Genomic DNA, 144,179 nt, shown 5'->3' with positions numbered 1-144,179 from the left:
CCAGACTCTTCAGGTCACTCAGTTCTAATGGGAGGGGCCAGTGGCAACTAAGACATCTATATTCCATTGACCCATAATTTTGCTAGATACTAAATTTAGGTAAACAAGTAGAGGAACTTGAGTGTTATAAAAAGAAAAAAGCAAAGGTAATAACCTATATTATGATTAATTTTGGCCACCCTGTTTGATAATTAGAAGATTTTCAGATGAACAGCCTGTGATTTCAGTGTCATTATATGAAATCTTAGATGGTAACGTAGAGTTAAGTTCCTACAGTCTAGTGTTTTTGCATCTCCTCCTTCCATTAACTATCAAACTATGATAACTGACCTGAACTATTTACCCTCTTTTCAGAAACTAAATGAAATCCTTTGAACAAATTTAGAAAAAAAGATTTAACACTTAATAATTCTCATCCATATAATTACCAAAGCTGAATCCACATCATTGATTAATTTACTGTGTGCCTAGATTAAGAGAATCCAAGTATATATCTGGATTGAGACAAGTAAAAAAAATAAATGTATGTTCACCTTCCCATCCTGATCTACCTTGTCCAGTGAAGGCTTCCATAAAACCATCTCTTTTTCCAAAGAGAGCAAGACTATTGAGGTGAAAGCGAATCATAAAAGAGCATCCAGAGAATTGTAAAAAAGAGCAGTAGAGAATAAAATGGGAGGAGTTATTTATGGCAGCTTATACATTATTAAAATTGTAAAAGCAAAAATTCATTTTACTTGGAATCCTGATCTGAAGTAATGATAGCATGTAGTTTTTCTAAAAACTCGTATGTGCACCTTGAAGATTTTCAAAAAAGATAACGAAAATGAGAAATACTCTTTAGCAATTCAAATATCAGCAGGCATCAATTTCTGTCTCTAGTCTATTTGCATCTCTTTCTTACACAGGAAGGAAGCCGTGCTGTGACTCATCACTACTACTTTCTACCTTTCACTGCAGGTCCCAAAGCAGGTGGCCCTGCTCTTTCCCTGCCCCGGTGAAATTCAGTCAATCATAAGGGGAATGAGGCAAGGAAGTTAAACACAAAAACAAAACTTACCTGCAGTTTCCTTTCCATACCTCCTGATCCCCTCCTCCCATGCTCACCCTACCCCTGTGGCTTCACCTCCCTCCCTGCTGGAACTTTCGCCACAAATGTCACCAACAGAAGAAGTTAAGGCAGGCTGAAGGACAGGATATATTCCTAGAATCTAAAGGTGAAACTATGGATGCATTTTATTCATTGAAACATTTGTTTTGTTTTGTTTCGTTTTGTTTTTTTGAGATGGAGCCTCACTCTGTCACCCAGGCTTGAGTGCAGCGGCGCGATCTCGGCTCACTGCAAGCTCCACGTCCCGGGTTCAAGACATTCTCCTGCCTCAACCTCCCAAATAGCTGGGACTACAGGTGCCCGCCACCACGCCCAGCTAAATTTTTTTCATTTTTATTTTTTTATTTTTAGTAGAGACGGGGTTTCACCGTGTTAGCCAGGATTTTCTCGATCTTCTGACCTCGTGATCCGCCCACCTAGGCCTCCCAAAGTGCTGGGATTACAGGCGTGAGCCACCGCGCCTGGCCCATTGAAACATTGTTATCCACTTCCGTTGGTTCTATTATGCTTACTATGCCTCAGGTGGATGAAGAGTTAACGGGATTTTGATGGGCTGGCCTGATGTTTGGACATTAAAAAGTGTGCTATGAGGAACACTAGTTATACAAGACCATTAAGCAAAGCAAAACCAAATAGTGATGTGTGATCAAATAGAGTTTGGAAAACACTTCATTCTGCCTGTCTTCTCTTTAGTATTTACAATGCATATTAGCATATTAAAGGTTCTGGAAAATCATAAGTTTTTTTTCATTTTTGTTTTTGTTTAAAAAAAAAGGAAAATTGGCAGGGCTCTCAAAGACTCTATGTAAACAAAGAACTTTTATCCCCGGTGAAATGCCTGAACAGGTCAGGAAACATAATCTGTAGCAGAGGTCCACACACATTTTCTGTAAAGGGCTGGAGAGTAAATATTTTAGGCTTTGTGGTAGGCTTGCCAGATAAAATATAGGACACCTAGTTAAATTTGAATTTCAGATAAATAGTGAATAATTTTTAGTAAAAATATGTCCTAAATATGTCCTCAAACGTATTTGTTGCATTGTCCTGTGTTTTTATTTGCTAAATCTGGCAACTCAGCTTTCTAGGCTAGACAGTCACTTTGGCAACTACTCAAACCAACTGTTGTAGTGTCAAAGCAGCCATAAGCAAGGCATAAGTTGAGCAGGAGTGGCTCTGTTCCCTGTTATTTATGAGCACGGGAACTTGAATTTCATAGGATTTTTATGTGTCAGGAATTACTATTATTCTTTTGATTTTTTTTTTTTTTTAAACCATTAAATCCAAGCAGTTTAGGAGGCTGAGGAGGGCGGATTGCCCGAGCTCAGAAGTTCGAGACCAGCCTGGGCAACACAGTGAAACCCCATCTCTACTAAAATACAAAAAATTAGCCAGGCATGGCAGCGTGCATTGTAGTCCCAGATACTCAGGAGGCTGAGTCAGGAGAAACGTTTGAACCCAGGTGGTGGAAGTTGCAATGAGCCGAGATCGCACCACTGCACTCCGGCCTGGGTGACAGAGTGAGACTCCATCTCCAAAAAAAAAGTAAAAACTATTTTTAACTTGTGAACTATACAAAAATAGACAACAGGCTGAATTTGGACCGTGGGCTAGAGTTTGGTGTCGTATAAATGCTTTCTGAATTAACAGGGTTTAATCAAGTGACTTCTTGTAATACAACTGATTGAGAATTCTTAGTATGCAAGTATCTATATCTGTCTCAGGACTCACGGACTCATCTTCTGACTACTAAAGAACTGAGCTTTCAAGTCTATGACCCTGACGTTTTTCAGACTCACCTATTTAAGCATAAATCAGAACTCAAGTGGATCTGATTGTAGCAGGCTGGGGCGGGGGCAGCGACTTAGCGGACCACATGTTCCCTTCACTTACCATAAAGAACTACATACCAATGTAATTGACAGTGTAGGACTGAAAGTTGACCTACACCAACATTTTAACTATTTAACCGTTTTTAAAAACTTTAATTGAAGAAAGTCAAGCAAAAAAAACAATCAATTTTAAGAAGCAAAGAGTTAAAACTTACGTAAAACAGGGGCAACTCTTCCTCTTATAACTTTGGAATTATATCTGTGCCCACAGGCTTGAGCAGGAAGGTGATTGAGAGTAACTTCTCCCACTGTTGGTTTCACGTCAAACCATTCTATAAAATATGAACACAGAAGTTATTTCTTAAAAAGTCATAATGGCCATTGTCAAAGTAAGACGCCATAATTTAAAAATTCAGTAAATCATTTAAATTTCTGTTTATCATATTCCTGAGTAGTTGAATACATAGATTAATAATCCCTCCCCGCATTGCTCACAATATATTTAATACACAAAATAATTACTTTAAAGGTAATGTGTTTATGTTCCTGTTAGTCTTTGGTAAGTTTCTATTCAATTATAAAGTATGTACAAAAAGGCAAAGAAACAATAAGTGTAGTTCACTCCTATGAATTTGTGGAGTGAATACACTGAGGGTACCATCATCCAGATCAAGAAATGATGTATTACCAGTACCCCAAAGCCCCCTCATGTCTTTCCAAGACAGTATTCTAAAAGGAAAGTGCTATCCTAACTTCTATCATCGTAGGTTAGTTTTATCTAGTTTTATATTTGATAAAATCATACAGTACCTTTCATTTTGCAAACATTTTATATGATAAAAATTGTGAATTAAAATTATTTCCATGTTTCCCATATTTCTTTTTAACTAATCCTGTAAGCTGAAATACTTGGGCAATTTCCTTGTGCTTCTAAAGATCACTTCCTCCTCTGCATCTGCAGCTCATCCTTCACTGAGGCTTGAAGAAATTGCTAAGTTAATTGCTACTCACCAGTCATACTCTATCAACACTAAACACAACTCTGGTCAGTAACATTGCCAGAACTATAATTATCATAATTAATTACTTTGGCCACAAATGAGAAACGTTTAAAATCAGCAGTCTCAGGAATCAAGACTGGAGAAAGAGTACTGTTCAAGATTTGGAACGGTTGAGATGACCTGTAGCTAAAGAACAAATGTGTTCAAAAGACAACAGAGATGCAGGTTAGTTTTTTACAAAGATAGACTTTTAAACAAAAGTCAATGATGTCTGATTTGTGGTGTTAAAATATAACTGGACAGAACTAAAATGCCAGACAACGAAAGCACTGAAAGGAGGTAAAGGGGTGGCAGGGAGGGATCCGTGTCATAGTGTTCTAAGGTCCTTGCAGTTTCAGGAAGAGAGTGAAGATATTAATTTTAGACTAAGATAAGTATGCATGCTAAAATGTATAGATTGGCACTAAAAAGAGTAGAGATTTAAAATGTTCAAAATTAGTGGGAAAAAAATCTTTGGAAAAAAATTTGGTCCAAAAAAGAAAAGATAGGTAAGATGAAAACAAGAGGGGGGCGGAGCAAGATGGCCGAATAGGAACAGCTCCAGTCTCCAACTCCCAGCGCGAGCGACACAGAAGACCAGTGATTTCTGCATTTTCAACTGAGGTACTGGGTTCATCTCACTAGGGAGTGCCGGACAATCGGTGCTGGTCAGCTGCTGCAGCCCGACAAGCGAGAGCTGAAGCAGGGCGAGGCATTGCCTCACCTGAAGTGCAAGGGGGAACGGAATCCTTTTTCCTAGCCAGGGGAACTGAGACACACAACACCTGGAAAATTGGGTAATTCCCACCCCAATACTGCGCTTTAAGGAAACGGGCACACCAGGAGATTATATCCCACACCTGGCCGGGAGGGTCCCACGCCCACGGAGCCTCCCTCATTGCTAGCACAGCAGTCTGTGATCTACCGGCAAGGCAGCAGCGAGGCTGGGGGAGGGGCGCCCGCCATTGCTGAGGCTTAAGTAGGTAAACAAAGCTGCTGGGAAGCTAGAACTGGGTGGAGCTCACAGCAGCTCAAGGAAACCTGCCTGTCTCTGTAGACTCCACCTCTGGGGACAGGGCACAGTAAACAATAACAAACGCAGCAGAAACCCCTGCAGACACAAACGACTCTGTCTGACAGCTTTGAAGAGAGCAGTTGATCTCCCAACACGGAGGTTGAGATCTGAGAAGGGACAGACTGCCTGCTCAAGTGGGTCCCTGACCCCTGAGTAGCCTAACTGGGAGACATCCCCCACTAGGGGCAGTCTTACACCCCACACCTCACAGGGTGGAGTACACCCCTGAGAGGAAGCTTCCAAAGCAAGAATCAGACAGGTACACTCACTGTTCAGCAATATTCTATCTTCTGCAGCCTCTGCTGCTGATACCCAGGCAAACAGGGTCTGGAGTGGACCTCAAGCAATCTCCAACAGACCTACAGCTGAGGGTCCTGACTGTTAGAAGGAAAACTATCAAACAGGAAGGACACCTACACCAAAACCCCATCAGTATGTCACCATCATCAAAGACCAGAGGCAGATAAAACCACAAATATGGGGAAAAAGCAGGGCAGAAAAGCTGGAAATTCAAAAAATAAGAGCGCATCTCCCCCAGCAAAGGAGCGCAGCTCATCACCAGCAACGGATCAAAGCTGGACGGAGAATGACTTTGACGAGACGAGAGAAGAAGGCTTCAGTCCATCAAACTTCTCAGAGCTAAAGGAGGAATTACGTACCCAGTGCAAAGAAACTAAAACTCTTGAAAAAAAAGTGGAAGAATTGATGGCTAGAGTAATTAATGCAGAGAAGGTCATAAACGAAATGAAAGAGATGAAAACCATGACACGAGAAATACGTGACAAATGCACAAGCTTCAGTAACCGACTCGATCAACTGGAAGAAAGAGTATCAGCGATTGAGGAACAAATGAATGAAATGAAGTGAGAAGAGAAACCAAAAGAAAAAAGAAGAAAAAGAAATGAACAAAGCCTGCAAGAAGTATGGGATTATGTAAAAAGACCAAATCTACGTCTGATTGGGGTGCCTGAAAGTGAGGGGGAAAATGGAACCAAGTTGGAAAACACTCTTCAGGATATCATCCAGGAGAACTTCCCCAACCTAGTAGGGCAGGCCAACATTCAAATCCAGGAAATACAGAGAACGCCACAAAGATACTCCTCGAGAAGAGCAACTCCAAGACACATAATTGCCAGATTCACCAAAGTTGAAATGAAGGAAAAAATCTTAAGGGCAGCCAGAGAGAAAGGTCGGGTTACCCACGAAGGGAAGCCCATCAGACTAACAGCAGATCTCTCGGCAGAAACTCTCCAAGCCAGAAGAGAGTGGGGGCCAATATTCAACAGTCTTAAAGAAAAGAATTTTAAACCCAGAATTTCATATCCAGCCAAACTAAGTTTCATAAGTGAAGGAGAAATAAAATCCTTTACAGATAAGCAAATGCTTAGAGATTTTGTCACCACTAGGCCTGCCTTACAAGAGATCCTGAAGGAAGCACTAAACATGGAAAGGAACAACCGGTACCAGCCATTGCAAAAACATGCCAAAATGTAAAGACCGTCTAGGCTAGGAAGAAACTGCATCAACTAATGAGCAAAATAACCAGTTAATATCATAATAGCAGGATCAAGTTCACACATAACAATATTAACCTTAAATGTAAATGGACTAAATGCTCCAATTAAAAGACACAGATTGGCAAACTGGATAAAGAGTCAAGACCCATCAGTCTGCTGTATTCAGGAGACCCATCTCACACGCAGAGACATACATAGGCTCAAAATAAAGGGATGGAGGAAGATTTACCAAGCAAATGGAGAACAAAAAAAAGCAGGGGTTGCAATACTAGTCTCTGATAAAACAGACTTTAAACCATCAAAGATCAAAAGAGACAAAGAAGGCCATTACATAATGGTAAAGGGATCAATTCAACAGGAAGAGCTAACTATCCTAAATATATATGCACCCAATACAGGAGCACCCAGATTCATAAAGCAAGTCCTTAGAGACTTACAAAGAGACTTAGACTCCCATACAATAATAATGGGAGACTTCAACACTCCACTGTCAACATTAGACAGATCAACGAGACAGAAAGTTAACAAGGATATCCAGGAATTGAACTCATCTCTGCAGCAAGCAGACCTAATAGACATCTATAGAACTCTCCACCCCAAATCAACAGAATATACATTCTTCTCAGCACCACATCACAATTACTCCAAAATTGACCACATAATTGGAAGTAAAGCACTCCTCAGCAAATGTACAAGAACAGAAACTATAACAAACTGTCTCTCAGACCACAGTGCAATCAAGCTAGAACTCAGGACTAAAACTCAATCAAAACCGCTCAACTACATGGAAACTGAACAACCTGCTCCTGAATGACTACTGCGTACATAACGAAATGAAGGCAGAAATAAAGATGTTCTTTGAAACCAGTGAAAACAAAGATACAACATACCAGAATCTCTGGGACACATTTAAAGCAGTGTGTAGAGGAAATTTATAGCACTAAATGCACACAAGAGAAAGCAGGAAAGATCTAAAATTGACACTCTAACATCACAATTAAAAGAACTAGAGAAGCAAGAGCAAACACATCTGAAAGCTAGCAGAAGGCAAGAAATAACTAAGATCAGAGCAGAACTGAAGGAGATAGAAACACAAAAAACCCTCCAAAAAATCAATGAATCCAGGAGTTGGTTTTTTGAAAAGATCAACAAAATTGACAGACCGCTAGCAAGACTAATAAAGAAGAAAAGAGAGAAGAATCAAATAGATGCAATAAAAAATGATAAAGGGGATATCACCACCGACCCCACAGAAATACAAACTACCATCAGAGAATACTATAAACACCTCTATGCAAATAAACTGGAAAATCTAGAAGAAATGGATAATTTCCTGGACACTTACACTCTTCCAAGACTAAACCAGGAAGAAGTTGAATCCCTGAATAGATCAATAGCAGGCTCCGAAATTGAGGCAATAATTAATAGCCTACCAACCAAAAAAAGTCCAGGACCAGATGGATTCACAGCCGAATTCTACCAGAGGTACAAGGAGGAGCTGGTACCATTCCTTCTGAAACTATTCCAATCAATAGAAAAAGAGGGAATCCTCCCTAACTCATTTTATGAGGCCAACATCATCCTGATACCAAAGCCTGGCAGAGACACAACAAAAAAAGAGAATTTTAGACCAATATCCCTGATGAACATCGATGCAAAAATCCTCAATAAAATACCGGCAAACCGGATTCAGCAACACATCAAAAAGCTTATCCACCATGATCAAGTGGGCTTCATCCTGGGATGCAAGGCTGGTTCAACATTCGCAAATCAATAAACATAATCCAGCATATAAACAGAACCAAAGACAAGAACCACATGATTATCTCAATAGATGCAGAAAAGGCTTTTGACAAAATTCAACAGCCCTTCATGCTAAAAACGCTCAATAAATTCGGTATTGATGGAACGTACCTCAAAATAATAAGAGCTATTTATGACAAACCCACAGCCAATATCATACTGAATGGGCAAAAACTGGAAAAATTCCCTTTGAAAACTGGCACAAGACAGGGATGCCCTCTCTCACCACTCCTATTCAACATAGTGTTGGAAGTTCTGGCTAGGGCAATCAGGCAAGAGAAAGAAATCAAGGGTATTCAGTCAGGAAAAGAAGAAGTCAAATTGTCCCTCCTTGCAGATGACATGATTGTATATTTAGAAAACCCCATTGTCTCAGCCCAAAATCTCCTTAAGCTGATAAGCAACTTCAGCAAAGTCTCAGGATACAAAATTAATGTGCAAAAATCACAAGCATTCTTATACACCAGTAACAGACAAACAGAGAGCCAAATCATGAATGAACTTCCATTCACAATTGCTTCAAAGAGAATAAAATACCTAGGAATCCAACTGACAAGGGATGTAAAGGACCTCTTCAAGGAGAACTACAAACCACTGCTCAGTGAAATAAAAGAGGACACAAACAAATGGAAGAACATACCATGCTCATGGATAGGAAGAATCAATATCGTGAAAATGGCCATACTGCCCAAGGTTATTTATAGATTCAATGCCATCCCCATCAAGCTACCAATGAGTTTCTTCACAGAATTGGAAAAAACTGCTTTAAAGTTCATATGGAACCAAAAAAGAGCCCACATCTCCAAGACAATCCTAAGTCAAAAGAACAAAGCTGGAGGCAGCACGCTACCTGACTTCAAACTATACTACAAGGCTACAGTAACCAAAACAGTATGGTACTGCTACCAAAACAGAGATATAGACCAATGGAACAGAACAGAGTCCTCAGAAATAATACCACACATCTACAGCCATCTGATCTTTGACAAACCTGAGAGAAACAAGAAATGGGGAAAGGATTCCCTATTTAATAAATGGTGCTGGGAAAATTGGCTAGCCATAAGTAGAAAGCTGAAACTGGATCCTTTCCTTACTCCTTATATGAAAATTAATTCAAGATGGATTAGAGACTTAAATGTTAGACCTAATACCATAAAAATCCTAGAGGAAAACCTAGGTAGTACCATTCAGGACATAGGCATGGGCAAAGACTTCATGTCTAAAACACCAAAAGCAACGGCAACAAAAGCCAAAATTGACAAATGGGATCTAATTAAACTAAAGAGCTTCTGCACAGCAAAAGAAACTACCATCAGAGTGAACAGGCAACCTACAGAATGGGAGAAAATTTTTGCAATCTACTCATCTGACAAAGGGCTAATATCCAGAACCTACAAAGAACTCAAATTTACAAGAAAAAAACAACCCCATCAAAAAGTGGGCAAAGGATGTGAACAGACATTTCTCAAAAGAAGACATTAATACAGCCAACAGACACATGAAAAAATGCTCATCATCACTGGCCATTAGAGAAATGCAAATCAAAACCACAATGAGATACCATCTCACACCAGTTAGAATGGCGATCATTAAAAAGTCAGGAAACAACAGGTGCTGGAGAGGATGTGGAGAAATAGGAACACTTTTACACTGTTGGTGGGATTGTAAACTAGTTCAACCATTATGGAAAACAGTATGGCGATTCCTCAAGGATCTAGAACTAGATGTACCATATGACCCAGCCATCCCATTACTGGGTATATACCCAAAGGATTATAAATCATGCTGCTATAAAGACACATGCACACGTATGTTCATTGCGGCACTATTCACAATAGCAAAGACTTGGAATCAACCCAAATGTCCATCAGTGACAGACTGGATTAAGAAAATGTGGCACATATACACCATGGAATACTATGCAGCCATAAAAAAGGATGAGTTTGTGTCCTTTGTAGGAACATGGATGCAGCTGGAAACCATCATTCTTAGCAAACTATCACAAGAACAGAAAACCAAACACCGCATGTTCTCACTCATAGGTGGGAACTGAACAATGAGATCACTTGGACTCGGGAAGGGGAACATCACACCCCGGGGCCTCTCATGGGGAGGGGGGAGGGGGAAGGGATTGCATTGGGAGTTATACCTGATGTAAATGACGAGTTGATGGGTGCTGATGAGTTGATGGCTGCAGCACACCAACATGGCACAAGTATACATATGTAACAAACCTGCACATTATGCACATGTACCCTAGAACTCAAAGTATAATAATTAAAAAAAAAAAAAAGTGAAAAAAAAAAAACAAGAAACAGAAAAAGTGGAAAAAAAAACCTCAAAATAGTATGTTAGATATGAATACATATAACAGTGGGCAGTATTAATAAATTCATAACAATAAAATTTACTGTGGATGAAATAGAAACAACACTTCATAGAAGAACAAATTTTAAGACTTTACAAAGTATCAACACTAATTCTAAAGCAATAATAATTAAGACACATGCTAAAGTGACACACATGTAGACAAAGTTGAATAGAGGGCTCAGAAACAGACCCATACATACACACCAACTGAAACTCCAGAGGGCATTACGAATAAGTGAGGAAAGGATAGACTACTCAAAACGTGGGGCTGAGACAATCGCTTCTTCATGTGGATTGCAGATGAAGTAACAGTTTACAAGTTTTCACTTTAATCAACTTAAACTTTAAAAGGTTTAAACCTTAAAAGGTTTCACTTTAATCAATTTAAACATATGAGGATATATTTATAATCTCATTATGGGAACAGTGTTAACTACGGAGTTTGCATTCGATTTTCATTCCTGCCATAACAAATTACCACAAATATCATAACTTAAAACAGCCCTTTTTATCTCACGGTACAGAAGTCTGGGTCCTCTGTTAAGAGTCTCAGAGGCTGAAAGCAAGGTATTGGCAGGGCTGCATTCCTTTCTGGAAGTTCTGGGGAAGAATCTTCTCGCAGGCTCACTCAGCTTGTTGGCAGAATGCAGTTTCTTATGTTTGCAGGACCGAGGCCCCTGTTTTTTGCCTGGCTCTCAGCCCAAGGTAATTCTTTCCTCCTGGAAGCTGCACCACATACCTTCTCATGCTTTCCATGTTGTCTCTTGCAGCAATAGCAGATTGAGACCCTATCACACTCCAGATCTCCTACGATTCCAGTTGAAGAAAGATCTCTGCTTCTAAGGGTTTCTGTGATTAGATCAGGTCTGGCCTGAATAAGCCAGCATACACACCCTATCTTGGGGTCCATAACTTTAATTACATCTGCAAAGTCTCTTTTGCCATGTAAAGTATCATATTCACAGGTTTCAGGGATTAGGACGTGGATAACAGGGGGGCTTATTCTGCCTACTACAGAGTATCATAAAATCAACTAAAGTTAAAAATATGTATGAATGAAATAAAAAATAACATATAAATATTATATATAGGTAAATGAAATAAAGAATAATATATAAATAGTAAGTATAGTTTGGTGTTTTCTTTGTTTTTTGTTTTTGTTTTTGAGATGGAGTCCCGCTCTGTCGCCCAGGCTGGAGTACAGTGGCACATTCTCGGCTCACTGCAACCTCTGCCTTCTGGGTTCAAGCCATTCTCCTGCCTCAGCCTCCCCAGTAACTGGGATTATAGGCGCCCGCCACCACACCCAGCTAATTTTTGTATTTTTATTAGAGACCAGATTTCACCATGTTGGTCTTGCTGGTCGCAAATTTTTGACCTCATGAACCGCCTGCCTTAGCCTCCTGAAGTGCTGGGATTACAAGCGTGAGCCACTGCGCCTGGCCTAGATTTTTAAATCAAGGAAATTACAAACAAAGGCAGCAGGATGGTAGTTACCCTTGGAAGGGAATGTGGAGAATGCAGTCCGAGGACACAAAGGGGAAGGTAAAGGCATTAGTAACGTTCTATTTTTTTAACCTGCGTAGGGATATACAAATGTGTTTTCATTGTTAGTCATCTTCTTTAAATTGTACATATACATTATGTACTTGCATGTGTGATAAATATCACAGCGAAGTGTTAATGTTTAAAAACATGCAAAGTGTTTCAAGATAAAATTCTCCTCATTTATGACCTGAATTATTTCTTTTCTCACGAATTCATGAGTAAAGCCAGAGATGACAAAAATCAAGGAAGAGAAAACAAAATATAAGACATGGAAGAATGGACAGAGTAAGGAAGGACCAAACCTAAAATATCCATCTCACAATTTTAGGACATGTTAAAATTGGTGCTTTCCTCTCTTGCTAGAAACCAGAGAGAAAATGGTTTTCTTCAGAAAAAGTTCACAGGTGAGAGAAATCCTAATGACCTACATCTGCCTCTTTTCCTGAATGTTTGGGTGCCACAGAAATGATGTGGTCTCTATAGATGTCTGGAATCAAGTGAAATAAGATTTCAATACATGAGTAGTATCCTGAGTAACTGCTAGAAAAACAAACAAATATAGAGCGAAAGTTCAATTACTCTGCCACCTGCCAGTGATTCTGGCAATGCAGATGGCAAATGCTGTGTTTGGGTACTTAGAGAATGATTTCAGTGGTATCTCTGGAAAGTTGCCATGATAGTTCCAATCTGCTCTACCATCTACATCCGAACAAGCCTACTATGGAAAGGATAACATTGTCCACACTGTAGACAGCATCCACAGTGAATCATGGGAATCCAGGCTTTTCCCAAGGGATGAGTGTCCTGCTTAACTTTTAAACTCCTTAGTTACTTGATATGTGAACTTATTTCTTGTGAAAGTTTACATGAATCTTTCATAAACATATACATTTTTCTAAAAGAAGTGTCTGTATACTATGTTAACCTATGCCTTCGTCAAAAAAATTGATTTATAAACCACTCCAATGCTAATAAATCATTTCACTGCTAGCATTAAAGAAGTCATTTCCCTTTAAACCAGTTACAGAAGATAGCAAAATGGGCCAGTGCAGACATTTCTTTCATCTGTGCTCAAGAATAGCCTGACAGAGTTGGAAGAACTCAGCCGTTTCCAAGGAAAACTTACCTGGATTCAATTTTCTGCCTAATTTTCTTTGCAACATATGTAAAAGGATGAGGAACTCTGCTTTCAGTTCATTGCTGAGCATGTTGGGATTGCTTAGTAATTCTGATAACCTAATGTTATCTTTAATAGACTTTGAAGCTGTAGACCTGGAAACCAGGGGTAAATGCCTCTGGTAACTATAGTCCGTGAAATTCACAGAGTCATCCTGGATACTTTTAATTCTGGAAATAAAAAATAAAATACTGTTGACAAGCAACATTGTAGTAATGAGATTTATATTATCAAAAGTTTCACATTAAATTGTATCACTAGGAAATTACAAAGAACTTACTCTCGATGTGTTAATAAAGTGTAAACCTCTTCTATCAATATTTCAGGCACTCCAGCTTTACAATGAATTGTTCCATGGATTAGTTCTTTAGGTAATTTAAATTTTTTTCTTGCCAGGAACTTTAATAGTAGAAAGAAAATGTTTTTATCATAAGAAATTCTATAAAAATCTCCAAGTACCATGAATTCACTTTAATCATCCTTTTATTTACCTATCAAGTCATTTTTTGTGTTTAACGCGTTAGTTATTAAAAGACAATATTCAGCAGGGAAACCAATCAGTATTTATCATGCTAATGGAAATCATTATGCTCAATTTCATAGGTGATTCATGACATAAACAGTTGGAATTTAATAAACTTTGTGATACACAGGAACAAGCTGCCAACTCAGTATCACACAGTCACACACACACCTGTAGAGATCCAGGAAATTAGGATGGCACACTTTTTTTTTTTTTTTTTGAGATGGAGTCTCGCTCTGTCGCCCAGGCTGGAGTGCAGTGGCCGGATCTCAGCTCATTGCAAGCTCCGAGGATGGCACACTTTAAAACAAACATCTTAACAGTGAAAAGTGTAAATGATTGCTAACATACCTTCTCCAACTGTGCCCAGTTATCCAACTTGACTTTTAAAGAGGTCCCATTTTCAAAGGATGATAATTCAAGTTCCCAGGGGTAATATATACTGAATATTTCTGCAATTAGGAAGCCATTTGAAAAATCTCTGATCCATGGCAATTAGGAAATGAAATAAAGTGTAGTTAATTATGCAGTTTGTATTATAATTAACACTAGCCTAATATTCCATACTAAAAGTATCTTGTTAAATGAGTGCTGTTGGATCGTTGCTCTAAGGAGAACCTACTGTGGAATTTCGCTAAGATTATGTACATTTCAAAGGCTTTGGTGTTCTTTTGATGAACCCAACCTGTTAATTTGTATTGAATCCGCAGTTCAACAAGATTCCCAGGTGATTCATATGCACTTTAAAGTTTCAGAGGCATCTTTGTAAGAAATACTGAAGACAAATTAGTAAACTAGTCCCCCGCTTATCTGCAGTTTTGCTTTCTGCAGTTTCAGTTACCTTGGGTCAACCACAGTCGGAAAATATTAAACGGAAAATTCAAGAAATAATTTGTAACTTTTAAATTGTACTCTGTTCTGGGAGTGGGATGAAATCTCCCAGCCTGCTCTGTGTTGCCTAGGATGTGACTCCTCCCTTTGTCCAGAGTCTCCATGTTGTAGACATCAGTCAACTTTTAGTTATCAGATCAACTGTACAGCGTGATGTGCTTGTGTGCAAGTCACTCTAATTTTGTTTCATAATGACCCCAAAGTGCAAGAGTAGTGATGCTGGTGATTCAGATATGCCACAGAGAAACCATAAAATTCTTCCTTTGGGTGAAAAGATGAAAGTTCTTAACTTAATAGAAAGTTGTAAGAATGCTTAGAATGGTAGGAATGAATCTTATATCCCTGAAATATGAAGAAAAAAGAAATTCTTGATAGTTTCACCATCACACCTCAAACTGAAAAACTTTCAGCCACAGTGTGTGATAAGTGCTTAGTTAAGATTTTTAAAAAGGCATTAAATGTGTGGATGGAAGACATACACAGAAATGTGTTCTGACAGAGGGTTCTGTAGTACCACAGTTCCAGGCATCCACTGTCGATCTTGGAACCTATGCCTCTCTGATAAGGAGAGACTAAACCAGAGTTCTACAAAAGATTCATTGCCTTAATTTTTATAGAATTTAGTTTGGATTCCCAGAGCAAATATTAACTGCCAGTTACGTACAAAGTGCCTACAATTAAGCAGCAACTTTAAAAACTTGTTGATAACTCTCAAACTAGATGCCATCTCTGACAGAGGGTAAACTGATCCTTACCAGTGTGTGTGTGTATATATATATGTGTGTGTGTGTATTTTTATATATATATACATATATATATATATATATATTTTTTTTTTTTTTTTTTTTTTTTTTGAGACAGAGTCTTACCCTGCCACCGAGGCTGGAGTGCAGCGGCGTAATCTCAGCTCACTGCAACCTCTGCCTCCCGGGTTCAAGAACTCTCCTGCTGCAGCCTCCCCAGTAGCTGGGATTACAGGCACCCCCCACCACGCTGGGCTAATTTTTGTATTGTGAGTAGAGATCGGGTTTCAGCATGTTGGCCAGGCTGTTACTGAACTCCTGACCTCAGGTGATCCGCCTCCCTCGGCTCCCAAAGTGCTGGGATTACAGTCATGAGGAACTGTGCCTGGCCATCCTTACCAGTATTAATGCCCAATGTCACTAAAGAAAAAGCTTTGACTATTTTAGTATTTTTTGTAGTCACCAAAGCATTCTACATTGTCTACAATTTAATGATTGCTTGATTGAGTAAACAAAATGTTTCTTGATATTTTGTTAAAGCCTTGCTCCCTAATAGTATTTTCGTGTGTATGCGTGGGTGAGGGGTCTTGATTTGAAACATAAGCCAGGCCAGGGTAGGCAATCTGAGGCCTGGCAGGCGGTGGAAAGCAGGCGGGGCGCCCACCGAGGGGGCCTAGGCCTGGCTTACTCAAGCACCTGTTGATGTTCCTGGGGAAGAAGCTGAGATCCAGACTCTGAAGCCAACGCAGAACGGAACGAGACAGGTGGGAGTTCTTCGGGGCATGCGGATAGACCAGACACTTCTTAGGCCTCCCTCGGATGGGAGCTGCTAGCTGTGGCGAAAGTGACGGTGACTTGGCTAGGGCTGCCGCCGTCAGTGTCAAAGACCCTTTTCCCCGGCCGGCGGCAGCCATGGCGCTTTCTGGGTTGCTACGGCAACAGCAGAAGGCGGGGCGGGGCCTTAGAGCTGGCGGGGCGGCCTCGTGGGGCGCGGCGGAGTCTTACGGGTCGAGACATCAGCGCCTGCGCAAGCGCTGCCGCAGCCGCCGGCGCCGCCGCGTTACTCCGACTTTGGAGCGCGGAGCCGGGTACTGAGATATGCAAAACCGTGGGCCCAGTGGTGTGGCCGCGGTCTGGGAGTGTAAACCGTGGGCAGAACTTTCGGTCTCAGATTTAGTTGGCCTCACTGTTAACCTATTTAGAGTTTTGTGTTTTTTTTTTCCTTCTGTCATTGTTCATAAGTTTTATATTTTAAATATTGTTGGTTTCTGCCCAGCCAAAGGCCTATTTTCAGTCCTCTAGTTAGAGGAGTGGTGTGAGAAGACTCCAGAGGCCAAGATAGTTTTTGTTTGGGAATTGGAAGAGATGGGGGGAAAAAAATCTTTAAAATGGAAATGAATGTCCACAAAATTTAGCATAACTATTTCCTTAATTATTGCATTAAGTATTTGTCAACAGTAATATTTGAAAACGATGTGTAGGTTAGATTTTCACACTTAATTAAAATGTCCTAGTAGGCATAATTCCTTCATTAGTTCAACGGATGTGTATTGAGTCCATATTACGTGCCAGGCACTCATCTAGTCACTCGGGATCTATCTGAACACAAAACAACTGCAAAGTTGGCACAGGCAATTATAAATATGTAAGCATAATTATTAAAATCCATTAAAAATTTTTATAGCCAAATTTTTTTTATTTTTTTATTTTTATTTTTTTTGCTTGGCAGGGCACAGTGGCTCATGCCTGTAATCCCAGCACTTTGGGTGGCGGAGGCGGGAGGATCGTTTGAGCTCAGGAGTTCAAGACCAGCCTGGGCACTACAAGATGGAGAGACTTTTACTAAAAAAAAAAAAAAAAATAGCTGAGTGTGGTGGTGCACACCTGTAGTCTCAAGTACTCCAGATGCTGAGGTGGGAGGATCACTTGAGCTGAGGAACCTGAGGCTGCAGAAAGCCAGGTGACAAAATGAGGCCCTGTGGATACATACACGTGGTAAAATATGAGATAGATCTTGATAATGATATTATGTAATATTTTTAATGTTTATTCATATGCATGCCTATTAATAAAGTAAACCAATGTGTTCTCTATATGATTAAAAAAGAAAACCCAAACTGAAGCTATATAAGTGTTTTCTGTTAGACTAAAAATGTTTTAATGAATGATTCATTCATTCTATAAACTTTTTTTGAGGAACTATCCTAGGGTATGTGCTAGATCTTTGCTATGCAATGTGGTAGCCACTGGCCACATGGGGCTATTTAAACTTAAATTGAAATAAATTCAGTTCCACTGGCTACATTTCACCTGCTTGATAGCCATATGTGGCGAGTGGCTGCCATGTTGGATAGCACAGACATGGCACTTTCCATTACTACAGGAATTTTGATTGGACAGTTCTGTGCAGCAGATCATTTATAAGAGATACAGACATAGAAATATCAGTCAAAAGATTGCATACCCTGAAAAGCTCTGCCATGGTAAACATATGTTAGCACCAGAAAGGAAGCAAATCCTTTGGCCTGGGAGAGTGTAAGAAGTCTTCTCAAAAGAGATGACCATTAATTTGATCTTAGAAGGTGGTATTTTAAGCTGATTAAGATGAAAGCTTTGAATAGCCATTTCTATTGTGAAAGGAAGTTAAATCTTGGGATCCCCCCCAACTCCAAATCACTAAAGGGAAAAGTCAAAGTGGGAACCACTTAGGGCAAACCTGCCTCCTCTTCAGTCACCCCTCTGCTCACTGAGCTAAATGCATACCTGATTGCCTCTTCTGGAAAGGCCAATCAGAAACTCAACAGAATGCAATCCTTTGTCTCTTGTCTACCTATGACCTGGGAGTCCCCTCCCTGCTTGAGTTGTCCTGCCTTTGCTTTTAGTTGTCCCACCTTTTCCAGACCAAATCAGTGTTCATCTTACACATGTCGATTGATGTCTCCTGTATCCCTAAAATATATAAAACCAAACCTCTCTGGCCACCTTGGGCACATGGCAGGACCTCCTGGGGCTGTGTCATGGGTGCTCATCCTCAACCTTGGCAAAATAAACTTTCTAAATTAACTGTGACCTGTCTCAGAGTTGGGTTCACACTACCTTTTATTAGCTATATGTCTTTGGACAAGTTATTTAACATTTTTATTTGTAAAATAGGGAAATAAATAGGATACACCACAAAGTTGTAGAGATTAAATAAGTGAAATCTATAAAAAGCCTGAAACAATGGGCAGCACATAGTGCTCAGTAAGCATAGATGACTGCTTCAAAGGTGATCTTGGAAATTTATTTGGATGATGAAGGGGGAATCTCACACAGAATGACTGATGGGAGCAATTGCACAGAAATATGAGGGGTTTTTGAAATGAGTTTTAGTAAATAACGGAACGCATTAGGGTTAGAGAGAGTGTTCTGGTGTTATCAACCAAAGAAACATTATCAACCAAAGAAACATTATCAACCAAAGAAACATTATCAACCAAAGGTTTAGATGATAATGGCTAGAGAAGTAGGTTAGGTCTATAGGTTGGGGTTTATTTGTTTTTGTTTTTGAGACAGAGTCGTGCTGTTGCCCAGGCTGGAGTGCAGTGGCGTGCTCAGCGCTCACTACAGCCTTGACCTCCTGGACTTAAGTGAACCTCCCGCCTCAGCCTCTCATCTCAGTTTCCCAAGTAGCTGGGACTACAAGTGCGAACCACAATGATTGGTTGGTTTTTAAATTTTTTGTAGAGATGGGTCTTGAACTTGTTGGCTCTAGGAATCAATCCTCCAGCCTTGGCCTTCCAAAGTGCAGCAATTACAGGCATGAACCACCACGCACAGCTGGATTGGGGCTTCATTGTAAACAGTTTTGCTAAAGAGTTAGAAATCTTCCTGTAATCAATATGCCGATTGTTAAGCAAATACATCTTCGTTCCAAGTGTGACCTTTCCCTCTAGCTTGTTAGGCCCCAGGATAGGGTAAAGGAATTACCTAAGTCACTTCCATCTGATTTAACCAAAGAGGACAACTTCCCTCCGGATGGATGTTACGTACTAGTGTATGAGCTGGTGCGTGCACAACAGAGTAAGACTAGCTGCGTAATTTGTAGGGCGAAGTACAAAATAAAAATGTGGGCTTATTGATCAAAAATTAAGAATTTCAAGACGATAGCGGATCCGTAAAAGCAAGCATGGGGCTCCTCTAAGTGTGGGGCCTTGCAGCTGAGTCCAGCTCAGTGTTAATAAAGAGGCATGGAAAAAAAGCATGTTGATCACGTAATTTGTCCTATACAACTCAAGAAGAAAGTTTGTGAGATTTTAAAAAATAATCCTTTTTTGTTTTCCCCAGAGAGAATGTGACTGAAAGGGTAAAATTACTGTCTTTCATTTCCTTAGAAAGGGACCATTTGGCTGACAATTAAATTGAGTTCTTCCTTACAAGGAGTAATGTTTTACCTTAGCCAATGTGTCATTATGTACATAATGAATATGGTTCTACAGAATAATTTGAAACATAATGATGAGAAGTGCTGACTTCACTTAGAGAGAGATGCCTAAAAAATTATAAGGTAGTTAGGAAAATACTTCTTACTGTCACACTGGCAGGGAGGTCACAAGCCCCACCAGCTTCTGAATGTCTAAGTCCAACCCAGGCTTGCGCGCCTAGTCTCTGAGGTGTGCAAGCTGTGCAGCCTGGGAAGCTCCATGCCTAGAAGGGGTCCATGCTTGGAGCCAATTACAGCGTTGGTCCTATTCTGCAGTGATACTGTAAATCCACACTTCCTTTAATACCCCTCTGTATACAGCAAATATGTCTTCAGGTATTTGCATATCAAAGGAATTACATCTGTTGAAGTCACTGAAGGATTACTCTACATTGCTGGCTCTCAGTGGGGCAAATGTGCCCCCAGGGGACATTTGACAATGTCTAGGGACACCTTGATTTTCACAACTGGAGGGAGAAGGGACAGGGCGGGGTGCTGACAACTTGGGGGAGGGAGCAGATTGCTGATATCTGGTGGGTGAAGGCCAGGGCCGCTGCTGGACATCCGACAGTGCACTGGGCAGTCTCACACAATGAGAAGTATCTGGTTCCAAATGTCCACAATGTGGAGGTTGAGATATTCTGTTTTAGATTAACTCAAACTTGCAAAAGTGTGCTGCTGAGTGGGAGATGGGGACTCCGAGGTGAGGATGGTGCTGTGAGCAGACGGTGTGGGTTCCTGTGAAGTCTCCAAGGAGAACACAATGAAGGGAAGAGGGTGGCCCTCACATACCTGAGGACGAAAGGTGGGGGATGGACGGGTAATATTAGAACTGAGCTCCACAGACACTTATCCCGCCTCGGGAGGTGGAGAAAGGAGAACAAACAGCATGTGCATTTATGAATAGTGTGAACTGTGATAAGAAGCAAAGGTTGAAATTATGCAACGTCGTTGCAGACCTTATGAATATTTTACTTCCTGCTGTTACTAACCATTACTACAGCTAGATGACAGAGTTCATGCAAAGCTGGCCCTGCTTATCATGAACAGGTCTTAGGAGTAAGCTACTCTGCTGAATTATAAAGAGTCTCAAAAACATGCTCCCTTCCCTCCCGCGTTCTGAAACGATTCTCAGATAAGACAAAAGATCAAAGCAGTTGGAAAAAAAGCCCTCAAATCTGTCACTGATGGAGTTGTTATTTGAGAAGGTGGCTTAGGCCATGGGCAAGCGTCTTCCTAATATTCAACTCCAGGTCTAGAATGACGCCTCTCCTAGTCACAGACTCCTGGGACCTGGATTCAGGTAGAATCAGCTGCTGTCAAATGCATGGTTATAGAGCAGCAGAACAGAGCATTTGCTCCCTGTGGCAGCTCAGACCAGGTAGGGAGAGGAAGGGGTTAGACACACTCAGTTCTCCTACTAGTTAACCAATCCCATTCAGTCGCTCCCTCTCTTGTAAAAATGGGCACTACTGCAGGTGGCAGTTATGGAGGATGGGGCTGGGGGAGTGAGGACAGAGCCCTGGAGCGCTGTAGTGGTGGGGCTCCCTACACATGGGAGAGTACAATAGGAATGGGAGAAAGATGCCGTCCTGCCCACCTTGCAGAGAGGATCAGTGTGCAGTCAGCTACTGCCTTTGGAGCGAGGGGACCCAGCTTGATGAAACCCCTCCTTATTGTCACGAGAACAGAGGGGCATGGGGTTGAGGGAGGAGCAACTAGAAGAAGAAATTCTTGCCATATATGGAACTGCTAAGGTGCACAGGCTTCGTTTTCAAAACTCCTCTTGAATAAGCAGCTGAAGTTGGGGGCCCAAAAGGTGACGCATCACGTCCAGAATGCTGTCTTCATCCTTTTAGGGGAAGGAAGTGGCTAAGAATCCAGCCTAAGCACAAGTATGGGAGAGGGAGAGATGGAGTCCCTGCTTCCTTCCACAATATCCCCCAGCACCTCCATAATACCCAATTCTTTCTTTTTAAAAGCCTGTCGTGGAGGGTTAATTGCATCTTGTGTATTGGTAAAGGGAGATTGGTAAACACTATTTTCTACAGGTCTTACTTCCTTTGTTCTATCAGGTATGCTCAAGCCATGATAAAGCAAGTCCGAAGGTCTGTCCTGCGGTGTGATATACCCTGGGCTACTCCTGCAGCGAAGCAGCCTTAGTCCTCATTCCTCTAACTTCACATATTCTCTCCCTACACTGCTCCTGTTGAATATTTTTACAGGGTCCTCCCTGTAGAAACCTGTCCTGATATCAAATATCCTGACTGACTGCCTCTTCTACCCTGGATCAATAAGGGATCCCTTTTCTGATTCTCTCGATCCTCTCCTGTTTGATGTCAAGTCTTATGCCCACCAAAACCCCCATCCTTTTCTTCCTTGCATCTTTGGGAATCTTCCTCGTTTAGTTCTCTAGCATGTTGTTAGTGTTCTGGCACAAAAACACTAATACCTCCGGTTTTTAGGAACTGGACTGAATCAGCTTTACTTGCTCCCCATGGGTAGCTCAGATCAGGTAGGCAGAAGATGGGGCTATGCATGTTCCCTTCTCCTTCCAGTTAACCAGTTCCATTTGGCCATCCCCTCTGTTGTGAGGTGAGGGGTGCTGCAGGTGGCAATGATGGAGGACAAGGACTGGGGGAGTGAGGACAGAGCTTGAGGGTGGTGTGCTTGTGGAACTCCCCTGACATGGGAGAAGAAAAATGGAAGAAAGATGCCATCCCGCCCACCTTGCGAATGGAATGAATGTGCAGCCAGTCACAGCTCTTCATCATGCAGCCTGCAGGAATCCACTTAGAACAGGAATTCCACTGGATGTTTTCTTATGTATGTGTAGGGCATTTATATTCTCTAAAGCTCTCTCGAGCAATTCCTTTGAGAGGATATCAGAAGGAAAGATCCTGATATATTGGCTTTAAAAAGTTACGTTACTGGAGGCCGGGCGTGGTGGCTCAAGCCTGTAATCCCAGCACTTTGGGAGGCCGAGACGGGCGGATCACAAGGTCAGGAGATCGAGACCATCCTGGCTAACATGGTGAAACCCCGTCTCTACTAAAAATACAAAAAAACTAGCCGGGCGAGGTGGCGGGCGCCTGTAGTCCCAGCTACTCGGGAGGCTGAGGCAGGAGAATGGCGTAAACCCAGGAGGCGGAGCTTGCAGTGAGCTGAGATCCGGCCACTGCACTCCAGCCTGGGCGACAGAGCGAGACTCCGTCTCAAAAAAAAAAAAAAAAAAAAAAAAGTTACATTACTGGTCTGGGCATGGTGGCTCACACCTGTAATCTCAGCACTTTGGAAGGCCAAGGTGGGTGGATCACCTAAGGTCAAGAGATCGAGACCAGCCTGGCCAACATGGCAAAACACCATCTCTTCTAAAAAATACAAAAATTAGCTGTACACAGTGGCAGGCACCTGTAATCCCAGCTACTCAGGAGGCTGAGTCAGGAGAAACACTTGAACCCGGGAAGTGAAGGTTGCAGTGAGCAGAGACTGTACCATTACACTCCAGCCTGGGAGACAAAGCAAGACCTGGTCTCAGAAAAAAAAAAAAAAAAAAAAGTAACATCACTGGCCTGCAAGAGACAGAGATTTTAGAGCTCTGCCCTCACCAGATTCAAGCTTTTAATTGTCTTCTCTCTGGAGCTATAAAGATAATGATTGTTGGCAGTAAGAGTTACTGGGTCACGATTATTTGCATCGACTGCCGAGGCATAGCTGCCAGCTCCCTTCCTAGAGCACACAGTTCACCTCAGTGCTTACGTTCCCCATCGAGACGCACTTTGGCTGCTTGGACCTATGAAACCCCTTTTAAATACTTTAATTGCTTACTGTAAGTTGTTCTATATAACCCATAAAAGGAACCTCCATGCCAGAGCTCGTGAAGCAGCTAATGAATCCCAGAATAGTGTTTGCACAATAGGAGGATGTCTTCCCTCTGGGCTATTCCTTACATATTCATGAATTTGCCTTTAAAGGAAGGACCACATGGGATTAGCACAGGAGAAAAGCATTAATTGCCTTCCCAAGACAAGTATTTCTGTAATAGGTTGTATCACATTTTTATTCCTGCTTTCTCCCACCTTTAGTGTGTATATTTTGGACCTGCTAAAAATGACCATCTACCCGGGCGTGGTGGCTCACTCTGTTCTTAGACCTCGTTGTCTAGGGTCCAGTCTGACAAGGACAATGATGACAGAAAGATTGAGCCTTTCGATCTCTGTTCATAACGTTTTGCTAGCTTAAGACCAGTTAAGCAGGTGTATCTTAGTAGGTGTATCTCAGTCTTCCACAAGGACGAAATTAGAAGTTTCAAGGTCTCTTGAGGCCTGGGCTCGAAATTAACCCAACGTCACTGCTACTCCATGTCTTAGTCACAGAAAGAGACAGGACCCATCCAAATGCAAGACATGGGGAACGTGCCTGCTTCTCTTGTTGGGAGGAGAAGGCAAGTGACATTGCAAAAGACTGCACGGGAGGAATTATTGTCAATATTTTGCAACCAATCTACTCCTGTTCCTCTGTTTCCTTCAAGTCTTAATGGAATATGATTTGGTTTGATGTGGTAATTTTCCCACAAAAATTCAAGAGAGTAGAGGGAGAAGTTACACTGCAAGTAGAAAAGTTAGGCTTTTCTTTTGTCAGGGGATGTGTAAGTTTGTATCTCTCTTGTCTTTTTATTTTGATTACTTGTATATTTTAGTTATCTCTTTTTGTTTCATGCACTAGAGACTCACTGATATTCTTCAGCATAATTGGAGGGAATTGGGTGTTATCTGAAGTGCCAAAGAGTTCATGTTTAGTGCTCATCTCTTCTGGTGTCCTGCCAGCTCTGAAAGTTCCATGACTCTCCACGATTCTGAAAGTTCTGCGATCCTCCTACTTTTGCTGCTGTGGCAATTGGCCTCAGGTTGGGCTGCTTCAGACAGGTGGAAGGGCAGGCAGGTGAACAAGGAAAGTCTTTGAAAAGTCTGTCCTTAGAGACAGCAGTTCCACTTTCTATGCCATTGGCATACGTTTGCGGCTCTCTGGGTCTCATTTGTTAGTCTCATATCTCTCTGTTAAGTGCTTTATGGGATATTCAATTTTTCAGCACCTCACATCAGAGCACCTCCTTGTCCCAGCTTATCTTTCAAACCCCTGCCACACACCACAAGTCACCTGCCGGCCTGTCGTCTGCTCTTGGGGGAAATGCCCAAGCATCTCTGAAGGGGTGGTACATGATTCACATTGCACGTGCTGGACTTGGCAGTGGCTGTAAGTGTAGCAGATTTTTAAGACATACTTTGTTCAGTAAAGATGAATAACTTTTGGGTGAATTTATTTTTATTAGTGTGCTTGAGAAAGCCAGTCTAGTCTGATTGTAGAATTTGGGTTGCGTTCTAACCCTAAGTCCCAGATTCCACCCATTGTGGGAGGGATTGTCATCTAACATTGCCCAGTGGAGGGGGAGTGAGGGACAGCTCTGTGGTAACTGTCCCAAAGGACCTGGATCCGGGTTCCTAACTCCGCAGATGTCTCCACTTCAAATAATAGAGCCACTCTCTTTACCCACGAAGTCTTAACTTCAAGCTTTGCAGTAGGGAGACTGATTAAGGAAGCCGAAGCCGCTGAATTCTTTTAACATCTCCTTTCTCTTGTTCCCACTCTAGGAGAAAGGGTGCTATCTTTCCGCACACAATCACACACATCCCTAGTGGGCAGAGAAGAAAAGAACTTTTGTGTTTCAAGCTAATTGAAGAAGTATGTGATGGCCTTTAAGGGGAAGGAAATGTAGATGAATCTTTGACTGATGAGGAGGGAGTTGTGAACATGACACAGTTCCATCTACAATAAACTCAGTCCCTACACAGGAAGCAGACAAGCAAATCAAAGTTTGTCCTATAGTACTGGGGATGTGATTAGAAGAGGCCTGCACAGGGTCCCAAAGAGAATAGATAGGTGTGCAACCCAGACTGGGGGGTAGTGAGGAAAGTTTGGCTGGGAGGAGGGTGAGGAAGGTTTCTTGAAAGAGTGATTTTTTAGCTAATTGTTGGTGGTAATGCAGCAGTTATTAAGATGGAGGATGGAGAAGGGTGTGTTCCAGGCAGAGGGAAGAGCATTTGCAATGACAAGGAAGCAAAATGAGCTCTGGGAGGATCTAGTCTGTGTTTTGACTTTCACATTAGGAACTTTCTTTTCTTTCTTTTTCTTTCTTTTCTTTCTTTCTTTTCTTTCTTTTTCTTTCTTTCTTTCTTTCTTTCTTTCTTTCTTTCTTTCTTTCTTTCTTTCTTTCTTTCTTTCTTCTTTCTCTTTCTTTTTTCCTTCCTTCCTTCTTCTTTCTTCCTTTCTTTCTCTTCTTTCTCTCCCTTTTCTCTCACTTCTTTCCTTTTTCTTTCTTTTCTTCCTCCTTTTCTCTTTCTCTTTCTTTACTTTTCTTTCTTCCTTATTTATTTATTCTTTCCTTCCTTCCTTCCTTCCTTCCTTCCTTCCTTCCTTCCTTCCTTCCTTCCTTCCTTCCTTCTTTCTTTCTTTCTTTCTTTCTTTCTTTCTTTCTTTCTTTCTTTCTTTCTTTCTTTCTTTCTTTCTTTCTTTCTTTCTTTCCTCTTTCTTTCTTTTTGAGACAGGATCTCACGTTGGAGTGCAGTGGTGTGGTCATAGCTCACTGCAGCCTCAACTCCTGGGCTCAAGTGATCCTCCTGCCTCATTCCTTCTGTGTAGCGGGGTCTACAGGTGCACACCACCGCCCAGCAAGAGCTTTCTTAAATCAGTGCAAATGTCCTTTGTGATCTGTCACCTAATCACTGCCCCATATCATCTGCCTAACTCTCCTGACACACTTGAGTCTCCCAGAGGACGGGAGCATACGCATGCTCCCACCACAAAGTGGATTTCACAGATGTCTCCTGGAACTTAGATGCCATTCCAGGAAGAAATGGCGCGGGCCGGGGATGGGGTGGGTGCTAGGGGTGGTGGGTGGAGGGGTAGAGGTTTGAATTGACTGAAAAGTTTACCTGAAGAAACTAAGAAAGCACTGAATTGACTGAGTTTATCCGGGAATTTCCTGATTTCACTTGGTGGAAAGGAAGCTTGGAGTAAAAATTAAATTCTGTTCAGAATAATAAAACAAACTTTTTTGCAAACCTGAACATGTGATTTATAAAATGTCTACACACAATATGTTTTTCATAAACCAAAAAATAATTTTTAAAATGTATTTGAATTCCCGCATCCTTATTAAAAGACTCAATGAATTTGAACACAGAACTGAAAATGGGAAGGAAACCTATCATTTAAAAAATGTGAAAACTGGCTGGGTGAGGTGGCTGGCGCCTGCAATCCCAGCATTTTGGGAGGCCAAGGCGAGTGGATTACTTGAGGTCAGGAGTCCAAGACCAGCCTGGTCAACACAGTGAAACCCTGTCTCTACAAAACATACAATTAGCCGGGTGTGGTGACGCACACCTGTAATCCCAGTACTCGGGAGGCTGAGGCCGGAGAATCACTTGAACCCAGGAGGCAGAGGTTGCAGTGAGCTGAGATGTGAGACTCTGTCTCAAAAGAAAAAAAAGAAAGCAAAACTGAGACCTACACAGCTGAAATGAAATGATTTGCTTAAGGTCATGGGTCAGATGAGTTAGTAACGCACTGAATTTTCTTAATAAATTTTCTTACATCGATCTTGAAAGTGTAAGAAAGTTCAGTTAGGTTTTTAAGAGAAAGGACTAACCTTAAAATAAGCTAAATTCTAAATGATAATGATAGAGAAATTGAAGTAAAAATGTGGGAATAATCCAAGGGAAAGGATAATTTTTAAGTTACTTTGTAGCTAGATCACTACTCAGTTGAGCTCAGTGCTATGATGGAACAATGAAAGCCTTCTGCTCTGAAGAGGCCTTTCTTTTTTTTTTTTTTTTTTTTTTTTGAGACGGAGTCTCGCTCTGTCACCCAGGCTGGAGTGCGGTGGCCGGATCTCAGCTCACTGCAAGCTCCGCCTCCGAGTAGCTGGGACTACAGGCGCCCGCCACCTCGCCCGGCTAGTTTTTTGTATTTCTTAATAGAGACGGGGTTTCACCGTGTTAGCCAGGATGGTCTCGATCTCCTGACCTCGTGATCCGCCCGTCTCGGCCTCCCAAAGTGCTGGGATTACAGGCTTGAGCCACCGCGCCCGGCCTGAAGAGGCCTTTCTTTTCCGCTACCTATTTACTTTCTCAGAAACACCAAATATATGCTGCGGTTATAAAAGCAATGGAATTTAATTACTTTTTTCATCCAAAAAAATTGTGTCAACAGTGTCTATCTATAGTTATTGTTTTACTAAATTTCTTAAATCTTTTGTCACATAGTAACTCTTTTCTTTTACTTTGTGAAATTTTGTCCTTGAACTTTAATGTATGTGTATACATATATGTATAAAATATGTATATATGTATAATATATGTATTAAATATCACATATACGTATTATATGTCCCATATATATAAAATATGTTTTGGATTAGATTCGGTGATTTGGAAATCGGTGGTGAAAAATATTAGTGCAACTGAGTCACTCCATGACCTTCATTATAAAATAAAATAATGAGACAAACACAAAGTGTTTTATTCCAGTGAATAATAATCACACTTTAATATAATAACAAACATAAAATACATTAAAGTTAGAGCACTACTTTGATAAGACAATCATACTCAAGCTGAGATACAAGGTACAGATATACTGAAATTGTAAAGTGTCCATTTTAATGTTTGATATTTACTTCTTTTATTGGCACAAGACTAATAAGATAGATGTGTTGCATTACTCTTACAATCTAAGACTTCTCCTCTAGCTCAGGGAAAATACTGGTGGAAACCTGTTTTACCCAAAAGCAGCTTTAGTACCTGTTTAACCAGGTTATTCTGTAATAAGAACTCCATTTAATGCACATTATCCATTACAAATATGTGAGATATTCTATACAACACACATTTAAAGGTCCTTATCCACATAGAAGACATTGTTTAGTGAATATGCTACAGCTTTATTTCTATGTTTGAAAATCTCAACAAACGTTTTAAATCACAACTGCTTTTTTTTTTTTTTCTTTTTTCTGCCAAAATGCAAGCTTAGTGATCTGGGGGTCATGTACAGTCATAATTTATTTTCTCATAGTCTGGAAGTTAGACAAGAAGTCAGAAGAAAATAAACCCTGGGTTGTTGAAAATAGTGGTCAAAATATTTACTTTATCAAAATTTAATAAATCTATAAAACTCACCCAAAGTTGCTTTTGTTTTACAAGGAGTAGTATGTTGATTATCTTATTTCTAAAATCATTATAGACCCTGAATTACAAAAAAGGCATAAAATTTTATTATGTTTTCTATTGCACTCAAGTATAGTTAAAGCTGAAGAGAATAAACATAGTATTTACCCTTGCAGAGGACTAGCTTAGGAAAATCTTCTTTTATACAATACTCTCTCTTGCTATTACCTGCAAATAGTGTATTCTAAATCCTTGTTTGTGTAAAAAAAATTAGAAACAGTGCGATTAAGTTCTCTATATACATTTTTTTAAGGTCTCCAAATGTGTTAAGTGGCACCCACTCTTTAAAAACTCCACAATTTGAGTTTTTAACTTCCAGTTTTTTCATATCCTTGGACTGATGTGATGATCCCTGGAATGTGATCCAGGGCCTCTTCATCAATTCGATATGTAGTTCATTTTCTTAAGCCCAAGTATCACTAGCTGTTGACAATTTCTGACATGGAAGAAGGCTGGAGTAATATGCATATAACAGCCTTGATAAGAGATCATCAGGGGCTACTCCTGAGAAGGAGGCAGTCTTCAAATAGCCTTAGAAGGTGTGTAATGTTCTAAATATCTCAGGGTGAAAGGGCAGTACTGACCTTTCATCCTATCACGTTTCTGTAACAGGTCCATGTACTATGGAGAAAAGAAGTGACTTGTGAGTCCTTTGCTGGGGGCAAGGCAGTGGGCAATTTATCTTTATGAAGTGGTCATTCTAATGACCAGTGGACATTCAATGCTGAACGAGCATCATCTTGGTTTCAGAAAGCATATTAGTTGCTCTTTGCTAAGCCATACTCATATTTTATGTCAATATCAATAACAAGTTAGCCAATTACAATAGCCAAAATTAAAAGTTAACCCATTAGTTGAAGAATATAGACCTTTATAAATATAATATGAATAACTTTACTAAGAGTTTTATTTCTTTCCAATCTGAAAGTAACATATGATAGAGACTTTATTATTTTTTTCCTAAATCAACAGGAAGGTATGTTGAAATAACAAAAAATAGATATTATAAATATGCTATAATCCAAAGACAGCATCAATGATAAAACAATAGTACTAACTAGTACACTTAAAAATAAAATTGATATTTTACTGCTTCCCTGGGTGATCTCATACTCACTTTTACCCTATCTTTAGCATATTTTAATATGTACTATTCCTTAAGCAAAAGAAATAGAAATTTTGATTTTTCAAGGTATTTAGAATTATTTTACTGTTTTATCGATACTGCAAGAAATTCTTCAGTAATGTTGGCAGCTGGAGCTGTGGGATAAGGTGCAATCTTGGTTTTCCTATGTAACTTCGGATACAGAGTCGGCAAAGTTGGTAAAGAGATCTTGGGGTAGCTACAAGAAGACATGAAACTATTTGTTAATTAAAATATAAATGAATTTTTTATGTTGTAAGGGATATAACATAAAGCCATAAAAATTGTAATGCTTTGTAGTAAACCTAGGATAGTATGACCACTATACTAGGGAAATTTATGTAAGCAGTTATATTGCTTTTATTTGTAAGATATTATAATTCAGATATATTCCACATATGTTCTTTAAAACATTATAATCCTCAGGCTTAGGAAATAATTGTTGAATTTAAAGCCTCAGAAACAAAGTCAGCTGTTTGAAGGAGATATAAATAAAAAGTCCTGAGAAGTGTTATGCACTAAAAGGAGAAATTTTAAAATTAAGTTTAATATGTATGCTAAAAGAAATATTACACTCCTTGGACCAGGCTTAAGAAATCCTATTTTAGAACAAAAGTCTTAAATGTAAAAATATTTACTAATTTTATTTCTATAATATGTCATAGAGGTTCGTGTCCTTATAAAATGGGGCATGTTCCAAATAGAAATCAGCAGATATGATACCAGAACTACATATAATGCATCACCAAAACTAATTGAATAGATTTAACCAAAGAAATACGATAGTTTAGGTAAGAAGAGAAAATTAAAATTATCATGATATCTTTTTTTTTTTTCCCGAGATGGAGTCTCACTCTGTTGCCAGGCTGGAGTGCAATGGCGTAATGCCGGCTCACTGCAACCTCCACCTCCCAGGTGCAAGCGATTCTCCTGCCTCAGCCTCCTGAGAAGCTGAGATTACAGGCACGCACCACCACGCCCAGCTGATTTTTGTATTTTTAGTAGAGACAGGGTTTCACCATGTTGGCCAGGGTGGTCTCGATCTCTTGACCTTGTGATCTGCCCGCCTTGGCCTCCCAAAGTGCTGGGATTACAGGTGTGAGCCACCACGCCCGGTTGATATCTTCTTTATAAATAAAACCTAAGTTAAAAATTATTTACTTTCACAAATAATATTCCTCATTTTATGCCATTGTTACTTTCCATGCCAACAAAAACTCTCTCACTTTCATCTATGTTAGGCAAATATAGTTTTGTTTTTGTAAGTTTCCACATGTATTTTTCTTACCTTCATGTTGAAGCAGTATTCTTTCCACCATGCTGCTGGACGTAGCTACATCTATAGGTCGCAGAAGCTCTGTATTTTTGGCATTGGTATCTGCTCCAAATTCTAGCAGTAAGTTTACAATTTCTGTACTGGATTGTTGGGCAGCAGCATGTAATGGAGTATCCCAATATTTGCCTTTCTGTACATCAGCACCTACGTGTAATAGGGAGTGAAGATAAATATACATAAAAATTATTAAATAAGCCAATTGCCTCAGTGAGGGTAGAAAAGGAAAGGCAATAGAGGAAGGTTACTAAGGGGACTTCAACTCATTTGTTATGAGTTATTTCTTTATATATATATATATATATGTATATATACAGTATCTACATACACATGTATGCCTCATATGTACATAAACATCTATATAAACTGGGCACATCTGAATAGGAGAGGGTACATACATTTGTTATGTTACTCTCTGACACTTTTCTTATGCTTGAGCTATCATAATACAATTCTTTTTAACTTTTCAATGATCCCCAAAGTAATCATATTAACTAATATTATAAAGAGTGCACAATTAAAGTTCATTCATTTTTATTTTCGTCATGGTTGATTGCTTTTAGAATTATTCAGGTGCCTATTTCTATTATTCTTTTCATTTATTTAAGGCAATGAAGCTCTTTGGTTTTCTTGGGAAACTCATGAATATGTGAGCTATTTAAGTAAAATGTATATAGATTTTCCTGCCATTTCTCACTTATGTAGTTTACGTCAATAAGTGTATAAAGATATTGAGCCTTGTAAATCAAAAGGCACACTGATGATAGCTGCATGAAAGGAAAGTTTTTAAAAATGCTTATGTTAAAATGCAGCCTACATGTTAAATTACCTCCTGCATACTTACTTTATCCTAGTGCAAATCCTGGCACGTGGTGGTTATTCAATGCATTTGTAATAAATAAATGCTGTTTAGTACTGTTAAAAATAACCATCCCATTTTCTGGTACATAAACGGTTACAACACCAGAAATGTGTACCAATAAAAAAGCATAAGTTCTTTTCAACTCTGTTTTCCGATACGATCTTTAAAACTAACGATGTGTTTACGAGGCAGTACACTTTAAGTGTCCCTTTATGGCCCTTCTGCTCCTTTCAAATTTCAATAAATGTAATCATTTTCAATATTTTTAAAACAAATATAAGATGTTTAGTGAAAAAATTATATTCCATAACAAAATTTCCATAGAGAAAGCATAAACTTTGTTGGTTATGTCAATTTTATGGAAGAAAAGGGCCTGAAAATAACAATCAATCAACAAATACTAACAGTACTTTTTCCATATATATGTGTGTGTATATATACATATATATATATATATAGAGAGAGAGAGAGAGACGGAGTCTCATTCTGTCACTCAGGCTGGAGTGCAGTGGCGCGATCTCGGCTCACTGTTACCTCTGCCTCCTGGGTTCAAGTGATTCTCCTGCCTCAGCCTCCCGAGTAGCTGGGACTACAGGCACGTGCCACCATGCCTAGCTAATTTTTGTACTTTTAGTAGCGACAGGGTTTCACCATGTTGGCCAGGTGGGTCTCAAACTCCTGACTTCAGGTGATCCACTTGCCTAGGCCTTCCAAAGTGCTGGGATTACAGGCCCATATTTTTTAAAACCCAGTATAAAATGTTTGGTGGAAAGAATAATATTCCTAGCAAACAAACAAAAGGCTTTAAAGCAGGGATGTCCAATCATTTGGCTTCCCTTGGCCACATTGGAAGAAGAATTGTCTTGGGCCATAAATATAATACACTAACACTAATGATAGCTGATGAGCTAAAAATAAAATAAAATAAAATCTTATAATGTTTTAAGAAAGTTTATGAATTTTTATTGGGCTGCATTCAAAGCCATCCTGAGCCACATGGGGCTCATGGGCTGCAGGTTGGACAAGCTTGCTAGAAAGCATAAACTCTATCGATCATACAAACTTCACGGGAGAATATAGCCAAAAAATAACAATCTGTCAATGACTATTAACAGAACTCATGTCTAAGACTGAGTAGGTATAATGAGAATGAAAGTGTAGATGTAGACCCTGCTTGCAAGAAGTTTCTCAGTTAGCTAAGATAATGTGAGTAGTGCATAAAAGGGCTACTAAAAAAAAAGGTCAGTATATATCAGGGATCAAATGACTCTCATAAACAATAAATAGCATAGAACTCCATTTACTCATTTTATCTATCTTCTAAACATCTATCACATGAGAAGATGAGAGAGAGGAACCTTGCTAGAGAAAACAGGAATGGAAAAAAGGTGTGATCCAAATCCTAACGAGACTCTGAGTCCTATGGTGAGTGGGACCACTATGGTCTCAATGGGTTAGAAATGTTTTTCAGGGACTAAAGCTGAACTTGAAACAAACCTTGAGGAATTGATTTCTTTCAAGTAAGTGGAAAAGGGCAGTAAGTCTTTTCAAGTAAGCAGGACAAAAAGTACAAAGTCTACAAAAGTGCGTGAGTTTTTAAGGTTAGCAGAAGATGAGCTTGTCCAAGCAGTTACTATCCTGAAAATTTCTTTTGATGGATTTGTTCCAAGATATATACATACTTGGCAACATCATATTCAATCTTGAGGATCCTAATTTTATGACCTAAAAGTAGAGCTTTCAGACTCCATTACATACCCACATGTCTGCTAATGCAGGGCATGCAAAATGCAGAGATGATGTATCTATCTGTGAGCTGGGAAGCCGACTTATCAAGAATGAAGTTCTTTTTATTGGTTCTCTATTCATGTGTGAAAATGCTTACAATAAGAACATATTTAGCAATGAGATCTAATTTTTAAAGATGCTCATTTAGAGAAATAAATAACTGCTTGTGTGTATGGACAGAACGGAAGATGTTTTAAAGGAAAATACCAGCATAAAGAAGTTTCCAGATGCAATGGAATTGCTGTGACATACAAGCTACATAGAGAGGAGTTCCCAAATGAGGAATGTCTTGGTCAACGTCTATGCCCCAGGATATCAGGATGTCAAGACATTCATGGTGACCTGCCAACACAAAGTAGAGGATTTTACTTAATGCCCATCCACCCCACACACCTCACCCCAGGCTTGCCCTGTGGTATCATTCACTGAAAGATCAACAGAGCACTGCAGGTTGCTAAAGAAACTTTCTCCCCTTGTCACTTAATCCCAGAACTAAGTTACCTTTACTGGCGGCCTCATGCGTGGGGGATGGAAGACAGGACTCCAGCTGGGCTTTGGCGCCATACTCCAGAAGCAGCTCTGCACAGCTTGGACTGCCTTGGGAGCATGCGTTGAATAACGGAGTCACGCCATCTATCGTGATTGCATTTACCTAAACCAAACCAAAATATCCAAAAATAAGATTCATAAGTCATACATGATTAACTAACTTAGTGATGCATTTTCAAAAGGTATGTGATTGGCTAACAGAAATACTTGGGAAAATGTACACAGTAAATATGACAAAGTATATTTTGCTTTTACGCATCAACAAGAAAAGCTGTAAAACAGACAGAAATATGATGTGGCAGAGAATTCATTGGAATGGGCATAAAACTAGTGGAAATAATGAAAAAAAATGCATGCTCAAATAGCAAATAAGATCTAATTCAATGATTAGATACTTTTCAGTAAGAATAAACATGAAGAAAAAAGTGTAATGATGATGAAGTTGTAATGAAGCCACATTGCTAGTTTAAAGTGGTAAAATTGGTAATTCTATTTCTGAGACTTTATTTAAGGAAAATCACCCAAAAGATGGGCAAACATTATAGACCTAAATATGTTCATCGACTGCTATTTAGAGTCATGAAAGCAGGAAATAACCTAGAGAATAGTCTATATTACGATGCAGCGTGCTACCCATTTATGCAATGATTGGAAATCCTTTTCAGAGTGCAATAAGAAGGCTAAGGAATTCGAGAGCTTTATTTTTATTCTGTTATTTTTGAAAATTACCGAGAATGAAGGGAGAAGTAAAATGAGAACTCTGTTGGATTCTCTCTGTCGGTAGATGTTGAATTATTAATGTTTTGAAAGGTACTTACATTAGCCCCTGCTTCCAGCAGAGTTCTGGCGCATGCCACGTGATCTCCGAGGCAGGCTTCGTGCAATGGGGTGACGTGGTCTAAGGTTACTGCATTTACATTATAACCCTAAATGTGACATAATTGTGAAAGGTGAGCAAAGAGTTATATACTTAAAAAATCACTAGAGAGTGATATATTTTAGAGATTAAAGAATCTCAGGCAAACCAGTTTCCAGTTTAGCAGGATAGGCCAGTTCAAATGCCATGAGGTCAATCCGTTGTCTGGACTCCTAGCCCTATCATTGTGGCACCATCATGCCTGGACCCAATAATGCCTTAAGTATTCGGTTCAATAGATTCCGGCACATTTTCTTTAAATGTTGCTTTCTTAATAGTTTTTGTCCTTATTTTGTGCTTTGTTTTGTAGAATTAAACACTCCTTTTTGTTTTGTAGAACTAAAGACTTTTTTTTTTTTTGAGATGGAGCCTCGCTCTGTCGCCCAGGCTGGAGTGCAGTGGCGCGATCTCGGCTCACTGCAACCTCAGCCTCCCAAGTTCACGCCATTCTCCTGCCACAGTCTCCCGAGTAGCTGGGACTACAGGTGTCCGCCACCGCGCCCGGCTAATTTTTTTGTATTTTCAGTAGAGATGGGGTTTCACCATGTCAGCCAGGATGGTCTCTATCTCCTGATCTCGTGATCCACCCGCCTCAGCCTCCCAAAGTACTGGGATTACAGGCGTGAGCCACCACACCCGGCTGACTTGTTTTGATTGAGGCTATAAAATTACCGGTCAGTCAAGAGTGGGAGAAAAATACTCTATACTATAGTAAACAGTTTTGTGAATTTTTGTCCCTAAATAGGTATGATGAAGTTGTGTGCTGGTGGTTAAGAACTCTGACTACAAAATCAATTAGACTTGGGTTTGAAGCGCGGCTCCATCATGAATAGCTTTAATTTGGACAAATACCCTAACCTCTAAATTTGAAGATTATCATGAAAATTAAATGAGATGATGCATGTAAAGCAATTATTATTATAATGCCCAGCGTATGAAAACATTATTTTATTGCAATTATTCAATCAAAACTAAGGAAACACTTTTTCACTGTATTCCAATCAAACTCAGAATATCACACTGAAATAATTAAATACTATTAGGATGTGAGATTGTTTACCTTCTTGATATCTTTGGTATTTCATTGTCTGTTGACAAGCATACTAAGTACTGTAACAGGAAGAACCTCAAAGCCAAATCCTCATAACATACTACAGATCACCAAGATCTGTAACACCAATATAGACATGAAGAATTTTTTTTTTTTTTTTTTTTTTTTCTGAGACGGAGTCTTGCTGTGTCTCCCAGGCTGGAGTGCAGTGGCGTGATCTCGGCTCACTGCAAACTCCGCCTCCCGGGTTCACGCCATTCTCCCGCCTCAGCCTCCCAAGTAGCTGAGACTACAGGCGCCCGCCACCACGCCCGGCTAGTTTTTTGTATTTTTAGTAGAGACGGGGTTTCACCATGTTAGCCAGGATGGTCTCGATCTCCTGACCTCGTGATCCACCCGCCTCGGCCTCCCAAAGTGCTGGGATTACAGGCTTGAGCCACCGCGCCCGGCCTGACATGAAGAATTTTTAAATGAAGGCAAGAAAACATAATCCTTTCAAAGATTTCGAGTTGGCTAGCCAGCAGTTAGACTTGGGAAGCTAATCCCACACGGCCACACACTAGAGGCACCGGATGGCAGAAGCACCTGAGAAGGCTGAGACTCCCTTTCGCATCAGGCTCTGGGGACAGCGTCTCGTGATTCTTGGCTGAACTGTCTGTGGATTAGAGACACACACTGAAAAATATCCTAAGACAGCTCTTCTTCAAAGAACTGCATGGCCCTTTCTGAGGAATTACCCTTCAGAAATTGTTGACCCCTTTTCAGTGTTTATTTTCCTCCCATCAAGTGATGAACAAAACAAAATAGTCATATGGTTATGACAGAACTGGAAGACCCTAAGGAAGTGTCTCACTCTACAGATGAGAAAAGGAGTCTCAGGCAGGTTGTGGTTCACTTCAAGTGCCAGCCTAGGATCCAGGTCTTGAGACCCAGGCAGTGCTGTTTAAATTGGGCAACACGACCTTTCCCCTTTTCCTTCTTCGTAGTCATCTGAGAATGTTCTTTCTCCTTGAGACTGGGAAACACGAGCACATGACTTCCAGATCTGGGTGTGCATTTGATTTTTTTTTTTTTTTTTGAGATGGAGTCTCACTTGCTCTGTCGCCCAAGCTAGAGTACTCTGGCATGAACTTGGCTCACTGCAACCTCTGCCTCCTGGGTCCAATTGATTCTCCTGTCTCAGCCTCCCAAGTAGCTGGGATTACAGGCCCTAGCCACCATGCCCGGCTCATTTTTGCAGTTTTAGTAGAGATGGGGTTTCACCATGTTGGTCAGGCTGGTCTCGAACTCCTGACCTCAGGTGATCCACCTGCCTCCGCCTCCCAAAGTTCTGGAATTACAGGCATGAGCCACCGTGCCCAGCCTGGTTGTGCATTTGAAATACATCAGAAGCTTTCAACAACAACAAAAAAATACCCAAGCCAGAGTGGTTTTCTCAATAAGGATTTGTGTTTTTCATTTTTCCTCTGGTGAGTCTGCTGAGCAGGCAAGTATAGAAATGGTTGTCCTGTAGTTTTGTTAGGCAATTCCCCAGAGCATATCACAGATTACCATAAAGTAAACAAGATTGCTTTGGCATCTGATCTGATGACTTCTTTTTGGATATTTTATTACTGAACTAAGTCTGTAATTAGCTGTACAATTGTGCAGAGTTAAGCATATTTAGAAAGCTTAATCAATAACACATAAATCCAATCATTACTTCCTTAAATGTCTATCGATGAACAAATATGCTGTCTGGGAAATTTAAAATACTAAGACATACAATTATATCAAAATATTTATAAAAGAAGTTTCAAAGATAAGTGAGAAACTATTGACTTCTCCGACATGAGTTAAAATAAAAGAGCAGAAGTAAAAATCAAGTAGTTTTATTATATTTGGATTGATTTATTTTGACCATGTTCTATGCACATGGAAAGGGGGTATATTTTAAACTATTTGTAATATATTACCTGTGATAATAATGTTCTCAGAGCAAGAAGGCGACCTTGACTTGCGGCTTCATGTAGTGGTGATCGATCTGCCCAGGAACCTGTCAAAAAAAAAAAAAAAAAAAAATAGAAAACAAAAATCTGTGAGTCAAAGTGATTACTAGTAGATACAATCAATTCCAAGGTCACATAAATTATTCACACGCAGTTCTCAACAGGGTGACCCAGATACTTATACTGTATATTAGGAAATTTGACTTTTATTGCAGGAACCAGATAGGCAGTTCCCAACATGAGCCACGATGCATGCTCTGAAATTGACCCACCCTAGACTTACTGTGCCTTTTTTTATTTTTTTTTTATTTTTGTTTATAGATGGAATCTCACTCTGTTGCCCAGGCTAGAGTGCAGTGGCATGATCTCAGCTCAGTACAACCTCTGTCTCCCAGGTCAAGAGATTATCCCGCCTCAGTCTCTTGCATAGCCGGGACTACAGGCGCACACCACCACGCCTGGATCAGTTTTGTATTTTTAGTAGAGACAGGGTTTCACCATGTTGGCCAGGCTAGTCTTGAACTCCTGACCTCAAGGGATCCACCTGCCTCGGTCTCCCAAAGTGCTGGGATTATAGGCGTGAGCCACCGCGCCCGGCTTACTATGCCTTTTGAATTATCTGCACTCACTATTACCCCTAGTGAACCACTAGTAACATTTTTCTTCCTGACTTTATGCTTGGCTGGCCTAGAGGTCTTAGTTCCAGAGGGAGGAATGCTGCCGCCCAGAGATACAACAATGATTCCATTGCCATGGAAGCTCAGAATGAGCTCCTCCCGCCTCTGAGTCAAGGCAAAGAAGGGAGTTATGGTGTTGACTGGGGTGACAGATCCAGACTTCCATGGGGAAACTGGACTAGTACCCCACAATGGAGCTAAGGAAGAGTATGTCCAGAGTATAGGAGATCCTTTAGGGCATCTCTTAGTATTATCATGCCCTGTGAATAAGATCAAAGGAAAATCACAACACCCAATCCAGGCAGGACTATGAATGGCGCAGCAGGAATGAAGGTTTGGGTCATCTTGCCAGATAAAGAAGTATGACCAGCAAGGATGCTTGCTGAAGGCAAAGGGGTTACATAATGGGTAGTAGAAGAAGGTAGTTGTAAACACCAGCTATGATCACGTGACAAGTGACAGACATGAGAACTATAATTGTCATAAGTACTTTCTCCCTATTTTGTTAAGAATATGTTAACATATATTAAGCAAATTTATCTTTATTTTCATTCCCTTTTTATTCCTTTATAGGTAGCATAAGATGTACTGATTTTTTAAATCGTGAGATATCAGGAAAGGAGTAAACATCATCCCAGAACTTTACCTCTTCTTCTGGAGAAGGGATTAGTGCGTTTTCTGTTATTGTCAGGATAGTAATATTATATCTGGTGGAACCATTACCTTGTTGTTGCATTTGTTTTGGAGATTATGTGGCTTAAGAAGATGCATGTAGGAGCCACGTTGACAAGGGGTGGATTAGTGATGGTAAATTTCAGATGTCAACTTGACTGAATTAAAGAACACCTAGAGAATGGGCAAAGTACTCCTTATGAGTGTGTCTGTGAGGGTGTTTCCAGAGGAGATTGTCTTGTGAGTAGGTGGCTGAGTGGAGAAGAGCTTCTTGCAGTATGGATGGGCACTATCATATGGTTGGTGGCCTGGAAAGAACGAAAAAACTCTCCTGGTGTTGGGACACTCTCTTCCTCCGGCCCTTGGACATCAGAACTCCAGGCTTTCTCTGACCTTGAGATTCCCAGGACTTCAGTGGTCCCCTGGGTTCTCAAGCCTGTGGCCTCTAACAGAGAATTACATTGGCTTTCCTGGTTCTGAGGCTTTGGTACTTGGACTGAGCCATGCTACCACATTCCAGGGTCTCCAGCTTACAGACAGCCTGTCGCCAGACTTATCAGCCTCCAGTCATGTGAGCCCATTCCCCTAATAAATCTCCTCTCATTTATCTACATCTTTCTCTGTCTGTCTGTCTGTCTGTCTGTCTATCTATCTATCTATCTATCTATCTATCTATCTATCTATCTATCTATCTATCTATCTATCTATCTATCTATCTCTATCACCTATTTGTTCCATCTCTCTGGATAACCCTGACTAATACACCTAACAGAGAAGAGGAGAATTAGGGTCACCAGATCAGCCACAAAAAAGTTCTTTTCATGGTTTTTCACAATGAACCCCTCCTCTCAATTTTGTTTTGTCCTTTTAGCAGGAATAGCAGCTTGAATGCCCACCTCACCACACTCCCAGCTCCTTCTACTATATCCTGTGGTCCCCCCACCTCAGCTTGCCCAGACTCTGCGGTGTAGGGGCTGCAACATGTTGCCATGGAGGGCAAGTAGCTGAGCCCCATGTCTGAAGTGAAGCATGAGCACTGCTTCTGCACCCAAGCTCTCCTGAGTGATTCTCAACAGTGTCCTAGTGGTTAAGCATTCTATTGCCTGTTGCTACAAAATGGGTATCATCATTGTGATAAGGAAAGACCTCCAAGGCAGCTCATTATCTCCCCTGCAGTAAAATCACTCTGCATAAACCAAAAGGCAAAACAAAGAAGACAATGCATGGTCATGCCAGTCAGGCCTAGGAGCATCAGCTCTGGAGTTAGACCATACGACTCTCTAAATCATTACATTTCATCTAGATTTCATTTCCTCAAGTTGAAGATGGAAATAATAATTGTATATACCTCAAGGAGATATGAGAAACTAAATCAGATAATATACATTGCACTTAGACTAGCATATGCACATAGTAAACACCATTCAACATTACCTGCTATTACCATTACTTGTAAGTCAACATAGAGAAGAGAAACTATGCCTCCTCTCCCGTAGGATTTGTATTTCTGAGAAAATTCTGTAATATTACCAGACACAAAGGGATTGATAACTGGTAAATGACTTCTGCCCTCTGCACCAGGCTGGAGTAACAATCTTAACATTGAGAAAAACCAACTTATTTAATGATAACCTGATTGCCTAAATAAAAGCAGAGAATGCTTGCACAGTCCTCACCATACACCAGGTCCTGCCCTGGTTGCTGGGCATAAATTTACTTGTTTTATCCTCACCCTGATCCTTTGAGGTGGGCGCTATTATCATCTCTGTTTTCCAGGTGAAGAAACTGTGACACGCAGAAGTTAAATAACTTGCCTAAGGTCACACAGCTAGAAAGGGGTGGATGTAAAATTGAAACTGCAGCCTCCTACCTGCAGTGACAATACTTTTCACTTGTTGAGAGATAGTGATCCTATCTCTCAATACACACACACTCTTATGCACAGAGTATGTGAAACATTTTAGCCAATGGTAACAGCATACATCTCTCTGAGACATTTTGTTCCTGTCATTGATTTCATTACTATATTTTTCCTTCTAACACCCCCTCCAAAATAAAACCCTTCAATCTAAATAGAAGTTTTATTTCATTGTATTCTTAGCAAACGTAGGCTGTTGCTTGACAAGATAAAGTTTACTGAAACAAGATACCATAGCAATAGTACAGGAATGTTGTAATCCATGCTAAATTGTAAGTAAACAAATTAGGGAGGCAAAGGCTCACTTTGATTCTAAGTTTTAGCAAGATCTTTTTAATTTAGTGGGTTGAAAATTAAAAGTACTTTTCTCATTCTTGGGTTCTGTTTCTTAGATAGTCAGGGAATTTCTATTGTCTACACAGTCTTTAGTAATCATCTCTTATTATTTTAAAATATAATCTGTTTCATTCTGATTCCTTTTCAGCAAATTTATTCTACTCCCTGATTTCAATAGAAAAAAAGACAATGACAATTAAGTCTTATCACGTATTTATAAGAAGAAAAGCAATTCCTGGAGTATGTCCCTGAAATGATAGAACTCCCAGCCAGTTTCTTGCATTGGTGTTTATCCTGAATTACAGAATAACAATAATTGAGGTTTACAATTAAAGATGTTACAACTCCCAAAAGAAGACTAATGTATACTTTCTCTCTCAATAACAGATATAAGTTTCCATCTAGTGTTATTTCTCACTTATCTAGAAAAGTTAGTAAGCCAGACACATAATTCTTTTGAGTTTTCATTTGCAACAAGTTACTGTGATTAGCCATACTGTGTATTACTTCTTTCTACTGTGTGACAGCTGTATTCTATATTCAAGGCAGAACTGCAATAATGCACACCAATAAATATTTTTTGGTAGGCCAAAAATTGGTGGCAAAGTAATAACTTATACGAAATTGGAACATTATATTATCATTAGGTAAAATGCAAACGTCATCATCACAAATAATGTTCTTTTGGGGAAAGCATTTTGCCAGTTCCAGCTTCTAAGATGAAATCTGATGCTTTAAAAATCGTAGGCCTCTGTTTGTATCATCATTAAACAACATGATTGCAGAACGAAATTCTGCAGAGCTTCAGAACATATATCAATTTTTTGTGAATACTTAAATATTTAAGAAAATATGAAAATTATAATACTAACTTTGCAAATAGATTGCATATGTGAAGCCACTTTGTTCAGTTTAATCAGCAAAGCAATAATAAATCCATAAAAATTTTAGTAATCAATGCCTAAATGTGTTTAGATTTAAATAATCACTCATAATATTTATAATGATCAGTTTCTCTCTTGTATAATAGTATATTTAATTATCCTTAATTTATCTCTTAAACACAGGTGGTGAATTATATGGTGTCGACCCATTATCCCTGCCTATTTTTCCACTGTCACTAGCTAACAGGACAATTAACCAGATGTTGTTGGGAATGGTAAAGGCCTAGAGACGTGGCCTTTGGGATTCATTCTGGAATCATTCCTTTCTAGTATATTACGATGGCCTTTAAGGGGAAGTAAAGCTAACAATATTTGTAGCTGAAGGGTACTTGATGTTTCTTCCAGCCAGCTCTTCTCCCTTGCATACTAATGTGTTTGTTCATCAAAATGATTGTATTAGTCTTCTGAACAATTTCAGCATTACTTGCTGGGATTGAGAGAGAGAGAGAGAGAGAGAGAGAGAGAGAGAAGGAAAGGATTATTTAGAAAGCAGGCCACATCAGGGACAAAATAAAGAAATGTCAGTCTCCAAATCCCATCCCCCAGTTTCCCCCCAGGCTGTCACTTAGCTTTCTGGCCCCACTGCCATTTTCTTTATCATCCAAACTTAAGTCCATCAAGATGAGGAGAGGAAAAGAAAAAAAAAAAAAACTGAAGCGAGATATTATGTATGTGCACTTGCTATTATTTCTATTAATAGGACCTCCTTTGGCATGAAAAAGTTGAATGTCATCGTCATCCTCAGAAACGAGTTTTGAATGTTGGATGAGGGAGCCCTTGGCCCATCTTGCAAGAACGAAGCACATGCTATCATTTCATGAACTGAGCTCTGCCCACCTGCAAAGGACCTTGCAATCTCTCACTGTTCCTTGAAGAAGGGGGATGGGAGTGGAGAGCAGAAGGAGAAGAAGAAAATAGAGAGTAGGAGGAAGTGAGAAATGGGATCAAGTGTAGGAAAAAGGCTGCGGGGCTGGGCAGGCCTGGATTGGCACCCCAGCTTAGGACAGTAGCCTTTATAAAGTCATCTAACCTCCCTGAGGTTTTGTTTCCTCATCAAATGAGAAAAGCACAATCCATGAAGCAGGATTGAGGGAGGATTAGAAACGAGCATGTTAAGTGCCTGCTCTCTAAATGCACAATAAATAATAACTAGCATTATTGGCTAAACATAAGCTGGTAAATGGGGGAGATTTTAATATGAGTTTTAGGGAACAATATTTCCTCCCAAGATAGGGAAACTTAAGTAATAAATAACATCATTTATTGACTAAAATATTTTTCTGCACTGTCACCTTAATTAAATGACATAAAACAATTGAGTGATTTATAAATATATATAAGCCAACAACCAACAGCTGCTGTTACATTTTTTTCTTTCTGAAATGAGAAACAAAAAATGAAGCTGTATCAATCTATTACAGAAGTAATTTCTGGAACATGTATACCACTCAATGAAAACGAATCTTACTTGTTTTGAACTGTGTATTTATTTCCCTGTAATTTATTTTCTTATAATTCCTTAGAAGAATTTATGTAATTAATCTAATAACATATGAGAATCAAAGGTACTACAATGTATATCACCTTCCAATTTCTGTATGAACTAAGTTTTCACACCTTGTTTTTCCCCTTCAAAATCTGAAATTTAGTAACTACAGATTTCTATTCAAATATATTTAATATTAAATATCTTATCTTTCAATATCAATATGCTTTATATCAGAGAGATTTATGAGCCATCTCAAGACCAAACAAGATATAAATATCTTTATGTACAGCTACTTACTACTTTTATTATTGTGTTAGACTTTCATTGAGTGTCTAAGATAAAAGCAATGCAACCCTTACTTTAAAAAATGTGTAATTAAACTCTTTAGGATAAATTATTCAGTGTGAAATTGTTTTATAAAGTGTCTGTAACTTTCATCATGCTAATCAAATTCCTAGTTATTCTCTCTCTGTAGCTACACAGGAGGTGGCTCTGACTATATTTAGAAGCAACTCTTGTTCCCAGACATCTGGTATATAATTTACAGGGAGAGAGCCTGCCCTGTTTTGTAAACACCACATTGCTAGAGAAAAACACTCACGTTTTTATATCTATGCGATTTTGTAAGGTTTGATACCATACCTAAATCACCATCTCCCCATGGTACTTCACACCAGCCACTGTCGAGGTAAATCCGACTCATGCTTTTTTTTTTTTTTTTAATCAGCAAGAAAAGAAAAAATCACTTGTCATTTGCTAGTTCTGTTCGGCCATTTTAAGGAGCTCCGAGCTCCTTGTAATATGACCGTCAGCCTCCAAAAAGAAAAAAGCTGTTGAAAAGGTGATTTATTTTCAAAATTGCTTTTTCTTATTGATCACTCCTCTTTACTTGAGAAATTTCTGGTCCTAACTTACTTTTTCTCCTTACAACATGTGCCCTGAATTGAAATAAAAGCACTACAATTAGACCTCTGTCCATGGCCATGGAAAAACCGTATTATTATTAAAAATGTCTTTGTGGCCGGGGCCGATGGCTTATGCCTGTAATCCCAGCTGCTCTGGAGTCTGAGGCTGAAGGATCACTTGAGCCCAGGAGTTTGAGATCAGCCTGGGCAACATCGTGAGAGAACTTGTGTCTGCAAAAAAAAAAAAAGAAAAGTAAATTTAAAAAATTATCTGGGCACGGTGGTGTGTCCCTGTAAGTCCCAGCTACTAGGGAAGTCCTAAGATGAGAGGATTGCTAGAGCCTGAGTTTGAGGCTGCAGTGAGCTGTGTTCCTAATACTGCACTCCAGCTTGGGCAACAGAGTGAGACCTTGTCTCAAAATAAAACAAAACAAATAAACAAAAAAGCCTTTACCTGCTCCCAATCTTAGAACATCCCATCAGCAGAAGCAGGATGTGGACTCAATAGAGAGCAGGCTTAGCGATGGTGCAGAGTTTAGCCACACCCGCTCTTCCTCAGTGTTCTCAAAATAGGAAAATAAGGGAATTAATTATAAGGAGAGGGAATAAGCAATGACATTTTCATATAACATTTTCATTTCAGTAAAAAATGGCAATACCTTTTTTAGATCTCTTACTATACATTATATATATATATATATATATATATATATTTTTTTTTTTAGATGGAGTTTCGCTCCTGTCGCCCAGGCTGGAGTGCAATGGCGCAATCTTGGCTCACTGCAACCTTCAACTCCCGGGTTCCAGTGATTCCCCTGCCTCAGCCACACAAGTAGCTAGGATTACAGACATGCGCCACCACACCGGTCTAATTTTTGTATTTTTAGTAGAATGGGGGTTTCACCATGTTAGTCAGCCTGGTCTCAAACTCCTGACCTCAGATGATCTACCCACCTCGGCCTCCCAAAGTGCTGGAATTACAGGTGTGAGCCACCGAGCCCAGCCCCTGTAAAATATTAAACCAACAAGCGTCTTCACAATGGAGGTGGATTTACCATGAAGCCAGTGAAACCCCTAACCTGCACAGACTCCCCTTCTAAGACTCTGTCCCTAATTTCAAGTTACTTTTTTTAAAGGAGCCCCTAAAGTGTATACAGTATAAGCTTCAGACTGGACAACATCTAGCCCATCTCTGCTCACAAGTTTATAAGCAAATAAAAAATCACCAGGCATTTACTAGCCTTTATTGTATACTTTCAGACAACCACAGAGCCACAGAAATCCTTGAAACATGGTTTCAAGGGAAATAATGTCTGGCATTTCAATGCATTTCTAAAAGCCAACGTCTTTATCTTAAGACTAGCTATTCCTTTTTCACTTCTCTGTTGGTTTAACCAGTATTATCATTTCCCTCCATCACCTGGTAATAATCATACGGTCTCAAATTGAAGCACAATAATTTTCAAGCTACCAGTTTTCTCAGTTAACTATTACTGATCACTGGTGCCATGGATAGAGAGTGCTGGATTTAAGTATAAGATAGACCTGAGTTCAAATTCCAGCATAGATATTCACTAGTTATGTGACCTTTGGCAGTTAACATCTTGAAACTCAGTTTTCTCAACTGTAAAAACAAGGGTGATTCTGCCTACCTAATTGAATTGTAATGAATGTAAAGTACTTAGCACAGTACTAAATGCATTTGAAACATCACAAATACAGTCCAAATTTCATCTTAAACAATTACTTTCATATATCTTCCCTATCAGCTTTTAACTACATCTTCCAAACAGAAGGAAGGATAACTTATTTAAGATAATGATGCTTTATCTCATTTTATTCCTCTTGCCTATATATCCGTAGGAGATAAAAAGAGAGAATTGTCAAAATTTAGTAACAATTATTACATGCATATGGATTACTCTAATCTACATAGCTCCCACGCTGATCTTTCCCACAAATTTCAGTGCCACATGTTAAAATTTACTTCTGGGGATTCACCTAGACACTTTCCTGGCATCTCAATACATTTCTAAAAGCCAACACCTTTCTCTTACGATTAGCTATTCCTTTTTCATTTTTCTATTGGTTTAAACAGTGTTACCATTTCCCTCCATCACCTGGTAGTAATAATATGGTCTCAAATTTAAGCACAATAATTGTCAAGGAAACTCTATATCGAATGTTTCATATGCTTCTTCGAAAGGAGTCAGTTATATTTGACCCAGTGTTTTTTTCTGTTGTTGTTGTGGTTTCTTTCTCCACCTTGAGTCCTCACCATCCAAGCTCAGTCTTTGGATCTATCTACACTTACTCTTGAGGAGCTCCCTATTAGTGCCATGAACATAAATATTATCCACATGTTGATTACCCCAATTTTAGGTTTGGCTATTCAGCTTCTCCACTTGAATATATAAATAGGTAATTCAACTTAACATGTCCCAAACTGAACCCTTGATTCACTACTCCTAACGTCTCCTGATCCGCAAATGGTAACTCCACTCATCCAGGTGCTTCAAGGCCAAAACCCTTTGCATAATCCTTAGTTTCTATTTCTCTCGACCGCCAGGCCCACACCAGGAAGTCATTTTGCCTCTATCATTTAAATGTATCCAAACTTTGTATCTCAACCTCCACCACTATACCCTAGTCCAAGCCACCATTATTCTCATCTGATGTATTGCAAAAGTCTCCTAACTAGTCAGTGTGTTTCTGCCCATGCCCTTCCAGTAATCTTTACTAAACATGGGAGCCAAAGCAATCCTTTGGAAGCTAGAAAGAATCCAATGGCTTCCCTTCTCACCTGGAATAAAATCCAAAGCCTTTGTCATGACCTATGAACTCTCCAGGCTCTGATCTCGGGTTCTACGCACTTTTTCCTAGGCCCGTCATCCTCATCCAGCCATACTGGCCTCCTTGCTTTTCCTTACACAACCTTCTGTTTGCTCTTTCTGAAGTACTCCTTTCTGAGACACACATCACTTGTTCTCTGACTTTAGTGCTCCCTGAAATATCACCTTATCAGACAGGCCTTCTTGACAACCTTCTATTAAAAAGTCCTCCCTGTTCCTTCCCTAACATTCATTCTTTGTCTCCTTTCCCTGCTCTACTTTTCTTCTCAGCACTTATCACTAGAATGTTAGACCTTAGAAAGCGAGATTCAATTGATTTCATTCATTACCATACCCTCGATACCTAGCACATGAGTGAATGTTGCATGAATGATTGCTCAGAGTCACACGATCACACCCAAATTCATTAGAACCTTGTCTGAGCGGCCATATGGAGCTTTGTAATGAGGTTAAAATCAAGGGCTGTGAAAGGAGGCATATCTGAATTGGACTCCTGACTCTATCACATATTGGCTAACTCCGTTTCTTGACATTGCTAAGTTTCAGTTTCCTCATCTATAAAATGGGGGCAATCGTATTACATATTCTAGTGTTCTGAGGGTTACATGGACATGAGAAGTGTCTAACACAGTGTGTTCTTAAGAAAGTCAATGTTATTATTTCCATTGCATTAGGACACAGGGCAATTAAATGACTTGCCCCAAGTTATAAACAATAACTGACAAAGCCAGGAAGCAAACTTGATTCTTTTGAACGTCCAGTTGAAATTTTAGGGTACAATATTCTTTTCAACCCTAGAACTCATAGGGCACTTGGTGGACTGTTAATCCACAAAGAGTCCATCATAAATATAACTAACTGACTACACAAGTGGAGAGTTATTTCAATAAAAGGAAGAACTGTGGAATTGTGTTTTCTATATTTTCATATAATAATATGTATATTTGAAATAATAGCAAAACACAGCAATACAGTACTATTAGCTGTAATGCCATATTGACTATAAAAGTTGTACATTAAATAAATGAAATTTAAAATACACAAGAAATCATAATGCTTGTTTCTAAATACAACCATTACAAACATTTTAGGTTGTATCTTTCCAACTTTTTTCTAAAAACACACATTTTTTAATCAAGATACAATCATACTGTTCATAATGTTTTTAACCGATTTGTTTCATTTAAGATATCTCATGGTCATTGTTCTATGTGAAAAAATATAGTTCTACCACAAGTGATTACGATAGATTGATATGTATTTAATCATATAGCTAGAGCATTATGTACGTATTTATTTAATACAATACATCTATCAAATGATGTTTAGGTGGCTTTTAGTTTTGGGAAATCAAACATTATTACTTATCTTTGTGAATAATTATCTGCTTAGGGTAAATTCCTAAAATTTTGACACATGCCATCAAATTACCTCCAGCAAGACTGATCCTATTTACATTCTCATTAATAGCACTGAGAAAATGTAAAGCTAAATCTAGTGAAAGTTTGCTAAGACTTGTCTTTTTTCTCCTTTTAAATCAAAGCATGGGGGCATTTTTTTCATTACATTTTTTTTTCTTCTTTTTTTAAGAGACAGAATCTTGCTCTGTCATCCAGACTGCATGGCAGTGATGTGATCAAGGCTCACTGCAGCCTTCAAATCAGGCTCAAGCAATCCTCCTGCCTCAGCCTTCCGAGTCACTGGAATAACAGGTATGTGCCACTGGGCCTGGCTCTATATTTTCAGTATATTTAAGCCATGTCAAAGAAAATTGTATACAAAATTAGATTTTTAACATAAAATAATAGCTTATTTTCAACTTCCTTTAGAGTCTCTATCTGCATTGAAGATATGTGAGATTCATCCAGGTGAATTAGTTTGCTTAATTCTTTTTTTAATTTTTGCCATTGCCACAGTTCTATTATCTTGCTAATGCCTGTGATTTAGTGCATTGTTAGGTAATTTACCCTTCATTTAAGAAATGACGGGATTGTCTTTATTTCTGTAATAATTGCATTCCTTCTGGACTTTAAGGACCATGAAATGATGAGACTGTTTATTGCTGCTCTCCGCCTCTAGCATAGTGCCTAGCACACAGTCAGCACTGGAGAGGCATTTGTTGGATTGTTGAATTGTCTTCTTTGTAGTCAACCACTTTTTTCCTTGCTGGTATATTTCTCAATTTTGTTGTTAATTATGTTTTTAAAAAGTAACAAAAAGGAAATGTGTATTGGGGTGGGGAGTAGGGATCCAGTTGCTTTCTCAATGTTTGAAATTATAGTGTTTTAATTTATTTGAAAATATGCTTTGTATGTTTGAAAAACATAATCATTTATAATAACATTCTTCGAGCTCTAGCTATTACATAGTAAATATAACTCTTACAATCTTGGGGGGCAGGAGTCATTTTATCTTGAATCTGCATTTTCAACACTTAAATCAATCACCTATCATACTGGTGTTCTACTGAAACTTATGCAAATGTATGCATATTCCTTTTTAAAAATAATTCCTCCTATTTGGTGCTGGGCTCATTCTCCTTTATATCTTTCATATTTTTCTATCATTATAATTAATGACTTCATGTCGGAACACTTTAAGGAAGTTGCTCTATTCATTTACTTGCCTAAATCATCCTCCTACTTGATGTCTAATTTACATGATTTAAAATTTCCAAATTGCCTGTAAACAGTCTTTTCCTGCTTAATAGCATCTTTCCTTGTTTCCACACCAACTTAGAAACACCTGCTGAAACAGAAAGGTAAACAAGCCAGAGGCTAAGAGTTTGCAGTCGTGTTTAATATACAGTCATAAAAATGAGGCAGCCGATGCAGTTTCCATACACGAAAAGGCGAGAATACAGAGCAGTCCTTTGCCATGCCATACATGTACATTTCAATCCACATTCTGAAAAGCACCCACAGTTTAAAGTTAGTATTTGCAAAACAGGCCAATATGGTTTATTTCAGGACACCGACAGATTTGAAATGGCTGCCATACTAACCTTGACTGGTCAGAATACCCCAGCTAGCTTTTCGTTTAGAAGAACATTCCTCTCTACTCACTAGCCTTCTTTTCGTGAGGACCTGCTTAATGTAGTTCATTTCAACAGCAATATCTGCGGACATAGTTTGGTTGACGTTTTTTGTCTGTGACAGCCAGGTGTCATAACTGCAAGTGTTCTAGCAAGAGGAAATATCAGTGTCTGGATTTCTAACTATTTTTTCCTTCCCTTCAGACTTTCACAGAGGTTCCTGTGTGCTAACCTGAGAATGTCTTCAAAATTGAACTCTATTCATAAGCACTTGGAGCAGGGCTGGTAGGTGCAATGTGGGGGATGGGCCAGAAATGCTGGAGCATTTTCTATTTTTAAAGCAGAGACATGCTGCAGCCGGAAGTCTTTAACTGTTTGTGTGATATAGAAAGTAAAAAGTGAGTATAATTGCTTTTCCTAGTCGAAACAGGATAGAAATTAGTTCTATCGTTAAAAGATAAAAGCCTATTTAAATAACCTACAAATCAATCAAATGTAAAATTGCCTGTTGATAATGACTGCAGACAGAATATTGCAGTCAGAAAGTTCAGGAGTGATCAGTGACTAGGTTAGCCTTTCTCCTTCATCCTCACATGCAAGTATGAGATGTGCATTAGGGCTGATGTGCATTAGGGCTGGGCACGGTGGCTCACGCCTGTAATCCCAGCACTTTGGGAAGTCGAGGCAGGCAGAGCACCTGAGGTCAGGGGTTAGAGACCAGCCTGGCCAACGTGGTGAAACCCCGTCTCTACTAAAAATACAAAAATTAGCTGGACTTGGGGATAGGGCGCCTGTAGTCCCAGCTACTCGGAAGGCTGAGGCAGGAGAATCACTTGAACCTGGGAGGCAGAGATCGCGCCACTGCACTGCAGCCTGAGTGACAGAGGGAGACTCTGTCTCAAAAAAAATAAATAAAATAAAAAACGCGTTACGGTCAGCTGGTAGCCAGCTCATGTTTTCATTTTGCAAGGATCTAAGTTTAGAATTGGCTTCAGTACAAAATCACAGTCCTCTTATTTATATAGGCACAGCTCACTATTGTGATTTTTCTAGAGGTCATTTCTAAATCAAAAGACGTCAGCAGTCAATTTAAATACAGCTGAGATTGTTCACCCTAAAAGGCAGAGGAAAGGGTAGTTGGCAAGATGAGAGGAAAAACCAAACATGTGCCTGGTATTTTTTGCTGGCCTATAAAGTTGAAAAAGGCACACAGTCTATGATGGAATCAAGAGCAGTGACCGAACTATGATAGGACTCCAAGGATTAAGTGAGCTGGTGATCACATTACAGAGTATTAACATACTGAAGTCTGTCTTGCTGAAATATGGTGACAGATTCTGTTATCTGTCTTTTTTCATCAGCATTTTTAAGGCTCTACCTTCTTCTGGTATATAAAAGGAAAAAGAATTACTGGGGATATTGTCTTCATGTAACAAGCAAGAGAAAAAAATTATGACGATAATTCTTTCCTAGGTACTAACCTATTGACATTTGCTGCCATATTACATTGCCAATGTTTACCTCAAGTTATCACTAATGAATACCATGCATATCTTTTCCTTATCTTGAATTAAGTTCTAATCCTACCAGCTGTTTGTGTGACCTGGGGCAAGTAGCTTAATGACACCAAAGTTTCCTTCTCTATAAAATGAGGAGCTTGGATGTGACCAGATTCTATGACTAACACACAAAGGGTAAGAGAGTGCGTGAGCTGTAGACATATTATATGACCACAGAAGAGGCCAGATACTCCCAATGAAACTGAAACTCAGAGCCAGCTTGGGCCAGGCTATTTGTATGGGCGGCACATTACTAGGTGAAGTTAGAAAAGACTGAAGGGGCCTATTCAGTCCAGCATATTTACATGAAGCAACTGTCATTCCCCACTGGCTCTTTGTCACCTGGTTTGTACTCATAAGGGGAGTACGGTAATCTACACAAACCATACAGTAAAAGTAAATTTTAATTTTTGTTTAAAATTAAATTAATTAAAATTTTCAATTTTAAGCTTATGCTCATTATTCTGTAACAACAAAAGCTTTATGCTTTTGAATAATGCTCATTCCTACAGAATGCATAATAATGCATAATAATATTCCTACAGAATAAATGTAGGAAGTTTTATCATAAGTATTGTGACAATTTTTGTTTTATCATCAGTACTGTGACAATGTTTGTTCTGAAAACAATTTTAGACACCGTGTATTATAATGTTCTGTTTCTATGTCTGTCTCCCCCACTGGGTTGTGCACTCTGATCACAGAGACTGAGTCTATACAGCTGTTATTGCACAGGTCTAAGTACTGTATCTCTTAGGCCATGTGCACTAGAAGAGTTGTTAAAGAGTAATTCGAACATGGAATTTCCTAGAATGTTTTAAGAAGGCTTTCTGTAGTCCTTAATGGTAGTAAACAGATTTCCAGGGCAGTGGGGAGAAAAGAAGCCAATGGATTTGAGCATAACTCACACTTATTGAACTGGGAGATGTGCTGGGCTTCAGGAGAAGCCTTAGTCCGTTCAGGAGAAGCCTTAGTCCGCAAATCAATCAAATGTAAAATTGTCTGTTGATAATGACTGCAGACAGAATATTGCAACCAGAAAGCTCAATTTGTGGACTAAGGAGAACCTATCAATACTTAATTCTTTTAAAAATTTTAAATGGATCAAAAGCAAAAGTAATTTTTAAAAATGACTCCATGGAATTGGAAGAAAATGGTATATGGTTAATTCACTAGAAAATGACAAGGAACAGAAGAGTGAATAGACTGAGTGTCCTCAGTGTATGTTCTGTGTGCTCAGCTGTATGGATTCATTAAAAATAAATGCACAGTGAGTGAACGTGTTAGGGACAGAATTGTTTAAATGCTGGATAGCTATGATTGTACGTATAAGAGAGCACTGCGAAATCTCGAGATATCTAGAAGAACATTAAGCCCTATGAGTGGGCAGAAGTTTTAAAGAGAGCCAGTATCAGATAAAACACTAGGAAAATAATAAGAATTACATTCTATAGAAGATAATGGACTCTGAATTATTATGGCTCAGAAAAAGCGTCTAAGATATACCATAGATGAGGGATGGCCTAATGTTACTACCGACAAGGACTAAAATAAAATGCTAAACCTTGTAGGATATGAAACAAAGGCAATTCTATCTACCCACCTCAGCCTCCCAAAGTGCTGGGATTACAGGGACTATTCTATTTCCATTTTAACCATTGCTAATGTCCCTGAAAGCACGGGGACCTGTGTCTGGTTTGGTCACTAATCCTCAGTGGGAAAGTGATGTTTAAGCTGGAAAAGTTTCAAAGAAGGGCACCGGAAACCGTCAAAGACATGGAGACACTTCTGCAGCCGAGAAATCTTAAAACTTTTAGATGTTTCAAACTAGAAATTTGAAATCTAAGAGGCGTTAGGACAGAAAGCTACATAATTATGGAAGGCGTAGTTAAAAGTGAATAAACGTTTTCAAGAAATTCTGAAAAACTGGAAAGCAAGATCACCTTCTGACAATTTTTAAAGCTAAAATATTGGGGACACAAATTTAGCTTTTCTGACTTACACAACCAATCACAAACTTAGAGAGCTCACTGCTTCCAAGAAGTGGTATTTAGACAAATTAACAAATGAGTGATCCACAGATATGGATTTTTGAGGGTATATTCCTGAGTTTGGGAACTTAAAAGTAATTGTTACTCCACTGTCAGAAAAAGAACATCAGGATAAATATATTCCTGCCTGAATCTGGGTTGGCAGTTTTCCCCATTTTTTACTACAAAAATTTCAAACATACATGCATATCCATACACAGTGTCAACAATTATCAACTTACAGTTAGTCTTGTTTCATCTATAACTCACCCACTTCCCCATGAAAACTCCTAGGATTATTTTGAAGCCAATCTCAGTATATAATTTCATCCATAAATAGTTTAGTATTATTTCTAAAAGATGAGTATTCTTCATAATTATAACCACAATATCATAATCACAAAAACAGCAATACCATAATATTAACAAATACAGGTTGATAATTTTTATTTTCTGAAGAGCAGCTCAGTTCACAAACTGCCTTCAATAATGATACATAAGTTGATAAAACTTTTAGGTCCTTTTATCTCAGGGCAAAAGTCTGTGATCATCTTTTTATTTCAGAATGTCTTTTTAAAAGTGTAAGATTCCTATCCTTAGAAAAAATGAATGTTTACTCCAAAATTACTATTAAGGGCTCACTAAGTAAAAAATAAAACCTTCTCCTTAAATCATCACAAAGAAATCCTAAGGTTTTCTTTTACCTGTTAGTGCCAAATTTCCACCATTGCAAAGACGCATCTGGAACGAGCCATTATTCAGTTCTCAGAGGTTGTGTTGCTTTGGGTTTCTTTACAAGGCCATGCACTCATACAACCTTTAGGAGTCATATCTGAGCTCAGTTCTTGCTCCATTTTATTTTTTATTCTACTTTACTTAAACATGAGTACCTAAATCTGTTGGCCTAGTGGTAGTGAGTGAGGGCAGATGAGGTCTGAGGGTAAGCCTGACATAAGCATCTTGGAAAAAAATTGGGCAGTTGTTATCCAACAGTTAACCTTTGTTTCAAGGGTCATGCATTTCTCGTATAAAGGTTGCTGGGAAACTACAGATGTCAATCTTGTGGTGTGTGATGTCTCCTCTCCTACAGGAGAGAATGGAGTGGTTAGGACAGGTTACAAGGGTCTGAAAAAAATTACAATTAGAGAAAATATGGGTGGAAGTGAGTGATTGGGATTGAATGGTTAGGTAAAGGATACAACGCTCTGAAAAATCATAATTTGAGAAAATATGATTGAGATCATTACAAAACCACACATTCACCATCAGGGCCTAAATACTGTGGTGAACGATATTTTATCAGTATGTGTGTGTAAGGCTTTGAGAATAAATGTTATATAAGAAGGCCTTTTCAACTTTGTCAACTTTGATACAAGTAAAAACACTGTAAGCATAGTATAAAATCCAATTAAATATAGTTTAAAATAATAATGTCATATGGTTTCACGAAATATATTTTTATTATAGATCCTGAAACAAAATGATAAAGGGCTTCTGTTGAGGAAAATATATCTGTTCCCAATATCCAGGATATTGAACCAACAATAAACATTACTTTTCCTTTAGCTGTTACTTAAGGATGATTTCTATCTTACTCAAATGTTTGTCAATATTGAGAGCTAAAGGTTCTCAAAATGTTTAAAATATCTTGTGTAATGTTAGAAAAGGTATTCCTGCTTTGGGAATATTTTAAACTACACTGAATAAGATTGATGATTTTTTTAAGGCACAAATAATCCCTCCATGCAGAAATAAATAACAAAGTACAATTTTAATTCAAAATATCTAAATCCTTAAATCATGAGGGACCATCATAAACTGTACCAAGGTTTATTAATTTTTATTTGTGTAATGAATGAAGGAGGTGAAATGTCAGTCATTCATTTACCCATTCGCTCAATATGTATCAGGTGCCTAACATGTTTTATGTCCTGGGGACACACAGGTGAAAATAGTTGCTGCCCAGTTGAACCTTAAGCTCTTGGGAGACTTTTAGAATTGCGTGAACCTTAATCAAGCCATCCTCGTAAGCCTGAGAGTCAAAGGTTCTCAGAGTCATGACAAACTTAGCAAATTCCCATAGTTAGGTTGTAGGGATGGTCCCTTAACTGCTAACATTGTCCATAAAATATTTGATTTACATATCGTTTTCACTGATGGTAAATAAATTGTAGGTAGCACCCTAAAATAGTGAGTCCTAAAACAGAGGGCATGACTTTACTATAGACAGTACATTTTTATACTAAGATTTTTATGAAGCACAAAAGAATTCTGTGGAAAAGGAAAGCAAAAACAATTTTTGCTATTGTTATCCTTAACATGGTATCCTTGAAAGCCTTTGGTTGGCATGTGAACTGTGAAATTAACAAATTTTGGCTGGGTGTGGTGGCTCAGGCCTGTAATCTCAGTACTTTGGGAGGCTGAGTCAGGCAGATCACCTGAAGTCAAGAGTTTGAGACCAACCTGATCAACATGGTGAAACCCCGTCTCTACTAAAAATACAAAAAGTAACTGGACAAGGTGGTACATGCCTGTCATCCCAGCTACTCAGGAGGCTGAGACATGCGAATCGCTTGAACCGGGAGGCAGAGGTTGCAGTGAGCTGAGATCATGCCACTGCACTCCAGCCTGAGCAACAGAGGAAGACTCTGTCCCAAAAAAACAAGACAATGACAACAAAACACAAAATTATTTCACGTCCTTGATATGAAAAATATTAAAAAGACAGATGTCATTGCAAAGAAAAAAATTAAATAAGCAAAAATCTAACCAAAAATATTGATTCTATTTTTGAAAATAGGACTTGACCTTTCTGCAGATTTCTGCTGAACATACAATATTTGTAAGAAAATATATACTTCCTAAAAATGCCAATTTTATTTGTAACCAAAATACACAGAAATAAAAGTAGCTCTCATTGATGTCACTTCTTACAAATTTCACTTGCATCAGCAGTTTACCTACATTTGATATAACAAATGACTTTACAGGAGAGCTATAAACAGAACTATTTATTCCCGTATAGGATAGTTGTCAGGAGCCTCAGCCCTGCAATCATACTGCCAATGGTGGGTCCATATCCCAGCTCAGCCAAATATTAAATTTGTTACCTAAAAAAATTACTCAATCTCTTTGTGCTTTAATTTCATTATCTGGAAAATAAGGTTAACAGTGGCACCTACTTCACAGAATTTGTGATGAATACATAACTGTAGAATTAGTACATGAATCAGAGCACCGCCTGGTACACAGCCAGTCCTCAGTTAATGTTAGCTTATGCATTATTCTTATCGGTGCTATAACGTAGATATAAATGCACCACGCATGCTTTCTTCTTCTAATCTTGTCTTTCTACTGACGGGTAAAGTTAAATAGCAAATTGAAAACTTACAACTCAAAAGCACCTTAGTTATTGGTGAACCCCACAAATGTTCATGGTTCATTGTTACTTGGTGCCTATGGTGTACACAAAACAGCATCTTGGCATACTAGAGTAAGTTTGCCCCTTTGTATGCAAAATAAAACAAAGAAGAAAACAAATAAAAGCAAGCAAACAAGCAAAAACAGCCCATGAAAATGAAACAACCACCAAAAAACCCCACAACCTGAAGAGCTGTGGACTCAAAAGACATTAAACCTATATCATGGGTGTGTCTACCCGTGGCAAAGAAATCAGTGCTGGTTGACATCATATAGTATAACAGACCAGCCATTTTCATATAACAGTCAAAAAATTTACAGAGGGAAAGTACTTAAAAGAGTAGAAATAAGAAAATTAAAGAATAACGGGTCTGGAAGAAGCCACAGATTTTGGAATAGTTTAAAGCAGCAGTACTCTGGAAGCACAGAACTCTCCAGAATAGCCTTCTCAACGGTCCCTGGGTTCTCAAAGGTGTTGCCGATGGTGATGAAGCCAGATGACAGTCCCTAGGTGCAAGTTTCCTGGGTTGCTGGGTTGAATGAAGCACTTTTAAGTTTTTCCCTAGATTAATTCCAGATTAACAGACAAAGGATTTAGTACAGTTTTTGTTAGTTAGTTAGTTAGTTTGTTTGTTTTGAGACGGAGTGTCACTCTGTCTCCCAGGCTGCAGTGCAGTGGCTCACTGCAAACTCCACCTCCTGGGTTCAAATGATTCTCCTGCCTCAGCCTCCTGAGTAGCTGAGATTACAGGCACGTGCCACCACGTATGGCTAATTTTTGTTATTTTTAGTAGAGACGGGGTTTCACCACGATGGCCAGGCTGGTCTGGAACTCCTAACCTCATGATCCGCCTGCCGCGGCCTCCCAAAAGTGCTGGGATTACAGGCGTGAGCCACCGCGCCTGGCCAGTACAGTTCTTAAATGTATCATAATGTACTATCATGTCTTATACTGAAAATGCCTTGATAAATTAAATTGTGATTACCCCAAGGTTTTCAGATGTTGATGTGAAAGTGTGTATAATTTAATCCATTACTTCATCATGTCAATGTCTCTCCAAATTTTCTTTGACAATGCCTATATTCCTTTATTTCCAATACCATCATACTTGAATCAAAGGCCTAGGCCAAGTTACCATTATAGTATTTCTATATAATGGTTATTAACTATAACTATAATAGTTATATATATAATATACATATATATATAAAAACTATATGTATAATGGTTTTTCTCTTCACATTCATTCTGGCCTTCCTCTAATCCATTCTTTCCTTATTCATTAGGTGATCTGTCTGAGATTTGCTTCAAAATAATCCCAAGGTAACTTTTACAGGTTTGATTGGGTTCTACAAAAACAACTTTGTAGCTCCTAATAAAATATTATTTTTCTGCTCAATTAATGGGACAGGATGTTATTTAAAACAGATACCTTACCACAACAGATTTCTTAGAAAGCTTATTTGCTGATCTTTTATTTAAGATTTTGCAGCTATATTCATGAGTGAGATTGACCTATAATATTCCTTCCTCGTAGTGACCTTTCATATTCTCGTAATGTATCAGTTAAGGTTTAATCACTCTGGATGTTACGGAACAAGAGATTTATTATACCAATTATACCTTCTACATTTGCAGAAGTTGATTAATAAGTTCCTGTGAGGCTGTTGTCTTTGTGTCTGATGTTGTGCTTAAAGTCAACATAGGTTGCCTGTCTGGCAGTCAGCAATAGAGCTGACTAAGAAATGGTCTGGGGAGAGCAAAGATTATCTCGAACTTATGGGGAAAAAAATCAGGAATGTGTCTGTCTATCACCATATTTGTCCTCAATGATATAGATGACCTAAGGAGAAAAGGGTGGCCTTCACCACAAAACTACACATATACCTGGCCTGGGTTCTGGAAGGGTCAAGGGGAAGATCTAGCAAGACGAGGACAAGCTTTACCTCTGTATGTTGCTAAATGACCAGTGACATGTGCAAACACCCACGGCACCTGGTACCCTACACCAAAATTCAGAATCCCATTGGCAGCTTCCTCACACTGCCATCCAACTCTTACATTACCTTTTCTTCCAGCCAGTCTCACTCGGAACAACACAAAAAGGGAAACAGATCCAACATAACCAAGCTGACACAATACGGAGCCACCACAGATGGCAGGGTTAGTTATACTTCACTTCATGACAGGAGTTGGGGACTAGTCTCTTATTTTCTCTATTATTGTGGTTCACATACTAGAAATATTTCCACCTGTAATGCTTGGTAGAAGTCACTAGTAAAATAATCTGCTTTTGGAGTTCTTTTGAGGAATTTTAAAAACTACTTATACATATACATATTTGAATTTACAACTATTTAAGTTCTGCCTTCTAAACTCAGCTTAGATCAGTTGTGTTATTTAGAAAATTGTCTACTTTGTCTTAATATTCAAAATTATTGGCATTATGTTGTTATATAATAATCACTTATTGTAAACATCTCAGTGATATCTGCTATTATATTATCTTCCTAAATCCAGCTGTTATTTGTACCTCTTTTACAATGACAAGTTTGGACGAGGTTTACTAATCATACTAGTCCTTCAAAGAACCATCCTTTGGCTTTGTTGATTCTTCCTGTCTTCATTTTTCACCTTATTAATTTCTGCTTGCAGCTTTCTTATTTTCTTCATCAATTTGTGGAAAGTGATTGTTTTATTCTTTACATAATTTTGATTTCTTGACCTATGAGTTACTTTAATATCTTTTCTTAACTTCCGAATAAATGTTTTTTTTCTAATTACATTTTGTTAATGATTTCCCCATTAAAATTACTGAGGCCAGTTATATGTTCCAAATCAGAGGTCAGCAAATTATGGCTCATGGACCAAATTTAGCCTATCACCTGTTTTTGTAAATAAAAGTTTTATTGTAACAGAACTAAACTCAATTGTTTGTATATTATCTCTATTTTCTTTTACATAACATCTGCAAAATTGGGACTGTTCTCAACTAGTCCCACAAAGTTGACCCAGGAGACTAAAATATTTACTCATTAATTTTTTACAGGAAAAGTTTGTCAACCTCTGGACTTTATAATATTAGAAATTTAAAATTTACTGAGACATGCTTTATGGTCCTGTGTATACTGAAATTTTACAAATGTTCAAAACGTCCATGAAAAGAATGAGGATATGAAGTTCCATATAGCAATTAGGTCTACCTTTTTAAATTATGCTACATGTTTATATAATGAGCATGTTTGTCCGCTTAACCAATCAATGACCAAAATGATTCGATTAAAATATTTTTCCTTAAAACTTAGGTCAATTTTTGAACTTTATATTTTAAAGCAATTATGTGAATAAGAATTGTTACAGCTTTTTAGTAAATTCAACCTCTTATCATTATATAGTGGCATCTAGTAGTTGTTTTCCTTTATTTTTACTTTTTATTTTTTTGGAGACAGGTCCCACTCTGTTGTTGCCCAGGCTGGAGTGCAGCAGTGCGATCTCGGCTCACAGCAACCTCCATCTCCCAGGTTCAAATGATCCTCCCACCTCAGCCTCCCAAGTAGCTGGGATTACAGGCATGCGCCACCATGCCTGGCTAATTTTTTGTATTTTTAGTAGAGATGGGGTTTCACAATGTTGCCCAGGCTGGTCTCAAACCCCTGAGCTCAAGCAATCTGCCTGCCTCGACCTCCCAAAATGCTGGAATTATAGGCATGAGCCACCGCACGGGCAGTTTTTTTGGTTCCTTAAAGTCTTATTTTTCTCATATTAATACAGCAACAGCACTTTTAGTTGGCATTTCCCTTGGGCATATCTTTCTTGATCCTTTTATTTTCGACCTTTCTGAATCCTTACGTTTTAGGCAGGTCATTTCTAAAAATATGTTGCTGGATATTACAAAAATTCAATCTGAACATTGTAATCTTTTAACTGGAAAAACCATTCAATTTATAGCTATTTAATTGCTGATGTATTTTGGATTTATTTTTCCTACATTAGTTTTGTGCTTTGTATTTGACTCACCATTTCTATGTTTCTTTGCTCACTTTCTTTCGTTCTTTTAATTTTTTTATAATCCCATATGTCCCGCTTCTACTCTGAATGATATATATTTATGATTTTCAAAACACTGTGCCTAAAATTTTTTTCAGACTCAAGCATTAAGGAGAGCTGGAATAAAATTATAGCCATAATCTTGTCTACAGAAGTGACATCTTTCAAGTATAAGTTTGGTGTGATACACACATCAAAGCACAAATTCATTGATGTACAGGGCATACCACATAAACCGCATTTACATGCATAGCTACATACACCTATAGCACTGAATAAAAATACTGCTGTTTTTAATAGACCAATTACTGCTTCAATTTCTATGTATGATTTAAATCTGGAACAGCTGTTTGGAAACAGGACCTCACATGTAGTACAGGGAGGCACTGACTCTTCCTCTAACGGTGGCTATCTCTTTGATAAATCTCAATTTTATCCTACTACCAAGTGAAAATAGCCAAACTGTAAACAGTCATTTGAGTTAAGATGACCCAGGGGCTGGGCCTGGTGGTTCACACATGTAATCCTAATACTTTTGGAGACGGAGGAGGTGGGAGGATTGCTTGGGGCCAGTAGTTTGAGATCAGCCTGGACAATATAGCGAGACCCCCATCTCTACACACACACACACACAAATTAAAAATTAGCTGGGCATGGTGACATGTGCCTGTAAACCCAGATACTCAGGATGTCGGGACTCATCCTGAGTAGCTGGGACTACAGGCACACTACAGGCTCAAGTCAGGAGGATCACTTGAGCCCAAAAGTTCAAGGCTGCAGTGAGCTATGATTGCACCACTGCACTGCCACCTCGGCAACAGAGACCCTATCTCAACAACAACAGCACCAATAACAAAAAAGATGACCCAGGCCTCACCTCAGCCACCACCCTCTTTATAATCTGTCCCCTAAACCCAGCTCTTCAGGAGTTTCCAGATAAACTTAATTATTCATTACCAGGAAGTGATGAGATACATTATGAAGCTATGCAAACATAATGAAACACAAAGAAATCCCCCATATTGACAAAGGGCTAATATCCAGAATCTACAAAGATCTTAAACAAATTTACGAGAAAAAAATCAAACAACCCCATCAAAAAGTGAGGAAAGGATATGAACAGACACTTTTCAAAAGAAGACATTTATGCAGCCAACAGACACATGAAAAAATGCTCGTCATCACTGGCCATCAGAGAAATCCAAATCAATCCCACAATGAGATACCATCTCACACCAGTTAGAATGGCAATCATTAAAAAGTCAGGAAACAACAGGTGCTGGAGAAGATGTGGAGAAATAGGAACACTTTTACACTGTTGGTGGGACTGTAAACTAGTTCAACCATTGTGGAAGACAGTGTGGCAATTCCTCAAGGATCTACATCTAGAAATACCATTTGACCCAGCCATCCCATTACTGGGTATATAACCAAAGAATTATAAATCATGCTACTATAAAGACACATGCACAGGTATGTTGATTGTGGCGCTATTCACAATAGCAAAGACTTGGAACCAACCCAAATGTCCATCAATGATAAACTGGATTAAGGAAATGTGGCACATATACACCATGGAATACTATGCAGCCATAAAAAAGGATGAGTTCGTGCCCTTTGTAGCGACATGGATGAAGCTGGAAACCATCATTCTAAGCAAACTATTGCAGGAACAGAAAACCAAACACCGCATGTTCTCACTCATAGGTGGGAATTGAACAGTGAGAACACTTGGACACAGGGTGGGGAGCATCACACACTGGGGCCTGTCGTGGGGTGGGCGGAGGGGGGAAGGATAGAACTAGCAGACACTCCTAATGTGAATGACGAGTTAATGGGTGCAGCACACCGACATTGCACATATATACATATGTAACAAACCTGCACGTTGTGCACATGTAGCCTAGAACTTAAAGTATATTTAAAAAAAATTACACAGATTAAAAAAAAAAGGAAATCCCCCATGTTGATCTTGGTGTAAAATTAGTAATGGTTATTTAACTTAGGCTAATTAGAACTTGCTGTGTTGCCATTAAAATATCAGAATTGGAAGAAGTGGGGGAAATGTTTTACTGTATTTAATTTTAACCGTAAGGAGAAAGGCTTTTACAGCTACTATAAGACTATTTATGGGTCAAGAGATAATAGGGAGAAAGGAAGAAGCATGCTATTCAACGAGATTTTCTGAGGCAATCTTCTATAAAGTTTTTTTTTTTAATCTTATCTTAAGAAAAAGAAGAATCTTTCAGACCATCCATCAGATACATGCAGTGCATGTATTCAGGATGTAAGGAATGGACTCTGAAAGATAATTTCGTTTAAACCAGTATCACAGCACTAGCCATGACCACAGAGTACAAGTATAGACAGTTCACACCACAGTGCAGTTGCTTATTTAGTGAGTTCAGGTGCTATGAACTGTTTCCCAGATATTAAAGCTGAAACATGAACTACACCAATAATGATATGGGGAATGCTTTCTAAAAAATGCATGTGCAAAGCAAACTCTCCTCCGTATACTGAATGTCCAGATGTGTGCACAGCTCAAAGTGAGAAACTTCCTTAAGAATGGTAAGGGGTAGCTACAAAAACAAAACAGAAACCTTCAGAAGGCATGATGGTTAATGACAGAATGTTGAAGGCTTTCCCTCTCAACTGAAAAACAAAAATGAACACTCCCTACCACCAATCTATTCAACATCGTACAGGACGTTTTAATCCATAGAATAAAGAAAGAAGAAGAAATACAAATGGTATAACATTTAGAAAGGAAACAAAACTCTCATTATTCACAAATAATATAACTTTCCACGTAAAAAATCCCTATAGAACCCATAGATTCCTATTAGAATTAATAAGAGAGCTTAGAAAAGTTCTTTGGTATGAAGTTAATATACAAAAATTAATATATTTCTTTCTGCCCTTGACAAACAGGTTGAAAACATAAAAATTTATTAAGATATTATTTATGGTAGCATAAAACAATCTGTTACCTATGAATAAATTCAACAAATATATATAAGATCTCCCCGGGGATAATAAAACATTATTGGGAGGCATTCAATAAAACCTATATAAATGAGAAACTATATCACATTTATGATTGAAAAACCAAGTATTACAAAGTTGTAAATTATTCTTCAAATAAATGATTTATAGGTTCAATGAATTCCAACAAAAATGCAACAAGTATTCTGTGAACCACAGAAATTACTTCTAAAGTTGATACGTGGAATTTCAAATTGCCAAGAATAGCCAAAACTACGAAAAAATAGAATGTGGGAGAGCTTGTTCTATGAAGACCTATTTTAAAGCTACAGAAATCAGTTTAGTATAGTATAGGTCCAGAGCAATGTAATTGATAAGAGCCCATAAACAGACTCATGCATGAATAAACGCTAGACTTACACAAACTGGGCACTGTAGTGACTATAGATTATGAAATATAGAACCCACTTTCCAATACATGGTGTGAATATAATTGACTGTGCATTTGGTGAAAAGTAGACTTAAACGATACAAAAAATTAATTTCAAGCGGATGATTGCAAAGGAATACTTTAAGAATATGGAAAAAAAATACTTCCATTACCTTGAAGTAACAAAAGATTTTTAAGATGAATTCCACAAAAAGTCTTAATTGAAGTGGGAAAAATTTGTAAATGTGACTATTTTTAAATTAAGAGTTTCTGTTCAGCAGTGGAAACACCAATAAAAAGTGAAAAGTCAAGCCACGGAAGATATTTGTAAATAGTTCTTCTAAATGTTTTCATTTTCTTACAATTTTAGGATACAAAATAACTTGTAATACTCAATTTTAAAAAGGGGGAAGGCAGACGGCCCAATAGAATAGAAGGCAAAATATTTGGCAAGCACATCACAAAAGAAGAAGTACAAGTGGTCAACAAAAATTAAAATGGCATTATTAGTTAGGGAAATGAAAATTAAACCATAATATACTCCCACATGCCCACCATATTGGCAATTTTATTTTATTTTTTTATTTTTTTGAGGTTGAGTCACTCTGCCATGCAGGCTGGAGTGCAGTGGCGTGATCAAGGCTCACTGCAGCCTCACCCTCCCCAGGCTCTGGTGGTTCTCCCTCCTCAGCCTCTCAAGTACCTGGGACTACAGGTGCACATCACCATGCCTGGCTAACTTTTGTATTTTTTGTACAGATGGGGTTTTGCCATATTGCCCAAGCTGGTTTCCTGAGCTCAAGTGATCCACCCACCTCAGCCTACCAAAGAGCTGGGATTACAGGTGTGAGCCACTGTACCCAGCCCAGATTGGCAAATATTAAGAGTACTGACAATACGTGAATTCTCATAACCTGCTGGGGTTTCACCACAGATACAGCCACATTGGAAAACAGGGCAACACTGTCTTAGAAATGGAGACACACAGGCCCTATGACCTGGACATTTCACTTCTAGAGCTATGAAAACTTATTTATACTAGATTTTTATAGAAATACTGTTCATAATTGCCCCAAATTGGTTATGGAATTTACATTATTGAAAATAAATGAACCTAGATATATGTAGACAATTATATCATACTGTTCATTGTAAAAGTAAATAACAAAAGAATATTTAGAGAATGATTCAATTAATATAGGGTTCAAAAACAGGTTAAACCATGTCAATATGAGATGTATGCATAGGAGCTGAAACTAAAGAAAGGCAAGAGAACGATTACTATAAGAACTAGTCACTCTGTCTTGATGGGAGGAGAAGGTATTGTGATTGAAAAGGGATACCTGAAGGCTTCTGGGGTTCTATTTCATGACTTGAATGGTGGTTACACAGGTTTACATTTTGTTTTGTTTTGTTTTTTTGAGACACTCTTGCTCTGTCGCCCAGGCTAGAGTGCAGCGGTGTGATCTCGGCTCCCTGAAACCTCTGCTTCCCAGGTTCCAGCAATTCTCCTGCCTCAGCCTCCCAAGTAGCTGGGATTACAGGCACGGGCCACCACACTCAACTAATTTTTGTGTTTTTAGTAGAGATGGGGTTTCGCCATGTTGGCCAGGCTGGTCTTGAACTCCTCACTTCAAGTGATCTGCGTGCCTCAGTCTCCCAAAGTGTTGGGATTACAGGCGTGAGCCACAGCATCTGGCCTATACAGGTTTATGTTTTAAAATCTTTTATTAAACTCTGTAAAAGAAGTTCTGTTCCTTTTTCCCAGTTGAGGCATGTTTTGTGATCAAGAAAATACTAATTAACTAAAAGAACCCAGGTAAAACGATTTTAAAAGAGAGGAAGAGGTTAACAGAAAATGGGACACTCCCAATATGAGAAGGGAAGAGAAAGTACTTGGCTCTTCTTACCCTGCTGTTCTTTATTCCAACCTGCAGTCTTACTGGGACTGTCTGCTCTCCCTCACTGGGCAGATCTGCGGTATGTCTGCTCTACCACTGAGGGCAATAAGAGACTTTAGTTCGTCTCCCATGGGTGCTGAGGAGTAACAGAGCATCCAAGATGACGTAGGAACTTTCCTCATATGAAAGTGTGTTTGGTGGAGAGGATGTGAAAATACGGAGATAGACGAGTGCTCCAGAGTGCTGGGAAGAAAATTGCCAACAGCATTCTTTAAGTGACCTTAGGCGGTCCTTAAAAGAAAGTGAGTTAAGTGAAATACCACCTGCAAGGCCACAGGAAGTGTCCTAACATAATGATCATTACACATTATTTGGTGACTCAGTGCAGTTGTTCTGAGTTCGGTCAAGTACATCCATGTTCTGGAATAGGGTGACTGAGGTCATGGGCATGAGAAATTCACAAAAGGTAACTTGGGTTCTTTGTGCTAAAAGTTTCTCTGGCAGGAAACTGGTTCACCAAAAGTCAAAATAAATGTACATAGTATTATTTAGCATTCAGAGCTAAAAGTGGATGTAGAAATCATTTTCTTTAGCCATTTACAAATGGCTTCAAAGAGCCCAAGGAGCTCAATAAAGCTACCTCAGAGTGTGCTGGCAAAGTGTGGGCTCTGTCTCCCATCAGGGTAGCTTCCACTCTCAGCTTTACAAAATGACCTTCCAGATCACCACAAAAGAAAGGGCCAATGGCTTTAGAAAAGGTTCAAAAACCAGTGATCCTGTCTAACTCCTCCATTTTGTGGATGAAGAAACAGGTTGAGAGAGGGTAGGTGGTATTCTCAAAGTGGCTCACAGGGCTCTCAGCAAAACAAGATAGGAACCAAGATTGTCTGCTTCCGACTTGGACTCTTTCCAATGTACTAGATTGCTAGTCAACACCACATGCGAACAAATCTAAACCAGTGAATATCAAATAAGGAAGACAGAAACAGATCTCTCATCACCAGCACCTACATCATAAGGTTTTCGTAAAGATTAAATGAGTTTATAATGGTACTTGTTTAAAACAGTTCCTGGCATGTATGTAAGAACTGGGCATTTACTATTCTTATAAAATGTCACTTTTCTGGTCCTTGCATTCTTTTTACCCGCTTTGTTCACACTGTTCTATCTACCAACTGCCAGCTTGAAATTTTCAAAGGGTCACAAATCCACACAAGGAATGAAATCAACAATCTGTGTTCTCTAGTCTGAGGACAACAGCTGCCGAGGAGAAAATCTGATCTGCACCATGGACAAGGACTTAATGTAAGAACCATTTTACACATAATCCTTCTCCTCCCCACGGCTCTAGCCACAGATAGTTTTATCACCACTTAACCATTTACTCATGCTCATGGGAGGTTTAGGCTCTGACGGCAGTTAGGGTGTTTTGTGTTGATACTTTTAATGAAAATCAAACATATTTGCGGAAGTATGTCTTCAGAGCAGAAAGCACAGAAAGTCAGGAGTCCCAGATGTGCTGGCCTCAACTCCAGTTTTACATGCCAAGGTGTCATCCCGTCCATGCTGGCAGCATAGCGGGTGTCCTGCAGATACTATGCCTTTGTCCAACTGTCTCCAAACAGGAGACCTCACTCACTATGGGAGCTGCTTCCTTCTCTTTTCCTTGCTTTACAGTGACAGCAGGAAAATAGATTTCCCATCGCTGGAGACAGATCATCCCTCCTGTCAGAATCCTCTAGTAGCCTATGTATGAATAAGCCAGTTGTGTGCATGCACAAAAGCAAGATTTCTATTTTTTGTTTAACTATTCTTACCTTTGTTAACTAAAACAGATATAAAGGATTTAGGACACAAGCATCCATGCAGAGTATCTGTAAGGGTGAAGATCTAAAGTCCAGAGTGGCTGTTTTCAGCAGGTACTGATTCTCAGTTTTATATTAGTCACAGCCCTTCCTGTGACACCATCTAACACTTGATAATTTTCTGGTCTGCTTGAGAGAAAACAGAGAGTAATCTCCTTGTCAGTTATAGTTCCCATATCTGGTGTCTGCGATGTTTTCTGTTTGCCACACACACTTTGAGGTACCATATTGAGCATTCAATCTTAAATACACAAAGAAACAATGTTTAATAATGTTTGGGCCAGTTGCAGTGGCTCACATCTATAATCTCAGCACTTTGGGAGGCCAAGGCAGGCGGATCACTTGAGGTCAGGAGTTTGAGACCAGCCTGGCCAACATAGCGAAACCCCGTCTCTACTAAAAATACAAAAATTAGCCAGGCGTGGTGGCACGTGCCTGTAATCCCACTACTCAGGAGGCTGAGACAGGAGAATCGCTTGAACCCAGGAAGCGGAGGTTGCAGTGAGCCAAGATCGCACCACTGCACTCCAGCCTGGGTGACAAAGTGAGACTCTGTCTCCTTAAAAAAAAAAAAAAAAAAAAAAAATTTTTTGAATATTGGCTCAGAAAGTTTAAAATATTAAGAATAAAAATGTATTCAGTTAAAAGTGGAGAATCGAAAGGTGAAAAAGCAGTGTTCTTTACTTAAAGGAAAGTGACCTTCAAGTTAATAAGACATGAAAAAGATACTTGAATACATTAGCAGCCATTAACTGATTCTAGTTAAAAAGAAACACATAGGACCAGCATGATTGCTCACATCTGTAATCCCAGGATTTTGGGAGGTGGAGGCGGGAGGATCACTTAAGCCCAGGAATTCCAGACCATCCTGGACAAGCAACATGGCTAGACCCCATCTCAACAAAAAATACAAAAATTAGCCAGGCGTGGTGGCACACACCTGTAGACCCAGCTACTCAGGAGGCTCAGGCAGGAGGATCGATTGAGTCCAGGAGCTTTAGGCTGCAGTGAGCTATGATCGCACGCAGTACTGCACTCCAACCTGGGTGACAGAGCAAGACCTTTTCTCAAAAAAAAAAAGAAAAGAAAAAAAATAGGGAAGCATATAAAATATTTTTATTTGGCAGAGCATGCAGGAGTGGTGTTCTAATGCCAATTTTATGAAGCTAAAAGAAATTGGGAAAAGGCACAATACGTCTGATTAAGAAGAAGGAATGAAAGGTATTTCTTATAGATTCAACTTTGGACAGTATTGATTTTCTGTCTTCACTTGTTCTTTGAAAATTAACTCCAGAATCAATATCCATTAACACTTATTCAGTGCACATGCACCCACAACATTCAGATAGGGACAATTAGAACAGGTAACATCCTGCATTGAAAATGGTGACAAATTCCATTCACTTAAGTTTGAGTTCCCTCACTTTCTCCTTTCCTTTTTCCTTCTTCCTTTTATTCTCCTTTCCATGACTATTCATTAAGAAACTGCCATGTGCTGGCATTTATCTAAATTCTGAAGATGAAATCAATCTGTTTTCATATGGCATACAAGCTAGTAATGATTTTGACTCGATGAAATGGTCAGTATTGAGTTTGTTTAGGCTGTCATGAAGATGGGGAAAAAGCCACACAGAAAATATTAAGATAATCCACGTCTTGCTGGGTTGGTACAAAGACTCTGAAAGACAGACTGCAACCCAATACAGATATTAGCTCTGGACAAAGGACACTGCCTGTTTCATAATATAAAGAAACAAAATCTCAGAAATGGTAAGAATGCGTGATGTCAGAAGCAATGTCAGAAGACCAGGGCTCACATTTTTACTTTCCTCTAAGATCAGTAACCTTGAGCAAATGCCTCTGCAGTTTAAAGCCTTATTTCTTGTCTACAAAGGAAGCACAACATAATACCATTACCTTATGTAGGGCACAGTTATGAGGATTATGGCATGTGTGAAAAGTTTGTGAATTATAGCCAAAATATAATGTATTGTCATTACATTAAAGTGTGAGGTAGGGCATGTTCAGGTCAAAGCCTAGGAAAAGAAACCGTCAAAAGAGACTAGCTATCCACATGTATTAAGTGCAATTACAAAACTTCGAGAAACATGAGACTGACTTTATGTTGAAGAGGATGTTTACTTTTTTCCATTTCTCATTGTCTCCTGTCTTCAAATATTAACCACATAATGTATACTGGAAAAACAACTCACAGATACACTTCAATTTTAAAAAATGTAGTCTATAAAAAAATATACATTTATAAAATATAGATTGTCTATTTCCAAAGGACAAAATTCAGTGGTTTCCTAAAAGCTCTTTTATACACAATTTATAAGTACAACTGTGCACACATTCTGGTAAACTTTTTGACTGGTATTTTACCAAGTTTCAAACATAGCTTTTACAGAACCTAGGATTTAGCTAGTTTGAAAAATAGTTCATACTGAACAGGCAAAAACTGGAAGCATTCCTGCTGAGAACTGGAATAAGACAATGATGCCCACCCTCATTACTCCTATTCCTATAATATTGAAAGTCTTTGCCAGAGCAATCAGGCAAGAGAAAGAAATAAAAGGTATCCAAATAGAAGTCATTGAACTATCTCTCTTTGCTGATGATGTGATTCTTTTCTTAGAAAACCCCAGAACTCAAGCAAAGGTCTCCTGGAACTGATAAACATCTTCAGTAAAGTTTCAGGATACAAAATTAATGTACAAAAATAAGTAGCATTTATATACACCAATAACACTCAAGCTGAGAGCCCAATCAAGAACACAGTCTTGATTTACAATAGCTTACGTTTTACATTTACAACAGCTGCAACAACAACAACAAAATACTTAGGAATATATCTAACCAAGGGGGTGAAAGATCTCTGTGAGGAGAACCACAAAACACTGCTGAAAGTCATCAGAGATGATCCAAGCAAAAAAAATCCCATGCTCTTGGATGGGAAAAAGCAGTATCATTAAAATGGCCATACTGCCCAAAGAGGTTTACAGATTCAGTGTTACTTCTACCAAATCAGCAACATCATTTTTCACCGAACTAGAAAAACCTATTATAAAAGTAAGATGGAATTATGGAACCAAAAAAGAGCCTGAATAGCCACAGCAATCCTAAGCAAAAAGAACAAAGCCAGAGGCATCACATTACCAGAATTCAAACTATACTCTAAGACTACAGTAACTGAAACAGCATGGTAGTGGTGCAAAAACAAATACATAGACCAATGGAACAGAATAGAGAGTGCAGAAATAATGCTGCAGACCTACGGCCCTCTGATCGTCAACAAAGTTGACAAAAATAACAATGGGGAAAGGACTCCCTATTCAATAAATGGTTCTGGAATAGCTATCTAGCTATATGCAGAAAAATGAAACTGGACCCCTTCCTTACACCATATACAAAAATTAATTCAAAATAGATTAAAGATTTAAATGTAGATCCTCAAACTATAAGAATCCTAGAATAAAACCTAGGAAACACCATTCTGGACATCAGTCTTGTGAAAGAATTTATGACTAAGCCCTCAAAAGCATTTGCAAAAAAAAAAAAAGACAAATGGAACTAAAGTTTTGCACAGCAGAAGAAACTATTAACAGAGTAAACAAGTGACCTACAGAATGGAAGAAGATATTCACAAACTTTGCATCTAACAAAAAGGTCTAATGTCCAGAATCTATAAGGAACTTAATTCAACAAGAAAAAAACAAATAACCCCATTAGAAAATGGGCTAAAGACATGAACAGACACTTCTCAAAAGAAGACATACAAGTGGCCAACAAATATATGAAAAAATGCTCCACATCACTAATCATCAGAGAAATGCAAATCAAAACCACAATGAGGGCCAGGTGCGGTGGCTCATGTCTGTAATCCCAGCACTTTGGGAGACTGAGGCGGGTGGGTCAAAAGGTCAGGCGTTTGAGATCAGCCTGACCAACATGGTGAAACCCCATCTCTACTAAAAATACAAAAATTAGCCTGGTGTGATGGCACGCATCTGTAATCCCAGCTACTCAGGAGGCTGAGGCAGGAGAATCACCTGAACCCAGGAGGTGGAGGTTGCAGTGAGCCAAGATCGCGCCACTGCACTCCAGCTTGGGTGACAGAGCAAGACTCCATCTCAAAACAAACAAACAAACAAACAAAAAACAAAAACAAAAACAAAAAACCACAATGAGATACCATCTCACATTGGTCAGAAGAGTTGTTATTTAAAAGTCAAAAAACAACAGATGCTGGGGAAACTGTGGAGAAATGAGAATGGTCATACAATGTTGGTAGAAATGTGAATTAATTCAGCTGCTGTGGAAAGCAGTTTGGAGATTTCTCAAAGAACTAAGAGTTGAACTACCATTCAATCTAGCAATCCCATTACTGGGTATATACCTAAAAGAAATTGTTCTAACAAAAAGGCACATGCACCTAGTATATTCATCACAGCACTATTCACAAAAGTAAATATGTGGATTAAACCTAGATGCCCATCAACAGTGGATTGGATAAAGAGTATATGGTACATACACATCATGGAATACTACACAGCCATAAAAAAGAACAAAATCATGTCCTTTGCAGCAACATGGATGCAGCAGGAGGCCATTATCCTAAGCAACTTAATGCAGGAACAGAAAACTAAATGCTGCATGTTGTCACTTATAAGTTGGAGCTAAACAATGTGTTCTCATGGACATAAAGATGGCAGCAATAGACATTGGGGACTACTAGAGAGGGAGACAGAGATGGGGGTATGGCTTGAAAAACTGACTACTGGGTATTATGTTCAGTACCTGGGTGATGAGATCAATTGTAACCCAAACCTCGGCATCATACAACATACCCAGGTAACAAACTTGTATCCCCTGAATCTAAAATAAAGGTTGAAATTATTTTCAAAAAGAAAGAAAAATAGCAATTCTGTTAGAACACTACTATTCTGGTATTATCAAGCAGAACTGGATTTCTATAATCTCAGAGAACAAAAGGTCATTATTGTATTATTAACATTATTCCTTAAGAGTCTATTAGAGACTAGCAAGACTGAGCTATGTCCTAAACATTCTAGGGGCTGCCGTATATGGCTGTGTTACTCAAAAACATTACTCTCAAGTTTGCAGTTCACCATAAGATATTCCATTTTGAGAGAGTTCTTTGTCCTTCATCATATTCCTGCCAAGCGTTGAGTAGTAAAACCTCATTTCTGACTTGAGGCTGAGATTCACACCTGCCCATACATCACATAGGAGAAAGCTAGCATCTCAGATCTTGCAACTAAGAGTATTAATTTTCCTACTGTTTTGATTATAATTTTGTTCCCGATTGTTAACATTTATGGTATAATGGTCTCATAGTGAAGAGAGAATACAAAAATCATTATTTGCATTTTATTATTTTCTCACTGGAGGCTTAGCCACCTTCAGACAGACTTTGCAATGGCCTGGTAAAGGCACAGGTGTTCCTGGAAGCCTCAGTTCTAGGATGGATACTTTGTAAACTTGTGCATAAGGCTCCAGATAATTGAAAATACGAGTTCAAGTTTGAGGTCTTTCAATGACTCTATGAGATAATTCCACATCTTTATTTCCAAATATACTCTGCTTATTTTTAAATGGTTTGTTTTTCTTTTTTCTCATAAGGAAAAATACTTTCTGTAAGATATGACACGGAAAACTATGTTTTGCCAGGCGTGGTGGCTCATGCCTGTAATCCTAGCACTTGGGAGGCCAAAGCAGTTGATAGGCTTGACCTCGGGAGTCTGAGACCAGCCTGGGCAACATGGTGAAACCCGTTTCTACAAAAACTACAAAAATTAGCTGGGCATGGTTGCTTGCACTTGTAGTCCCAGCTACATGGGGCGCTGAGGTGGGAGGACTGCTTGAGGCTGAGGCAGAGGTTGCAGTGAGCCACGATCGCACCACTGCACTCCAAGAAAAAAAGAAAAAGAAAAAAGAGAAAAGAAAAACTATGTTTTGGTTACTTCCTGAAGAGACCAGCTAGCAGAAAGCAGCAGAGAAAATAAAGGAAGACAGGAAAATCCCTGAACTAGCTGACTCAGTTCTTTGTTGTGAATGTTGTCATTAGATTTTGTCTTTCCCTTTCAGCTGCCAGGGATTATGAGAAAAGAAAATAAAAGGACAAGAGGCTTTTAAGAAGGATGGTTTGGCAGAGGACGTTACTATCTGGTGCTTTGTTGTGTGCTGGAGGTTAATGAAGCAGCTTTGACTCTTTCTACGGCACTGACTATAAGGGAGAGCCAAGAATTTGCCAAGACTTGCCATTGCTACATGCTGTTATGTAACTCATCACAGAATTCTTTCAGAGCAACCCAGGCTTTCCCACAGGACAGCCATGACTAGGTATTTGACCAAATGCACCCAGGAAAACATTTCTGTTTGAAGAATTTCTGTCAAGAAAAGTTTCTTGGACAGAATAAGACTGTAGAAGAAATTTCTGCAAGTAATTTTAAAACTCCCAACTCTGAACTAGCCTTCTCAACAGAATAAGATTGTAGAATAAATTTCTGCAAGTAATTTTAAAACTTCCAACTCTGAGCGAGCCTCCCTAACCTTAACATTCTGCCTGGCTCCTGGTCACACTAGCCAAACTCTGCAATACTTTGCTCCAATCCTATGGAACGGCTCAGAATGTCTTACTTTCCTTTGTATCAGAGGGAGCATCTGCAAAAAACATACCTTGAGTCTTAAAGGCATAAAATAAATGGCTTATTTTGGGCAAGCTTTGTATTTTTATCTTTTAAAATAGTTATAGTTCTACAATATCTTTCCTTTTGTATAGAAAGGGCCAGTCGACAAGGCGCATGGATGGCACAGAGACCTCACACACACGAGGCTTTGATTTTGCCACTCACCCTGTGATTATTCAGTGAGAAAGACCATGGAGTGGAGGGGGAATCTGGGTTGGAATTCTGTTTACTCCAGTTACTACCCGAAAAAAATGACAACTAACTAAGCTCTTCAGAACTTCAATGAATTGTGATATTGGCAGACAAATAAAGCTGACCTCTGAAACGATCTACCTAAAGAGCTAATATGATTCTGGGGTAGAGCACCTGCTTAGTAGAAAGGTCATGGTATTATAGTATGTGCTTATAGCAACTGTTTGGCAAACACAGTTAATTTATTAGAATGTTACTTTATTTTCCTATTGATGCTTTCCTGTGTTACTAAACTGTGGGCAATTCTAGCCTGTTTTTGAATTTTTTAAAAAAGTATGATATAGAAAGCTAACATCTATAGAGTGTTGACTTTACACCAGACACTGTGGTAAGTGATTAAGGTAATAAATTATATCTCACATAAGATTTCTGCTAATCCCCTCAAGTAGTATCAATACCTCCATTAAACTGAGATCTATAGATGTTAAGTGACTTTCTTGAGATCACACAGCTAGAAAAATGCTACAAACACGACAGAAAAATTTATGTCTGGGTCAAACATTGTGCAGTATGCAACGGATTTTTAACCTCCATTTTCTCTTTTTTTAAGGTCTTTTATTCATTCTACAACGATTTGCTGACTTCCTTCAATATCCAAGGCAGTGTTTTTCCTGCATGCCATTGAGAGTTATTTCAAGGACCAAGTGACTTTCGTCTAGTAAATTGAAATTTTCTTCTTCATAATAAAAGCAGTTTTGACTGATCTACCTTTCTTGTAGCCCATTAAAATTCAGTCTCTAGTCAAGTACTTGGCAAAAATCACAGGTTTGTCTCACGACCCTTAGGTTAATTATAAAGTACATAGCTTTTTTTCTTCTACTTAAAAACATTGTCTTTCAAAAGTAATAGAATATTCATTGTAATGCTATAGAACCAGGTTTGTAGTCATTTTGTATATGCTTTCTAAAATGGAGCTTTAAACCTACAAAATCTCAATCACTGAATTCAATTAAGTTTCATAAATACAAATAAAAATTTTTTTTCAAAAAAATACTATCATCAGTTTCAGTAGACTCCAAATACTAAGCTTACTTAAACAGATTTCTTTTCACATTCTTGGAATGTCACACCAATTAGATAGGCAACTATTACTTTGGGACTTAATGTTCAGTAAAGGTTTTTTTTTTTTTTTCTCCAGCCAGAGCCAGTCTTGTTTTGTTGGTTTATTTGAGTAATGGTAAGTACCCAGAAAACTTAGCTCCTATACTAGATTCTACTTGAGCATTTTCATCATTACTGTGGTGGGTGGGAGAGAGAGAAGGAGAGAGATGCTTACATTTTCATTTTACTCCTTTTCTTTTAGTTCTTGGAGTTAAAATGAAGTATTTATCCTTTCCTGGATGCAACAGATCTGCGACCTGCGTATTTGAGCTCTAAAGAATTAGCACTTTTTCCTTTTCCAAATGCATGATTCTAGTTGACAGGTCAAGATGGAAGTGAGACACAAAACTTCCAAATTCAAGAATTCATTAGGTGCATCATTTCATTCTAAAAATGAACTATTACTTTTACTTGATGAATGATGGAAACACCATTTCTCTAGTGAATGAAGTAGAATTTGGAAAACATAAGTGCACATAAATCTCCTCAGTGGCTAAACAAAGATGTATTTGGTTGCTACTGAGGGGTTGAGTCACTACCAAAGTCACCGCTGTTTCCAATGTCATTATTTAACAGTTCTAATAATGACTAGTGCGCTGAGTCTGCTTTAGAAGAAGTCTTGAGACTGCTTTAGAAGAAGGATTGCTTCCTTTCTCACTTTGGCAGCCTCACCTGATTCAATTCACTAACAAGGGACTTTGCGGTGTTATGACGGTGAAGAGCAGATTTCCAACGGATGGGCCTTAACTTAAATTTTATCATTGTCAGCTTTCACTTAAATCACGCTGCACACTTGACAGTTGAGGTGAGCCAGCGCTTCTATTTAAAAACACGAATGGCATTTTGGTGTTAAATTTCAGTTTGTTTGTACTCTACCCATAGTTTAAGACTCTAAGCCTTCTGGAAAGAGTATATGTATTTCTGAAGGTTTCTATTTTACTCAGTGGGTACTGGTGGCATGGAAATTTTAGCCGTCCTGATAGAGAGAGGATGCCTTCCTGCCGTTTCACATAGTTATGTACATGCCTGACAGGCCCCAAATGTTTGTTGCTCATCTAATCCCTAGGAAAGAATTTGGAAAGGAGACTCAGTTATGACTCATATTATCAGATGGTTAGCTTCTGTAAAGACATGTGTAACAAATAATATTTTCCATAAACTGGGACAGTCTAGTTTTAAAAATTATTTTATCCCTTTCTTTGCAGAAAAAGATTATTACTGTTTTAAAGCCCAACTTATGAAGATTTATGAAAGCCGAGTTGTACTGTTCAAAAGGGGGAAGGGGACCCATGGGGACCTTGTCCCCTCACACCACCCTAGCTTCTCAGCCCCCGAGGGCCTTCTAGAAAAATCTTAAATCTACCTTAAATATGGGATATTAATCTATCTTAAATATATAAGGCAGATTTTTTAAATCCTTTTCCATAGTAACCAATGAGGAACTGTAGGATGAGGATTGAGAAAAAAATCATCTAATATATGTTCATCTTTAACCTAAATTTCACAGAGTGGACTTGTTTAATCACAGACCACCTGGAAGATTCTTTCAGTATTAATTTAACAATTTATGAAACTCCTTAAGCCTCTCCCTCCCTGCCATGATATTCTTTGGGCAATTCCAGTCTAAAAAGCCAAAGGTCTGCTTTGTAGCATTGCTGAGGGATGGCTGGAAAGAATAAATGACTTGTTCCCTATGCCGCTGATAATGCTTTGCTTTGTTGTTGTTGTTGTTTTGTTGTTGTTGTTGTTGCTGTTTGTTTGTTTGTTTTTGAGATGGAGTCTAGCTCTGTTGCCAGGCTACAGTTCAGTGGTGCAATCTTGGCTTACTGCAACCTCCGCCTCCCAGGTTCAAGCAATTCTCCTGCCTCAGCTGGGATTACAGGCACGTGCCGCAACGCCCAGCTAATTCTTGTATTTTTAGTAGAGACGGGGTTTCACCTTGTTGGCCAGGATGGTCTCGATCTCCTGACCTCGCGATCTACCCACCTCAGCCTCCCAAAGTGCTGGGATTACAGGCGTGAGCCACTGCGCCGGCCAGAAATGAGAAAAGTCCTACATCACTCGTAAGCAAATGCTTGCTTTCTTTTGATTTTTAAAAAATTATTTGAGGGTGGCTTTGGAGGAAGAGGTGTTCCAAATACTTTACCTGCTTTTAATGACATGGTTTATCTGTCACTGGGGATAATTGTTCTTCTCTCCTCTGCAGTTTAGAAAATGGGCTTAATTACTAAAATTGTTGCCCAAATCCACAAAATTACCATGGAGCCACTCTGAGGATGTGCAGGGCTGAGTCAGTGTTGCGGAGGTACTCCATTTTCTCTGCGATGTACTTCATGAAACACACATAATGACATATTAAATCATTATACCGAGTATTTTGTAAAATATGTATGGTGATAATTATTGCCATCATTAGCTAGCAACCCTTTTTCATATGCTGAATCCTGTAAGGCATCAGAAAGTTCCTAAAAGAACTTCTGACTTTTAGATGTATGATTCGAGATGTGTGTTTATTTTTCCCATTAGCATCAACCACTCAACTTATATTTCTTCATCCCTCACATTTATACTTCCACCTTTGCTCCAGATGAAACAGGCTTGTTTGGCTCCACATTCTAAACTTTTCCTCTTTTTTTCTTTATATTTAGCTTGGTTTCATCTCCACATCTACATAACCAAATATGTTCTGCCTTTGGATTTCTGCCTTAAGCTCTGCTTTATTTATGAAGTGCCTTACAGTCTCAGATGACCTCAATCTCTTCCCTTTCTGACTTAGAGGAGAACATCCATTGCAAAACTTGACTGTTTTCCTTTTAGCACCATATGGTTTTCTACCTGCTTGCTGTTTTGGTTGTCTTACTTCTGCAGTGTTTGACTCCACTCATCCAAGTCTTCCGCTTTTACTCATATATCACACATGGTAAACATATGCACATATATAATATAGAAATTATATACATGTTATAGTATGCATTTATATTTATTATGTATTAGTTATGTATTATAGGTATTAAATACTATATATATTATAGATATATTGGTATATGTGCATGCAGTACACAATATTGTGCTAGGAAGAGAGTAGATATCCCAGTATTTATTCAACTAAGCTACATTCAAAGCTATAGCAGTTATGGCAATGAATAAGAAAAAATAGCTTATTTTAATAATTCACTGTCTTCTAAAAGAGGTAGTAAATTAAGAAGCAGAAAGTTAAGACCTAGTTTTCATTCCTTTACTATCCTGACTATGTAAAAAATTTTAAAACGTTGACAATATCAACGTCCCCTGTCAAAGTATACAAAATCCATTTTGAAATTTTTTCATCAAAATACTTTTCATTTTTCACAAAGCATGCTTGTGTCCTTCCTAAAAGTAAATTCTTTTAACAACAAAACTCTGAGTCTAAGATAAAGCTTTAGGTAAGAGATACATTAGTCCGAAATAGCAAACTGAGAAGTGAAAAAGTTGGTAGGAAGTGAAAGTGGGGAACTGGGAAGCTTTTGAGCATTGAGAATAAGGATGCATGCTTAGTTGTGTGAGAGAATGTGTATATTGTTAGTACAGCTTCTGTGTAACTGGCATATCCTAGGCAGAACTATTCTTAGCTCTACATACATTTCTCTGTATAGCACCTTCCCATAGCACCTTCTTTAATCTTGTAAAATAGCATTTTCCATGTTTTAAAATTACTTGCTTATCCATCTTTCTTCCACTAGACTGTGTACGCTGTTGGGAAAGACAGTGGTTAGTTTCTGTAGTTTATCCTTAGTGTCTAGCACAATGCCTTTTGACCTGGTAGATACATAAATAAGTGTTGGGCAAGTACATTATGTTGTAAGTAATAAATGTGCAAGTAATTGAATGATTAAAGGAAGGAAGAGATGAACAAAAGATATAAGAATATTCCTAGGAAAACTGATCCCTCCTAAACTATCACCACCAATGTCAATTTTTTTTTATTTAAAAAATGTATGCATTTCTCCAAATATAAAGTTATTAAGTGCTATGGTTTGGATATTTGTCCCCTCCAAACCTCATGTGAAAATTTGATCCTCAATGTTGGAGGTGTACAGTCTAATGGAAGATGTTTGGGTTATGGGGATGGATCCCTCATGGATACATTAATGCTTGCCCTCCCTCCCTTGGTGCTGAGTGAGTTCTCACTCTATTAGTTTCTGAGAGTTCTGGTTGTTGAAAAGCACACACACCTGCCCCCATTCTCTCTCTTGAGTCCTCTCTTACCATGTGATCTCTGCACATGTTGGCTCCCCTTCCCTTTAGTTATGAGTGGAAACAGCCTGAGGACCTCAGCAGCCACCAGAATCATTAGCTAAATAAACCTGTTTTCTTTCCCCAGCCTCAGCTATTCCTTTATAGCAACACAAAATGAATAAGGAACAGAAGGAGAGGAAAAGCATTAATACGTTAAAATTTGACAAAGTCTTTTCTAAACTTGGAACTTTGTTCCCAGATTTCATTTTTAATTTGCAGGATTATAGTGGTTTCTTCCACAAAAGTGTTCAGGCATTTCTGAAAAAGTAGCACTTGGACAAAATTAGAACCTCCTTGAAAAAAAAAAGTAGTAGCACTTTTGAGTACAATGCCATGTATTTTGTCATACAAGAACAGTTCTATCAATTCCAGTTATTATTCTCTGGAGTTGTTCCACCTACGTATAGAAAATGTGTCCAAAAACTTCCACATATTGATAATATTTACCTTTATATAATAAAGATATTATTAATAAGTCATCCTACAGATTCACTACAGATTCTTTGCTGTAATTCTCAGAATGTCCCTAAGATAACTAATCTCATGCACAGGTAACCAGCAGCATCAAAAGTCACGTGAAATAAGTTGCTCCTCAGAAACAGGTATAAAGAATACTACTGCTTCTATTGCTAGCACTGGCTGTAAAGCTAAATTCCTAAAGTTGGTTTTAAACCTAGGATGGAGTTTATTTATGGAGAAAAAAAGATATTACATCAAATTCTAGCTGCTTTTCCTATCCAGGTTATGCTATTCTCCAAAATGCTAAGTTCACCTGCCATTCAGCTTAAGGTCACACATTTATACTATGTCCTATTTCCAAGTGTCTACCACAGACTCGACAAAAAAAAATTCATGATTAATGGCAACCCTAAAATAAAACTTATGAAATCACAAGCATAAATATTCCATATGATGATTTTACATGTGTTGTGTATTCTACATAAAATCTCAACCGTGAAAGGAGCACCTGAAGAGCTTGGGTGTCACCAGATTGTTTCTCAAGCAGCCTCAGAGACACGTTATCTTGAGGAATTTTCCACAATCCAAAATTTGGTCCATTACCTTGCAGGCTCAGAAATCTGTCAGCAAGTCTGGAGCAAATGTATGTCTCAGAAATGGACTTACAACTCCACAAACACAAAGTACTGTTGATTGATATCAAGATGCAAAGGTATTAATTTGCAACAAGACCTACAAATGCCAGATGGACTAAAACAGTCCTGAGGGCAAGTTGGCACATTTTCTTTCTGTGGGCAGATTGAGATTGGAGCCAAGTCATAATCAGAAGGCTTGGTGCTTAAAAATATAATTTGGAACGAAAAGAATACATTAAATAAATCAAATGCAAGACTAGAAATCAGATTATAATTCTGTTACTTCCTGATTTACATTGATATTTCCCAGTAGGGATAGGTATGTAACCTACCAGACTCAGCAAGCTCTAAGGGTTCACTTTCAAGGGGTGGCCTTGGCTGGAGGCTGCAGACTTGACCTGTGTGGCTAATCAATCTTCTGATTGACATGTTAGTATCTAACTCTCGGAGAAAAAGCTATGTTAAAATGAAAAAAATAATATGTTAAAATGTTACTCTAAGGTAACATTTGCTCTTTCTGCCAATTTAAAGGCTATTTGAATGCTATTTACAGGTACCATCACATTCTTTCTTTCTTCTTTTCTTTTTCTTTGTTTATTTTTTGTTGTTATTCTTTGTTTTCTGTCCATACCACCATTACCAAACTAGTCTAGGTCCTCATCTCCACACGGCAAGGTCCTAACCAGTCAACTTATTTCAAATCTGTCTCATCCAACTCCAGAGAATATTACTATAGATATATACTTTAAATTATGGTTTAATACATACCCTTTTTTATTTTCCCACCTTCTTTCATATGAAAAACTTTCAATGATGCCTGCTGCCTTCAAAGTTAAGTCTGAATTGTTTAGCATGGCATTCAACTTCCTTTACATCTGGGCCCAACTTATTATTACTTTTCTACTGCATGAACTCTCCACTCCAGCCAAATCTACTGACTCCCAACAGTCCATGTGCACCCATAAATCCACGCCTCGCTCATTCCTGGAGTCACCTCAAGATCTGCCTCCTCTTTGAAGATATCTCTGAAAGTACAATTGGAAAATGACCCATTCATTCTTTAAAGTCATTTGGCAGTGAGTATTTTGGAAAGTGACTATTATCTGTAGATATCCTATCTCCTCAATTAGAATATAAACTTAAGGATGAGAACAATACATTTTGCCTTTTATGTATACTGTATCCTCAGTGTCTTGATATCAAGGGTGCTCAAAAAAATCAATGCTTAGAACTTGTCCTGTCCATTTGTAGCAAAAACTGCTAAACTTCTTCAGAGTCTAACACAGAACTTGAAAAGTAGTGCCCTTAACAGAAGAGAAGAGATGCCTCTTGAAGTATCTTTGGGAGTCAAGTAGTTAATGGCTTCTTCTAGGCCTTTGGTATGATTTCACCAAATTAATGCATTTCTCCACATCCTCATTCTCTCTGTACACTGTTTAATATTACAATATAGCCTTCAAAGCCTGGTAGTCTCCCTGTCAGTTTCAAAGTCTAGAGTTAGCTTTAGGAATAGACTAGGCCTCTGATATACAAAGACTGTAATCAGAACACTTAGCAGCAAGGATGATACAGGAGGTAGTTATACAAAAAAGCAAAGCAAAGAATAGGCCCCTGCAATATGATGATGAGGATGATAAAAGCCTTTAGAGATGAAAAGATAGATTTGTAAAGTTTAACGAAATAGCAAAAGGATCAAGAAGGAAATATCTTAAGCTATTTTAGATACCATTTAGCTTTTCAGCATTCTCATAGGTAATCATACCTTGGTCTCAAGCCTGATAGGAAAGAGCTTTTAAAAAACAAACAAACAAAAAACCCCAGATATTTGTCTAATACAATCGGCTGATTGGCAATAATATCTAAGAAAGTTAACAGTTCCTTTTATCTCTCACCAAAGTACTACTGCTCATGGGGAGGGCATCCAGAATGTTGTCAACAGGGTCTTCTGTGATTATGAAAGACATGAAAATATACACACCATCTCTTATTTCATGGAATTTGGCAACTCCACATCAGAAATGTTGGGGAGCAGTCTGGCTAAGCCTTGAAAGTAGGAATGAGAAACCCAATTCAAAGGGGAATGAAGGTGATAATCTCTCCTGGGAAGGAGGAAATTGCTGGATTAAACACAGATAATTAAGCCTAATTAGTGACCTATAAAGACACAAACAGAACTTAAAAATAATTTACTTATAGTAAATAACAAAAAAACTATGTTAAAATGGAGAAAGTAATAATTTTCCTGGGCAAGCAAGAATGAATGCTTAGAAGTAGAAGATTAAGAAAGAGTTTTATAAGGTACCTGATTTGTTCTCTTAATGTTAAAATAAAATTGGAAACAAATTATGCTTACATTGAATAAAAATTATAATACTATACTGTATTGTTTCATATACAGATTAATGCATGATATTAGAGGGGACATTTTTGTTAAATAGTTCTAATATTAAAAATAACACAAAACAAAACTTTAAAAACTTTGCTTCCATTTTATATTTCCAGGAAAAGTGTCTCCTATTAATTGATATCGATTTCCTTTCTTCTTTCCTTCTTGAGACAAAAAATCCTAGAGTTCTAATTTATTTTAAAATAGAATCCTAAAAGTATATGGGAACGTGGAAACCACTGCATATACTCCCATGATTTCCCAGTGTAAGTACACTAAGATCTGTCTAATGAGGGGATGTTTCTTTTTATTTGAAAACATGTACAAAAAGGAGCTTCCATGGCCCCCTCTGAAACCCTTTTCAACCACAAAAACGTTTCTTCTGTTTAGGCAATATTTCATGTGTCAATGTAAAGCAATTCTCATAACACATAGACAAGATCTGATCATGAAGTAATGTGCGACAGGCTGCCCGTGAGGGTAAATTTTACCACCTTACGATCATGTAAGCTGTTTACTCATATATCTGCAAATATGGCTTTTGTTTTAAAATTTAATTTTCTATGTTTGCTGTTTTGTATACAAATATTCCCCTTGCCAACTAAATTTTTTAGTACAGATGAATCACATAGTGTATATGTCACATTTCAATACAGTTCAGGTCTGGCACGGAGGCTCACACCTGTAATTCCAGAGTTTTCTGAGGCTGAGGCAGGAGGATCGCTTGAGCCCAGGAGTTTGAGACCACACTTGAGGTGGACAATGTTGAGACTCTGTCTCTGCAAAGAATAAAATTAGCCAGGCACGGTTGTGTGTCCTAGCTACTTAGGAGGCTAAGGCCAGATGATCCCTTGAGCCTAGGAGTTCAATGATACAGTGAGAATTGAGCCACTACACTCCAGCCCGGGCAACAATGTGAGCCCCAGTCTCCAGGAAAATAAATAAATACACAAAATATAGTTCTCTCTGTTCTAAGGCAGAGGTGGTAGGTAAAGGGTTAAATACTGCCTATTTACTTGAGATTTTATCTTCCCTATAAGAGATTCTTATGAACATTTAAATTTTCCTCATTTTGAATGAGAACATCAATTCCTCATATTGCAAAATTGCAATCTTCCTCAGGAAAAATGTACTCATTATCTACCTCATACACTAAAAAAGATTTTCCACCCTCACTCAACTTTCCATGTAACAATAGAGTAACCTAGATTTTAAAATGAGTCGCATCCCACATTGAAAAATGTAGGAACATGGATTTTAAGAAGGCAAGCTTTCTACTCTAAGTGATTTTTCTTTCAAGTTTACATGTTTAAATTGTGTGACAGTAAATTTCAATTCTGACAATTTAAGTTGTTTTGGAGGTATTTGGGCTATAAATATTCATACATGCCTATTGATTTTCAAATCAGAAATGAATCTGAAGACTGAGAGAATTAAAAAATGGCACTTTAAAGCCTGCCATATGAATCATTTTTACTTTTTAGAGTATCGATCCAATAGAACCTAAATGGTTTTACAACCTTTTGAAGTCTACGGGTAATATTGTTTCTCATTTGGTTTCATACCACAATTTCTTCTAAAGAACATGGATGCACTTGGCTGCACACATATAAAATTTATTAATTATGTTTCTATCCTTTCATAATCAATTTTTTACAAACTGAGCTGAGCAATAACAACTCCATCAGAAAAATACATACCATCAATCTTCTTTTTGTGTGTGCTTTATTTTAGAGTCAAATGGTTATCTTATTAAAGTTCTGAGAAACCAAATCTTGAAATCCCCTCTTTTTAATAACAATTATTTTACATATAACTAAAGATTTGATTTAAAATTATACAATCCAGGTACACATTAGAGGATGACTGAAGTGCAATCAATTACTTCTAAAACTAATCTCTAATACTATGACTTGGCAAATAAAATGTTTAACGTTTTAAAATGTTTCTTCATAGGAATATATATATATATATATATTCCTATTATATATATATTCCTATTATATATATCGTATGCCTCCCTTAATCTCTTTTGCAATGATACCTTGATTTTAACCCGAACATTGACATAAAAAAAGTAATTTTCCTCTTTATAAAGCCATGAAGTGAGTTATAAGTATTTCCCTTAACAAAAGTTTATAACATATTTACCTTGAAGCAGTCTAAAAAGAAAACATGTAATTATGGATCAAATGAAAGTTAAACTCCACTTGAAACAAGAGAGGATTATCACAAACATACCTTGTCCTTGGGTTACTCCATAAAATTCAGCTGCTATCCTTGCCGCTTCCTTGCGGTTGCCTTTCACAATGTAGAAATGACTGAGGATGGCAAGGCTGATTTTCACAAAAAGCTTAAAACAGAACAGCGAAAGTATTGTAAAGTAGACATTGGATAATTGTTGAGCAAATGGCCGATTTTCTTCCAACACCGACATTGCTGCAGAAGAATCTGGGGCTGTCTTTAGTTGGATCCAAGTCTCAAATGTGCCTGGCTCTCGTCCGGGATGCTCCTGAACAGCTGGTCCTGAGGAAAGAAAATATCAGCTGGTAATGATGCCTACAGCTCAAAATATTTATACAGTCCGTAAAAGTTCTTCGCAAACTCCTATTGGTCTGAAAATATTCCATGGAAGCAATTGCATCACGTGTCGCAAGTCTCCTGACTTTCCATTCTCAATATAAAATGATACTCCACCTCTGTGCTCCAAATTTCAAAATCCAGATAGTGAAGTATATAAGCATATCCTTTCCGTTTGATATATTTAGTTATCAAGAACAATTTGAAGACAGTGTATGGGGTTCCCATTGTTAATATAAATGATATTCATAACATCAGGTAAAGTTGTCTATCATTTAAGGCTTTAAAATGGCACTGTACTATTTGTAGACCATGAGCTAAATCAGTAAACAGTCCATGGCGTGTATCTTAATGACCACTCATCAGATTAACCAATTATTTTGTTTTTACTGTTTTAGAAATAAACATTTTTCTTACAAGTCATGACACTGGAACATCACAGATTAATAACTTAACATGGTTCCTTCATCCAATGGACAGTTTTTAAGAACTTGGTATGTGTCAAACACTTTGCTAGATTTTGAAGAGACAAAGACAAGTAGAATGGTCCCTGCCACAAGGAACTCAGAGTCTAGCAGAGGAAACGGAAAAGAAATCAGGTAAATATAAAGCAGGTGAAAACAGTTATTAAGGGAGCAGAAAGAGGAAGCATGTAATCCTGGGAGGGAGGTGTCAGAAAAGACATATCCAGAAGGATTATCAGGTAAACATGCATTTCATTAAGACTGTCCAAAACCAAGGAAAACAATATACTTTTTAGGGCTATAATCTTTGCTAACCCCAATATGTTTTATTCATTAATGAAATGCGTCTGTATATAGGTATCCTTAGGCAAGTCATATTTTAAAAGAGAAATAGAATAAATTATTAAGAAAATGACATAGAACAGCAATATTTTGGCATTTAAGCCAAAAATGATATGCCAAAATACTAAATATCATTTCTTACAGGGAATTTAGTTACATATTTCTATGACCGGGTTTGGGGCCTGTTGATTGTGGTATTTGCTGCCTAATTCATTTGAGAAGTTCCAAAAGAACAAAAAATAACAACCGTAAGAAAATAGAAGTGTCCGTTCTTGGAATAAGGAGCGTACCTATGACTGGTCATACTAGTAAGTGTTGTGTGCTTCTCTCCCTTGGTGTATCCATTTTATGCTGAGTATGTTAACTGATTGGACAGATTTGCCTGATGCATTCCAACACAGGAGAAATGGCTGTAAAATAAATATGTCAAATAAAGCAGGCTGCTTCTTTCCCCAGTGAATGAATGGCTCTCAGAAAAAATAATAATAATAATTAGATCTATATATTAGAAAGAAATTACCAAGCTTCTTATGAAAATGGCCCCTAGTATCATTTTCAGAGGCAGAATACTGGCTAGGCAGACACTAATTAGACCCAGTGTGCCATTTCAATATGTGCTTTCCAAATCAGTGAAAATTAACTTCAAATAGAAGATTAACAAAATGTTCCTCTCTTTCACTACCGGTAAGACTGTGTCAGTTGAGTCAATACATGCTGATGCTTCTATGGTGAGTCCTCCCTCTGGCATGGTGATGCCTGACTCCACACTAGAGAGGTATGTCCGTGGACAGCTGGGCCATCACAGTGCTCTGAGTCACTGCAGACTTCCCCTTCAATGCTTCAGGATCAGAAATAAAACCCGCCTTAGTCACGTCTTCGTGCCCATCTAAGGTTTCAGTCCTTTCTCTCTACCAGTAAGTGCTATTACAAATAATTGTCTTTGCATGAGCTAATCAGAAGCCTGGATTCTTTGGGGCTAAGCAACATTTTCATTTCACTAAGGCTGGAATCATCGGTGCATTAAGTTTAAATACATCTAGTTTTACTAGTACAAAAAACTACAGTATAATATTTAGGATTTTATGTCAAGACATCTGGCTTTGTTTTTATGAATTACTTGATTCCCATTTGTATGTTCTGTTGGTATACTTTCTCTCAGCAAATTTTACCATCTCTGAATCTGTTAATTACTAAATAAAAATTAAGCCCAAATAAAATAACTCATAGCATATGAATTCTTCAAGTGGAAATTAGATGCTGTATTTTTCATATTATAAATCCTTCCAAATAACACTATGAACAAATCTGTTAATATTTAAAAGACACATAACCACATTAAAAGTATTGTGCATCTATTTTCCTGGCATTTTCATTTCCTCAGGAAAATAAAATATTGATTAGTCATTGAAGTGACTTACTGAGATAAATGTTTTTATAATATACCACGTTGAAAGACTGTGGTAGCAAGATCTAGTTGATTAGCTCAGTACGTCACAACTTTCCTGATCTTGTTAGCTTCGATGAATCAGTCAAACTAAAATGTTGAAACTGAACTTAACATTGTATTACTAGAATGGGTGATGTGAGAAAAGTTAAAACATAGGAAAAATCATTTATTGAGGGTATACTGGATGCTACATGCATATATTTATTTATGAATTTATTTCATCTTAGGGGTGGATATTATTATTCACATTTTAAAGATGAGAAAAGTTGGGCTCAGAGAGCTTTAGAGACCTATAAAAGTTCATTATAAAGAACAGCACTATTTGAACATAAAATACATGCTCAAGTTGCCTCTAAAATTTTCTATTTTTAAGCACTTACAATCTGATTGAGCAAATACGACTCATACATACAGAGACTGAGACAGTCACACAGATTCACAGACGCACACACATACTGCCCCCGCCCCCGACACACACACACGAGATCATACAAAATTATATGTGATCGGGAACCCAATTACTCCAGTAAGCTGCATACATGCTACGACGATTAAATAAGACGGAACTTTGTGTGTGCTTACTAAGTGGGAATAAAGAGAGAGGGGCTAATACTGTTGGACTATTCAAAGCTATGTGTTGGTGAGTGGTTTCCACTAAAACAACAGAGAGAAAGTCAAGTAAGGTAGTTGAGAGTTAGTACATTAAAAAACACTGAGTGTTCAAGGCAGGGTCCAATGATTAAGAACTATTAGGTTGGTGTAAAAGTAATTGCGGTTTTTGCAATTGCTTTTAATGGCAAAAATCGCAGTTACTTTTTCACCAACCTAATAAAAGGATGAGGATAAAGGAAAGTAAGTTGAGTCTGGCCAGAAGTTCACTGATGACCTTCAACTCAGTATTTTAATAAAATAATGGAGTGGGAATCAGGACATCAGTGTTAAGGGAATGATCCTCACAGCAACTCCTGAAGAACAAGGGCTCCCTGGCTTTCCTCCTGCTGTCACCTTTCTAGGTGCCTCTTTTTCTCACCTCCATGCAGGTATCAGAGAAGAGACTGTACAGCCGCCCCCTGGGACTCCCCACCTTCCTCTTTTTGAGTCTCTTGCTCACTCTTCTCTTCAGTGTCCCAGGGTACTATATGAATTGTTGCTGTGTTTTAGGGACTTAGTTTCATGTCACTCAGAAGTTGAATAGGAAAATGACTTTCAAATATAACCAGATAGCCTTTAAATTTTCATAAAAGAGGGAATTTTGCGTCTAGAGATTATGGGACTAAACTGTTTTGACTTAGCTACAGTATTGATCCAAGCTATTAGATGGAAAATATCAACAGGATATAAAAAAAAAGTGCCTATTTCTAGTGCTTTCCAGTTGCTAAATCTTAACAGAGGGGAAATATAGTGACCCACTTTCGATGACTTTCTTTTTTTTTTCTTGAGGCAGGGTCTTGCTCTGTCACCCAGGTTGGAGTGCAGTGTCATGATGACAGCTCACTGCAGCCTCGACCTCCCAGGCTCAAGCAGTCCTCCCACCTCAGCCTCTGTAGTAGCTGGGACTACAGGCATGAGCCACTGGGCCCACCCTTTAAAAAAATGTAATTTTTAATTCTCTGGTAGATATCTAAAGGCTCTAATTGACTTTTTTTATTCCTAATATTCCAAAAAACAAAACCACAGGGACACATTTCAAACAGTAAGGTTGCTAATGTTCAGCATAATGGCAGACAGGTTCCTAGCCCTAGAACAGGTTACTGAGGATTATTTGTATGCAGTGAATACAAACTCAGAAAGGTCATTTACCCATAAATTTGAAGGCCAATGATGGCTGATGAAAGAGAAAAAATTATGCAAGTTGTCACGGTAATCTATTCACTATTGCATTTAAAACACTACTGAAAACATAATCCTCTTTTTTTGTTTGTTTGTTTTGTGAAATCTCATGAGAAAAAATAAAGGCAAATGAAGCCCCTAGATGTTCAGAATACATGAGAATTTGAAATGAAAACAGCAGTGTTTACACTTCAAACTGAATTCCTTAAAGGGAATGAAAAACCGAATTTAGCCTTATCTCCATTCAGTATATCCTGTTTATCTTCACTTACCCCCAAGCTGCACTAATGGAAATAGATACTTTAAAAAGGCAAAACACATTTTCATAACTCCTGATGCAGACGTAGATATTATGACATAATGCTTTTGTCATAGACAATTAATATATTCACAGCAGAACTATAGACACTGATGTCTCAGGTTTCTATGAGATAACCATAATTATTGATGCAGGATAAGCTCTCTTAGAGATTATAATTATCAAATTATTATTATTTATAGTGTTGGCTGGGGAAAGTTTGGGTGAGAGCTATTTTGTTGGACTATCCTACTTGGGGGGAAATTCCTGTGTTTGTTTGGTCTCTTGCCATAAAAGAATAATTTCTGCTAGCATTATGATAATCCACAAAAAAGGTATTTAGCCACAAAAAGGGTCACTAACTTAGATTGCATCCAGGCTCTTTGGAAAAATTCACTAGCTTTCCCCAAAACACAGAATAGCCTTTATCCTAAAAATTGAGTTACATCAAACATCACATATTGAGATCTGCCCTAACTAGAAATTGCTTCAGGTTAAATGAGCTTTATTCATGTATATGTTGTCCAGAAAAACTTGGCTGAAAGCTGGTAGTTCTGCATATATAAGAGTTTAAAAAATAGATTTCTTAAAATCATTAAAATTCTTACTATATGCCAAGCAATTTTCTACAGAGTTTATTAGAATGAAATGTTGGGAATTTGGTTTTTTCTTTTCTTGTAAACCCAGCATTTCTTTGAAGGATCATATCTTGCCCAACATAAGTCCATGTACTTGATCTCCTGGCTCTAGAGAAAGAAGGATACTTGACCAAAACTAGCCAAGAAAGATATTTCCGGGACTTCTGCTGGAGTTTTGGAAAAAGCACTCATCCTCTGCAGGGAAGGCTAAGATAGCAAGATCTAAGCCTAAAGATGCTGGAGGTATAATTGACAGTAAAGAAATAGCTCACCTAGGAATTAAGCCAATAAAAAGAAAAGCACTGCTGAGATTTGGAAAGGCAGCATCACAGTACCTTCATTTGAGCACCTGGATCTAGTCAGTTGCACCTGAAGTAGCTAATCTGACAGTAATATAGATTTGACAGTAATACGAAGTAATAAAGTCATTTTTGCTGTTGTTAATCAAATCAACTTGAATTGAAGGCCTCTCTCACTTGTATGGGGAAAAAAAAAAAAACAAACCCTGGTGTATTTATATTTTCCGGAGTCCTTATAAAGAGAAGTTATGAAGTGGGTATCATTATCCCTTCTGTACAACAGATGAAGAAACAGAGACTGAAAGAAGGTAAGGAATTTGCACAAGATTATACATCTTGAAGTGGAAGCACTGAGATTCCAACCCAGGTTTTTTGCCCTGCAGTGCCTCTCAGATTATTATTCAGATGTTAGTGTTGAAACATTGATAATTGCCTGGTTTAACCACTGTCCTCCGAGGTAGCCACACCCTGTGATCTACAGTGTACATTTGTGCCCCGTGTGGGTTATAAATAGCCTTTGGCTAAATAGTGGAGTACGTTACTGGGCCGAAGCTGATGTGTCTCACCCAAATCTTCTATGATTAAGAATTTGTTCTAACAATCTCATTTTAACTAACCACATATTTAAAAGACTATTGAAAGGGAAAACTTTCAATGACATCATTTTGAAGATCCAAAGTATGGGATCACATTAGAAGTGAAATGATGCCACAGTGATCTTTCCAGTACTTCCAGCATAGCAATTTTTTTTTTTTTTTTTTTTGAGATGGAGTCTCACTCTGTCACCCAGGCTGGAGTGCAGTGGCGCAGTGGCACTATCTGGGCTCACTGCAGCCTCCACCTCCCGGGTTCAAGTGATTCTCCTGCCTCAGCCTCCTGAGTAGCTGGGATCACAGGCACATGCCACCATGCCTGGCTAATTTTTGTGTTTTTTAGTAGAGACAGAGTTTCACCATGTTGGCCAGGCTGGTCTCGAACTCCTAACCTCAGGTGATCCGCCTGTCTCAGCCTCCCAAAGTGCTGGGATTATAGGCATAAGCCTCTGCATCAGGCCCAGCATAGCAATTTGATCAGTATTCTTATACACACGTATGAATTAATAATGATCATTTCTTCTATCAGGTAAAATATATCATTTACCCTGGAACATGGCCAATTGGCTAATAAAATTGGGATCTATGAGGACCCCGTTTAGGAATCTAAGATTAGAGTTTCTTTAACAACATAAGTAGCTGACTTATGTGCATGGATTTCAAATCTATTTTAACTCCAATTATGACTTTTAGAGAAAAATTATATTTTAAACATATTCTTATTAGACTTATAAATTTAATACTTTTTATACAACATGAGCAACACTAGTACATAGTTCACCTTTCTCCAGCAATTTACACAGTCAACTTAGTACTCTTCATGCTTCCATGTCCCAGCTCCCTGTGATCCCATAGAATATGAGCAACGGGGAGCCTCAGCACATGTCTGCTGGGGCCGCAGGAGTCACTCCGGTGACCACCACTCAGTCTCTGGCTAGTGTCTGCTAGCCTCTGGTGCTTCTATCCTGGAGAAGGCAAGATAAGCACAAGTCATGCACTAGCTGGTAATATTCCCATCTTCATACTTGCAGGCAATAATATAAACCTGGAAATTGAGAATTTAGCATCTGGCTGAGTCCCCTCTCCTTCATCCCCGCCGCAGCCATGCAAGCAGGCGGCAGAATTTATTCCTCCACCTGCGTACAGAAGACAGAAAATGAGCTGGGCTTCATCTTTTCCTTGTTAAGCTTAATGGGATAAAATAATATGTGAAAAGGATAGTACATATTCAACCTTGCTCTAATTTCAAATATCATATCCAGTGTAGTAAAATATAAACTAAGTTCAAGTATTTCCTCTACCACAGATGTGTAATCTTGGACGATCTGGTAACCCTCCCTGCACCTCCACTTCCTTACCTGTAAAGAGTTCCATGAAAAAGTATCCACTTCACATGTTGGGAGGTTTAAATGCAGTAATTCATGTGAAGCACTCACTTGCCTGCACTGTAAGAGTTCAACAAATGTTAGTTACATTGTAATTATTACTATTACTTTGTTATTTAAGTTAAATTAGAATCTGTTGCATGCCAGGCACGGAAATTTTACTGTGTGCTTGTCTAGTGAAATGTCCAACTTCGAATAACACTATACTCACTGCCTACTGTAGACATGTAGCTATATAATGGAAATCAATCAGTCCCCCTCTGGTATTAGGAAATATGTCCATTTCTACAAACAGAATTCATAACCAACGTTATATATAAAACAAATGATGTATTTTTTGCTCCATGGTATGAAAGACAGCCGTAACTTCTTAAGAAATACACACATCACAAATATTCTGAGTAATTTCTTCTTCCCAGGCTCCATAACAAAGTTACTCAACAGTTTGATATATCCTGGGAAAACAGCAGATATTTTGGGGTTTAGAAATAAAACGTATCCCACGCTGGCATCCACGGCTCCTGATTGAAGAAATCAAGGCTCTGGAACTGGGAACTCTTACCTGAAGATGTGATCGTGGCAATGATAATAAGAACAGTAACAGCAAATACATCTTGTTGTATATTACTGTAACCCTAATGCAACCCGTGAATTAACTGAGGTTGTACCAGTAGGGAAATGAAGACAACAAAAACTACATGGCCACCTTAAAGCCTCGACATTTGCTCTGATGAGCATCTAGCAGCTGACACGCTGTATGTCCCAGGCTAATCAGGATAAGTCAGCAGAATGTGGTAGGCAGGCAGGGCAAGGTCTTCAGAAGAACCAGTTGCTCTAGTTATGAGCTGTTTGAACTTGGGCAAGCTCCTTAATCCCTCTGAGCCTGTTTTCTCAACTATGAAAACAGGAAAATAGTTCTATTACAGGCCCATTGGAAGGGTGTGTGAGAATATGCCCTGCATTTTAATTTCCTTTTAAAGGCAGCCCCTCAACTGGTGAGCCCCTGATTTTATCCTTTTCAAAAATAATAAAGAGGCCGGGCTCGGTGGCTCACGCCTGTAATCCCAGCACTTTGAGAGGCTGAGGCGGGCAGATCACGAGGTCAGGAGATCGAGACCATCCTGGCAAACACGGTGAAACCCCGTCTCTACTAAAAAAAATACAAAAAAAGTAGCCGAGCGTGGTGGCGGGCGCCTGTAGTCCCAGGAGGCTGAGGCAGGAGAATGGCGTGAACCCGGGAGGCGGAGCTTGCAGTGAGCTGAGATCGCGCCACTGCACTCCAGCCTGGGCGCCAGAGCGAGACTCCAGTCCCAAAATAAACAAACAAACAAACAAATAAATAAAATAATAATAAACAAACCTGTCCCACAGTAATTTCTCAAACTCCAGCTTACTGCTCTGAGTTGCGAGTCAAGATACGGCTCCTTCATTCACACACATCTCTTGAGCGCCGTGTGCCAGGTGCTATAGGGCACACAGCAGTGTGGGGACTGCAACAGCGAGCAGGCAGGCGAGGACTGCGCTGTCATAGTGTTAAACTCATCAGCTGACACAGTCGGGACTCGCAGCCTGTAAACCGTACCCAGTTTTTCAAGCAATCGATTTTCTCTCGATTCTGCTCTTTGTTTTGCTCTTTCCTTTATCTAGTGTCAGAATCTCAAATCAATAAAAAGTCGGGTGAAGCCTTTATTTGTCCACCAACCTCCGCATTAGTTTAGTGTTGATATTCTCTCCTTGTCTTTCTCACTTGGACAATTCTCAAGCCTCTATTTTGCTTTCCAGTTACATTTTGGCTTCATTTTTGTGTGTGTGGTAACTGCCTCCAAGCTTGGCTCGGTCACACTTTCTATGTAGTGTTTTTTGCGGAGCTCCCCCGCCTGGCCTCTGTCTGTAATATCACCAAAGGCAGTAGTGGGCTTTGGCCGTGTTTTGCAAAGACCAACAAAGATGAATATGCATCACACTGAGGTCCATGAAACCAAGATCAGATTTTTTGTGTGTATGGCAAGGGAAGGCAGACTGAAGGGACTGAACTGTTCAGCCTTTGCATATTTATCACATGAATTTGGCAACTAACACATGGAGAGAATGAAAGCTCGCTCCCCAAACAAATGAGGAAACATTCGTGAGGAACTGAATGGGGTCAACAGGTAAGCATGCTTTGCCCATATTTGACTTGTGGAGAGTCTCTTCAGTTTATCAACCTTGTCACTCAAACGAGCACATTTTATATGTACCTAATTTTTGTGCAATTGTTTACTATAAAGACAATTTGTAGCATATTAAAGGGGCATGGCTATTTATTCTAAGGTTATATGAGATTATGTTAGAGGCATTCCTTACTCACATATGAACATCTCTAGAGAGCCAGCATTGCCTCAGGAGCCAGAGCACCTTGGTTTGAATCTTAACTCTCCTACTTCTCCTCCTGTGACCTCAGGAAGTTGATTAATTTCTCTATGCCTCCATTTCATAATTTGTAAAATGCAAATACTAATAACAACTATCTCAAGAGGTTGTCAGGATGATTAAATATTAAACAAGTCAGTACTTAAAAGCATTTGGAATAATGTCTAGCATATACTAAGTGTTTTATAAAAATTTGTTAAAGAAATAAATTTTGAAATAACAAAATATATGACAAGTAAAACCAATTGATGAAGACCAAGTTGGAAGATGAAGCCTGGTGTGTAGCTTGGCGTAAGAAACTCCAATAACATAGCTATATTCTAAGTTTAAATATGAATGGCCTCTCATTATCCACAAGAAATTAAAATTCAAAGGAATTCTGAGCATGTTCATAAAAGATATATTCATATCAACCAAAACTGAAAACAACTCAAATTTTCATCAAGAAGAAATAAACTAACTCTGGTACATTTATATAACATAATACAGTACAGCAATAAAAGGAATAAGCTATGAATATGTACAAAATGTAGATGAATCTCAAAAACTTTGAGCAAAAGTACATTATATGATTTCTTTTATATGAAGTTTAAAGTCAACAACATAAATATATGATTACTGAAATTAAAGGACATTGCTGAGGGGGGTGGGATGAGTTGGAGATTTTACTAGATGAGGAAATGTGGTAACTTTCCAGGAATATTGGAACATCATCTGTCCTTCAGTGATGATAACATGTGAATACACATTTGGGGGAAAAAACCCTCATCAAATGTTCATTTAAGATGTGTGCATTCTATTCTGTGTGAATTATACTGCGATTAAATAAAAACTATACTACAAAGATAAACAAATCTTCAGTTCTGGTAATGGCAGGCTAGTTAATTCAGAACAAATCTCCCATTGGAGACAATGATTTCTAGATGAAACATTAAACCATTTTTCTAGTTGCATCTACAAGCTATAAAGAAAATGAGAAGGCATTGGACCAAGAATCCAAGACAAATAGAAAATCCGAAGAGGAGAGTATGGACTCTGGGACCATTTTTTTTTCAGGTGCATTTTTATTTTACTTTTTTATTTTTATTATCATTATTTATTTTAAAGTCCTGGGATACAAGTGCAGAAAAACATGTTACATAAGTATATGTGTGCCACTGTGGTTTGCTGCACCTATCAACCCATCATCTAGGTTTTAAGTCCCGCATGCATTAGCTATTTGTCCTAATGCTCTCACTCCCTCACCCTCCAACCCCCCACTGGCCCTGCTGTGTGATATTCACCTCCCTGTGTCCATGTGTTCACATTGTTCAACTCCCACTTATGAGTGAGAACATGTGGTGTTTGGTTTTCTGTCCCTTTCTTAGTTTGATGAAGATGATGGATTCCAGCTTCATCCATTTCCCTGCAAAGGACATTATCTCATTCCTTTTTATGGCTGTATAGTATTCCATGGCGTATATGTACCACATTTTCCTTATCCAATCTACCACTGATGGGCATTTGGGTTGGTTCTATGTCTTTGCTATTGTAAATAGTGCTGCAATAAACATACATGTGCATGTGTCTTCACAGTAGAATGATTTATATTCCTTTGGGTATATACCCTGTAATGGGATTGCTGGGTCAAATGGTATTTCTGGTTCTAGATCCTTGAGGAATCACCACACTGTCTTCCACAATGGTTGAACTAATTTAAATTTCCACCAACAGTGTAAACGTGTTCCTATTTCTCCGCAGCCTCACCAGCATCTATTACTTCTTGACTTGTTAATAATCACCACTCTGGTATGAGATGGTATCTCATTGTGGTTTTGATTTGCATTTCTCTAATGATCAGTGATGTTGAACTTTTTTCATAGGTTTGTTGGTCGCATAAATATCTTCTTTTGAGAAATGTCTGTTCATATCCCTTGCCCACTTTTTGATGGGGTTGTTTTTATTCTTGTAAATTTGTTTAAGTTCCTTGTAGATGCTGGATGTTAGCCCTTTGTCAGATGGGTAGATTGCAAACATTTTCTCCCATTCTGCAGCTTGCCTGTTCACTCTGATGATAGTTTCTTTTGCTGTGCAGAAGCTCTTTAGTCTAATTAGATCCCATTTGTCAGTTTTGACTTTTGTTGCAATTGTTTTTGGCATTTTGTCATGAAGTCTTTGCCCATGCCTATGTTCTAAATGGTATTGCCTAGGTTTTCTTCTAGGGTTTTTATGGTTGTGGCCTTTACATTTAAGTCTTTAATCCATCCTGAGTTGGTGTAAGGTGTAAGGAAGGGGTCCAGTTTCAGTTTTCTGTGTATGGCTAGCCAGTTTTCCCAGCAACATTTATTAAATAGGGAATCCTTTTCCCATTGTTTGTTTTTACTGGGACTACTTTTGCTAGGAACATTTGCTCTGAGGAAGAGATGGCAGGGAGATAAAGTAATCCTCGAACAGTCTCTTCAGGAAAGCAGAAATAAAAGGTGAAGAAACAGGCCTACCAAGATTGAGGACCATGGTAAAATGGAATGCTGAACACTTAGACCTGACATCCAGAAGAGCTGAAATCTAGCAGTAAGAACGAGTAAGCCAGAAGTACATGAGCTCCTTCAATGTCTGCAATCTACATGGGCAATAAAATTCTAATCCCTGAAATCAGATTAAGGTGATTCAAGATTGCTAGTGCCCATAGGCACCTAACAGAAAGAAACAATGCTCTCTGGCGGCAGGTAATGTTCTAGGGCCTAAATTTTTCTATACATATTTTTCAAACAAGTTTAGGAGTCATTCAAAAAAGAATAAGGAAAGAGAAAGATATATCAATATGATTGAGAACTAGCACAAACAACAGATATAGACCCATAGGTATTTCAGATGGTGAAATTTCTGAAAATAAATGTATCAAGTATTTTATTAAGCTCATAAAGTTAGAAATCAAATTTTAACATTTCAGCAGAAAAGAGGAATCTTTAAAAAGAGCATCACAGATTTAAAGCAAAAGAAAAAAATGAAAATGAAAAAAAAAGAGAGAAACCCTAGAAATGAAAAACATAGTATCTAAAATTAGTAACTCAGTGTATGGGTGTATCATCAGCAGATAGATGTAACTCATAGTTAGCACCTCTGAAGATGTCAGGAGAAACTATCCAGGATGAAAGAGACAGAAGCAAGAACAGGAGGAATTGATATAATTAGAAAACCTAACACATATTTAACAGAGGTCATAGATTTAAAAAATATCCAACGGCAAAATTTGCAAATGTAATGGCTGAGAATTTTGCAAATCTAATGAAAGCTATCAAGCCACACATTGAAGAAGCTCAGTGACTCCCAAGCAAGCTAATTAAAAATAAAAATCTGGGCCAGGCCTGGTGACTCACACCTGTAATCCCAGCACTTTGGGAGGCCGAGGCGGAGGGATCACGAGGTCAAGAGATCGAGACCATCCTGGCCAACATGGTGAAACACCGTCTCTACTAAAAAAAATACAAAAATTAGCTGGGCGTGGTGGTGTGCACCTGTAGTTGCAGCTACTCTGGAGGTTGAGGCAGGAGAATCGCTTGAATCCAGGAGGCAGAGGTTGCAGCGAGCCGAGATCGTGCCACTGCACTCTAACCTGGTGAAAGAGCGAGACGCCGTCTCAAAAATAAATAAAATAAAAATAAAAGTCTGGGCTGGGCGCGGTGGCTCACTCCTGTAATTCCAGCACTTTGGGAAGCCGAGGCGTGTGGATCACGAAGTCAGGAGTTCGAGACCAGCCTGGCCAAGATCTCTACTAAAAATACAAAAATTAGCCAGGCACAGTGGTGGGCGCCTGTAATCCCAGCTACCGGGGAGGCTGAGGCAGGAGAATCGCTTGAACCTGGGAGGCGGAGGTTGCAGTGAGTCAAGATCGTGCCACTGCACTGGAGTCTGGGTGACAGAGCAAGACTGTGACTCAAAAATAAATAAATAAATAAATATCTGATATATGCTGAGGAGGCGGGGCCAAGATGGCCGACTGGAAGCAGAGGCGTTTGGAGGCTCTTATAGAAAAAAAAAAAAAAAAAAAAGTCATAATAAGTGTATGAAGCCTTCACCGGCAACCAAGGTATCCAGGTTCTCTCATCCAAATTGACTAGAAGGCTGGAGTGACCCACGGAGAGAAGGAAGAGCAGTGTGGTGCAGCGGCCACCTGAGAGCCAGGCGGGGAAGAGGAATCCCCTCCTCCCAGCCAAGGGAGGTGGTGAGGGAGCCGCTGTCTAGCTGGGGAAACTGCTTTTTCCACGGAACTGTGCAATCCACAGAAGATCCCACTCGCAAACCCATGCTACCGGAGCCTAGTGTCCCCACCCCAGAGCATCGGAGCATGCAGATTCTTTGTTTGTTTGTTTGCTTTTTTTGAGAGAGTTGTTTGTTCTTGCTGCCCAGGCTGGAGTGCAATGGCGTGATCTCGGCTCACCGCAACCTCTGCCTCCTGGGTTCAAGCGATTCTGCTGCCTCAGCCTCCCGAATAGCTGGGATTACAGGCGCCCTGCACAACACTAGGCTAATTTTTTGTATTTTTGGTAGAGATGGGGTTTCACCATGTTGGTCAAGCTGGTCTTGAACTCCTGACCTCAGGTGACCCACCCGCCTTGGCCTCCCAAAGTGCTGGGATTACAGACTTGAGCCACCGCACCAGGCCACATGAAGACTCTTTTTTTTTTTTTTTTTTTTTCTGAGAGGGAGTCTCGCTCTGTCGCCCAGGAGTGCAGTGGCCTCATCTCACTCACTGCAAGCTCCGCCTCCCACGTTCCCGCCATTCTCCTGCCTCAGCCTCCCGAGTAGCTGGGACTACAGGTGCCTGCCATCACGCCTGGCTAATTTTTTGTATTTTTAGTAGAGACGGGTTTTCACTGTGGTCTCCATCTCCTGACCTCGCGATCTGCCTGCCTTGGCCTCCCAAAGTGCTGGGATGACAGGTGTGAGCCACCGGGACTGGCCTCACAGCTGGAATCTGCTTAACCCTAGGGAACTGGGGGTGGCGGGGCGTGCAGCAACCATCACCAGCTGTGGCTGCCTGCTGTCTAAGCCGTTTGAGCTCCTTGTGGGAGGAGCAGCAGCCAGCACTGGGACTCGCAAGTACCTAACACGCTAAGCTCCCTGGGCTGAGGAATGGCAGCACCAATTTCTATAGCTCCAGGCTATAGAAATATAAATCATTCTGCTATAAAGACACATGCACATGTATGTTTATTGCAGCACTATTCACAATAGCAAATACATAGCACCAACCCAAATGTCCATCAATGATAGACTGGATAAAGAAAATATGGTACATATACACCACGGAATACTATTCAGCCATAAAAGGGAATGAGATCATGTCCTTTGCAGAGACAAGGATGAAGCTGGAAGTCATCATCCTCAGCAAAGTAACACAGAAACAGAAAACCAAACACTGCATGTTCTCACTCATAAGTGGGAGTTGAACTTTGAGAACACATGGACACAGAGAGGGGAACAACACCCACCAGGGCCTGTTGGGGGCTGGGGGTGAGGGGAGGGAAGTTAGAGGACGGGTCAATAGGTGCAGGAAACCACCATGGCACCCATATACCTATGTAACAAACCTGCATACTCTGCACATGTATCCCATTTTTTAAGAAGAAATCAAGGAAAAAACAATAAAAATCTTCCTTGTCAAGAACTGTGAAGAATGTGAGACTTTGTGCTATTTGTAATCTAGTTAAGTTAGGCTGCCATAATTTTGTGGCTGTTAACAAAACACATCAGCCTCCTAGATCAGCCACTCTATTTCAAGTCACAGGACTTTATTATTCATGGCACAGCAAACAGCAAGAGTATAGTGTTTGCATCAGTTCCTCTTGCCTACAGGGCAAAAACAAAGGGATGAAACTAGTGTATGTGCTGCACCTGCAGTAGTTTCATGTTGTGGCTCAGGCACTCCAAGCTTTAGGAACCCAGAGCTTTTATAGTGGGCAGTAAGCTGACCTACACTTTACCCTGGAGGAAGATCACTATGCTTATTATGCTGAACAGTAAACAAGCCCACCCTCTGATCCAAAGACATTTACCTCCATCTTCCAAGCTATTTGCTATACAAATATCCTTGAAAGGATAAACCTATATAAAAAAGGCAGCAAGCCACTCTTTTTGCAAAAAAAAAAAAAAAAAAAAAAAAAAGCACAGGCATACAAGACCCATGGAGAACTGTCTGCCGATCTTATTCACTCCTCATTTTTACAGCCTTTCGGCTTGTAATAAATTTTCCCATTATGTCCACTGATCTATCAACTTTTGTGACTAATCTGATCAACAGAAGCTAAGACCAAATACATTCAATTTGCTTCCTACAGAACATAATGAAGACACTGTTAACAGGACTCCAAACAATAGGATGAGAGCAGCCTAGACTCTTGATTTCAACCATTCCTCCCAGAGTTCTGGACCCAATCAGCTGAACAGTTACTACAAACAAATTCTGACAAACCTGCCTTCCAGTGCTGAGGAGGTTTCATCGATCACTTTAGCTAAAGTTCGGGGCAAATTTTGCATCACCCTTTCTAATTGGAGGACTCTCATTGTGGAAATAGTTACCCTCAGATTATGCATAAATAATGAGTAAAAATTACCCACAGAGTATGCATAAATTGCTCTAGAGAGCAATTTCAAGTAATCAAGAGTAGCTTCATTTTGGAGAGATCTTTGCAGTCATCTGAGGGATACAGGATCTATTGGTGGCATTTTCCTAAATCATTCTTTAGGTGTAATCCACTTGGTTTTCAGGAGAAGGCAAGGTTATGCATGGCTTCCACACAAACTGTGCAACCCCATGGATTCTCATGGTGTCCTCAAAAAGTGTTGTTCGAACTGTTGGGCCACTCCAAGTGATAGGTACATTATATGGGGACGGAGGGACACAGGTTGACAGTGCCTCTAATGTGGCTTCCCATTGGCTGGTAAATCTTAGGCCTCCCAGTTTAATTTTATAATTGACTGTAGTCCTTATTTTGGAAGGGACTGCCTGAGAGCAGTCAGTGCAACTTGTCCAGTTTATCCATACCATAGCTGGTGGCATTTGCCCACTCCATGGAAAAACTGCTTGATGGCTCAGTGTGGGGAGTGCAGAAGACATCGGGAGGCATTGACAAGGAGGCAGGAACTGAGCCATCTCCTGCTGTTTCCAACGGACTTTACAATATGGTTAAGGAGAATGGTGGTCAAATTGTGGTTAGAGCCCTTAGGCTGGAGGTGCCAGACCTATTAAACTGGAAGCTGCCTACTACAGTTTGAGAAGTCTGCAACAGGCCATTTTTCTTTTTCTTTTGCAACAGGCCTTTCCTTCACAAGGAAGGCACTCAGGGCAGATCGGAAGGGGAAAGATCATTAATGTCTCTCTCTTCCTACACTTCCCAGGGTCTAAGGTGTTCGCTCTTCATGTTTCCAGACTGCAGCTATTCCAGTAGCTCAATCTTTACCTTTTTTCCAATTATCCTCTACATACACTCAGACTTTTATCCAGAAGGGTCCGATGCAACAGACAGAGAGAAATTTTTATAAAACAGGGAGACTCATCCAAGTTTAGCCTCTGTGGGCCATTGTAGTGGGACTTGACAAGCAGTGTTCGCAACGAGTCATCATTACTCTTGTCATAGTCTGATTGTGTTGCTATAATAGAATACCTAGGTAATTTATAAAGAAAAGAGATTTATTAGGCTCATGTTCTGCAGACTGTACAAGAAGCTAGCATGAGCATCTGCTTCTGCTGAGGGTCTCAGGCTGCTTCCACTCATGGCAGAGAAGAGAGGAAGCAAGAAAGGGTGTGAGATGCCAGACTCTTTTTAACAGCCAGCTTTCCTGGGAACTATTAGATTGAGAACTCACTCACCCCTTTCCTCACACTCCCCGCAACCAGGAAGGCATTAATCCATTCATAAGGAAATCTGGCTTATGACCCAAATACCTCAGTTAGGCTCCACCTCCAACACCGGGGATCAATTTCCACATGAGGTTTGGAAGGGACAAAAGTCCAAATTATAGGATTTCTCATGATCTACGAACATGCCATTCCCCCCCAAAATTAACCCATGTGGCTTAAGTTTAAATCTCCAGGAGCCCTTTTTGACTAGGCTGTCAGCAGAAAAGTATACTTACCAGGTTGGCCTGGATTGCTATTAGGGAAAAAGAAAGGTACATTATGCCAGAAATGCTCAGGGCAGAATCCCCAGCTTTCAAAACACATCTATGTCACTCCTCACTCATTCTGATCATTATCCAGAAGGCAGATGCGGATGTTCCTTTTCTGGGAATAGCCACATTCAGTGACCAATCTGCCTTACCACACTGGATCAGAAGGAGAGGAGGGAGATAAAGTCAGAAGTCTTTATTTATTTATTTATTTTTATTTTTAATTTTTAATTTTTTTATTTTATTATTTAATTTTTTTTGAGGGAGCTGTTCCAAAGCTCAACAATATCCAATGTGTGGAAGCAGGGAAGGTCTGTCAAGTACCTTGACTCTCCATGCACTATTGAGTAGCTTTGATAAAAAGCACACCATTGTCAGACTGAAAATAATCCAGAAAGCTGAACACAGAGCACAGTTTAGGGCCACAGTGGTTAGCTGATTGGATTGTGCTATGGTTTGAATGTTTGTTCCTCCAAAAACTCATGTTGAAATTTAATTGCCAATGTAATGAGGTTGGGAGGTGAGTCCTTTCAAAGGTGATTAGGCCCCAAAGGCTCCCCATCATTGGTGGGTTTAATGCCTTAATATGAAAGCTTTCAGGAATGGGCACCCTCTCTTGGTCCTTGAACCTTCTGCCACGTGAGAAATAGAATTTCTCCCCTCTGGAGAAGGCAGGGTTCAAGACACAATCTTGGAAACAGAAATGGGGTCTTCACCAGACACCAAACTTGCCAATGCCTTGGTCTTGAACTTCCCAGCCCCTAGAACTGTGAGATATAAATGTCTGTTCATTATAAATTACCCAGTCTGTGGTATTCTGTTGTAATAGCAAACATGGACAATGGAATAAGATAGATTGGAAAAGACATTTCACAAATAGAAAATGTTAAAGGTGGTAAAGCACCACTGATAGCCCCAGGAGAGGGTCAAAGCTCTGACACAGTCTGCCAAGAGTGTGTAGGTCCATGCCCCACACCATGCAGCCTTACTTACGGAAGACAAATTAGACACCTTCTGATAGGAGTCACACGTATGAGGCAGTGGTGGCCTCTGCATGACAGTCCCCAGTCTCTGATGGCAGCAGTCTAATGTTGCCATGTTCAGTGTGATAATGAATCTAGGAAAACTGAGTGGTGCAGACTCAGTCAGCAGCTTGAGTTGGTTTCATCTTATTGGTCTCATCAGGATGGGCCCTTACAGGCATCCACATGAGTGACCCAGATAGTTCATTTGGTAATTGTGCTTTGTTTCCATAGTTTGTGGCCCCTAAGATGAGTGTCTTTAATTTGCCAGTATGCAGTTTTCCAAGTGGCAGACCAAACAGCTAGGTTACTGGCAACAGCTCAAGAATCAGTAAAAAATAGCTTCATCCAGGGGAGGGCCATCCTGGCCAGGGCTATGAGAATCTAACTGAATTATACTCACCGAATGGAGCAACCACGTTCATTTTCTGTTCTGTACCATTGGCACTGAGGCTGAACAGTCCAAGCAGCCCAATGGACACCATCTGGTTTGGGCTTAGCCAAACTGTCAGTGAACCAGGCCCAGGCACTTAGTTGATTATGAAAATAAACTATAACTACACAAATATGACTTTTACAAACATCATGTTGAGAAAATGGCTTCCCCATACCAAAAAAGAATACTATAGAATTTCATTTACAAAGTTCATATAAAGGTGAAAGTGAACAATTGTGTTTAGGGTTACATATTTTGGTGCTGAAAACCATTCTAGTGTTTACCAGGTTAGTGGTTATCTTTGGGGATCAGGAGGTATGACATGGAGGGGGCCGTGTCCTATTTCTTAAACTTGAATGATCACTTTATAATAATTTGCTAAGGTATATACTTGTTTTGTGCATATTTCAACATATTGTTAACTTTCAAAATTTCTTAAAGGGGATGAATCCCTTAGCATGTTAACATATAAAGGAGTTAAGAGTGCAAAATGAAATTCACTTGATCTTGTGAGTTACCAGAGTCAAATACATCTTAAGCTAAATTAAGATCCAAATATGATTTTCCTAATTTCTTATTCTGCTCAGGTTCAGTCTAAGGGATTCTCAGGAAATGGAAAGAGTTGGAATTCTTGCAGCCTTCCCAGCCTTGTCCTCATTTGCATGATTGTAATACCATTAGGGCATCAAAAGCTGCATTTCGCTCAATGCCAGGTCTCTTGTGTTCCTCATTTATCAAAGTGTCCAAATAGATACAGGACATATAAGATTATCAGCAGCCCTGGCCCCATACCCAACAAATGCAGAAAACAAGCCAATCCTTTGCTGATGGCAATTATCCCAGGAAAAATTACATTCCTACTACCCAGTATTAGTATTGCCAAAAGCCAAGGCAGAAACTCAATAGTATCAAGTGTAGGAGTGTGGATACACAAAAAACAAAATCTGGGTTTTATCTTCACCAGATTGTCTGTCAAAAGATGCCAAATTGTACAGCATCTACAGTTGTGAACTTAAAGAGAAGAAATTTCTCAGCAAGAGCTTAATTTGAGTACTATAAATCTACCATATCTGGAAAAGAAAGCCCACCTGTACAAACTCTTTCCTCTTTCAGAGAGTGATGTTTGTGACTAAAGTCTTTTTGCGGAGATCTGAATGCAATGAAGACAGTTCCAGTCACCAGTCTTATTTAAAGTTCCTTCCTCCCATCCCTCCCTCCCCCCTTCCTCCCTCCCTCCCTCCCTCCCTTCCTTCCTTCCTTCCTTCCTTCCTTCCTTCCTTTTCTTTTCTCTTTTTTCTTTCTCTCTTTTCCTTTCCTTCCTTCCTCCCTCCCTCCCTTCCTTCCTTTTTTTTTTCTCTCTCTCTCTCCTCTCTCTCTCTCTCTCGCTCTCTCTCTTTTTCTTTCTAGATAAGGTCTTGCTGTGTCACCCAGGCTGGAGTGGCAGTGGCCTGAACACAGCTCACTGCAGTCTTGACCTCCTGGGTGCCAGCAATCCTCTCAATTCAGTCTCCTAAGTAGCTAGGACTACAGGCATGCACCACCATGCCTGGCTAATCTTTGCATTTTTTTGTAAAGACAAGGCCTCCCTATGTTGGCCAGGCTGGTCTTGGACTCCTGGGCTTAAGCAATCCTCCCTATGTTGGGATTACAGGCATGAGCCCCATGCCCATCTAAATATTTTACTTCCTAACCAGTAAAACATCATAATTTCTATTTCCCTTTTGAGCCTCATATATCTGATACTAAAGCTTTATGTATGAGCTCCAGGAGGTAATATGGCCTCCTGAGTATCTGGTAACCAATCATTTTTAGTCTTGCACCTCAGAAGTTTCTGCCACTGTCTTTTCTTATGGAACTGCTTAGGTCTAAGAAACTAGTATTGAGAGAAAGTGTTCACCAAGTTCTCCGCCTTCAGTTCACCTAGAAAATCACCCTCAACAAACTCCTGAACTGCAGCTGCACTGGGGAATTTTAATGCCTGTTCCCTGAGAGCCCTGAAGAGGCCTGTGTAAATTTCTCCAGCTACTGTCTTTTCACCACTTTGAATTCTACAATCATCTCAAGGATGTTCCCTCAATCTGGGTGGTGCAAGTTCGACCAGCAGCTTGGTTCATTCCCTCTATGTCACTTCACAGTTTATCTATTGATTCTTCCAGTATTTTTATATTTGATCCCACAGATCAGCCACATGAATTCAAGGTTATTGTTTCACAGTGCATCTTGCGCTTCAGTGTAGAATTTGGGGCATCGCAATTTTAAGTGTGGAATCTCATTAGCGTTTGGTAGGAACAAAGCTGTCAGCTATCCCGTCCTGTAAAAGCAGCAGATACATTCTGTGTCCTAACATCTAAAAGTTCTGTATACAGAAAGACCTTCCCCTATAATGAATCCTCCTTCCCTCTCGTGTCACACTAGCACCTATTGAGGCCCTTCGATCTGGAAATGTTTGCCAAGTGTACCCTAAGGGGATGCTGTAGCAACCCGTGCCCTGAGCAACCTTTGCTGATATCCTTACGGCTCTGCTTCAGAGAGATGCTGTACACGTGTCGTTCGCTTAGAGCTTCTCACGCTTGTAATTTAACCTTCCTTAGCAGCGGCCACTCACCCGTGGACAGAGCAGAGTGGCCATAATGTGCATGCACCCATCGGACCAACATCCACATGAACTACTTTACTAGGGCCAGAGCAGTTAAAAGCCGACTGACTGCACCACGGTAAATGACTGACCAGACTAATAAAAGCCTCCACAGGCCATCAAGCAGGGATGCAGTTATGACTTTTGTGGGCCCTGTGCACTTTTGCCTTTCAAAGCTCCTTTCATGAAAAATTCTAAGAAGCTATAAAAAAATATTAAAAGTTACATCTCACAACTGCATTGGTATAAAGAACACACACAAGCTGGATTATATGTATTTCTTTTCTTCAGAGTTTAAAGACACGGAAACATTTTTGTGGGCCCTGAAATTGTCATGGGCCTTAGGCACTACGCCTACTGTGACTACAGATGAAGTCAGCCACAGCTCCGGGTCAACATGCCCTGTTCACATGAAAGTCTGAGCCTGAAGCCCAGGCTTTAATCACTCCACATGGAGTTTTGTTCTTTCTAACCTATTTCTCAGTGATCCTGGCCAACGTAACAAAATGGTGATGGTCTGAGGGGACCAAATAAATAACACCTCAACACTCCCACAGAAAGAAGGCAAAGAAGAAGATGAGAATCAAAATATCACCTTTATTACTAATAGATGCTAGGGTGAAGAATACCATCCATGTGACTCCCACATTTATTATACAATTGGGAAGGCCAGACATGGTGGCTTATGCCTGAAATTCCAGCACTTTGGGAGGTCGAGGTGGGCAGATCACCTGAAGTCAGGAGTTCAAGACCAGCCTGGCCAACATGGTGAAACCCTGTCTATTAAAAATACAAAAAATTAGCCTGGTATGGTGGCAGGCACCTGTAATTCTAGCTACTTGGGAGGCTGAGGCAAGAGAATTGCTTGAACTCAGGAGGCGGAGGTAGCAGTGAGCCGAGATCAAGCCACTTCACTCCAGCCTGGGCAACAAGAGTGAAATTCCATATCAAAAAAGGAAAAAAAGAATTGGGACATGTATCCCCCAGTCGCAGGCAATGCTGGACTGAAGCAGATTGCTCCAGAAGGCATGGAAATGCTTGTTCCTGCAGAAACAGCAGAGAATGCCCCTTCCTGATAAGAAGCTAGCTCCTACAAGGGACAATATGAAATGGAGAAGCTGAGGTGAGCATATCCATATTTTTCTCCAACGACTTGTCAATCAGATTAATGACTGTGTGACAGATGCACATAACTTAAGCATACCCTGAGAATGACCCTATGGTCTGAGGTAGGGAGTCTCGTGCCTTATCTATGAGGAAGATTTGAATCCCTAACCCATTCCATGGAGTGCAGGCTGTACAGGAGATGGAAACCTTCTGTTTTGTGTTGAATGAAGGTTGCCAGGAGGAGACTGCTAAAGAGAGGGTGATGGGTGAAAATGCTATATAAATTGCATGCTTTTTACAAGTGGCTGCACTTCTCCTGTCCAGCCTGCCCCCACTGGACCACCCTGTGTGTAAATACCTTCAATAAACCCTACATCTCATTCACTGACTCTGGGTTTCTTTTTCAGTCTGTCAAACTTAGTGCTATCCCTATTGAAGTCAATGGGGATCTGGCACAAAAGTCACTTGATGGTGGGGTCAGGAAAGAGAGGAAGTCAATAAAGTAGTGGAGAGAGACACCAATTGAGTCTCTATGCCTAGAAAAAGCATCAGCTCAGAAGATGCATTCCTCTGAAAACAGGCTCTGTTAAATGATAAGAACATTTAGGGGCACTCAGATGATGGGCAGAATAGGAGAGGAATTACATTCAACATCATTTTGACATTTTAAGTGTCTTCTACAAAAGGAAGAATGAAGGAATGAAACTAAAGTTTTATGTCTTATACTCGATAAACCAATAATATTTATTAAAATGGCTATGCCTAAATCTTATAAAAGAAGGTTGGTTAAAAACTTTGCAGTATTTTTTTTCAATACATGTACTAGAAGAATAGGCATTAATGCCTGGTAGAGTTTAGTAAACAATTATAGTACACATAAGAAGAAAATAACGCCTTGCACTTGACTTTCTGTTGATTAGCAGCACTAAAAATAAACAAAGTAGATAAAATTCTTTAATGAAATTATCCTCTACTGTTACAGAAGAATTCTGGTCTAATTCCATTCTCAAGTCTCTTTGACGTTCACTATTTAGTCAAAAAATATGCATTAAGGACCTTCTAGGCTTAACTGAGAATACAATGATAAGCAACACAGTTTTTATCTTCATGGGATTTACATTCCTGCATCTTAAAACAAAAGGAATTCAAAAGGCTGATATACTGAAAGGAAATTATATTCAAGTTTTTAAGCCACACTTCTCCCAATGATAAGCAAGAAACCCAAATATTTGTAAAAGAAAAAAAATGAGAAGACAAAGAGTAGCCTTTGAATTCTGGGAACTACAATGACCAGTAAAAATGACCTATATTGGTTAGTTATGAATCATACGCATTATTGCTAACTCATTTGTCTCTTTTACATGCTATGTGTTGATACAGAAGGAATTGCCATAATATCAGGTCTTAGTCAGCAAGAGGCAGCTTTGTTCAATGGTAGTTTAAATTGGAATACATATCGCACAACATTTGGCAACTTTCTTATTTTAAGGTCTCGAGGCTTTTTGCTTGCTCAGTTTTATCTCATGATAATCTACTTTATCAATTAACTTCCAGTTTGGCTAAGACACATTTAGTCTTAATGGAGTGTTGATTTGTGTCATCAATAACCTTCTGGCGAAGTTTGCTAATGCAATTTATGTTATGGGCCTTGGATAATTGTGTGAGGTGACCTTCTAAGGTGATTATCTTTAAATTTACTTCAACCAGATACCCTTTCCAACAACCACAGACTTAGGCTTTCTGTGTAATCCATTTTTTTGTTGTTTTTCCAATCTTGTCCCTGAGCAACACATTGGTACCTGTTTGATTTACTTATTATTATCATATTAATGAAAACAGTGTTGTGCTTTTCCAGTAAGACAGTTGCTGTAACAATTATTGTCCTCTTAATAACTACATTAAGCTTGCTTTGATACATTATTCATGTTAGTTAATACCAATACATGGTATTGGTATTAATTATATAATTGCCACAGTATGACCAATACATAATCAACTTGATCTATCTGAACTGGACGATCATGAAGCTTCTATAATGCAAAAGCATGGTGAAGATTTTTATTACTTCATTCAATATAGACTTATCAAGCACCAACTCTGTGCCAGCACTATATTAGACATCAGAAGGACAAATGTCAGTAAAACAGGTTTCCCTTTCTTCATGGACCTTATATCCTTATGAAGAAGTCATATAATAATGATTTGAAAGATAAACAACAACTGGTGATTGACATATAGGAAGTAAATGCAGTGTTGCAATAAATACATAACAGTGCTGACCCACAATTAAGGAAGCAAGGACATATTTTTGGAGGAAGCAATATTTAAGCAGGGACCTGAAGACTCAGAGACAGAGTGCCAGCCAAATGAAGAGCTGGGGAAGAGCATTCCAGGCACAGGACAGTGCAAAGATCCTGTGACAGTAAAGGATTTGAGTTTCCTAGGAACTGACATACAGAAGGTCAGTATGCCTGAAGCGTGAGTGAGGGAAGGCGCTTGAGAAGTGGGCAGGGCCCACTGTTTTGGGCCACACGTGATCGTGTGATGTACCAACCAGATTTCCCCACAGAACTATAGCATTTATTCTCCCAGCTGCTAGTGGTGCTGCCTGCTGACTTCCTTCAGCTGTCCTCTTTGCTTTTCATGGCCCTAATCAACCTCTCAAAGATTTCTTGAGGAACCCAAACTACAATACCACAGTAAGTACATGGGATTTTACACTAAGTTAAATGTGAGGCTATGGAAAGTCTTTAATAAAAGCAAGGGAGGATCACTTTGCCAGGTATGTGTAGAATTAGAGCAGAACAGAATCAGATGGCTGGTTAGGAAGCTATTGTAGTTATCCCAGAGAGATGATGATGGCTGGAACTAGGGTAATGGGAGTAGAAACTGAGAAAAGTGGATAAATACAAGATACATTTAGGGGTAGAATTGGTGATTGGCTAGTGAGAGAAAGGAAGTACCAAAGAATAACACCAAAGAGATAGTGCAACAAAATTTTGCATATGCAGTAGCAGAAAAGGTAGGGCACCTGAATTCAATACTGCTTTCTGAAGCTTGAATAAGTACTGAGAAAAGACCCATGCTTAACATTCTGCGAAATAATATTTTGGGTTCATTTTAGAAACTATCTCCAAAGAAATGTGTAATCAGTATGAATTGAAAACCATGGCCACAAATGATTATGTTATATATTGTAGTTTTTTATAGTCAATGGTGTTTGAAAACAAATAATTGCAAATTCGTCACTATCTGGCACTTTGTAGCTAAGCTGAGCTTAAATATTGTAAACTGAATTAATGAATGTAAGAGAACATGGTTCACAGTTCTTATGATGCACTAGCATGGTCTCAGAAGTCAATAGTGGCTTGATATTCCAGAAAACAGACTTGTACTGTTAAGTCTAAGCCCACGAAATCATTTTTAAATAGGTATTACACAAAGTCAGTATTTGTGAATGACTGTGGAATAAAAGAGAGTAGAAATTAAATGGCTCCAGAAAAATTAGGAGTTATTTTTAGAGTAGGTTTGCGCTAACCTAAGATTTAAAAATAAATAAATAAATAAAAAATAAAATAAAGCTCTGGCTTAATAATTATTTTTCAGTCAGATTCCTATCTATCATATTGTGTATACTTTGCCAGTGAATGTTATTGGTTATAGAGATTAGAATCCAAGTTTGTTAGTTTAAGCAGAAAAGGATTTATTAAGAAATATTAGGAAGTTGTCCAATCACTGAAAGCACAGGTGCAGCAAACCTAGATTGACCTAGGAACACCTCCCAAGACCACATAATAGAAATGATCCATTGCGGGCGAGGCTAACTCATCTGACTTTAAACTTAACGCTGCCTCTACCATAATCTAGAATGAACTACTGCCACCAATGACCACCCAAACTACACTGCTTCTGCTGTGATTCCGGAAGCACTTCACTTACCCTTAAACTCAGAAACACCCACGCTTGCAAATATGGATGTCACCACACTATTTTGCCAAGCAGTTGATCAAATCAAAGGCTTATTAAGCTGTATCTGATTGGTGAACTCTAAGTCACATGTCTGTACTCTAACAGTAAGTTGTGCTGGGAGATGTAGTTTTTTCAATTCTGCGTTGGGGAGGCACAATGCACAATGTGGGAAACTATCACCACATGGAGAAATCATTGAGAAAACATCTTTCATAAATAATAGACATGAATGACAGAGGTCAGTCATAATTAATATTCCAAATTTATTTTTTTAAACAGAGTCTCACTCTGCTATCTCGGCTCACTGCAACCTCTGACTCCCTGGTTCAAGCAATTCTCCTGTCTCAGCCTCCCAAGTAGCTGGGATTATAGGCACACACAACCACGCCTGGCCAATTTTTGTATTTTTAAAAGAGACTGGGTTTCACCATGTTGGCCAGGATGGTCTCAAACCCCTGACCTCGTGATCTGCCCGCCTCGGCCTCTCAAAGTGCTGGGATTACAGGCGTAAGCCACCACACCTGGTCCATTCCAACATCTTCACTCATGGTTAAGTTCTATTAATATCATTAATATACCCCATTTTCCACTGGATAATATATACTGACCTCTGAAATAATTTTTAGAAAAATGTAGGAACCAAAGAATTGTATATGCTTGATTTATAATGTTCCTCATGAATAATGAGCATTGAAATCTGCATTAATATCTTCAGTAATGAATCAACTACCCTGTTTTTAGCAAAGTCAGATATTAAAAAGATTTTCAACAAAACTATAACTGATTATTTGAGCTCTCAACAGATAGGGCAGCTGCTTAACAGACTTATTTATAGCATGTTAGATCTAAAACTGACTGATAGTACTTTAATAATTCCACAAGGTCCCCAAATAACTCACTCCAAGATAAATCAGAGACAATGAGGAATCTTTTCGTTGGATGTGCCTGGGCACCATCCACGGTCAGCAAGCTCAGTGGGCTGGAGTTCAGGGTTGTCTATTTATTTTGCTTCTACAGTTAATTTCCTAGCATGTGAATTTTCAGAACTAGGTGGACCGGCATCAGTCCTTTTGGCATCTTCCAAAGCAAGTTTTTGAATAGAGTATCTACTAGAGTTTCCAGTACAAGGCTCTATTTGAATCCTTCCAATAGTCATAGAGATTTTGCCTGCTTTTGTTCAACTTTCTTTTAACAGCTTTTCTTCCTTGTTACCAAGAACCTTTGTGTTAGGCAGCAATAAAACAGATGGTGAACACATCTTCATCAAAGCAATCTTTTATAGAGACAAAATCCCTCTAGCTTAACGACCCTAAATCAGATCTAAAGAAAAAATTCAATGGAAACGTCGTACCAGTGTTTCGTGGCCTACACAACAGACTCCTACTCTTTCACATGGTTGGCTTAATTGAAAAATGGTTAGTTTTTGTTCTGCCCAGTCTAATACTATTGCACTTAGGAATAATAATTCTATTAGCATATATATATATATACATATTTGTTTCCAAATCACTTAAAAATACATTATCTTATTTAATTCTCGTAACACAGTGAGTGAACAAAAGCATTGCGTGGGCTGAATGTAGACTACAAATAAAAATGGCCATTCTTATACTACATTATCTAAAAAGTTACCTTGAATCATTTGCAATCATTAAATATTTTACTTTTATTTAGGCAATAATGACAGTCCCTAACAGATAATTCTTCTTTGCAGGTCTCTACTAAATAGCTCTACTTAAAATAGCAGGGCTGAGTCAACATCTGAGAATGCATTATGAGTGTAGGCAGCAAAATGACTCACACAATGGTAAACATATGAAGAAGCCAAACCTTCACTTTAAAAGATCAATAATAGTATATAACAAATGACAAAGTAAGCATCTATCTCTACTACCTCTTACCTGGGAGTATTTCTCTGGATTCTAAATAAGGATTCCATACAGATATTCTGTAAGTTTATATTGAAGAATGTATATGCTTTGACTGTGCCTACTCTTTTTCATTGTGCCACAAAGCTGTTGAGCTTTATATAGAACTTCAGTTTAGTGCATTTATTTGTCAAGCTATAGGTGTAAAAACCAGCTATTCTAGCATTTACCTCATTCGTTCAGCTTCCTCTTCTGACCCTTTCCTTCTGAGATTTTTCTTCAACATCCTACCTCTTTTTCTTTCTTCATATACTTGGTATAAAAATGTAAATAGTTTTTCAGTTAGAAGGAACAAGAAAAGAGGTCCCCTAGGTTTCATCTTTATAGATTACTGGTAAGTTTATTACCTCTAAGAGCTAGCTCCTAACAATAGCTCTCATCTGCATAGTAAAGGGCCTCCGTACATCCCATTTCTTACATCCTTCTAGATATCCCAAAATAATTGAAACACTGTCAGTAATTCTCTCTGAAAGCTCTGTTAGCCCATATACTATAGAACCAGTCTGGGACACTCTAGTTAATGGTACGCCCATCCTGTGACTTAGATCTCCCATAGAGTGGCATGGATGCCCTCTTGCTCTGGTACCTTTTGGTCATCTTCTATGTCTGCACCTGTCCCCTATGGCCCTGGCCACATCTGCCTCTAGATCTAGTCATCTGTATTCACTACTATCATCATTAAGTAGGAAAACACCTTTTCTTTCAGTGCTATTCTCGGCAAGGCAGAGTAGAGGTGATGTTGGGTTCTTAATATTTATTTTGGTTAATTCATCTTGAATGTGCACATGAGTATTGTAAATCCAAGACAGCCCTGTTGTTAATTAGTTTACAGTAAATAATAAATTATTGGACCATTTCCCCAAAACTTACCTTGGAACAAAGGGATGAAAGCAGCTGGAAACATCTCCTTCATGAGTGGCCAGACACTCCCCAGGTAAGAAAAAGAGAACTATAGATTTTCTTCTTTTACATACTTAAGAGAGATGACCTGCCTACTCATATCCTAAGAGGAGAGAGAACAAAACCAAAATATTTGTTCCTTAGAAATAGGATGGAGGCTGGGCATGGTGGCTCAGGCCCATAATCCCAGCACTTTGGGTGGCCGAGGTGGGAGGATCACTTGAGCCCAGGAGTTTCAAGACCAGTCTGGGTAATATAGTGAGGCCTCATATTTACAAAAAAATTTAAAAAATAAGCCATGTGTGGTGCCACATGCCTGTCATCCTAGATATTTGGGAGGCTGAGATGAGAGGATCGCTTGAGCCCAGGAGGCAGAGGCTGCAGTAAGCCAAGATTGCACCACTGCATTCCTGCTTGGGTGACAGAGGGAGAACTTGAAAAAGAGAAAGAGAGAGAGAGAGAGAGAGAGAAGAAAGAGAGGAAGGAAGGAAGGAAAGATGGGAGGGAGGGAGGGAAGGAGGGAGGGAGGGGAAAAGAAAGAAAAAAGAAAAGAAAGAAAAAGGAAGAAAGAAAGAAGGAAAGAAAGAGAAAGAAAAAGGAAGGAAGGAAGGAAGGAAAGAAGAGAGAAAAAGGAAAAAAGGAAAAAGAAATGGAATGGAAAGAGTGCTAGGTTCTCACCCTAACCTTTGGGAATGTAAATGTCTTTCTAGATAAACCCAGATCCTGGCTTTTATAATCTAAAGTCATCTCCTAAATTCGAGATTCATCTCTTTTGCTATGTAAATACCTAGAAGATAGTGCTCCAGTCCTCCTGATACTTTGGGACTTTACTTAGGGACCCAGTCTAGCTGTAACCATTTGGCTTTCAGGAAGACAGGAAAAGTGTTCTCTTTTCAAATCAGAAATAGAGCTACTTCTAGTATATGAAGAGTAAAATGCTTCAGGAGAAGTCAAAGCAAACACTCCCTATCTGTATATCAGACTCATCTCCTTGCCTTAGGAAACTAGGGCTTCTTATGGGAATACTGGGAAAAGCAAGAAAGTGGTATTTCCACTGGAGAGTCCTTGTTCTTTTCTCAGAACGGAAATACTTGAATTGTTAGTGTGAAAGGAAAATCTTGGAACCCCAAAATTGCTAAGCTAAAGGGAAAATTCAAGCTGGGAACTGCTCAGGGCAAACCTGCCTCCCATTCTATTCAGTCATCCCTCTGCTCACTGAGACAGATGCAGATCTGGTTGCCTCCTTTGGAAAGGCTTATCAGAAAATCAAAGAATGCTCCCATTTGTCTCTCACCTACTTGTGACCTGCAAGTCTCCTCCCTGCTTCCAGTTGTCTCCTCTTTTCTGGACTGAACCAATGTACATCTTATATATATTGGTTGATGTCTCATGCCTCCCTAAAATGTATAAAACTAAGCTGTGCCCCAACCACATTGGGCACATGTTCTCAGGACCTCCTGAGGCTGTCTCACGGGTGTGCATCCTCAACCTTGGCAAAACAAACTTTTTAAAGTAACTGAGACCATCTCAGATATTTGGGATTCACACTAGTAAAGATGTTTTGGTGGTGGTGGTTTGTTTTGTTTCTGGTTTCGTTTGTTTTTTTTTTTTTTTTTTTTTTTTTTTTTTTGAGACGGAGTCTCACTCGGTTGCCCAGGCTGGAGTGCAGTAGTGCAATCCTGGCTGACTGCAACCTCTGCCTCCCAGGTTCATGTAATTCTCCTGCCTCAGCCTTCCAAGTAGTTGAGATTACAGGCATGCACCACCACACCCGGCAAATTTTTGTGTGTGTTTTTTTTAGTAGAGATGGGGTTTCCATGCTGGCCAGGCTAGTCTAGAACTCCTAACCTCAGGTGATTCGCCCACCTCGGCCTCCCAAAGTGCAGAGATTAGAGGCGTGAGTCACCGTGCCCCACCTGTCTCTGTCATTTTTTAAAAGGCTTTCCATATCCATAGCTTTCTCCTGTCTCAGGCCAGGGTGGGAGGTGGTGGTAGTGTCTGTGCTCAGTACTTCACTTAAAGTGGCATTTTCTGCCCTGTCAGGATCCTTGTTCTCTCTGGCTACAACTTTCATCAACATCTCCTTCTTACTGTCTATAAGCCACAATTATGGGCAAGATTCAAGTTCCTCTCTGTGAAATTCTTAGGTTTCAAGAAAATCAGGAGTTGTGATTAAATATGATGGAGTGCCACCTAGCTCTGCATGTTAGCGTCCACGAGCTGTTGCTCATGTTGTTACGATTTACAACCTAGAGACGATGTATAAGATGAATCTAGTTTATGATAAAATAGCAAGACTGAATAGATCATAACTGTGTCGGCTGTGGTGAAGGCACTAAAAATTAAGTTATTTTTCTTTTCTGAATTAACAGATAATGACAATAATCACACATTATTGTATTAGATTATTCTTTCAAATATACTGAGTATTCCTTGTGTCAAAGATACTGTTTTCTTCCGAGTCATTTTGTATAAAGTATATCCCCCTACACTCTGGCATAATAAAGCAACCAACTCATATTGCAAGTTTTTTTTTTTCTCGTAGACAGTTAAGATATATGCAATTTTGCTATTTTATTATAAATTATATTCATCTTATTCATCATCTTTAGGTTTTAAATAGTAGCTGCACTTGTAATATAGTTAAATGCTATTTTAATTCTCCAATGAGTATCTTATATATAGAAATAAAGAATATAAAACTCTAAAAGTGCTTTTCATGCAGTTTCTCATTTATTACTCATAATACTCTGTTATCAACTGAACTGTGTCCCCACTCCCCCCAGTTCATGTTAAAGCTCTAACCCTCAGTGTGATTGTATTTGGAGTATGGCCTATAAAAAGGTAGTATAGGTTAAGTGAGTCACAAAAGTGAGTCTTTTTTTTTTTTTTTCTTTTTTCTGAGATGGAGTCTCACTCTGTCACCCAGGCTAGAATGCAGTGGTATGATCTCAGCTGACCTGCAACTTCCACCTCCCGAGTTCAAGCAATTCTCCTGCCTCAGCCTCCCGAGTAGCTGGGACTACAGGCATGTGCCACCATGCCCAGCTAATTTTTGTATTTTTAGTCGAGATGGGGTTTCACCATGTTAGCCGGGTTGGTCTCCAACTGGCTGGTCTCAAACTCCTGACCTCATGATCCGCCTGCCTTGGCCTCCAAAGTGCTGGGATTACAGGCGTGAGCCACCACGCTCAGTAAGAGTGAGTCTTAATCCAGTATGACTGGTGTCCTCATAAGACAAGGAAGAGACATAAGAGGCCTCTCTCTCTCTGAGTGCATATGGAGAAAAGGCCCTCTGAGGATTCAGTGAGAAGGCAGCCCTCCACAAACCAGGAAGTGAGGCCTCACTAGAAACCAGTCCTGAGGGCATCTTGATCTTGGACTTCTAGAAATGTGGCAAATTAATTTCTGTTGTTTAAGCCACTCAGTCCATGGTAGCTCAATTTTACAAATAAGAAAAGAGGCCCAGGAAAGGTTCAGAAACTTGCTCAAGGTCACAAAGCAGCTGGCAGATTTTCAGCAGACTGGATGGCTACAAGATCAGTCAAAATAAGTTAGAAAAGATTTGAAAAGAAGTGCCATAAGCAAGAATATTTAATACACAGAGCATAGTTTATAACAACATAGCAAGATTGCTTACAGCCTAACTGGATTGCTGGATGAGAAATTCAGGCAGAGAGAAGCCATCTTGTAGAGAACATCACGTGACTCAGAAAAGGCAGAAATAGGCTTTTATCTGTTCTTTTGAGGCTGGATAACCTTTGGACCCAATTCAGGAAGAACTTTCTAAGGTTCACCTAGGGAAAGAAATGAGAGAGTAGCTAGATGATAAAGTTTGAGACAATAAGATATCCGCTTTCCACACTAATACAAAATAAGGACAAAGACTACTTCCCACGGTATTCAGAATACAGTTCAAATTCCTTAACAAGGACTATCTTTGTGGTATGATGCTATAATTTATTAACCAATCCAGGACATTTTTTGAAGTGAAAGGGAGTGTGCTATTACAATTTTTCCAGGAAAATATGGTTAAACTAGGACAGTTCTGGGCAAACGTGTATATACAGTTACCTTGGCGATAAATGAAGGCCCTGCATCATCTTACCACATCTTGTTAAATTTTCCCCATTCATTGATCCTACTTTCTTTCAGTTCTTTGAACATATCCACCTCTAAGCTCATTCCTGCTCAGGGACCCAATACACACTTTCAGTCTATCTTGTTCAGCTCTTCTCTCTTTGCCTGGTTAACTAATAATCTCTGTAGTGGTCACACTCTGTAGGCCAGTTACACAGCAACCCTTCCCTACTTTTTTCTCAGTGGTACCTGGATTTTGTCCAGCCATCCCTCACACAACTTCCATCACTTAGAAACTCTGTAACTACAACCTTAGTCCAGTGAAGAATACTGACAGGAAGAAGTCGGTCAGCTGTGGCATTCCTCTGTCTACTAACAACTTTAGTTTTTAGAGACAGGGTCTCGCTCTGTTGCTCAGGTTGGCGTACAGTGGTGCCATCATAGCTCACTGCAGCCTCAAACTTGTGGGCTCAAGTGATCCTCCTGCTTCAGCCTCGGAAAGCACTGAGATTAGAGGTGTGATCCACTGCACCCAACCTTGTCTGGGCAATGACTTAAGGAAAATATATTAGTTTGGAGCTTCACATGGCAGAAAACTCTCCTAATTAGTGGTTTGAATGAAACAGAAATTCATTTCTCTCCCTCATTTAAAAGAAGGAGATAGCCAGGGGTCGGGATGGTGTTATAGCTGTCAAGCACTCAGGGTCCATATTGCCTTGTTATCTTCACATGTGGCTATAGATCTTCAGATCATATTCACGTTGCAGCAGCAGGAAGCAAGAAGGGACAGGGAAGGGTACACCCCTTCCTTGTAAGAATATAGCCCAGAAATCACTTCCACTTACCTCTATTACCAAAAGAGTCAAAAGGCCACACCTGGTTCTTAGGAAAGCTGGGCAATGTAATCTTTGCTCCCGGTGGCTCTGTGCCCCACTAAAAACTTAGGATCATGGATCTCGGTGCACAACTAGCAGTCCTTCTGCCATGGTGCACCAATTAGCCCGAAGGGAAGGACTTAGTCCTAGCATACTCCTCTTTCCCTCTCCTGCTGGACATGAACAAGAAGACAAGAAATCCTAGTTGCAACTCTTTAAGTGAGAGAAAAACAAACACCCAATTTTTTTTAGACTTCTTATAACCATACAAAGAGTCAGGCTTAAAAGGAAATTGATACTGTGGGCAGCAGAGCCAACACAAGAACCCAGGCACCTGATAACATGGTTTAGCCACTGAAACCACCAACTGCAAAACCTGCTCTAGCTCTCCATGAGCTGCCAAGAGAAGAAACTTCTTTATTGTGCAGGCCACTTTGGTTCAGAGTTTCTTTTCCTTGTAGCTGAAAGCATCTTAATGAAATTCCTATAGGTGCCCTACACACTCAATCTCTGTTATAATTTATCTTAGTAACTTCTTCTTTTCCTTTATAGCCTTTATTGTAATTTTGAATCATTTGTTACTTGCTTGAAGTTTATCTCCTCTGCTAGGCTGTGAGCCATGCCCTTTGAGTCTAGATTTGTTTTGTACTTTGTTGTATACCTAGTGAATGAAACAAAATGGCTAGCATGATGCTTGGCACACAGTAGGTGTGTAAGTAAATGGTAGCTATCATAAAAATGATGTTTGACTAATAAGCCTTTCTCATTCAAAGAGATCACCTCTCCTTAAAGTAGCATTAAAGCCACATGAAGTAATGAAGGACAGTTTGGGGAGTCATTTTCTCCTTTATTCTGCAGGATTTTGTCATATACTACTCATTATTTCAACTATATCAAGATCTATTTTATAGTTTTGGTGTGACCTCAAATTTGACCTCAAAGTTGAATACTGGACTACTTAGAGCTATAGCTTGGTAAAGGAAGGACTGCAGAGCTGAGTGCCCAGGTGACGGTCACAGCTGCAGCACAGGTGGTTGTGCTGTTGCTTTCCCTCAGATACCACAGGAGTGGTGACTACATAAATGTGACTAGGGTCGTTCTCAGTCTCTTCTGTCACATTACAATACTGAAGTGATGTCTTCCCAAACACTGGAGGTCTTGCCTTCTCATCTGCAGATGGCAATCCCATTCACGTCTAGCTTTTAAGCACACAGTTTTCTTCCTGAGGGCATGTTTCTTGATAAGTTTTCCTTTTTATACCCTCTTCCCAAAGCCCCAAAACCTGTCATTTTTTTAAACTTCAGGTAATAGGAAATAATTTAAATAATATGTTTATATCTACAGGTAATCTCTAAAGTCATTACATTCCATGTTGAGGTGTACTTCTGATGTCTTTTCTGTCTCATATACTGTTTGTTTATATACCTAGGACATTAAGTTTTAATTACAGTCATATGCCACAAATGTTTCAGTCAAGGACAGACTGCATACATGTAATATATAAGATTACATATATAATACTGTATTCTTACTGTACCTTTTCTATGTTTAGATATGTAGATACACAGATACTTACCATTGTGTTAGTGTTCCTACAATATTGAGTACAGTCACATGCTGTACAGGTTTGCAACCTAGGAGCAATAGGCCATACCATATAGGCTAGATATGTTAGGCTATGCATCTAGGTTTCTGCAAGAACCCTCTATCATGTTTACACAATGATGGAATTGCCTGATGATGCAGTTGTCATAACATATCTTTGTTGTTAACCAATGCATGACTGTATTATTTATCTCAGTTCTCCATTGTATCTCAATGTGATTAATTACTACATAAGGTGCTTGGGAAAAAAAGTATAACCATGGCATTGATCACTGGTAAAATATATAAGTCTTTACTTTCAAAAACTTTGTTTAGACTTTTTTTTTTACTTTTAGCAATGGCGATACTAATTAGGTATCATTTATTGAGTTCCTACACTATTCCAGGTATTATGACAGATAGTTTATATAATGCAAGCAGAAAAAGAATGTATTCAATCAGTGGGCCAAGGGTTATACTACAAGCTGCTCTATGTTATACAGAATGAATCGTTGGAATGGTTCAATAATAGGAAATTATCTGAATTTAAAACATTTTAAATTATCTTTTGCATTTAGATGTTACTTACTGAATTATAGAGTAACTAAACATTTACACACACACAGATCAAAAATACATTTTTAAAATTTGATGAAGTTCACAGAATAATTGGGAGGGTTAAAAGCAACTCATCTTTTTATTAGTATGAGTATTTTTTAGATGTATAAATATCCCTATTTTTAAAATTTTTGAGATTTAATTCACTCACCTCACCTAATCATGGATACTTTGTCTGAAAATGGAAATAAAAGTAGGCATTTAATCTCTGCCCTCCCACCCCGATATCATCTCCCCCTGGTCCTCTGTTTCCCAGCTTCTGATGGTTACGATCCATGACTTCCTGACGTCTCCCTCTAACTAAAGCTTCAATTTTCTAGCTGTTTAGTCTATCCTGACTATAACAAGGCAGATATCAACAGCATGAATGCCCACATGCTCTAGAGTTCAGCATAATTAATTAACGATCATTCACTGCAATCCAGGAGCCCAGTTATGACAGCTTTGCTCCTCTAGTCTCCTTAGTGAGTAGCCACGTGTGCTCATAAAGTGCAACTTTTCTTTCCCATTAGTGTTATCCCCACCTTATATTGAACTGAGAGTCTGCCATGGTCTCTACTTCTAAATTCAGCCAGGTTATTCAACTTACTGCCCTGGGAGTCTTGCCCCGAGTACGTACTAATACCTATACCCTGCGTGGACACACGTTAGCCTTCACTTGCCTAATGCCTGGACATTGTCTCTATTGTTAAGTTTCTCAACACTGGGTTCTTCACTTGTGATCAGAAAATTAAGCCCAATCAGAGCATATAATACGTCAAGGTTATGTGCCCAGAAAACGCAACCTTGCAGAAAAGATTTACTAATAATGATTTCTGTAAGACCGAATGGAAATGGTCGAGATGTATTTCCAGATCTCCATCATCTATGTGTTTTATTCTAACAACTCTCTCCCTAGACCTTTAAATAACTTTTATATTATGTAACATACAAAAAAAAATGATTCTTGCCTTAAAAATATTGATTCTTGGTTTGGTAGAAGGACTGCAAGTAAACTCTAAGGTGTTAAACAGAGAAGTGCAAGTGTCATGTATGTACTGCTCTGTATTCACACTGATATCCAATGGCTCAATGAACACTGAAAATGGAGAAATGTAACCGGTGGGTCAACTAAAGGTTATTTCTTCTTTATCCCTGTTTGAGAAAATAAGGAAGAAATGGTTGATTTACTGTTTTTGTTCTGAGGATAATCATGTCAAGAATCATTTGGAATCACCTCCAGGAAAACTGTCGCAAAACTGACCATCTTCTAAATATGGTAACTTACAGTGAAGCATGTCTCACACGAATGAATGACATAAATGCAGAAAGATATCTGCAGGTTTCACGCATAACTTACCTCAGATGCTGATTACTGCCAAAATTACAACTGCCCTGCACCACTCTTGGGTACTGAATCTTGCCTGTCTAAATGATAAAATCAGTGTGCATTTTATTTTTTGGCATCTATGACCAGATTGCATGCCAGGCAATGAGTTCTTTTCTTCCCTACCCACTCACCGAAGCAGAATTTTTGCTTCAAATATTTCAGTTTTAGTAGTATATCCTTATCACTTGAATGGTACTTTCTACTTTCTTCCAATAAAAGGGTTCCCGGAGTGTAATACGGAAAAAAAAAAAAAAAAAAAAGAAAAAAAAGAAAAAACCATATTCTCCAGCACCCAGAAGCTAAAACAAATGAATTCTTTTAAAACATTTTTTTTTCCAGAATAGAATTTTCAAAGGAAACCATGAAAAATTCGGACATTTCCTTATTTTTTTTTTTAAGTTACCAAATGGAATAATAGAGTTGCATATGAATTTTTAACTCTGTAGGTATTCTCAGTAATAAAAACATGTGCACGGCTCATCTAACCTGCTCTTTCATATACTGATTTTAAATTCTGTTCAGCTTTATATACATAAATAAGGAGCATGAAAGTAGCAACAGGTCCACAGAAAGAACAGACCTTCAATAGTGGATTTTGCCTGATTTATTCCCTTTACATGGAGGTCAGAAATGCTGATGAAGACACTGAGTGCCTCAATGGTTAAGAACAAGAGGTGAAAGCATTCTCCCACGCAATTCTGGGTATATGCGTGCAAGCAGAACGCTGAAAATCAAGACTGAGCAGCTATTAAACAACTCAAGGTCAAGAACCTCGGGAAATGGGTCCATGTGAGTTAACATGACAGGTAGAGCCTGAGATGGTAACTGGGAACTAGAGGGCAGAGACAAGGATTCTGAGTGTCAGGCAGAATAAAACTGAGGTACAGCAAGTCAAAATGTGTGAGCAGTATAGCATCCAGAACAAAAGATTGAGATGACTAACAGGACTTAGGATAAAAAAATAACAATAATGAAACCCCTCCCGTTACAGAAAAGAATGGGGCTGAGTTTCCCTAGACTCTGCAGAAATCCTTAAGACATTCTGAATATGCAAATGTATGAAATGGGAGATAGCCCTTGTGTTTAGGGTTCTCAAGACCAACCCACAAGAAGGGCTCATAGGATTAAATATATATAATCATATTCACAGTTAGGCATATTACAGTTAAAGGATATACAACAAAATCACCAAAGGGAAAAGGAGCATGAGAAGTTTGGAAGAAACCAGGCACACACTTCCAAGAGTCCTAATGGAGTCACACAGGATGTGCTCAGTTCCTCCAGTAACAGATTTGTGTGAAGTTATCAACCAGGAGAGCTCATTAACCAGTGTTCAAGGTTTTCATTGAGGGGTGGTAAGCACCCTCTGCCTAACACATACCAAAATTCCAGCCTCCCAGAAGGAAGGTAGGTGTTTAACACAAACCACATTGTCTAGAAACAGTTTAGGCCATTCTTATCAGTTAGGGAAATTTTTATATCAGTGTAGGAAACTGTTTATCAGCCAAGTTCTCCAACACCAGCCAAGGGCCAACCTTGCAAGCAGGTCTTTTTTAAGACTAGAAGTCTCAGGTGTGTTACGTTAACTCTTTTCTACACAGTTCCCACCATAATTTTCCCTCTTTGTTTCCTTTTCAGATATAGCTGCTTTTGTTTGCAAATGGGAATCCAGAAACTTTCCTATCATAAAAAAAAAAAAAAAAAAAAAACTCACGTAAAATAATTAACTCACCACATAGGACCTTAATTTCTGGATCTTACTTATTCTAGAGCTTTAGTTGTCTCAGTGTATCATAAATGGGGATTAGCCGCACTTCAAGTAGCAGGTATTTCCCTAAGCCAGCGTTTATATTGGTAGTGATTTCACAGGTCCATTAACCTCAGCTGGGACTAGTTTCTTTAGAATGAAAATGCAGTGATACAAATTAGAACCTGGGTTCTCTGAAGACCAGATGTTCACGATAGCATATTACAGATAAAATTTCAGCAGTGGGTTTGTGGGTGAGTCAGAAAAGGCCAAGAAGACAGAAAAATTTACTAGCTTTGTTAACTAAGAGAATGCTACATACAGGCTTCACAAGGAGCCAAGCAAACTCTCTCACTTTCCTAAAAAGTATAGTTGTCCAGATAATATAAGCAGAGAAGCTGAATATCAACTGCTAAAACTATTCAAAGAATCCCAGTAACTTTTGGATGTCCTTGATTGTCTAGAGAATATGGAAGGGCTTCTTGTCCATTTTCCTTGGGAGGGTGAGGTATAGATTCTCAGAAACCAATGATCTCTGGTATCCTATCTGGTTCTGCTCTTAAGGAAGCTCAATAAATGATTCTGACACGTGCACATGGGCCAGGCAGCTACGAATACATGTGCTAACTGCTCAAGCAAGCTCAGGGTCAAGTGCCTACAGGTGGGCTAGAAACATGGTTCAACAGCTAGGTTCAAATAGCAAGTCTGAGAAAGGAGGGCCTGAGATGGGAATGAAGAACTGCAGTGAAAAGCCAAGATGCAAAAGAGTGACAGTGATGGGACAACAAAACTAAGGAAGAGAAGCTGCTTGGAGAAATACTATACTTAGAGGTCTGTGGCGGACAATGGGCATTTTATAAGTTCTCCATGGTCTACTGAGTGAATAAAATAGTTCTGTTTGAATGAATCTGAGCTGAGTAGGCAAACTTAATATTAAAAAAAGGAAAATAAATGAAGGAAATATACTGTAATAAAAATTAAAATATATTCTTAAATTTTCTTATGTGCCATAGGAATCACTCTTTAAAAAGCTTTCAACAGAAATAAAATGACCTGAAAGCAACGATTTTAAACTACTGCAACAGGCCTGAGATACCGATCCTTAGAAAGACCTGTAAGCAAGGTTGGCCCTTGGCTGGTGTCTGGGAATGTGACTGGTAAACAGTTAACCCACACTTTCCTGAGTGATAAGACTGGTTTACTGTGACTAACTGTCCACAATGTGGTTTATGCCAAACACCTTCACACAATGTCCCAGCTTTCCTTCTGGGAGCCTGGAATTTGGGTACATGCTAGAGAAAAACTTGTTTTCCTTAGGAACTTTTTTTTTTCATCTTTAAAGAGATTCACAAACTGGAATTTTGTGAATCTCTTTAAAGATGAAAAAAAAAAAGTTAGCACTCCTGGAATTATCACATTGGAATAGTCTACTTACCAGTCTCGAGTGATTATAAATCCTTCGATTAACCAAGCAAGTATCTTCTTTTTATTATTATTATTATTATTATTATACTTTAAGTTCTAGGGTACATGTGCATAACGTGCAGGTTTGTTACATATGTATACTTGTGCCATGTTGCTGTGCTGCAGCCATCAACTCGTCAGCACCCAACTACTCGTCATTTACATCAGGTATAACTCCCAATGCAATCCCTCCTCCCTCCCCCCTCCCCATAATAGGCCCCGGTGTGTGATGTTCCCCTTCCCGAGTCCAAGTGATCTCGCAAGTATCTTCAAAACAACAACCATAACAAAAACCTACTGCAATAACTTCTGGCCTAGTCTACAAACTGGCAGTCTCATCCCTCTCAAAGAAATTACTTATTTACTGAGAGCCTACATGGTTATGACACTCAACTGATCTAAAATCCTCAAAAGTTCGTTAGTGTCTCCTGAATTATGATCAAACTTATTAGCCTGGCACTCAAGCCTTTTACAATTTGTCCTTGGCCTACATATTCAATTTAGCTTTACACTTTACCATTTTACCCATTTACACTTTAACTGTTTGTTGCCTGTGTGTGACAAGTATGCTTTCTATGAGAATTCTTTCAAAAATATCATGATCTATGATTTCAAGTTATCTCAATTCAATAAGAATTGTTTTGCCCATCTACTGTGTGCAAGGCTCAGTGTCCTGGGCACTGAAAGGGACAGAAAAATGAACAAGACTAGATTCCCACTGTCTATGGTGGACAATATAATTCATAGTCGCTTTCTGAAAACCACGAGTCCTTAATGTGCTAGATCTATAACATGCTCCATTGCAGGAACTTCCTTGGGGAGCTTGGTGCTTCGTGCTCTTTGGATATCCCCAATAACACCATATGTAATTAGAACGCTTTTATTGGCTGGGTGTGGTGGCTTATGCCTGTAATCCCAGCACTTTGGGAGGCCTTGGCAGGCAGATCACCTGAGGTCAGGAGTTCAAGACCAGCCTGGCCAACAAGTTGAAACTCTGTCTCCACAAAAAAATACAAAAAAATAGCTGGGCATGGTGGCAGGCGCCTATAATCCCAGCTACTTGGGAGGCTGAGGCAGGAGAATTGCTAGAACCCAGGAGGCAGAGGTTGCAGTAAGCCGAGATCACGCCATTGCACTCCAGCCTGGGCAACAAGAGTGAAATTCTGTCTCAAAAAAAAAGAAGGCTTTTATTATGTCTTTTAAGTTTATCCTCTTTTTAAACAGCATCATCTGTCCCTGTGCACACAGCTTTATTTAAAGATTTCCTCATAAAGTGATTTGTTGTTCTTACCTCTTCCTAGCTTGATGTTACAGTGAGAGAAGAGAGACAGACCCTCTCATATTGTTTTATACTCAGAAAAGGAAAGAGAAGTGAAACTAAAGGCAGGTAGCCTGGCGCCTAGGGACCAGACCCAAAACCAAGGAACCAGACTGAAACCAGGCCTGGGCCTGCCTGACCTAAGCCTGGTAGTTAAAGATCGACCCCTGACTGCATTGTAAAACTTCTGGTCTGTTCTCACTGACCACCAGTGCACGCAGCCCCTGTCACATACCCCCTGCTTGCTCAATCGATCACTACCCTCTCACGTGGACCCCCTTAGAGTTGTGAGCCCTTAAAAGGGACAGGAATTGCTCACTTGGAGAGCTCGGCTCTTGAGACCGGAGTCTTGCCGACGCTCCCAGCCAAATAAACTCCTTCCTTCTTTAACTGGGTGTCTGAGGAGTTTTTGTCAGTGGCTCATTCTGCTACAACAGAAGAATAATTATTTGCAAATATGAAGATCAAAACTTTACATTTATTCTAGGTTTCTTTCTATCCTTCGGAAATACGGTTAGGCATGTCTTCCCCAACTGGTCACTATTTACTCAAGTGCTGACAAAGCATGCCAATTGCTCCCCCCATTACTGGCATTAGGTTCTGAGTTGAAATCATTAAAGAGTACAAGACATTTAGTTTAAAAATGCTATGTATTAATTTAAGGTCTGTAATACTATTTAAGATAAACAACAGCCTCAGTTTCCTTCGGTACACCCTCAGTGTTTGACTAGTAGTATTTGCATCAAAAAGCATTAAAAATAAAACAACACGTTATAATGTTGAAGACTACCATTCATAATGAAAATGTGCCTATTATTAATACTTGCTTGCCAAATAATATATCAACAAGTTTTGTAAAGGAGAAACTATAGGAGATGTGAGAATAAACAGACGAAACACATTAATATTGGGAATTTTTAACAGATCTCTCAGAATCCAAGAAAATGAAGATAACTAATATCACTACAGATGTGAAAGACACAAATAACCTAATCGATAAGGCAGATCTCATAGATATCTATCGAATTCTATATACTATTAAGAGGAAACACCTTCTTTCAAGTTGCAGGTTGAATTTTTACAAAAGTGACATTTTAGGCCACAAAGAAGACCCCAATAATCCAAAGAACAGAAATATACAAACAGCGTTCTCTGACCGCATACTCTAAAAGCAGACATGAATTTAAAGCAATAAACAGTAAAAAGGGCACTTTCTCTTGGAAATTCATAGTCAGAAATTTTAGGATACAGCTACAGCAGTTGCCATAACAATAAACATGAAAAATATAACAACGAAATATCCAATTTCCAAAGCTAATAAAAGTGGAGTGAAAAAAGTTGATCATGTTAAAAACAAAAACGAATGAGTTAGAAAACAGAACAGTAGGGTTAATTAGTAAATGCAGAAGTTAAAAACCAACGAAGAAAAATACTAATTAAAACCATACATGAAAAAGGTAGAGAGCACAAGTATACATAGAATTAACAATAAAAATAGAACAATAGACTCCCTCGGGAATTTCTACCAAATTTTTAAAGACCAGATCCAAATGCTACTTAAAATATCCCAGTGCATAGAAAACTAAGGAAAACTTTTTTCTTTGTTATATTAGAAATATATATTTTCTAATTTGAGTGTATTACAATCAAAAAAGAAAAACACATCAGTTTCACTATGAATTTTGATGACAAAAACTAAAAAACAAACAAACAAAAAAACAAAATTAACAAAGAAAGCCCAAGAGCATATTAAAAACGGATTCATCATGACCAAGTGGGGTTTATTCCAGGAATGCTTAGTGGGTCAATATTATAAAATCTATTCATATAAGCCATAAAATAAGTAGAGGAGAAAAATTATATTACCACCTTCAAAGATAGGGAAAATGCATCTGAAAACAATTTAGCACTTTTTTATATTTTTTAAAATTTCCCAATATAATAGGAATTAATAGATATTTCCTATCAATATGCAATATATATTATATAACGATACATGTATACACACATACACACACACACACACACACAAATTTCCACCTCAAACCCAACATCTTACTTGATGGAGAAATGAAAGAAAATTTCCTGCTCAAATCAGGAACAAAAAGACATCAGTTGTCCCCGTCTGACTGAATATCATGTTGGAAATATTAGCAATTGAAATGAATAAACAATTGGAAATATAATAATTGGAAAAGAAAAGGCAAAATGATATCTAATGTAGGTGATATGATTAAATGTCTAGAAAATCTAAAGAAACACTTGGAAAAAGACAACAGAATAAGAAAATTCCCTATCCCATCCTTATCCTGCTCTTTTTGTAGACTTTTATGTGTTTTTAGCACTACCAGTAAGTCAAGTTAAAAACTATGGTATCATAATAATAATACTAATTTCATTTGTGTGTTCACCATCTGCATTCACTCTATGCTTTACAGACCCCCACTCTTATTTAGGCAGTTGCTAAGTTACACGGAGTTTGTTTCTGAAATGCCCCTCCTATCAGTCTTCCTTTTGGGGTCCAATCACTCACTATCCACATATAGCTGGTAAATGGTTGTCTGTGTAGCGATGCTTGTTTTATATGTAATTTCTCTGATATAAAGTCAACTTCTTGACCTGGTTTTCTACTATAATTTACCTTTCCAGGCTTATTTCTGCCTACTCTTTTATACATGCATTGTTTATCACGACCAGCCTTCTGAGTATCTCTTAGCTATACCCATACTTGCAGTTCGACAACAAGAATTATTTCCCTAAAACATGCTACAATAATAACGTGTATTGTTGAGGCTTTGTGTTAAATAACTTGCACACTGCGTTGTCCCACATTACCACAGCCGTGATTCGTTCCTCCTTTGCTATGTAACTGCCCACGGTATTTTTTTGTTTTACATTTCAGATTTCTGTTTTTATTGTATTAACTCTACCTGATTATATACTTTGAGTGTAGAAAGTGATCAGTACAATCTCTGTATCACTTGCAGTATAGATGGCATTCAATACAAATCCTTTTTTTTTTTTTTTAATAGACTGTGCCAGCCTGGAAGTTAAAAACTAAGATTTTAAACGCAACTAAGGATCTCTCTTTAGTCTCTATTTTATCGATTTTTCATTAGTTGGCTCTATTCCATTTGAGCAGGGAGTTTGCCTTATTAGTGCTGTATTCTCAAGACTTAGAACTATTCTTGGTACACGGTAGGCACTTAGTAATAATCCTACCTGTATGGCTATACAAAAATTAATTGAATGGTAATGAATAATGCAAAGAAGCGAAAGCTTAACAAGAGACAACATAAGCCAGTATCAAGATCAGATCTTCACAATTTTCTGGTTTGTTCCTGATGACATTCTAGGACAGATGTTTTTGTTTTGGTTTACGGGCTGAAATTTTTTTAAAAAATTTATTTCAGCAGACCCTCTGAATCCATTTTTATAAAAATCCTTAGCTGTGAAAGGAACAAAGGTTTTGGCAGATAGTATAATCAGAGTCAGGATTGGCTCGGTTTGAACCCTAATGCCCTTCAGGATATTGAAAATGCGATAAAATAATTGCATTATTTATTAATGACCTAACAAAATTCGAATACGTTATGCTGTAGAGCAATTCCGCAGCCATTATCTCCTTTGCTCCTAAGAACCCAGAAAGGTTATCCTTTTATTTATCAGAAGTCACCATGTTAAAATTAAAATACTTCGGATTGGTAGCCTCAACCCCTATCTTCTACAACATCTTTAGCTATCCATAGAAAGCAAAGCATTAATAGGAATTGGACTGACGTTGGAGATGGAAATACTGTTGCACGTGACGGCTGTAAGGACTTGGGCGGCCAATTCCCCACTCCCCATTCCTCCCCAGATCCTCCAAAAAAAGCTCAAGTCCTAACTTTGACCAGGTTTGACAAAGAAGGGAGAGGCAGAGGCGTTTTGTAAAGTGCTGCTTCCAAACGCCACCCGTCAGGACAGATTCTAAACCACCTTAACTTGCTGCCGGTTTCAACTGAAAATAAATAGTACATAGTAATCAAGAAGTCGCCGTCCCAGACCTCTGATCAAAGAACCGAAAAACGACAGCGAACGACCCGTTCCCGATTCTCTGAGCCGAAGAGTAGGAGAAGCTGTTTAGGAGGGGGTGGGTCTTCCGCGACAAACCCCGCCCCTCCCTCGCTCGTCGCTGATTGGTGGCGGCGTTAGGCCGCGACGGAGGGGCGGGCTCGCGGCTGGGTCGCTCCCTTTCCGCGCGGTCCCGTGCGCGCTGTGGGTGTGTCTCGGGAAGCGGGCGCGCGCGCGCTCGCGTCGGAGGACCGGAAAGGAGGCGGGGCCGCGGCGGCGCGCGCTCCCGGATCGCGCGCACCGCAGACGGCGCGGATCGCAGGGAGCCGGTCCGCCGCCGGAACGGGAGCGTGAGTGTGCGTGTGGAGCCGGGGCTCGTGGGAGACGATCGCGATGAACACGGTGTTGTCGCGGGCGAACTCGCTGTTCGCCTTCTCGCTGAGCGTGATGGCGGCGCTCACCTTCGGCTGCTTCATCACCACCGCCTTCAAAGACAGGAGCGTCCCGGTGCGGCTGCACGTCTCGCGGATCATGCTGTGAGTGCGGCCGAGGCCGGGCCGGCGGTGCAGAACGCCGGGACCGGGCCGGGGCGGAAGCCGAAGCCGGGCCGCCGCGCCGGGGCTGCCGTGCCGGGGCCGCAGGCAGGGCGTCCGGGTCGCCCTTCTGAGCGGCCGTTCGTCCCCGAGGGCGGTCGTCAGGGGTGGACGTCGCGGGCTTTTCCGGCGTCCCCTCGGAACTTGCACCCCTCCACAGTAAATTCCCGGGCTTGCTCTTAAATTTTAATTTTGAGCGTTCCTCAGGTCGGTGCCTCCGCTTGCTTCCTGTTCCTCACTTCCCTCCACCCACGCCTGGCCAATGAGGGAGCAACACAACAGCAGAGCCGGCGCCGCCGCCCGCCCAGGCTGGCGCCTCCCGCGCGTCCGGGGCCGCTCGTGGTCCGCACGCGAGGCCCGCCAGGCGCTGCCGCCACGCTCCGGGTCGGGCTTCCGTGGGGTTTCCCGGCGGCTCTGGAGGCCACAGGACGGGGTTGTCTTTGTGTCATTCATCACCCGAGTTTGCCCTGTTTGACATTCTCTTTACAGTTGTTGCCTTTGCATCTTCAGAAGGCAGTCAACACTTGCAGCTGCTTTGAAGTTGGCCAGAGATATTGGGCACTGAGGGAATTAAGCATCTTAGCCATCTGATACAGCGAGATTTTTGTTTCGTTGGGTTTCTTTTTTTGTTGTTGTTGTTGTTGTTGTTGTTGTTTTAATTTTTTGGCCAACCACTTGAAGAAATCTGCGAAAACGCCGAAAAATGCAATTCGAAATGACAGGGCCATTTCGCTATTGCCTATTTTGTCCTTGATTTTATTCTCTGGCACTTTTGTCTTTAATCCTCGTATTTTTTCCCCTCTTATTCTCATACCCTTCTCTATTCCATCTTCCAACAAGTTCTTTAACCTTAGTTTATTTCTTTGTCAGAATCGCCAAGAAGCCAGTCATCAAATAGCCAGCCTTGTCCCCCACCTTTTTTTTTTTTTTTTTTTTAAATTACTGTACTGATGTTTGTTAGATATTGTTCGAATAGACCTGGGGTGGAAATCAGCACTGCCACTGTCAGCCCTGTGAGGTTAGAAGAGCTTGGTGCATATTAAACACTGAACAGATGTTAGCTTGTCTTGAGCAAGTTTCTTACCATTCTGGGACTTAATTTCTTTTTAAGATGGAAGTAATACCTAATTGGTAGGTTGTGAGTATTATTTGAAATGTGAAAAATATTATCAGTGGGTCTGACCCGTAGTAAACAGTAAATAGCAGCTGGTTACAGTAGTATCCCCTTAATGGGGTAGGTATACGTTCCAAGACCCCCAGTGGATGCCTGAAACCACGGATAGCACCAAATCCTAGTATACTTGGTTTTTTCCTATGATAAAACTTACGAATTAAGCACAATAAGAGATTAACAATAACAGAACAACTGTAACAATATACTTAATAAAAGTTATGTGAATATGATCTCTTTCCCTTTCTCTCAAAATAACTTATTTTACTGTACTCACCTATTTTCACACTGGGTTGACTGCGGATAATTGAAACCGAAAAGTGAAATCTCGGATAAGGGGGTGATTACTGTATCATCCCTTAATATGCCATCTGTTAGTATTCCATATCACCTTGTAGTCATATGTAGTTTCTTCTACCCATTATGCACAATTGCTTTACATCAAGTATTTACTATTCTTTTTAGCAGTTTTTATCTCCCTCTGAGTTTTGTTAGGAATTCTCTTAAGTTACATGCAATTAGCTGAAGACTTACTTTCATATTGGATTAGAATGTTTCTCCTGTTTTCACGCTTACAGATTTCTCTGGTGTTTACTTGTTTCTTTGTGGAATTGCTGTTTCACCTGTGCACACACCTGTATTCTTTCTCTTTAAGAAGTTACGTGAATTTTGTATGTTCTGTTGGATGGTAAAACTTTTATCTTTACTTCTAGAAAAAATGTAGAAGATTTCACTGGACCTAGAGAAAGAAGTGATCTGGGATTTATCACATTTGATATAACTGCTGATATCCTTTAAGAAAATATTTCATTACTTTTTCTATAGTTTTATAATGAGATATGTGTTGTTTAATGATTTGGATGATTATCTCATTGAATCAGCCAAACCTTGGAAATTCCTGTGCCTTTTTCATCAGTAAAATAATGTTAATACCTCCCCATCACACTTTGAGAAAACTTCATGAGTAGTTGTGTGAACGTACTTTAAATTCTTATTGTGTGAACATACTTTAAATTCTTAACCGAAACATTAAATTGATTGAAAGCTACGTAAGAAAGTTTGAATCTGTTTTTTAGAAAGAAAAAATGAAATTAGATCATTTGGATAAGAAGGAAAAATATTACCAGTGCTCAGCCTGCCTATAGATACTTCATGTACAATTTCAAATAATATATCCATATTTTATTATAGCAGAGAGAGACATATGTTTAAAAAATGAATTACGTCTGTTACGATTTGAAAGGGTGATATCAAAATTATTGGTAAACTGGTTGCTTTTTGCCATCATAACTCTTTTTATAAGGAATTTTATAAAAGAAAATATTAACAATTTTAAGAGTTTCTTTGGTGGTGATATTTAAATGTTTTCTCTTGACGTTGAATTTCTGTCTTTTGACAACTCTGATCATTTTGGCCAGGCTAGTCTTTTTTAGGGTCTTAGGTTAATGTCTTGGCAATGTTCTCTGCCATTTCTAGCCTGATCTCACCTGCCTTTTTAATACCCCATGATTTAAATGGTTGTGGAGATTGAACAGTCTGAACTTGTGTGAAAGTACCTGTCTGAACAGTTAAAGCTGGTCATATACTTGGGGAATTTATCTAATTTGCCTTTCTATGACCATGAAATTTACTTTCAGCTTAACTTTTAACAATTGTCAGGTTTAGAAATAGGCTAAGAATTAGTTCTGTAGGTACCTTTTTAGGAAATAGAGTGTACCATCGGAAGAGTCTTATGCTAAATTTCATGTGTATTTTTAAGTCTGTATGATTTTTAAAAATCTGCTCAAGGGAATTTAGGTCTACTGTGAGACTAGTAATTTTGTGTATCCAGAGAAGTATAGTGAAATTTCCTGATATCTATGGTATTTATATATTACCAATCTCATTATTTGTAGTTTCTTCAGATTTTCTTAATGCTGCTGCTACTACTACTTTAAATTGTACTTGTTCTTGTAAACAGCAGTCCTAGACTTAGTTCTAAAGGAGTGATTCTTAGTGGTTACACATAATTAATAATGGAATGCAACAAATGTGTTACTAACAGTGTGGAAACTCATGTAGTAAAATGAGTTAACAATTAACATAATACTTAAAAATCCAAATATTAACTCTGCTTATTTATTGGTATTGGCACCAGTCTTGTTAATTCTGGTGATGTTCTTGTCCTCTTTGGGAAACTGAATTGAGCCACATTGGTGTCATTTGCATCTTTGAGAGACATTTTAATGTCTACTTGCATGTGACCAAAAGTGACATGTACAATTTATTATACTTGGTTAATTATTGAGCCTTGTTTATGTTTGCATATTGTTAAATTTAAATAGTGGTGATTGTTTATACTTTAGAGCACCAGTGGAATTGTATTTGCCTGAAATATCAAGTGCCCTTTTTTTTTTTTTTTTTTTTTAACTTAGTTGATGTTACAGAAAACAAATTTTGGATTTGTTCTTTTCTTACTAGTCAAAGTATCTCCGCTGGTAATCCTTGGAGGAATACGGGAGGATGCCAGTAATCTCATACTGAGGTTTTTTTGTTTTGGAATAAGGTGGATTTCACAATGTATTTGTCTTCTGCATATTTTTATTAAATTAGTGGCACATTATGTTTCTGGGCCACCTCTCTCTTTTTTACTTCAGTATTACTGTTATGGATAAATAACCTAAGAATAATTAAGATCTATTTAAAAGTGATATACTGCTCATAAATTTATATTTTCCTTAATTTACTTACATCTAGAGAATATATTTGATTGGAATGTTAAGCAGTTGTTTCTTTATTTATCAGCAGAATATTCAACAAAAAATAATGTAAGTATATCTAATTAGAAGTATTTTAATAGCTATTTAAAGCCTTATTCTTTATGAAAGAGAATACACATTTTATGTATTTAAAATACCTGACCTGAGTTACCTAGCAAAAAATCACAAGCCTGTGGACGTAACTCTGTTATAAAAACGTTAGCTCTTTTGGGAGCCTCTTTTTGTTTTTGTTTTCGTTTTTCTGTTTGTTCTATATAGCTCTCTAGCATTGGGGTCTCCAGAATGGGGTCCATGCAAAGAAATATATGTATGTAAGGAAAACAGTTAGAAGCTTCTATTAATATATTAATTTAAAGTAAAAACAGTTAAGCTTTACTAATACTTGCTATATGAACTGATGTTAATACTCGTATTCAGCCTTTAAGACAGATAAATGGGCACGTGCCTTCTACAATATGCAGGTATTCCGGAGGAAAGGAGGAATTCTGTAGGTCAAGAAGTTCACCATGTTACCTAGCATTTATTCATTTGTTTTCAGCATGTTGCAAAATATTGCAGTATATGCAATACATAAGTGGATTCTATTATCTAATTTTAGCTAATTCTTTCAAAATGGAAAAGTGGCTTAAAAAGATTTCTGCAAAGAAATCACAGATTGAAGATGATGCTAATAATCCATACATATGTAAACAGTAGGAAAATGGTGAAGCTCATACTTGTATTCTTCTTCTGAGCTGCTCTGTCACACTGAAGGATAAAAAAACACAAAGACAACCTAAATAGATCTGATAAGTTGGCTGAGACACTGTCAATGGTATTAATTAATAATAGTACATATGTAGTACCTATATAATTTATAATAACACTTATTTCGAGGATTTGTGATCCAAAAACTATTGGAGACCACTTTCTATAGTAAGATCAGAAACATATTGCTGAACTATCAACTAGGAAATGGTGCGGGTAGCCAGTAGTATTAGTAGTATTGCCACTCAGCTGTTTACTCTTTTTTTGGAGACGAAGTCCCGCTCTTGTAGCCCAGGCTGGAGTGCAGTGGCGCCATTGATCTCAGCTCACTGCAGCTTCCGCCTCCTGGATTCAAGCAGTTCTCCTGCCTCAGCCTACCAAGTAGCTGCGATTACAGGCGCCTGCCACCATGCCCAGCTAATTTTTGTATTTTTAGTACAGACAGGCTTTCACCATGTTGGTCAGGCTGGTCTTGAACTCCTAACCTCAGGTCATCCGCATGCCTTGTCCTTCCAAAGTGCAGGGATTACAGGCATGAGCTACCGCGCCCGGCTGTTGTTTACTCTTTAAGTTAAAATATTCTTTCTCCACAGCTACAGTTAGAGAGCTGCATGGTGACTTACTTGAATCAACAGAATTTGAGATCTGTGATTATAATTGTCATTATGAAGATATATAATCAAAAGCTGTAAAGATTGTTAATAATTTTTTAACCTTCTGAGATTATTTTAAAATCCATCTTAGTACCAGATTGTTAATAACTTTTTAACCTTCTGAGATTATTTTAAAATCCATCTTAGTACCAGATACCTTTCTTTAAAAAAAAAAAAACATGGTGTGAACTGTTTTGGTAGTCTTATTAAGCCATATAGCTACAATTAATTAATATCCCTACCTATTGAGAACAGTTTGCCTTTGTTTTGGGGTTGTATGGGATTCATTAATCTAAGTATCTGAGTACTTGAACTGTTTTTGTTTTGTTTTGTTTTTGACACGGAGTTTCACTCTTGTTGCCCAGGCTGGAGTAGGGTAGTATGATCTTGGCTCACTGCAACCTCCGCCTCCTGGGTTCAAGTGATTCCCCTGCCTCAGCCCCCCAAGTAGCTGGGATTACAGGCACCCGCCACCTTGCTAATAACTTTCAGTCATAAACTAATAGTTTTAATAGGTTTTGATATAATAGTTTAATAGCTTTTAATTATAAAACTTACTATGAATTATAATTTGTGATTTAAAAAACTAGTTCAGGCCAGGCGCAGTGGCTCACACCTGTAATCCCAGCACTGTGGGAGGCTGAGGCAGGGGACCATCTGAGATCAGGAGTTTGAGACCAGCCTGGCCAACATGGTGAAACCCTATCTCTACTAAAAATACAAAAAATTAGCCGGGCATGGTAGTGCGTGCCTGTAATCCCAGCTACTCAGGAGGCTGAGGCAGGAGAATCTCATGAACCTGGGAGGTGGAGGTTGCAATGAGCTGAGATTGTGCCATTGCACTCCAGCCTTGGTGACAGAGCAAGACTCTGTCTCAAAAAAAAAAAAAAAAAAAACTGCTCCACATTTCTTTTTAGTTAATGTAGTCATCATATACTGAGTAATTGCCCTTACAAGCTAATAGATGCTAACTTAAAAAGAACAAATTCCTTGGGATTTAGTAGTGGCCATAAATTTTTTTTATTTCCATATCACACTTTTAATTTTCTAAACGGAGCTTGTTTGTAATACGTTGAAAGAGTGGCTTAAAAGAATTGTCTGACCTCTAGAATTTTGCCTTGATGAGACAGCAATGCATGTATTTTTTTTAATTAAAGGGAAAAAAGATCTTTAAAAGGCTTCATTTTTTTAGTGATTTCTTCAAGATTTTGTAAAGAAATCTTGGAGAAGATTTCTTATAAATTTTCGTGACATAATTAATCAGTAGTAAACTGTATTAGCAGTGTGATGGAACAGGGATTGGCTCTGTTTTCCTGGTACCGTTTAGGATCCATGCTGAGCTGGAGGGTCTTAGAAATTTTAAGGGAAAAGTGATTTAACAGAAGACTTCCCTTCTAGGGATTTAATTCATCTGTTCCTCCAAAGGCCTCACTTTTTGGAGATCTTACAGATCAAAAACCTTGCATTAAGTTGTGAAGGCCCGAAGTAATACAGTTGAGTTAGCAAAAGGAATGAATTCCTTCAGGGAATTATCATTCTTCTCTCCAAGAATAATTTGCTCCTTTTTGTATCTGTCTCTTTGCTGCTATTTGTATGCATTAAGATTCCAGCAAACTCCTCAAAGTTGAATTCATTAACATGTCAAACTATTTGCTTACTAATACTTTTAATTTGAAGTGATAAGGTGGTATTTCTGATGAGTTATCTAATTAATTTTCATTTCAATATAGGCTCTGAACCAAGTTGTCCTGTGGGACAAGATTGTTCTGAGAGGTGATAATCCGAAGCTGCTGCTGAAAGATATGAAAACAAAATATTTTTTCTTTGACGATGGAAATGGTCTCAAGTGAGCAATTCTTGGTCATTTTTTTACATTTAATAAGAGATGAAAAAGAGAGAAAGATATATTTTTATTTTAAAGAAAAATACTTGAGAGTAAAAGGAGAAAAATTGGAAGAGAAGTATTTATGCATATCTGAACTGAAAAATTGGGTGGAAATGCAAAGTGGGATCTAAGATAAGCAATTCTCTTGCAGGTTGTGAAATGTCATAGTCAAACTAATAAAGCTTCTATCTTAAGTGTACCAGGAATATGGGCTTGTTCAGATGTGGTAGGGCTGTGGTTGTCAAATAAAAGGGCTCCTTTCTGAGCGTGAGTCGGGAAACCTTAGAAGCAGCGTGTTGGGTCTAGGAGTTGATAATAGTTAAGGGAAGTGCTATTGGTTCTCCAGACGTGACTTCTCTAAAGCTCAGTTGACTCAGAGTGACTGATCTCTCAGGTTATTTTTACCTCTTAGACTCTAGTGGCAAACATTCGAAATAATTTTAGAAGAAAGCTATTTTGACCAAGCCAAACCTCTGTATTTGCAATGAAAATTTCAGAACATGAGAATTTTGTTAAGGTTTGTCCATCTAGGTAATTGACAAGAGTTAGGTTTCAACTCATTGCTCTGATTCTTAGCTTGTCTCTTTTTACATTTTCTGTTTGAATCATTTAAACTTTTTGGTTGAGAGTTCTATTAACTGCAGCTGTGAGTTTCTATGGGTCATCCTGGGACATCAGTAAATGTAGTCCTGGTGTCTTCTAGCATTGTCCTTGGATTTTAAATGACATGAGAAAATAGTTCTTTTTGCAGATTAGCATATTAGGATTTCTGTTAGGAATAGATGGTTATAAGTAAAGTATTTAACATCTCAGTGTTTGACTTAAAATTTTTTTTTGATCTACTAGCGTTTCTGATGATTTGTGTTTATTGTATCTTTTTATAGGGGAAACAGGAATGTCACTTTGACCCTGTCTTGGAACGTCGTACCAAATGCTGGAATTC

The 144,179-nt window shown here is 38.9% G+C and overlaps 3 protein-coding genes across 12 annotated transcripts in view; 1 reads left to right on the top strand and 2 right to left on the bottom strand.

The window, feature by feature from the left end:
• The window catches only part of LOC105466639 (spermatogenesis associated 4), a 17,198-nt gene extending 629 nt beyond the window's left edge, over positions 1-16,569 (bottom strand). Inside the window, exons 1-5 of one of the 3 annotated variants that reach the window (XM_011715708.2) lie at positions 16,316-16,569; positions 14,345-14,445; positions 13,751-13,869; positions 13,420-13,640; positions 3,156-3,272 (exon numbers count right to left, since the gene is read on the bottom strand). In XM_011715708.2, the coding sequence (XP_011714010.2) occupies positions 3,156-3,272; positions 13,420-13,640; positions 13,751-13,869; positions 14,345-14,445; positions 16,316-16,541 (784 nt within the window). In that variant the 5' untranslated portion in view covers positions 16,542-16,569. Of the gene's footprint in view, positions 1-3,155; positions 3,273-13,419; positions 13,641-13,750; positions 13,870-14,344; positions 14,475-16,315 lie in introns of all 3 variants that reach the window. The other 2 variants (XM_011715706.2, XM_011715709.2) reach the window with 2 other exon arrangements.
• Positions 16,570-28,663: 12,094 nt separating this feature from the next.
• Positions 28,664-95,758, bottom strand: LOC105466638 (ankyrin repeat and SOCS box containing 5). 8 transcript variants are annotated; one of them, XM_071092804.1, is made up of 8 exons: positions 95,740-95,758; positions 88,132-88,416; positions 38,969-39,048; positions 35,865-35,972; positions 34,999-35,149; positions 34,705-34,839; positions 31,803-31,994; positions 28,664-30,713 (listed from the first exon to the last, which is right to left on the bottom strand). In XM_071092804.1, exons 1-8 carry the CDS (start codon positions 95,753-95,755, stop codon positions 30,586-30,588), a joined length of 1,095 nt encoding a protein of 364 aa, XP_070948905.1. In that variant the 5' UTR covers positions 95,756-95,758; the 3' UTR covers positions 28,664-30,585. The 8 variants fall into 8 exon arrangements, with proteins under 8 accessions (XP_070948905.1, XP_011714004.1, XP_011714003.2 ...); XM_011715702.3 differs by lacking the exon at positions 95,740-95,758 and adding an exon at positions 95,163-95,499; XM_011715701.3 differs by lacking the exon at positions 95,740-95,758 and adding an exon at positions 92,826-92,850.
• A 39,953-nt stretch (positions 95,759-135,711) lies between these two features.
• LOC105466636 (signal peptidase complex subunit 3) overlaps positions 135,712-144,179 on the top strand; it is a 12,601-nt gene continuing 4,133 nt past the window's right edge. Inside the window, exons 1-5 of the mRNA XM_071092808.1 lie at positions 135,712-135,964; positions 137,906-137,981; positions 139,925-139,999; positions 143,082-143,197; positions 144,121-144,179. The exon at positions 144,121-144,179 is cut by the window's right edge and continues 4,133 nt beyond it. Of these exons, the coding sequence (XP_070948909.1) occupies positions 135,822-135,964; positions 137,906-137,981; positions 139,925-139,999; positions 143,082-143,197; positions 144,121-144,179 (469 nt within the window). The 5' untranslated portion in view covers positions 135,712-135,821. The remainder of the gene's footprint in view (positions 135,965-137,905; positions 137,982-139,924; positions 140,000-143,081; positions 143,198-144,120) is intronic.

The sequence above is a fragment of the Macaca nemestrina genome, chromosome 3 (assembly GCF_043159975.1).
Source record: "Macaca nemestrina isolate mMacNem1 chromosome 3, mMacNem.hap1, whole genome shotgun sequence".
Lineage (NCBI taxonomy): Eukaryota > Metazoa > Chordata > Mammalia > Primates > Cercopithecidae > Macaca > Macaca nemestrina.
Note: the sequence above shows the minus strand (reverse complement) of the source record. Positions and strands in the feature narration are given on the sequence as shown.

Bases quoted from the DNA above. Each gene is read 5' to 3' on its own strand.
- LOC105466638 (XM_071092804.1), bottom strand. The intron at 35,973-38,968 runs GTAATATATTAC...TGTCACATTTAG, and splicing joins TGAGAACATTATTATCACAG to GGTTATAATGTAAATGCAGT. The intron at 34,840-34,998 runs GTAACTTAGTTC...TTGTGTTGGCAG, and splicing joins GCATGAGGCCGCCAGTAAAG to GTCACCATGAATGTCTTGAC.